The sequence below is a fragment of the Macaca mulatta genome, chromosome 9 (genome assembly GCF_049350105.2).
Source record: "Macaca mulatta isolate MMU2019108-1 chromosome 9, T2T-MMU8v2.0, whole genome shotgun sequence".
In the NCBI taxonomy this organism is placed as follows: Eukaryota; Metazoa; Chordata; class Mammalia; order Primates; family Cercopithecidae; genus Macaca; species Macaca mulatta.
The window spans coordinates 65,162,105-65,306,283 of NC_133414.1; positions in this window are offsets into that span (position 1 = coordinate 65,162,105).

Genomic DNA, 144,179 nt, shown 5'->3' on the forward strand with positions numbered 1-144,179 from the left:
TCTCTTTTGGTTTCCTTTTGCATGAAATATCTTTTTCCACCCTTCCACCCTCAGTTTATGTGTGTTTGTACAGGTGTGGTGAATCTCTTGTAGGCAGCATATAGTTGAGTCTTTTTTTATTATTATTCATTCAGCTATTTTATCTTTTGATTGGAGAGTTTAATCCATTTACTTTCAGGGATATGTATGAGTGGAAAAACAAACTCGGTTTCTCCCACTACATTCTCACAACACAACACTGACACCAGATGTATGTGAATTTTTTCCCATATATTATGGAGGCAATTAATTCTGCAGCAGAACAGCAGCTGGGTGCTCTCCAATTCATTTCCAATACTATCTACCTGGAGATAGCATCAGATCTCTTAGAGGTTGAGGAATCAGTCCCCAAACTGGCTCCTACTTCCAACACCAATTAAAAGCCCACCCCAGGTTGTTTTACCTGTGCTTCTGACCAACTGGCTATAAATCAAGATTCCCATGACTCTCTTAGGGTTTGAATAATTTGCAAGCTCAGCACACAGAACTCAGGGAGGCACTTAACGCTTACTTGTCTTTCATAAAGTGTATTTTAAATGACAAAAATGAACAGCCAGTTGAAGAGATACATAAGTCGAGGTCTAGAAGGGTCCCAAGAAAAGGACCTTTCATCCCCATGGAGTTGACATGTGAACACTCTCCTGGTGCATGAAGATGTTCTTGTTCACCGTCCTAGAAGCTCCTAGAATTCAGTCCTTTAAAGTTGTTATAGAGGCTTCATTATGCAGGTATGATTAATTAAATCATCATCCATTGGTGGTCAATTCAGCCTTCAGCCCCTTTTGTCCTCCCCTGAGGTGAGGATGGTACTATGAGTTCCGATCCTTTTAGCATATTGTGGGTGCTACAAACCACAAATGGTTATCTAGGAAATTTGCAAAACTCACCTCATTAACATAAACTCAGATATGGTTGAAAGAGGTCTGTTACAAACAGTAAAAGACTATATCTCACCTATATTACTCTGGAGCTGTCCTGGAGCTGTATCAAACTGTCTCAAGAACCAAGGAAAAAAGACAAAATATTTTAACGAAAGATACTCTTCTTTTTTTTTTTTTTTTTTTTTTGAGATGAAATTTCCCTCTTCTTGCTCAGGCTGGAGCACAATGGTGCAATCTCAGCTCACTGCAACCTGCAACCTCTGCCTCCCCAGTTCAAGCAATTCTCCTCCCTCAGCCTCCCAAGTAGCTGGGATTACAGGGATGTACCACCATGCCCGACTAATTTTGTATTTTTAGTAGAGACAGGGTTTCAACATGTTGGCCAGGCTGATCTCGAACTCCTGACCTCAGGTGATCCACCTGCCTTGGCGTCCCAAAGTGCTGGGATTACAGGCATGAGCCACCATGCCTGGCAGCAAAAGATACTCTTATTGCTCTTATCATCTAGGAAATTATGAGGGTTAGAGGAGCTGTGAGCCAGAAACCATTGATGAAAATCAAAAAATTTATATCTTGATATCACAAAGGTAATTATTAATAGGTAAGAACTTACTACTGCCATTTTGTTCATTGTTTCCTGGTTGTTTTGTAAATCCTTTTTTTCTTTTTTTCTCTTGCTGTCTTTCTTTATGATTAGGTGATTTTCTCTAGGGGTATGCTTTGAATCCTGGCATTTTATCTTTTGTGCATCCACCGTAGGTCTTTGCTTTGTGGCTACCATGAGGCTTTCAAAAAACATCTGATAGAACAGGCTATTTTAGTCTGATAACTTAACTTTGATGGCATAAAAACAACTCTGCACTTTTACACCACCACTTCCCGAACTTTAAACGTTTGTTGATACAATTTATATTTTATATTGTGTATTTCTTAACAAATTATTGTAGCTATTGTTATTTTTAATTGTTTTGTCTTTTAACCTTCAAACTAAGAGAGTAGATGTGACCTGATGACCTTTTAAGAGGCTGGGTACAGTTTGTCTTGCTTTTACTCCATTTTAAAGTGGCTCTTTTTTCCCCAAAAAACATATTCTCACCTGCTTCTCAGGATGGTTTGATACCTTTTCTTCAATGATATGACAGAACAAACATGTTAGACTCTTTACCTATTATAATGTTTCTTATTATTTCTTATCTAAATCATAATTCTATCGTAAATTTTTTGAGTCTTTTCTCAAAGAGAAGCCCCCAAGGGTTTCTCTCTGTTCTTCTACTTAACAGTGGAAATTCATGGAGTTATTCAGGATTTAGTGTTTAAGCTATAAGGATCCAAAATCAGAACAGTGCCAGAATTAAGTTATGTAATAGCTTTCATCACCCTGGTTTTCCTTATCTATTAGTGACCCAGTAATTACCTGGGTTTCAGAAAATTATCTTAAAATAACCAGAAATACTTTATCTCAGAATTATTTTGTATTTCCCCTTTTAGGTGTATAGTAATGATATAATTTGAAGTGTTTTTCACTCCATTGATCTCAGATATAGAGGAGGAAAAAAAGTGCTAAGATATTGATTTGACCGTCATAATATGTGGAGGACCCATAACCCCCCTCTTCAGTTCCACTTGCAGTAGGGCTCAGCTCCCCTTTGCCCTCCCTCAGTCACTTTGCCTTCCTTGGGAACGTGCATGTTTCACAAGACCTGGCCCATCCTTAGGACTTTAAACCAAGGCAAGGTCAGGATTAGTGCCAGGGGCCACTAATGAAGGCATGACCCCCGACCCAGGAAGGTGTGGAGTCAGCCAGGGTTGGAAGTGACTCAGTGCCTCAGTCTGTTTGGGCTACTATAGCACAAATACCATAAACTGGATCACTTATAAAACAGCAGAATTTTTTTTCTCACAGTTCTAGAAGCTGTGAAGTCCAGGATCAAAGTGCCAGCGGATTTAGCATCTAGTAAGAGCCCACTTCCTGGTTTATTAACAGCATCTCATTGTGTTCTCAAATGGCAGAAGGGGCAAAGCAGCTCTCTGAGATCTCTTTTCTAGGGGCACTAATATTCTCTAGTGTTCTTTTATAAAATCACTAATCCTATTGATGATGGCTTTGCCCTCATGACTAATTACTTCCCACATTGGAGATTAGGTTTCAACACATTAATTTTGGGGTGATACAAACATTCAGATCATAGCACTCAGAAATCCAGCCTGTCCCTTCTCTACAGAACACTAGTCCTAAAATTTCAGAACAGTGACTTTAGAAAGATTAATGCTGTTTCCACTGGCTCCCAATATTTAACCTTGGATTCTCAAGAGTTTCTATAGGAATGCTTTGGCATTGATTGTCCCTCACCCAATTGACTGTACATTGCAGAGGAACCACCTCCTTTCTTTCTGGGCCATTCCCAGCCTAAGAGTCTCATTCAGGAATAGGAGGAAACAGTCCAGTATGCTCCACACTTCTGGACATATGTTTTCAAAAATACTGTTTTTTTTTTTTTTTTATTGTCTCCTCTGTGGGCATCAGGACCGGACATTAACATCCCCCATTGAGCCCCCAGTTAAGGCAGAATGGAGCATGAATGAAAGCTTGGGTGTGCTAAACATTCTGCTGAGTGCATTACTAACATTTTCACACTTACTCCTCACAATGACTCTATGAGGCAGATTATCCCTAATTTATAAATAAACAAAGGCTTAGCATAATGATTGTAAATTCATGCATGAGTTACACAGCAGCAATCCAAGCATGAGTACACCTAACCCTAAAGCCATGCCTTTGCATTCATCAGCCAATAAGTATTTATATTTCTTTCTAAGGGCCAGACATTGTTAGAATAATAATAAACCAGATGAACCTAATGCCTGCACTGGCCTCAGGAAGTCAGCTGGAGAAGGTAGAAAAAAGAGGAAAGCCTTAATTTAGATATGAGGACAGGTGGAGCTCAAGGAAGTTGGCTTTCAAGTTGGATTTTAAAACAAACTTTCTTTGAGGTATCATTCACATACCATAAGATGCACATGTTCAAAATATGATTTGGTAAGTTTTGACAAGTGTTTACTCCCATGAAACCATCACCACATCAAAATTATGAACATATTCAACATCTCAACATCCTCCAAAGTTTCTTCTTGCTCCTTTATAATTTCTTCCTCCATCCCTTTCCTGGTCCCTGCCATGCCCAGCCTTCTGTCATAGTAGCTTAGTCTGCATTTTCTGTAACTTTATGTAATAAGAATCACAGACTATGTACCCTCTTTTTGTCTGGCTTCCTTCACTCAACGTAATTACTTTGCAATTCATCCATGCTGTCCCGTGGATCAGTAGTTTATTCATTGTTATTGCTACGTAGTATTCCATTGTATGGGTGTTCCCCGTTTTGTTTACACACTCATCTATTGATAAATATTTGGATTGTTTCCAGTTTGGGGTTACTACAAATAAAGGTACTATTGGACATTTATGTATACTAAAGTGAGATGAACCCAGGAAGCTAGAGGTGAATTCTCTATTCTCAAGAACTGTAATCAGGAGGAGGCCTGCTATTGTTTAGTCACTTCCCCCAGGTCTCATCCTATACTATTTTCAGTTAACTCATATCTGCCTCTGAGCCAGAGCACCCAACATGTGTTGTTGTGAAGGCTCTGCCAGTTAACACAGCCACCAATTCCCATGGTGTGGTAGTTCATTTTATGTGTCATCTTGGCTGGGCTAAGGAATTCCGAATAGCTGGTAAAACATTATTCCTGGGTGTGTCTATGAGAGTGTTTTCGGAAGAGATTAGCATTTTCATTGGTAGACTGAGAAGATCCACCCTCATTAACGTCAGTGAGCATCATCCATTCTGTTGAGAGTCTGAATAGAACAGAAAAGTAGAGGAAGGTCAGCTTCAGTCTCTCTGCTTGAGCTGAGACATCCATCTTCTCTTGCCTGAACACATAGGAGCTTCTTGTCCTCAGGCTTCAGATTTGGACTGAATTACACCAGCAGCTTTTCTGGGTCTCTGGTTTACAGACAGTAGATCATGGGACTTCTGAGTCTCCATAACCACATGAGACAATTCCTGTAATAAACCTCCCCATATGTATATCTGTATATATCTTATTGGTTCTGTTTTCTGGGGACCCCTGATGAATACATGTGGTGGTGAGCATTTATGCATCATAGTTTCCTTTCTACCATCCCACAGAGATACTCGTATGGACACCTCCCCTCAAAAGCACAAATCCAAGTCAAAGCAGAGTCAACATTCAGTCACTTCTGTAGGAAGGATCAGGGCAGTCAGATGTCAAAGCTAAGCAAAATATCAGTCCCAAGATGAGAGAGCTGGCTGTCAGTGTCAGGGGCCTCAGCACTAAGTCTAATGGTTTTGATCAAGAGTGGAGTGTACACCCAGATTCTGCTCCCACCTGCCACATACATGTCCTGGGAATTCAGTGAGCAGGCACTGCAATAATCTTCAACAACAGAGACTTGCCAGAAAGCACAGAGGAAGTCACCTGGTCAGCCACAACCACAGCCCCACTTCCCACCTAGTTCTTCCATAACTGTCATCTGTCAAACTAGCTTCCTTGGAAGCCAGAACAAGTCTTCACATCCTCAAAGAATCTTAACTCAAAAAAAAAAAAATTCTTTCTCATAGTTCACCTAGCATTCATTGTCCCCAAGAGAGCAGATTTGATCAGATCTGATGCCTCTTACTCCACCAGAACCATCAAAATTTCAGCTCACCCATCATTTTAGAGTTGGTAGGCCTGCCTTCTGCTCATCGCATACATGGCTTCTTTCATGTTCGTTTTACATATAGTCAGTCCCTGGTTTGACCAGCTGATACAGTACAATGCCATTGATTTTAATAATAAATCATGCAGAGAGCACATGAGAAAAGAGCTTGTTGAGAACAATTCTGCAAAAGTTGGCTCTGTACTAGTCATGTAGGCATTTCATGGACTCTACTCTCTTTCTACACAACCCTCTCTGAATATGGTTGCTCCAAAGGTCTAAGGTTGAGCTACAAGGAGTAGGTAAGTTAGTTCAGCTACCAGTATGGAGAAATATAAGCCTGCAAAAATCTATGACACACCTTGCACTCAACAAGAAGACAGCTTACTTCATTCCTATCACTAAGAGCTGCTCTAAGTTGTTAAATCATTGGCAGGACTTCCACCCAGTTACCTGGGCCAAGAGCCCTTGGTTTTGTCAACCCTTTAGTTCTTCAAGTGAACATCTAGGCACAAGAGCATCCCAGCCCGAAGCACCTGCACCCCAATGTGGTCACTGAATAGAGACATAGCTTCTCTCATGTTCTAGTGTAACAACTTGAAAGGGAGCTGGTTTCACACTTAAATTTCAGCACGTATCTACACTTGATAGCAGTGTCATACACTCCTTCACATGCGGAAGAAACTGACTCAGTGCCACAGGGACTTCATTTGCAGACATGCCAAGTAGCAGGCATGTCTCAGTGAGAGGTAGAAAGAATTGCACAGGCCTTAGTGGTGTCTTTCTGGGATTTTATTGCTGGCTACCCTTCATGCTATCCATATAACTTTGGGCAAGATATATATTGTCTCTGATTCTTCAGAAAGATAAAAACAACAGCATTTACTCAAAGACTCTGAGGATTACATGAGATAGCATGCAAAGTACCTACCAAGGGGCCTGGCATCAGCAGGTGCTGGCTGGCTGTGAACTTTCCTCCCCTGCTACCCTTCCTTCTCTTCTCAGTTCTCATATATCTAAGCTGGAATCAGCCTAATGATATATTCCTGTTGTCTTGACTATGAAAAGAAAAATGTTAAAAAAAAAAATAGGACATGCTGGGCATACTTGATGCTCTGCACCACACAGCTTGTTTACACATCCACAAGCCCAGCTGGGGTTGGGAAGAGCTGCTCAGACCCCTCTCTCATTGGGTCTGGCACCATAGATAGCCCCAAGATGCATTACACCAACAAGCAGCCTGCTTAGGGAGGCATAGTCATGAGATCAATGCTAGCAATGGGCAATAATAATAGGATTTCATCAACTCCTGATGACGCAGGGCTGAGAAGGACTCTGGAAATGCTGTACATCTATGTACAAGGGCAAGGAGGCCAAACGTGACTCTGAACAGCTGACCTACCTTGATCATGCCAAACAAATTATAGGCAAAGTGAGAGGTTATTTTCCATGCTTGCTATGTTGACAGTATCAAGGAATTCAGGAAGCACACACAGAAGGGTTAGAGGTTATTTTCTATGCTTGCTATGTTGACCAAATCAAGGAATTCAGGAGGCACACGAAGAAAGGTGAGAGACACTTAGCAGTGAAAGGAGACCACCCTCAGTTTCCTTGCATTTTCCCCTCATTTCAGTTCTGCTGTCTTTCCCCAACCAGCCACCAACCTCCCTCTCTTTCCATTGCGTTATGTTTCTCTTAGCAGGGGTCAGCAAACTATGGCCCGTGGGCCAAATTCACCCCACCACCTTATTTTGTAAATAAAGCTATGCCCATTCACGTCTGCATTATCTATGCCTACTTCTGGTTACAATGCTGGAGTTGAGTAGTGGCAACAGAGACCTTATGGCCTGCAAAGCCTAAAATATTTACTATATGACCCATTATAGGGAAATGTTTGCTGATCCCAACGCTTGGAAATAGACTACACAAGCTAAACTCAATCTATGTCCCATAGATTGCAGAACACTATAATCCTTGGAGTTGAATTAGTGTAATATTTAAAAACAAAAAAAAAGAGACTCAAAGTTTCTTTGAGTCAAAAGAGAGAAATAAGCTTAAGGCTCTCTGGATTATGCAGAGGCTTTTTCTATAAAAATTCTTAGAAACTATATTATGCTTACATACCCTGTGAATCTCTAAAGGAAGGGGTGTTATGGCCTGCATGTATAAGCTTCATTTTCAAAAGAAATGAGCCTGAGGCAGAAGCCTTCTGCACTACTTAGGAAGACTTACGTGCCTTGTTAGGAAGTACAATCCCAAGGAGCATGACAGGGACAAGGGGGGAAAGCAGGGGAAGCAGAAAGGGAAAATGTGGCTGCACTGCCAAGTTGGCTGCCACCAGCGGGCAGATGCTGGCTCCTGTGTACACCACATTGCAGGATTGTGTGTAATGCAGGAGTCAGGGGGAAATGTATCCAACAACCTGTGGGAACCAGAGAAGAGACCCATGGTGACGGCAGGCAGCATCAGGTACAGGTGCATGCTTGAGGTGAGGTGCTATTGGGTTGCACCTGCCTGCAGTCAAAACCCACGCAGAGCTTTTGGCCAGCGATGTACCTCCAATAAGCGAGGATAGACCAGAAAATATCTAATGTTGTGCACATGCGTTCTGATACCAAGAAACACAGAATGCTGGGCTTCCTAGAGCTGTCTGACTATAGAGTCATCTTTCTCATGAGTAGACAACATGTCAGAGGGCACCTACATTTCTCACAATTGTCTAAGATTTACCGGGCTGCACCTCCCCACTTCCCTATATAACCCACATCCTGAAACCTGCCCTTCTTTTTCTCATACCACCATTGACCCATCCCTAACCAGCCACTAACCTCCCTCTCTCTTTACAGTCACAGTTATGTTTCTCCTAGCAGGGGTCAGAAACTATAGTCCATGGGCCTAAGTCAGACCAGCACCCTTCTTCTCATAACATCATTGACTCATCCCAAAACCCTTCCAACCCTGTGACCTCTTCTTAACATCAACCTCCTGCCAGGAGAGCAACTGAGCACAGTGGAAACAACACACACCCTGGGATCAGAAACCCATGTTTAAACACTGGCTCTCCACTAACCAGCTGCAGAAGCTCCATCACATTACTCAGTTTCTATCAACTTCAGTTTCTTGAACTCAAAACGGGGCTGACAGCACACAGCATGAATGAGGAATTATGAAGTAGCTCATGTAAAGCGTTACCCACAATAGTTACACACGACATTATAGCTATTCTTTTTATTATTACTATTATTGCATCTTTTTGTGTCAGAATTGGTGGGTTCTTGATCTCACTGACTTCAATAATGAAGCCACGGACCCTCCTAGTGAGTGTTACAGTTCTTAAAGATGGTGTGTCCAGAGTTTCTTCCTTCTGGTGGGTTCCTGGTCTCGCTGACTTCAGGAGTGAAGCTGCAGACCTTCCTGGTGAGTGTTACAGCTCATAAAGGTAGTGCGGACCCAAAGAGTGAGCAGCAGCAAGATTTAATGCAAAGAGCAAAAGAACAAACCTTCCACACTGTGGAAGGGGACCCCAGCCGGTTGCCCTCAGGTGGCCAGCTTTTATTCCCTTATTTGGCCCCACCCATATCCTACTGATTGGTCCATTTTACAGAGAGCTGATTGGTCCATTTTACAGAGTGCTGATTGGTCCATTTTCACAGAGTGCTTATTGGTGCATTTACAAACCTTTAGCTAGACACAGAGAGCTGATTGGTGCATTTACAATCCTTTGGCTAGACAGAAAGTTCTCCAAGTCCCCTACCCGATTAGCTAGACATAGTGCACTGATTGGTGCGTTTACAAACCTTTAGCTAGACACAGAGCACTGATTGGTGCATTTGCAATCCTTTAGCCAGACAGCACTGATTGGTACATTTACAATTCTTTAGCTAGACAGAAAAGTTCTCCAAGTCCCCACCCGCCTCAGAAGCCCAATCAGCTTCACCTCTCATTTTGACATTGTTGGCCTTGCATTTTCAAGAACTTCTCTCATCCCCCAGTTTCCCTGCTGTCCCTCAAATTCTGCCTTACCTCTTCTTTCTATTCTTCTAAGTCACATTCTGCTATGAGCTGAATTGGGTCCCCTCTCCCCTAATATGAGTTAGGGGAGAGGGTACACAATTCAAGTCCCAACCTCCAATGTGATTGTGTTTGAAGATAGGAACTTCTTCAAGGTAGTCAAGGTTAAATGAGGTAATAAGGGTGGGGCCCCAAGCAGATGTGGTTAGTGTTCCTATGAGAAGAGACACCAGAGAGCTTTCTCTCCCACTTTCTCTTTCTTCCTGCTTCTCCCTCCATCTTCTTGTTTGCACACCACAAAAACAGGCCACATGAGGATGCAGTGAGAAGATGGCCATCTGCAAGCCAAGAAAAGAGTCCTCAACAGAACCTGACCCTGTGGACCTTGATTTTTGGACTTTCAGCCTCCAGAGCTGTGAGACAAGACACTCTTGTTGTTTATGCTACCCCGTTTTTGGTATTTTGTAATGGCAGCCCAAGCAGAATAATACACCTTCCCTCTCTCCTCTTCCTCTTTCTACTTTGAAATGGAGAAGTTCCTCAAGATGTTAATTAATGCCCTAGACTTCTTTATTCTCAATCTCTCCTCCAATTCTAATCTCATTCCCTCCATTGACTTCGCCTGTCACTCACAAATCCACGTCTCCAACTCTGACCTCTCCTCTGAACACCTGGAACCAAATTTTCAAAATCTCTGTTTGATATCACCACTTGAGTATCCCACAGGCACAGCAAACTCATAACATCTAAAATTGAACTCATTGTACTCTCCCTGAGAGCCCTTCAATACCTTTTTCTTTCTGCCAAATCCTTTGTACAACAAGAGAAGACATAAAGAGAGGTGGATCATTGAATAGAAGGATGAAAAGATAAACAGGCATATAAAATTAAAGCCAACATTTGAACACTTATCTTATGTGTCATATACTGTGCAAAAGTATTTACATGCATCAGTTTGCTTTATTTGTATAATCTTTACTGCTTTACAGATAAGGAAACTGAAGAAAGGGTATCTTAGTCCATTCTTGCACTGCTATAAAGAAATTCCTGAAACTGGGTAATTGATAAAGAAAATAGTTTTAATTGGCTCATGGTTCCATAGGCTGTATGGGAAGCATGGCTGAGGATGCCTTAGGAAACTTACAATCATGGCAGAATGGGAAGGGGAATGTCTTACACATGGCTGGAGCTGGAGGAAGAGAGCAAAGCAAGAGGCACTACAAGCTTTTAAACTACCAGATTTCATGAGAGCTCACTCACTATCACGAGAACAGCAAGGGAGAATCTGCCCCCATGATCCAATCACCTCCCACCAGGCCCCTCCTTCAACACTGGGGATTACAACTGGACATGAGATATAAGCAGGGACACAGAGTGAAACCATATCCAAGGGTGAAGCAACTTTCCAAGAGTCACAGGGTCTGAAAGTGAAAAAAACTAAGTTTGCAAACCAGGCAATCAAACTCTAGAATAAGGCTTCAACCAGGTAACTAGCTTTTGCTCAGCCAACCTACCCTCTTCTCTCAGGATAACCCCTTTGCCACCATGCCTATCTATGCTCCTGACATGCAGAAAATAGCAACACATGTTCGCTGTGCTTCAATGCCTGCTCTCCCTCTTCTCCCACTCTCCCACATCATCCCCCCTTTGCCAACACTATTTCCATAGCCTAGAACATTCATACTTTCCCTTGAGAACTGATGTATATGTCACAGTGTGTATGAAGCTTTTCCTCATCCCTACAGGCAAAATTCATCACTCCTTCCCTGTGCTCCTTCCAGCACATTTCATTTTCACTGCTATCAAAGAACCTATTTCTTAGTATGATACTGAGCTATGTGTTTGTCTTCCCTGCTGGATCACTAGCATCTGGACGGCAGGACTTAACTAGTTCATCTCTGTGTGCTGCATGTGTTAAAAGAGCACCTGCCACTGAGTAGAAGGTCAGTTAGTGGCTATAACTGAGGTTGAATTCAGCACAAAACCTGCCAAGACATTAGTTTTTCTGGCCAGTGGAATGAGAAGGAGCCTGACTGCTGGCAAGGACATATGCCTGTGCCCAGGAAACAAGGGGACCACACATGGGAAACCTCCACCCAGAGGGAAAAATTGCAAACATGGGGTGCATTATATACTAAGTAACCTCACAGACTCATAAAATCAAGCATGCCAGGGGCAGAAGGATGCCAGATGCATGGGCCAGCTTCTTCCTTAAGGAAAAGAGGATATTGCCAATAAGGAAGCTAAAGCCACAGAGGTTAATATTCTTCACAAGATCAGGCAGCTCATTAATGTGTATGTGGGGGGTGAGTGGTTGAGGAGTCATTTTCTGCTTAAGAAACATGAACACATCCCCAAAATGTTCACATTACAAAGACACACGTGTGAATTCCTCAGAGACATAAGAATATGTATCAGAGCATATGAAATAGAATAAGTTGTATCCACAAATTTAGGAGTGCAAGAAACATTCATTTCCCCATAACCTGTGATTCAAATTAAATCTGTCTTCACACCAGGGTGGTGGAAACTTCCATCCCAAGATTTTAAGGCAAAGATGGCAGATTGGGCACATGCATCTAAAGCACCCTCTCTCGTAATCCCACTGAAACTACAGCAAAGAGATTTTGTTTAAAAAGAATAAACTCAAAAGGCAGGGAGATGAAGAGAGAAGACAACATCCCCCTGATATTGGAGGCTGGAAAGCAGATGGGTGAATGGTAACTGACTTGGCAGTTCTAAGCCAACAGTAGGGAGAGCCAAGAAACAATCCAAAGAAGAATGCAGAATCCTCAAAAGGCTTCAGAGTTGGCAGCACCAGGTGTCACCTCTGGAAGTGGGGTAGAATGGAGGAGGTAGCTAAGAAAAGGAGGATCATTTGAACGCTGTGTAACTGTCAGATCTGGAGCTGACTGTGTGGTATTGTCAAGAAGACACATTAAGGAGCCCAATTCCAGCTGGCCATTTACTGGCTGAGAAGTGTTGGGCAAGTTACTTTACCATTCTGTGCTTTAGTTCTTGAATCTGAGAAATGGGATATTAACACTTCTCTCTTTGTAAGTTAAGATTTGTAAAGAATGTATAGTCATGCCTGGCATCTAATAAGTTCTTTAAAAAAAACATAGATCCTCACTCCCAATCACAAACCATTGGGAAATTGCTTCTTCCCTATCTCAGCTGGTCTGAAGACTTATTACCTGGAGAGAATAAGAAAGATTGTCTGTGAATAGGAAACACCATGCACACTTAAGGGCACAGTAGCACAAGGGGAAAAAATGCATTAAGGAAACTTGCATATTAAACATTGTCCACCCTCTTTCTTCCTGGACTCCAGAACACCAGTAACCAGCCACACCTTCCCTGCAGAAGTTTAGAAGAGCCTTTTCTGGAGAACCCAACCAGCCCAAAGGAAGACACTGATGACACCAATCCCAGAGGTTCCCAGGTAAATATTTCAAGTGGATCCTTTTACAATGAAGCTCACAGTCCAGAAGTATTCAGAGCAAGTGATTGTCTCTTAAGTCACTCGACTCTTAAGCCTGAGCAAACAACCAAGGACTAACAGACATGTGAAGACAGCCTCTAACGTGGAATGCAGAGAACTAAGTGACAAGCACACAGAAAGGAGCAACTGGCAGAAAAGGAAAAGACATTGCATCCATCTTTGAAAAAAATAAGACAGGAGAAGAAAAAGGAAGAAGGAAGAAGGAGGACGAAGGAGGACGAAGAAGAAGAAGAAGAGGAGGAGAAGAAAGAAGAAGAAGAAGAAGAAGAAGAAGAAGAAGAAGAAGAAGAAGAAGAAGAAGAAGAAGAAGAAGAAGAGGAGGAGGAGGAGGAGGAGGAGGAGGAGAAGGAGAAGAAGAAGAAGAAGAAAGAAGAAGAAGAAGAAGAAGAAGAAGAAGAAGAAGAAGAAGAAGAAGAAGAAGAAGAAGAAGAAGAAGAAGAAGGAGAAGGAGAAGGAGAAGGAGAAGGAGAAGGAGAAGGAGAAGGAGAAGGAGAAGGAGAAGGAGAAGAAGGGGAAGAGGGAGGAGAGAGAAGGAGGAAAGAGGAGGAGGAGAAAAGAGGAGAAGGAGAAAAGAGGAGGAGGAGAAAAGAGGAGGAGGAGGAGTGGGAAGAGTAAGAAGAGGAGGAAGAAGGAGGAGGAGGAGGAGAAGGAGGAGAAAAGAGAAGGAGGAGGAGGAGTGGGAAGATGAAGAGGAAGAAGGAGGAGGAGGAGGAGATTAGAAAACAAAAGAGGGCTTTTAGAAATGGGAAACATAATAGCAGAAACAAAGAAACTTAACTCATTTCCCATTTAGAAAAAAGAAAAGTGCAGCTTGCTGCCAGTGCAGCTTTCTTGGGACAAATGGGAAATGAGGTAATAGAAAGTTTAGAAGGTAACTTTTTTAAATCACAGAAATTAAAAAGAAAAGAGATGAAAAATATCATTTTCATATAAAAAGATAAAATTACTATGTCATGAGGTCTAACATCCAAACAATGTGATTTCCAGAAAAACAAATGACAAATTATTAGCAAAATAATTCAAGCAAAATTTTAAGAATTAAAGGACATGAATTTCAGATAGAAAGCATTTACCAAATGCCCAGGGAAATGGATAATGATAGAAACACCCTTATATTCAGCAAAATAAAATTTTAGAGAAGTGAGAACAAATAGACAATTCTAAATCATTTCAGGAAGAAATAGGTCACACAGAAAGGGTTAGGAAGCAGATGAGTTTGGAATTTTTACAAGCAGTACCAGAAGCTAGAAGCAATAGGATGATACTTTCAGATCCTGAAAGAAATTTTTTCCCAATTTCTACTAGAGCTTATACTCAGAAAAACTATCAACCAAATATAAGGGTAGGATAAAACTTGTTTTAGGATATGTAAGTTCTCAAACACCTTCCCTTCTTAGTAAACCACTGGAGGATGCATCCCCACCAGGGTAAGAAGGTCAAGCTTGTAATTCACAAGACATCGGTAGAGTACACAGAAGAATTTTACCTCAGTGGTGGGAACAATTAGCCCTAGAATAAATTCCAATCTGTCTGGTCCTGCCTAACAAAGATTAAAAGCAAGAACCAAAAGAATCAAACTGCTTCCAAGTAATTAACTGCACCCCTGAAAAAGCTTAAGACATTCATAGGGACACAAAAATACCTGGTTTCAACGGATAAAATCTATAATTCCTGACATCTAATCAAAAATTAGCAAGTATCTAAAGAAGTAGAAAAACATAACCCAAAATGAGCAGAAAAGTCAACTAAAAAATAACTGAAAAATGACAAAGATGATAGAATTAGCAGTCAATGACATTAAAATAGGTATTGTGATTGTGTTTTAAATGTTCAGTAAGACAGAGGAAAGATTTGGTGTATTAAGTAGAAACACTGAAGTACAAAAAGCCAAATAAAACTTCTACAGATAAACACTATAATGACTGAGTCGAAATATCTGTTAAATGGGCTTAACAGTAGATTAAGCTCTAGGGGAAGAGGTGTGAGACGCAAAGCGTTAGTGATTTGAAGATGCATCAATAGACAATGTCCAAAATGAAACCCAAAGGGAAAAAATACTGAGAAAATGAATAGCACGTTAATGAGCTGTGTGACAATTTCACATAGAATACTACTCATGTAATTTGAGTCCCCAAAGAAAAGGAGAAAGAACAGTAGATAAAAATATATATTTGAAGAACCAGTCATCAAAAAATTTCCAAATAGATAAAATTACCAATCTACAGATCCAAGAAGCTCAAAGAACTCCAAGGAGGCACAAGAAAACTACACCATAGCCCACTACTATTAAAAACCAAAAATAAAGACAAGAGCTTAAGAAAAATAAAGATGTACACATAAAGAGAAACAAGGATAAGGTGGCAGTGGATTTTTAAGTCAGAAACAATGGAACCCAGAAAACAATGGAGCAACAGCTTTATTCCATTTATTATTATTATCATTATTATTTGAGACAGAGTTTAGCTCTTGTTGCCCAGGCTGGAGCGCAGTGGCACGATCTTGGCTCACTGAAACCTCCACCTTTCAGGTTCAAGCAATTCTCCTGCCTCAGCCTCCCGAGTAGCTGGGATTACATGTGCACACCACCATACCCAGCTAATTTTTTGTGTTTTTAGTAGAGACTGTGTTTTGCCATGTTGGCCAGGCTAGTCTCGAACTCCTGACCTCAGGCGATCCACCCACCTCAGCCTCCCAAAGTGCTGGGATTACAGGTGTGAGCCACCGCGCCCAGCCAGCAACAGCTTTATAGTACTGAAAGGTAAACAAAAACAAAAACAAGTCAACCTAGAATTCCATAACCAGTGAAAATGTCACTCAAAAATGAAGGCAAAATAAAAACATGCTAAACATACAAATGCTGAAAGAATCCATTATCAGCAGACCTGCACTATAATAAAGGTGAAAGAATATTTGTCACATAGAAGAAAAATTATTTCAGATAGAAATCTGGATGTACACAAAGAACAAAAGAGCCCTGAAAATAGCAACCATGTGGAGAAACATTTAAAAAAAAAAAAAACTTATGATTTAAATCTATATGAAAGATTACTGATTATTTAAAGTAAAAAATGGGCCAGGCATGGTATCTCACACCTGTAATCACAGCCCTTTGGGAGGTCGAGGCAGGTGGATCATCTGAGGTCAAGAGTTCGAGACCAGCCTGGCCAACATGGTGAAACCCTCTCCCTACTAAAAATAGAAAAAATTGGCCCCTGTAATCCCAGCTACTCGGGAGGCTGAGGCAGGAGAACTGCCTGAACCCGGGAGGTGGAGGTTGCAGTGAGTCAAGGTCACGAGACTGCACTCCAGCCTAGAGGACAAGAGTGAGACTCTGTCTCAAAAAAATAATAATAATAGTAACAATGTAGTAGGTAGTTTTAACATATGTAAAAGTAAAATGTTTGACAACAAAAGTGCAAAGGCTAAGAGGGAAAAAATGAAAGTATTATAGTGCTGTAAGGTTCTTATACTACCCACAAAGTGGTTTATATATTCTACTTGAAGGTAGAATGTGATAGGTTATAGATGTATACTATAAATTAATCCTAAAGTAACTACCAAAATACTACAACAAACAGTTAAAGCTAATAAGATAAGAAAGGAAATAAAAATGGAATCATAAAATATACTCAAGCCAAAAGAAGGCAGAAAAATAAGGTGAACAAAGAACAGATAAGAAAAATACAAAATCCTGGAACTACCAAACCCTTGTCATAGAGACTGCAGAGGGGATAGAGTGACCACCTGGTAGCCAGTGATGAGGAAGTGTATAGCATAGAGAACCCCTACCAACATTCCTGCCCCCACTGGGTACCGCAGACCAGTGGCAGCTGTGATTGGAACATGCATGATGTACATGGACCCACACACACAAGTCAAATGCAAGAATCAGCAGTGGGCTGTCAGTAGCCTAGATCCCTGAATTCATCCTGTATCTAACATGAGTAAGAGTCACCCCAAATCAGCATTTCCATACCACTCTGGTGCCCCAGGGCCCATAAAACAAGCACCATGGTGGTCAGCTGGAGCGGTCCACTTTCCAGACCTCTCTCCTGGAACCTGGGTCTCGCTGCTGGGTTCAGCACGAACCCATAGGTGCAAGGTTGAGGTGAGATGGTCCTCAGGGCATCTGGTTGACCCCATAAACTTGATAGATGGTCAGCAAGTACTCTCACAAAAGGAAACAGGGACTGGGACCAACATTCATCTCAGAGGTGTCCTCAGAGTACACCACCAAGATAGCTCTGCCAGCTCTGGCCCCACCCATCCCAGGTACTGCATGGGGACGTAGAAAATTTCAAGGTATGCATTTCCAATACCTGGGACCCATGTGGCAGCAGATCCAGACTCAGGGAACCCTGCCAGCCCTTGCTGGTCACAGCCACCAGAGTGGGACACAGACAGTTTCAAGGAAGGCACCCCAAAGCTTGGGGCTCTGAAGTGTTGAAAGCAGGACAGTGGCCTACTTCCCAGGGAAGCATGAAGAAGGAATCTTCCTGCCTACCTGAGTGAGGTTGACACGAAGCGGAGCCTCCAGTCCACCTGCAATGAAGATGTAACGTGAGAGAGAAAGATCTGTTATTGTTTAAAGCCACTAAGATATGATATTACTGTTACCACAGTAACTTAGCCCATCCTGACTGATGCTCAGGGCAGTCACCGTGCCCCGCATAAAGCTGTCAGCACACAGAAGCACGGGGATTCAAAAGGAAGACACGTGGAGGGCTGGCAGCACCAGCATGTCTTCTGTTGCTGTCGATTCTTAAATGTTTTTAACTGATAATGTTTGGCTGAGCCTAGCCCAGATTCTTATTCTGATTTTACTCGACAGAATCATGATGGAGTTCTCTTGTTAGGACTTTAATGTCACCCCCACTGAAGTGTTCTGCTTTGTCCTTACCCTGAAAGCCCGTCACTGGTCATAGTGAATTTAAAAGCAGAAAATTGAGAGCAGTCCAATCCTCCTGAGCACATTCCTGAGAACACCCAGCACTTTGTCCACACTGCACCCTTGCTACATGCCCCTGAAGGCCCTGGAGCCTCCCGTGTGGCCTTTCCCACTGACTTCCCCAGAAGGTTCTGTTATAAAACCTTGAAGACATAGAAGCCAAAAGATGAACCAGAAATCCCACTCAACTGATCTCCTCCTGAAGGCCTTCATCTTTTGAGGATCCAAATACCTTTCCTCACCCAGCTTGCTATTCCCTATTTTTATTAATTGGCCTTCACATCAATTTAAATATAGTTTTGAAAAAGTAAGAAAATAGTTGGCAACAAAAAATTTAGTCTCATTTGTTACTGAAGCCTCCTTCCCTCCCAAGTTTACAATAAATGGACACATAAATGATGTTTCTAAAACAGCAGGGAAACCTCCAACTCCCACTATGGTTGCTACTGACATCGTCATGGTTTCATGCCAAAAAGTAGGCCCGTGGGATCCAGCAATACTTCCTTCCATGGTGCATGACAGGTAAGGGAATTTCTGCTAAGGCTGGGAATTGTATGCGACTTTTCCACACAAAGCAATGATTTCCCCTGGGGTCTTGCTCCTTCTACAGAGCTACCACCAGGCTGGGAGCACTCCTACTCTCACTAACCCTGTCATTCCTGTCCTGAGCGACTGATCTCTAATCTCATTTCTCCGTCTACAGAAAATACTTCTTCCCTCCACTTGTTATCTCGAAAGGCCTTTAACAACATTTCTTCAGGGCTTCAGGCTACAGAAAATTCAAAGCCAGAGAAGGCAATGTCTTCAAAGCCTCTTCTGCTTTGGGCCCTGGAACGAACTCTCTCTCCCACTCACCACATCCACCAATCAGCCAGGGGACAGAATCGCCTGTCTACCTTCATACATAGGTGTGCAAGGGTGGAGAAACGTGGAAAACTCAGAAATGAATATTCCACTCAGGAGCAAAAAAATAAATAATAATAATAATGTAAAAGTGCCTTGGATGAGCATACATAAAATATACACAACTTGGGGACTCACATAAATAAGCATGAGAGAGGAAAGAACAAATCATTTGTACCCGTAATTTCCAAGTGCAATCAAAATCAGGCAGAGTTCCTTGGACTATCTCCTATGAATTTGCATAAATAATCTAAGCACTCAGCACATGTTCTGGGGAATTCAGAGCATTTAACAGATAACTATTTTAAGTGGTTCTAGAAACCACGGTCCCTTTGTCTAATGCAGTTACTTCCCTAGATCGAATCCCATTTTGGAGCTGTGAAGCGCAGAGTCAACAATGTAAAGTGTGCCTGCAAAGTGATGTAAAATAAGGTTTATTCAGGGTCTTCTGAGCCCAATTGTCTGTAATGAAACTCTCACTTCTACCTCTCCCTGGCCTCAGTTCCGACTCCAGAACATCACTGCACAGCCTGTGCGCTCTCTCTGCACTTAGGCTATCATTAGTTACAGCCATTTTTGCCGCAAGTTCTGTACTTCTGGGCTTCCCGCATTTCCCAGTGAATGGCTCAAAGAAAGAACATTTTGCAAATTACTACTCTGTAGGTCAAAATTGTCAATTCCTCCTTAAAAACTACTGCAGCACCCCATTTTGAAAATGACTATTGTTATATAGCACTGTAAGGAAAAGACCAACATTATTGAATAGAGCCATCAAGAGCAATTTAGACCCATTTCATACCTGCCATATTTATCCTTGCTCCTTGGCAGAGCTGTGGCATGTGAGTATTTAACACCCTTCACAGAGCGGAAGATCAGGCTGGCTATGCATTCTTAACGAGTCTGCCTCTAGAGTCCCGGGAATGAATGGAGAACCTCATTTCAAGTGAAAGCACTGTCCTTGATACACACAGGGAATGAGCTGCCACAAAGCTAGGCAGAGCCTGATGTGTGTCTCTGTAAAAGCGTATGCAAATAAACACAACTGACTCTGTGTATGGAAGCAGGAATGACTGGGCAGGTGTGACTCATGCATGCAAGGGAGCCTGAAGTTCAGGAAAATCAGAGGTTGTATGGGACTGCTGTCCAGATAGCACACTGGAAGTGTAGCACATTGCCTGGTCCACATAACAAATTACTGCATAGAGTCAACCTACCTTTTGCTGTGTGCAGACAAACAAGTTATGTCAGAGAGGCCCCACAAAAGCCATTGCAGATTAACTTTATCCCCCATCTTTAGGAGATGAGAAGGTAAGAAAGCATGTCCAACAGCCAGGTCCCTGGGGAAGCCTATGACGGAAAGCCTGGTACTTCTCAAATTTTAGAGAAGAAAGCTCTATGCATCTGTGGTCATGGAAAGTCAACTGGTGGCTGGTTTGTATCTGATGCCTCATTCACGTGTCTGGCACTTGTGGCTGGGGTGTGGGGCATCTCAGTTCTCCTGCATGTGATCTCTCTGCATGGCCGCCTTGGCCTCATCCCACGCTAGGCCCTGGGAGGGCTGCCATGATACACACTTATCAACTGAGCCTCTGCTTACATCATATTTTGGCCAAAGCAAAGTCACACACCTGGGAGGGTTCTACACAAGAACATGAATACAAGAAGGTAGGACTCACCAGAGACTGTGAATCCTGGAAGAATTAATCCCTCAAGATGGATTCTGAATGGCTAACGGGACCTAAATTCAAAATAAAGCCAAGAAGTCACTGCTTCCTAGAAGTCACACATGTAGTCTGCATTCAGCGTAAAACCCCAGGCTTGCTTAACTTTGGGACATTCATAGCTATCTGTTCCTGTTTATGCCACCTGAATCAACCAAGATGGTGACCTGCCTTGACCAATCAGAAATCTGCAAGCCTCAACCAATCAGAACTCACCAAGTTGACATGCCTTATTTGCATAATCAGACCAGAGTGGGAACCTGGGTGGGAACTTTCTCTCTAAAAGACAAAAGCTGTCTTTGTTCACTTGGAATGCACGTTTGTTTTATACTGAAGTCTGCATCTTTCTAGTTTGCAAACAGTTCACTGGAATAGTCTTTTTCCTTTTTTAAAGAAAATTATTTTCAGTGCATTTGTTGACGAGGCCACTCATGTAACAACCCACACAGTATGGTGCTGTCTCCCATTGTCTGGGAAGCCCCTTTGGAACAGGCCTGTGCCTATCTCCTCCTTACCACTCAATATTTGGCTTGTTGTCCAGCTGTCTGGGGACCAGCAGAAGCTGCTGCAAAAAGCTAGAGTTTTTCCAAGGGGTTGTACAGAAGAGACTCTCTGTAATGATGCTTTCTTGAGTCTTCTGTCACAGCATTTGGGTAATTATGAGCAAGGAGAGATATTTCCATGGCATTTGCCCAGGGTTGCCTCCAGCAGAAGAAAAAGTAGCCTGGAACAAACAACTTGCTACAAAGGCTGTAGTTTCCTGTGCATCTCAGTAATAAGAGCTTTCAGCCATTGTGCTTTCATGATAAACATTTCAGGTACCATGTTCAATGTTTTTATTTCACACAAAAACCCTGGAAAGTATCAGTTATTAAGCCCGTTTTATAGATAGGTGAACTGAGGTTCAGAGTATAACAACTCACCCAGAACCACAAGGCTGATGATTTCAAAGCATGTTTGTCTCACTTCAAAGCCTGCATTCTAGACTGCACCCTTCTTTGCTTTTGAAAGGCTGCTCTGGATCAGAGTTTCTGTCTAATCTCCAGGAATGTTTGATGTTCTCCTTTCCCATGGCCCAACCTGCATTTGTGCAGGATTTATGTGCAGGGAAGTGGAGCAGACAAAAGTTCTGGCTTGGGAGTAAGACTGCCAGGGTTTGAATCCTGCCTGTACCAGATCTCAACTGGATGACCATGGGACCATGTTCTCATCTGTAAAATGAGGATCATCAGAGCCAGAAGGATGCAATAAGTTAGATGACAAAAAGTATTTAGAAAAGACCTCAGGACAGTCAGGAGAGCTCAATAAATATCTATCATTACAATCATTATATTCAGAGTTCCATCCTGTCACTGAGGGCAGGTGGATGGCATCATATCCCAAGACACAGTCAAGTTCAGCAAGGTCAGCAGCAAAAGAATTGGTGTAGAGCAAGTGTTTATGAGGATGATGTTGAAGATAGTTTCTGCCTGCAGTATGGGCAGTGCCCATTCTGAATGGACCTCAGTGCTGACAATCAGCATGTCAGGCTCCTGCTGACCACTAAACATGAACACTCAAACTACAGACCTGACCTGGAGGAGGGGCTGGAGGGCAGGGCTGGCCAGACGGTTTGGGAAAGGGACTTCTCAAAGGCTTCTGGAGCTCAGAGCCAGCCCCAATAAAGGAGAAAGAGTTTGGGACCAGAGCCCCAGGCCTGAGGGGCAGGTGTCCTGGGCAGGGACCCTTTTCAAAGGAAGGATGGGGGGGTCTCAGAAAAAGATAAGATCCACTCACCTGAACTGAGTCCTGGATGAGTCTCAGACTGAGAACAAGGCTGGAACCACAGCAAACGGGATCCAGAAATGAGCCCCAAGGAATGGTGGTTCCTTTGTCCTACCTGGCTCTGGATTGCCTCCAGACCGAGGCAGAGCTTGGTGGCAGAGGCATGGAGAAGAGTGGGCTTCAGGGCTGGAAATACTCCGAGTAAAAAGGCCCATGATATGCAGATCTCTCCTCTGAGAAGCCACCTTGGGGCAGCAGACCCTGCGCAGGTGGGGACCTCGGGGGCCCAGCTTAGCCAGGACAAGGTCTACCATGTCCTTTCCTTCCTCCTTCATGTAAATAAGCCCCAATCTTCCAGAGTAGAAGCCTTCTGTGAATCGTGAAAATAACAGGAGCTTCAACAGGACAGCTTCAGAATTTCTCCTGACCACTCCCCTTTGCCTACTCTGGCCCCTCCTTCTCCCTCCCTCTGCACTTTAACTCCCACCCATCGTCTGGTCTTACTTAACTGATGACCTTTCTCAGAGTCGTCAGTCTTTCCCATGAGGGCGGGCCTCTGGAGGGTGCCTTGTCCCCCAGCCCTGCCAATCTCTCCATTAAGCTCATAGGCCTGGAGACACTCTAATGCCTCAGTGGGCTCTTCCTTCCCAGGTCAACAGAGCTGCTCAGCTTCTTGCCAGGAAGGGTATCCCACCATCCATTTGCAATGAGGTTGAATGGAAGCCTCCTACTCCAACCAAATTGCCTCAGCAGTGCCTTGGTCCTTGTTGACTGTCTTCTGCATCCTTCCCACCTAGTCTTCGGACTGGCGGCTCTTGGTATTCGGGTAAGGAATAGAGTTTGTCAAAGAGAAGACGACCCTGGAATGGGCCTTTACATTTTCCTCTAGATGCATTTAGGAAAACCTGCCTTGGCTGAGCTCCTCCTGCTGCTGCAGATACTGATGATAAACAACTGGCAGGGACTGGAGCCCTTGAAGATCATTCACCACCATCTCCAGGAGAAAATGCAGGGCAGCCTCGCCAGCAGGCTAGCCCTCAACTCATGCAAAGGGGCCCACCTCACATCCTCTACTCATGGGGCAGGACTTGGAGTCATATGCATCTGGGCTCCAGGCCCAAGCAGTATGACCTTCAACGGGTTACTTTGCTCTGAACCTGTTCCTTTGTCAGCAAAATAGAGATAAAAATGCCACCATCCAAGGATCTGAGGAGGATTAAATGAGATAACCTAGATGAAGTGTCCGTCCTGCAGTTGGTACCCAATATAGTTTCACTCCCTCCCCTCTGTTCTCCCTTCCCACCCCTATGGCAGTGGCAACAAATCCTTCTCATTCTCTCCTGGAAAGTGCCATGGAGCCAGAATGTTAAACAGCATCTCGGGCTTATGCTGGCCGGTATTCTACTGCCCACACTATTCATCTGGCTCGGCAGAGGCTCCCCCACCCTTCCCCCTCCCATTATTTAGCATAGTTTTCATCTCCCATCCAGGCCATTTATATAGTGCCCTGTGAATGCATTTTACCTCCCTAACCCCTCCTAAGCCACAAACCAAAAAGAACTGTCTCTTTTTTCACTCTCCCTGACCACCTCTGAATGTAAAAGTCACTTAGCACCAGGAGAAATAATGAATTTTCTCCTATTCTGCTGAGGTTACTCACTATGGGCCATTAAAAAGTTACTCATTTCTAAAATATACTTGACAGCCTGGAAGATATATTTGAGATATCAGAAAACTGAGCCCATTATGTGACATTTAGAATATATAGTGAGGCGATATATTTCTAAAATGTGCAATATACCTTATGAATTTATATTGCATACATGGCACTTAGATATTTGTATTATTTTCCCTCTGTGGATTCGAAGTTTCTAGATGATTTCCCTGTCTTAGCTTCTTATTATTGAGCACCTTGCCAACGTAGCAGAAAAATATTAAAAAGACATGAATACAGAGTTCAAGGTCAGTTAGCTCTTTGTTTCACACCAAACAGCACCACAGGAACCCGGAGGCACAGAGAACAAGGGGAGGTACTTCGGTTCCCCAGGCAAACTCACATGCACACCGCCACTGACCATACATGTTAGGTGGATGCTAATTTCTCCATTTTAAAGATGAGATCACTGAGGCTGGAGTAGTGAAGTCCTTGCTTATGGTCGCGAAACTAATGAGGGGCAGGGGCAGGATTACAACCCACATCAGCCAGGTTCCCAACCTGTGCATCTGCCCACTGCACTTCCCTGCCTTTGTGGAAGAACCCAGGGTCTGAAGGCCATCACCTTATAGAAAAGATGGTGATAGTGGAATAGAACTCGAGTCTGAGACACAAGGGCACATGAAAACCGCTCATCAGGACTTATGGAGCAGGAAACTGCCTCCCAACAGAGGAGTTGGGAGGAAATCGATGGAGTGGCTCAACATGAGATGCAAACTCCTTCACGCAGCAGGCAAAATTCTTCCCCATTTGGCCCCAACTTTCCTGTCTACCTCCTCTCTCTTTTGCATCCACTATACCCAGATGGGTCTTTCAGTCTCTCCGAAATGCTTTGTCAAGTCCTGTGGCTGAGCCTTGCTTGGTGTGATTTCTACCTCTGAAAGGCCTCTTCTACCCTCTCCCTATGTAGGTCCTGCTCATCATTCTCACTCCTGCTCTAAGTCTTTGCTAACCCTCCATCCACGGTTGCGATGTTTGTCCCACTAAGGTGGCACCTATACCCCATTCCTGCTGTCAGTACTTAACTTTCACACATCGATGGATCATAACCCTGAGATCCCATTCACCCATCCAAGGACCACAGTTAAAACATGTTCTTGAAAAATACATATCAGCTAAAATGAATAAACTTCTGGAAACTGGCAAGCTTGTATTCACATATTTTGGTTTCTCTGTTCTCTCTCAGTTTTCCAGAATTGTTCTCCAGGGCTGCCCAGAGCAATGTAGATATTTTAGCAAGACCTTTCCTTCTCTGGGTGGTGTATTCAGCTCCAGCTTCTTCCTTGGTTGCAGCAAAGACATGCTCTTACTATCCCACAGGGACTAGAATTCAAGGCTAGTGGAAATGGAGAGATGGAAGATATAATGTGTGGTGGGAAAACCATCCTGACTGCCCCCGCATGGTTCTTTTGTCCCACAGCCATTCCCCAGCTCAGTGGAAGTTGCCTTGTCCTGCAGAAGAGGAACTCAGCCACTAGTTCCCATACTGCCCTGGCAGTTCACTCCATCTCTGTTTGCTATGTATGAACCCTACTTCATTGGTCCAACCTCTTCTTCCCTAAATTGGCCTGTGTTGCCAAAGGCTCAGGATGCTTTTAGAGTCCCCTGGCTACCAGGATTGTGACAAATGAGCTGCTTCATGATGCAGTGAACTCTCCATCATTGTGGATCTGGAGAATATGTCATGGGACATAGACAGCATAGGGAAGTAGAGTTGTATTGAATTCACCTTCAAGCTCCCTGAGACTCTTGGCTGAAACAGAGATTGGACTCAGACATTTCTGGCGAGTGGAATCGGGTTTGATATCCCAAATTCTCCATGAGAATAGAAGCTCCACAAGGGCAGGGTCATTCATCCTAGCCTGCTTAGAACACCAAGCAGCATTAGACAAGAAGAAATCACCTCCCTCCTGCCTCTTCTGCATCCTACACAACATTTGGGCTTTTGCTATTGTGTCTTTTCTCTCTCTGAGCCTCACCATGTGACTGAGTCAACATACACACATCTTCATTCTCATTCCTCTATTGGTGATCTTCTCAGTTATATTTGGCTACACCATGCTCTCTGCTCCTAGAAGCAACACTGCTGAATTCACAACAGGGCCTTGGTCCAAGGCATCTGCCTGATTCCCTTACTTTCCCCAGCTTCAGACACTCCCTGCCCTTTTCTCCTAGAGCAGTGAGCCATCAGTAGCTCAAGGCCATGTTCTCCCAGACTCAGTTCTCTCCAAAGGCAGGCACAAGCCCATACCTTCTAAATTCAAGTATTAGATAAGCTAACTTGCTCAAAATTTCAGTCTGTTCCTTTCTCTGGCTCTCTCTGGCTCTCTGTCTCCCTGTCTCTCTCTCTCTCCCTCACGCAGGATTTTTCTTCTCAGCCCCACTTTTCACTAGAACAGCATTTGTTTGTTTGTTTGTTTGTTTGCTTTAGACAGAGTCTCACTCTGTTGCCCAGACTGGAGTGTGGTGGCGTGATCTCAGCTCACTGCAACCTCCGCCTCCCGGGTTCAAGTCATTCTCCTGCCTCAGCCTCCCAAGTAGCTGGGATTACAGGCACCTACCACCATGCCCAGCTAATTTTTGTATTTTTAGTAGTGACGTGCTTTCATCATTGTTGGTCAGGTTGGTCTCAAACTCCTGACCTCGTGATCCACCTGCCTTGCCCTCCCAACGTGCTGGGATTACAGGCATGAGCCACTGTGCCCAGCAGAGTACAGCCTGTTTCTAAAGCCTAGCTCATTAGCCCCAGCTCCCTTTCTCTGGGGTCTATGCCTGTCATGGCCAAAGCCACAGCAGAGGAATGCTTGGGCCACTGCCATTCCCAGAAGGGCCCTGCTCACCCCAGGGTTCACCTCTCTAAGAATGTTACTGGGCTTCAGTCTGGTTCTGCCAGACCCTGACCTGGCCTACTTTCTACTTGGTTTTCTGTAATCATAGAGATAGCAGCAGTTTAGACATTGGGCACTAGAGTGAACCTCAGATTCTCAATTGAAATGGACCAAGATAGCACGTAGACACTCCACTCTCAGTCACAAGCTGATACAACTGTTATTTCTGGTGGCTTTGAAAAATTCCAAATTTCCCAAATATAACATTGAGCCCAAATCCAAAGCTGGACAATTCCTAAAGATCTCAACCCCAACAGCAAGATCAATCAATCTTAACACTATAAAGTGTATAGGAACTGAGGATTAGATTGCAAGAGACTTGCCACAGGTGACAAACCACTTACTACTGACTGACTGTATGCCAGGCACTGTTCTAGATACTGGGGATACAGCCATGAACAAGATATATACAAGCCCATAATGTAAAACATTATGTAATGTTAATGTAAAGCAGAAACATACACACATACAAAAGTCCATAATGTAGAAACATTATATGTATAGAAACATTATTTCTATGTTTCCACATGTAATATGTATATATTATATTATATATATAATGCTTCTATTAATAACACACTATCCAAAAAAAGATATTGAAAAAACAATCCCATTTGCAATAGCTATCTTTACAGAGCCCCCATTCCAGCAAAGTACCCAAAAGAGGCTCCCATTCCAGGAAAGTACCCAAGCTGAACCCAGAGAAAAAAAAGGAGGATAAAGTTCTACTCAGCCCCCAGAAGCGTACCAGTCAAGAGAGAAAAGGGCATGCACATCTGAGGCCATAGGTAGCTGCAGACAAGGCAGGAGGTAGAGCAGCACTGAGTCCCTCAGCTATGAGAGCCATAGGGGTGGACAATGACTCTTAACTCACATAGAGGGCTTTGCCTGGCACCCATCTCAACACTTGAAAAGGCCTCAGGTCTCAGAGGATTTCCTGCTGCTTTGTCCTTAAAGTACACTTTGCTACTGTTGCTGTTTACAAAGGATGGAAAGTAAAGCTAAATGCCCAGAACTGGTACTCAAAAAGCTTTTAGGCCTTCTCCACCACACAATTGGCAGAGCTTCGGGAAAATGCAAGCTTAGTTTTCAGCAAAGCCACTCATCTGAAGCTTCGGGAAGAAGCACTGTGCTGACCTGGGGAGTCTCATTATACAACCAAAGAGGAGAGGAAGGACACATGGACAAGGTGGGCTTTGAGGCGGCTCCCAGACTCCAGGCAGATGGGTAGGTTGGTCCTAATGGGACTGTCCCGCAGAGTTCACACTCTCAGATCTGAGCCCCGGCAATGGCAGAGGGGAAAAGGCCCCATCCTCATGGCGTTTTCTAGCCCCAAACTCCAAATGCAACATCCCAAGGCATTATTTCCTTCCCTTGACATAGAATTGGAGTCACAGTTCAGCCCAGGAATGGAGGTATTTGTGGGGAGGACCCTGTACCAGTTCCAGAGAAAGAAGCCGTGGCTGGTGGCATCAGGGTCTTATAAATAGCCAGAAAGGTGTCAGCAAGGAGAAGTATGAGACACAACTGCAAGAACAGAAGGAAGACAATGCACAAAAGTGATATGTGGAACAATAATCCATGAAGCACAAAGCTGTGAAACCATCAGGAGCTGCTGAAGAATCTGTCAGCAAAAGGGAAAGACTCAGAGCTGTCCTCCCAGGGGCTCACAGCTGACGAGCACATTACTGTCCATGACATCATGTTCTTTCTGCAGAAGTAGGGTGAGCAGACCTCCTGTTCCTGGGATTCATAAATGGTTTCCAGGAAGGATTTCAACAGAGCATTGGGAATATCTAATTACTGTGCCAACGTTGCATGTTACTGATTTTAAGAACCTAAGCACACATTTTTACACTGTCTTCTCTTAAGCATCATTTTTAAAAATTATGCTCAAGACCTCCAATCATATCTAACCATGACTCTTACCCATATGTGTGTAAAACCATCCTGCTGGATTTTTGTTGGCTGTTTACAGGGAATAGTATGGAAAATCTCTACTAGAGGCAGCATTCAATTTGCAAAGAGTCAGTATCACCTGCCCCTTCTAGTCTTCATTTCTATGGATACAGAAAAGGAACCTGAGATGTTTCTTGAGTGATTCAAAATCCTGATTAAGTCCCAGAGGCCATGAGCAGTGCTGATAAGTTGTATCTCCGCCCTTCATCCACAGTCAGCCCTAAAAGAGAAATAAGACTGGGGAGCCTCAATGGCTAGTTTGGTTTTCTTTTTTTTTTTTTTTTTTTTTTTTTTGAGACAGAGTCTCGCTCTGTCACCCAGGCTGGAGTGCAGTGGCCGGATCTCAGCTCACTGCAACTCCCAGGTTCACGCCATTCTCCGGCCTCAGCCTCCCGAGTAGCTGGGACTACAGGCGCCCGCCACCTCGCCCGGCTAGTTTTTTGTATTTCTTAATAGAGACGGGGTTTCACCGTGTTAGCCAGGATGGTCTCGATCTCCTGACCTCGTGATCCGCCCGTCTAGGCCTCCTAAAGTGCTGGGATTACAGGCTTTCTAGAGATCTAAATTACAATGCTGAAATGAGGAACGCCTAATGCTTTGGGAGGAGAATATTTCTCAGAAACTCATCAAGCAGATCAAGGGCCACTAAACAAAATTTGAGGAGGGTGAAGAAAAATACAATCTAGTAAAACTAAATCTAATACTCTGGGAGGACAAAAACTTTGCCAGAGAAAGAAAAGTCGACTTGTATCTTCAACCAAATTAATAATGTTGAATTGCTTAACTTGGGTGGATACCTACATGGTCATTCATTGTATAATTTCATATTTTGTGAATACCCAAAATATTTCAAAGTAAAACTTCAAAAGAAAAAAAAACACTTTAAAAAAAAGAAAAATTGAGGAAAAGAAAGCAAGAAAGAAGGGGGAAAAATGACTCAAGGTTTTGAGGAAAATGTCACTGGTTAGAAGTTTTGAACCTCCCATAGCAATATACTCACAACCCAAAATGGGGATCAAACCTCATAGATGAGGCAAGAATTCACATTAAACCTAAACCATGCACGTCTTCTGTATTTCCTAATCACTAGTTAATTCAAATGCCACAAAATTTACCTATTTAAAGTGTAGAATTTAGTAAAGTTGCAGGATATAAAATCATGCAATATCAGCAGCATTTCTACACACTAACAACAACCTATCTGAAAAAGACATCAAGAAAATAATCCAATTTACAATAACTACCAAAAAAATTCTTAGAAATACATTTAACCAAGGAGGTAAAAAGCCTTTACATTAAAAACTGTAAAACATTAATGAAAGAAATTGAAAAAGACATAAATAAATGAAAAGATATCCTATCCTGTGTTCATGGGTTAGAAGAATTAGTATTGTTAAAATGTCCTCATTACCCAAAGGGATTTGCAGATTCAATGCATCCCTATCAAAATTTCAATGACATTGTTCAATTAAATAGAAAAACAACCATAAAATTTGTATGGAAGCACAAAAGACCACAAAAAAAGGCAGCTAGAATTTTTATATCATGTTGAATCTATAGTTTATTTGAGAGGTTTGTCATCTTAATTAATATTAAGCCTTCTGATCCATGGACATGAAATGTTATTTCTTTATTGGCTTTCTTTAATTTCTTCCAACAATGTTTTGTAGTTCTCGGTGAATAAGTCTTGTAGTTCTTTTTGTTAAATTTATTCCTAAGAATTCTGTGTATATAGAATATGCTGTTATATTATTTTTCTTACTATAAATAGAATTATATTTATTCCATTTTCAGTTTGTGTATTGCTCTTGTATAAATATATTGGGTTTTGTATACTGATCATAAATCTACAACCTAGCTAAATTTGTCTTTGGCTTGTGATCATTTATGATACGTCTAGGTTTTTAATTTTTCCATCTTTAATCTGGGGTTTGTTGAGCTTCTTGGATGTGTAGATTAATGTTTTTCATCACATTTGGGGAGTTTGGGGCCATTATCCAAATGTGCTTTCTCCACCCTTTCTCTCTCCTCTCCTTCTGAGACTCCTGTTATGTATTGTTGTGCTTCGTGTTGTCATATGAGTCACTAAGGATCTATTCATTTTCAATATTTTATCTTTCTTTTTCTCCAACTGTATAATCTCAATTGGGCTATTTTCACATTTGCTGATTTTTTTCTTTTGCTAGCTCATATCTGATGAGCTCCTCTAGTAAATGTTTTATTTCATTATTGAACTTTCTACCTCCAGAATTTCTATTTGCTTCTTTTCAATTTTTTGTCTCTTATTGATATTCTCTATTTGGTGAGACACAGTGCTTGTAATTCTCTTTAATTTTTTAGACATGGTTTTCTTTACTTCTTTGAACATACTCATGATAGCTGATATAAAGTGCTTGCCTAGGAAACCCCAACATCTGGGTACTCTCAGAGACAATTTCTACTGATAGCTGTTTTTCTTATGTATGGACCATAATTTCTTGTTTCTTTACCTGCCTCATAAGTAATTTTTAGTTGCCTAGGAAGCCCAACATCTGGGTACCCTCAGAGACAGTTTCTATTGATAGTTGTTTTTCTTATGGATGGACCATAATTATTCAAACTTACTCATAACTTACTCAAATTCTCTCTGTCTCAATTTTCTTACATGCAAAATGGTTAAAAATGTAGTGGTGCTTTGCTCATAGTGCCGTATGTGGATTCAGGAAGCTAATTCATCTAAAACGATTAGGAAATACAGAGGATATAACTCTAATATATAGGACTCACTCATTAAATAGAGTGAATGGTATAAAAAAGACTCAATCACCATGTCTTGGTAAAGTGGTCCCCAAGAGAGAGGAGAGCAGCAAAAGTGATTAGAAATATTTTAATATTGTGTGTATAAAATCCACTAAAAAATAAACATAAGGGATCTATATGAAAACAACTATAAAATTTAATGAGGAACATAGAATAAAGGAAAACATGAATAAATGGAAAAACATGCCATATTGTATGATTCAATGTTGTGTAGATATCAATTAAGAGAGAATATGTACATACATATGAAACTACATGAATTGGGTGGCGAGTGACCACAATAAACATAGATCACTTCTATGGGGGATGATCACAGAAGTCTTCAAAAGAGCAGTAACCTTTGAAAAGCGCTAGGAATTTCGATAGACAGAAATGAGACAGAACAGCACCTTGGAATAAAAGAGAGCGGGTACAGAAATACAGCAGCAACCAGATTTTTTAATTGGAAGGGTCTTTAAATGTTATAAATGCAGCCAGCACGTTTTTAGCTTTGAGGAATAGAAAACCAAATACAAATGCTTTAAAAACAAAGGATATTAGGCCGGGTGCGGTGGCTCACACCTGTAATTCCAGCACTTTGGGAGGCCGAGGTGGGCAGATCACAAGGTCAGGAGCTCGAGACCATCCTAACCAACATGGTGAAACCCCGTCTCTACTAAAAATACAAAAGAAAAAGAAAAAAAAAAGAAAACCCACAAAGGATATTTATTCTCTCACTTAACAAGAAATTCCAAAGAAGGTCCCAGCACCTGAACACTGTTAGGGCTGTGAAAGGCTTTCCTATTGCTCCCTCACATCAGGCCACATTGGTCTGAGCAAAGGATGGGAAATGGGAAAATGTAGGAAGGTGAGATAAAAGGATGGGCTATTTGATTTGTGCCATCAGATCCTCAAATGGTGTGGACATTTAAGAATTGCAGTTTGGTGGAATGCAGGGTCCTTTGTCTCCGTCACAGCCATAACCAGTGTCCATTTTACATTTAAATACATAAATAAACTACATTTTAAATAAATCAGTCTAGATTTTATTCACCGGCCATCAACATTGCACTTACAATGTGGCCTTTGAAAAGGCCATCAGTCTCCCTCTAATCCTCTCAGTGCAAGGAGCTGTCAGGTTTTGTAGCGGCATCCAGAGCAGGCAGGGGAGACACACCAGACACAACTTCAGTCCTTTGCATTTTCCTCCTAACCAATTCCTTGGGCATTTGAAGACGTGGAAGTAAGAGTAGTGTCTTCCTTGGGTGGCCTGCAGACCACTCTTACTGCACATCCCAAGCAGAATTCATTATCCTCATCATGGACACCTGCCCAGGCTCCTGTACCTATAATCTAAGCACCATCCCTTCTACCTGGCAGCCCAGCCAGAAATTCTGGAGTGGTTTTTACATTCTCCCTGTCTACTTACCTACTGATATTTAATCTGTCACTAAATCCTGTCCAGACTGCATCAGCAACGCTGAGTGAGTAATCCCCACACTCGCTGGTGGTCCAAGGTGTCATCATCTCCCTGCAGGGCTCTTGCTGAGACTTCATGCCCGGGCTGCCTCCTCCAGGGCCTGCCCTTTCATGCAACTGCCAGCAGAACCCAATGCCATCACTTCCCCACAGACCGTTGCCTATCCTAGTGCCTATGAGATGAAGTCTCAACTCTTTGGCTCCATACATATGACCCTTGACATATGGTCTGGTCAAAACCCTCTTCACCACCTCATCTACCAATACTTCCACCCTGGGCCTTCATACCATTTGTCAGATAAACTTGGTCTCCAATCCTTGTTTCTACATACAGCCGCCTATTATCTCTGTCTGAAAATATGTCCTTTTTTTTTTTTTTTTTTTTTGACAGAGTTTCGCTCTTTGTTGCCCAGCCTAAAGTACTATGTGAGATCTCAGCTCACTGCAACCTGCACCTCCCAGGTTCAAGAGATTCTACTGCCTCAGCCTCCTGAGTAGCTGAGATTATAAGGCATCCACCACCATGCCCGGCTAATTTTTTGTATTTTTAGTAGAGATGGGGTTTCACCATGTTGGTCAGGCTGGTCTCAAACTCCTGACCTCAGGTGATCCACCTGCCTCGACTTCCCAAAGTGCTGGGATTACAGGCATGAGTCATTATGCCTGACTGAAAATATGTCTTAATTCTGTTTTACCTTGCACATGCCTGCATGGTTGCAGATCTAAATTAAATGTCATCACTTTTTGTTTTACTATTGGTATTATAATTATATTCAGAAGGGTTTTTTTTGTTTTGTTTTGTTTTTGTTTTTGTTTTTGAGATGGGTTCTTTTTATGTTGCACAGGCTGGCCTTGACCTCCTGGGCTCAAACAATCCTCCCCCTTCTGCCTCCCAAGTAGCTGGAACTACAGACATGTACCACTGCACCTGGCTGTATTCAGAATTACTGAGCACTTACTGTGAGCCTATGTGCCAAGTGCTGTATGTCATCTCATTTAAGATCCCAGCAATCTTGTGGGTTATGCACATGAAGACCTGAGCTGAGACTTGGAGGGGTGAACTTGCACATTTCACACAGATGGGATTTGAAAGGCAGTTCCTAGAGCTCGTGCTCATAACCCCTGTGAGCCCCCAGAGATAGATTCAGGGAGCCCCTTCTAGGTTCTGTGCCATAAAACTCCACTCCATGCCCTCTGTTCACACTTCTGCTATAGCTCCATGCATGGAGTAAGATCTACCTGTTTAATTTTGTTTGAATCCCAATCTTTAAAAACCAACTGTTCAAAAACACACGTATTTGTAGGACAACCAAGAAAAATCTGAACTCTCACTAGATGTTTGATGATACTGAGGAATTATTATTTGTATTGTGATTATTTTTTGAAGTTTTGATCATATAGAGGTACACTAGACTATTTAGAGATGAAATTATATGAAGTCAAGAGATGCTTGAAGGAACACTGAGAGGAGATGGACAGGAAATAACTTTTGGCATTATGTTGATATTTATTTTAAATGAGTGGCACATTCGTGGAGGTTCATTCTCTCTCTCTTTTTTTAAGCAATGGGATCTCACTCTGTTGCCCAGGCTGGAGTGCAGTGGTGCAATCATGGCTCACTGCAGCCTGGACCTCCCAAGATCAAATGATCCCCCACCTCAGCCTCCAGGGTAGCTGTGTCTGTAGGTGTGCACCACCATGCCCAGCTTCTTTTTTTTTTTTTTTGGAGAGACAGGGTTTCAGTATGTTGCTGACTGTGGTCTTGAACTCTTAGACTCTAAACTCAAGCAATCTGCCCACCTCAGCCTCTCAAAGTGCTAAGATTACAGGCATAAGCCACCATGTCCAGGCTCGTTTCATTATTTAGCCTACTTCTGTACGTGTTAGAAATTCCCTGTAATGGAAATATTCTATGGACCCCCTCAAACAAAGGGATCTGAGTGTTTATCCTCCTGCTTTTTGGTTGTTGGAGAACAGAGTACATTTGCATATCAGTCAGCTTTGAATCTGTACCACAAGCATGGTAACTGGCATGAAGTAGAAAGTCAGTGTTTCTTGAATGATGAGGTAGTTACTATGAGGGTCCCTTCCAAAGGTGGGGAACGATGCTTCCTTTCCTCCTGACTGTCCTACTGCAGCCACTGGCACAATGGATGGGCCCTCAGGGAGAGCTGAGGCCAGCCGCTGAAGGTGGACATGCTGTTCCATCCCAGCTTCCTTGCTTCTAAGCTATTTCTTTCTGGCTCACCTTGGGTTCCTGTGTCAGAGCTCTCTTCCTTGGGACACTGAGCCAGCTGCTTCTTGACTCAGTGGCTTGGATTTCTCTACATGCTCTTTTTGCTTTTGTGAGGTAGCCCTCAGGTCCCAGTCAGGCTCAGCTAACACCACAGTTTAACAAGGAAGGGATTAGGCCTTACTCTTTAAAATGTGACTGCTGGCCTCATGCCTGTGGCTTGGTTTGACAGCTGGACCTATTCTGGATGAGAATAATTTGAAGCTGGGTGTATTCTTTACAGTGACACAAATTTATGAGCAAAAGGCAGAGACTGAATTTCAGAAAAGAATAGGTTCATTCAGCACATCCGGCCCCCACTTTCACCTTGGGTCCTTTGTCAGAGGGCCAGAGCCCCCTTCTCTGGTGCATGGGAACTCCCAAGGCTCACAGCTGAGGCTGCCTGAGGAATTGAAGGCAGCCTTGGTGTTGCTCCAGCAGTGAGGGGGGTCAGGCTTTTGCTGCACTCAATTCTCCATGCTCCTTGGTCACCCACAACCACCCTGCAGAGCAAGACAGGGCCCTCCCCATTCAGGGGGAAGTGGTGGAGAGCAGTGACGGATCGGCTGGCTAGGGTCAGAAATCACAGCACTCCTCCAACCCATCATACTCTGAGGGCTATAACGTTTCATCAAGATTCACAACAGTCTCCAAAGCAGGAGGAGACAGCCTCAATGGGGAGGAGAAAGTGGCAAGCTGAAAAGCACCCAAATCAGGAAAGAAACCCAAGCAAGTGAGGCATTCTCAGGGGCTCCTGTTGGGGTGATCAGACCCAACACCAGGTCGTGGGGGCGACAAAGTCCAGCGGAGTCAAAGGATTGAGAAAAAGACAGTTTGAGAGGTAAAGTGGGACCAGGGGGCCATTGCGATTGTGGAGGCTGCGAAGGCTCCGAGCTCTGGAAGCCCATGCTATTTATTGGTAATCCAACAGAGAAACAGATAGTGAGAATGTGGAGGTCAAAAGGGCAGGCACATGATCTACAGCTGTGGTGGTTTAGCATTTATAAGGAACATGTTCTACTACTTGAGATAATGGTAATACAATTGATCTAGGAGCCTAGGAGGGCTAGAAGTAAAGAGCCAGCAAGTCTAGATGCATTCCAGAGGACCATTATGTCAGACACACAAGCCCTGCCTCAGCTTTCTTCTCAACACTCAGCTTTTTCCCAACAGGCTCCCAGAGTTTGAGGCTTCATCCTCCTTGATGCTGAGCAAAGAACATGTGCTCTAGTTATATCATGTCCAAATCTCCCTCTGAGAGAGACAGCAGCAGCTCAGAAGTAGCAAAAGTGATGGCATGAGCAGGGGAGGGTGTTCTAGAGAGAACCAGCTACGCAGTGGTACAGACGTGGTAGAGGCTGTGAGGCACCACGAAAAACCCTCCAGAATGAAGGACTTACTCCTCCAACTGCTGGGAACGCTGCAGCCCAATGTCTTCAGCTGTCAGCCTCTTCAGGGAGTCACTTCACTGAAGAAAGACTGCTTGCTCAGGACATGCCCCCTTTGCAGGGTAGCCCACATCCCGTAACTGATACACATGGTGGTATAGGAGCTTCACTCAGCTGGACAACTCAACCCAACTGGGCACAACCCTGCAGACTCATCCCACCTTCAGAGCTCCCTGTAGGGTCAGCTGAGGTTTTCATCAGGAGACTGAATCACAGATTGACTTCTTCTGCCCAGTCCTGCTTTCTTCCCTTCCCTTCCCTGTCCTTCCTTTCACTTTCCTTTTTAATAAGAATGCACATGCTGGATATGGGGTGGCAAAGTTGGTGCAGCCACAGAAGGAAATGAGAAAAAGGCTTGGAAAGAAGAAGTTGATACACTTACAGGTCCCAGAAAAAAGCCCGGGCATGAAGTCTCAGCAAGAGCCCTGCAGGGAGATGATGACACCTTGGACCACCAGTGAGTGTGGGGATTACTCACTCAGCATTGCTGATGCAGTCTGGACAGGATTTAGGGACAGATTAAATGTTGGCAGGTAAGGAGAGAGGGAGAATGTAAAAACCACTCCAGAATTTCTGGCTGGGCTGCCAGGTAGAAGGGATGGTGCTTAGATTATAGGTATAGGGGCCTGGGCAGGTGTTCATGATGAGAATAATGAATTTTGCTTGGGATGTACAGTAAGAGCAGCCAGCAGGCCACCCAAGGAATCTGTGAGTGTAATAAATGCCATGTAGGGCCACGGGGAAAGCATTAGGCTTTGGTCAAGTAGGAGAAGGCAGGAATGAGACAAAATCCAGGCCATGGCCTTCACTGGGGTTTCCGTGGGGAAGGCAAGGCAGGGTAGGATGAACAGTTTAGGACTGGCTAATCTGAATCATTCCAGTGGCCTTTCAGTTATAGAAATGGTTTCTAGTTGCTTGATACCTGGCCCTGGGATGATTCGGGGCAGAGAAAATGTGGGCTTGTGGGTGCATTAGCTAAGAAGGTGGCAGGGGATATAAACTTGGGATGGATCGATTTACATGTGAAAAGAGTGTTCATAGGTAAATTGTGATTGTTCTTAGGAATTAGCTAGCCCTGGGAGAAGCAGCCTCTCCTCAGGTCTATAAGGTCCCTAAATACCAAAGCATCGAGAACACAGAAATAAGAACACATAGTTAATACAACTGGACATACAATGAGTGGATGCCAAATAGACAAAATACAGAATCTAAGACAACACAATTAAAACACCCTTCTCCTTCCCCCACATAGCTGTTGATGCCCAAAGCACTGCCTAACAAACCTTCTGAGCTCAACATTCCCATCCTGCATGTCTCCTATGTGCCAAAGACTGCAAACAGTTCAGGTAGTAGAGAGTGAGCAAGCAGCTCACCTTCAAGATGCTCACCAGAGAAACACATGTAAGTGCTCAATTGTTTGATACAGTACACAGCATGTTATTAAGAGTAAAGCTTTCAGGTGAGATAGACCTAGTTTCAAATACCACCGCTGCTATTTACTAGCTGTGTAATTTGGGGAAAGTCACTTAACCTTTCCATGCTTCAATTTCCTCACCTGTAAAATGTCAATAATTACACCAACTGAACTGGTTGTCCTAGAGATTAAATGAGATGTGTATATGAAAAGAGTTTATTACAGTGTTTAGTCTAATAAATGATGCTACACAACAAAAAAAGCAAAGTATTCCTAAGAAAAAAATAGCACAAGAGGAGGTTTAATTCTATCTGAGGATAGGAAAGGAAGGCTTCTCAGAGGCAGTAAAGCCTGACCTTGGAAATGAAGGACAAGTATGGATTTGTCTATGCAGACACATAGGAGAAGAATGTGATGGGAATTTTGGCCTAAAACGTCATTAGGTTGTCCATGATACAGCTTCTCTCAATCCAGCATTAAAATCTCATAACAGTGGAGAAAAGCACAAAAATATATAGCAAGGGATTCCAGGGTACCAAAGAGTCTGAGAAGAATTCTCTCTTAATAATAGTGACACGGAACCACCACTATCAATGAGGCTCAGGCTGGAAAGAGACCCTCGTGCAGACCAAATGAGACTACAGTAAAGGAGCTGCCTCAGTTAGGAGGTGCTCAGCTGCAAGTGACAGAAGGCCCCACAACCACTCCAAGGCTGAGCAAATGCATTTTCACAAGACAACAGTCCAAGGGCTAGGCATTCCACCCCTGTGGAATTCCTCAAAGCCCTGGCTTGGCCTCCTACACACCTTGGCTCTGTCCTCAGGAAGTCTTCCCTAACCACAAGGGAGCTTCAGCAACTCTGTGCATTGTGTCTGATACAGCAAAGTCTGGAGACAGAGAAGGAGAGCTGTTTCTTCCCTGTGTCTCTTTTTCAAGAACAAAGAAATCTTTCCTGTAAGTTCTCCACACCCCACTGATCAAAATTATGCCTCCTGCCTCTGTCAATAACTGCTGGTAGTAATTTAGCATGTGTGTATGTCATTTCTTTCCCTTAACTAGCCATGTCTTCCTTTATTAAGTCAGCCCATTCTTGTTAACAGCTGCACATGGCTCCATTAGTGGAATGAAAGTAAAATTACCGGTATAGAGAAATCAAACTCCACCTTCCAGGGGCAGGGGATTGAGTCCATCTTACCTAAACCAGAGATCTCGTGCAGAGTGGGGTGGACAGCTGCACAAAACCAGAAACCTGCATATCAGGAAGACACTGTTTTAAAAATGAGCCAGCCCAATACATAAAAACAGAAAGTTAAGAGGAAATGTAACATAAGATAAATGCTAAGTTACCTTTTATGTAAAACAAACAAAACTCCATCTCTCTCTATATATATGTGTGTGTGTATGTAAGAACATCCATGTATGTATGTGTAAGTATATATGTACATGTGTGTGCATGCATGTGTCTAACTATATATGTAGATGTTGTGTATGTGTCTAAGTATATATGCGTATGTATATGTTCTGTGTGTGTGTGTATATATTTCCATAGTAAAGAATGAAATGAAGTCTTGAATGTAGGGCAAAAGGGTTTAGATTGAAAACTGATAAAATAAGGAAATCACTAGAGCATAGCTGCGCTTTTCAAATAGTTGGTATGGAAAATTATCCAAGTTGAGGTTTGAATCAGGGAGACTGAGGATTATGAGGCACCTGTAGGGTTGTACTGAGTGTTGATGAGATGTGATGGATTTGGATGACATATATTTAGAGGAGAGATTAAGAGACCTGGTGACTGTATATAAAGTCTCAGAGAAAAAAACAACAATGACCAGCATTAACCAAAAGTGGTTATATAGTGCCTGATGATACTGGAAGACAGTAGATAGATGATTGATAGATAGGTAGATAGATAGATAGATAGATAGATAGATAGATAGATAGATAGATGATAGATAATAGATAGATAGATGATTGATAGAGATACAGATAGATGATAGATAGATTAGATAGATAGATGATAGATAGATAGATAATAGATGGATAATTGATAGAGATACTGATAGATGATAGATAGATAGATAGATAGATAGATGATAGATAGATATAGATAGATAGATAGATAGATAGATAGATAGATAGATAGATAGATAGATAGATATTCATTTAAACCTTACTCATATTCCTAGACAGAAGATACTGGTTTTGACCCATCTCACAAATGAGAAAGCTGAGGCACAGATAGATTTAGCAACTTATTCAACGTCACAGCTAAGGAATGAAATTAGAAGGTTGTACCCAAACAGCCTCCGGCTTGATCCAAGCATTTTCTCGTTAGGGAGTTGGTCTTTGAAGGTTGGAGAAAAGATAGGGACACAGCTCTCACAGGATACCTCTGGAAAATGTCCTATCTCTTTGATTTTTGTTTACTCACTTATTCATTCAGGTATTTCTTCTTTACAGCCTAAACATTCCCAAAAACAATTACCCGCTGACTGCCACTGTCTTTCTAGAGTGTATGCAGTGCTGACTTCAGAGTGAATTGTCAAGCGTGATTCTTTTTAAGGTGCAGACCGCCTGATCAAGCACCACCAATGTCACAGGCACCTCAACGTCTTTTGTGAGGCCCAAACCGGTTTCTCCCTTGGCCTTCAGCCACTCTTTCCCTGAACAGGTATTCTGTGTTTCGGGCCTTGAGGCCTCTTTTGCTCCCTGTGGATGGTGGATGCTTTCCCCTGGGCTCTGGCACATCTCTCAAGTAAGCTGAGTTGTTTCTCTCCCAAGGCCACTGAAGGATTTCTTACCAGTATCAGGGTGACTCGAAGCCCTCACCCCTAACCTGGGCTGGTTGGTCTAACCCAGACTGCCTTAGAGCTATAATAGAAACTGCACCCACCTCCCAGTCCCATTCCCCACCCCTAATCCACACCACCCATTCTCTACTCCAGCTAAAATTGCTGAACTGAGTCCAGTCAACTTGCATTCACGAGCAAAATAAATGATGGCTATTGTTTCCAGCCACTGGGGAAGTTCATTTTATAGCAATAGATGTAATTAGAACATGTCATCATCAAACATAGTCAATCAATTAATATAATTATATATGATAATATTCATATGTGACCCCCCTAACAAGCATTTGATAGAACTAAACATTTATTCCTCATTAAGGACTCTTTGTACGTGATGAACGAGAGTCCCTCATTATGGTCATGAACCTCTGTCCAAAACTATGAATTAATATTAATATCCTACACACTGTGGACCACTGTAGACATTCATTCCCATTGAAATCTGAAGAAAAAAGACATCAAAATTACATTATAGCATCGTGGAAGTCTGAGCCAATACATTAAAATACGAAAAATAAATTAGAGTTATAATATCATCAACGTGATCAAATTAACAATATTCACAGATTATATGGTTGTCTACCTCAAAAACTTAAAATTGAAATCCCATGGGAAAAGGACTAAAGTGTCACAAGTGGCAAAATTTTAAAAAAATTTTTAAGGTGTACCTTTGGGCTTACAAAAATTAGCATATGGTCTATCATTAAGTCACATGCAGCTAAGGACCATTCCCTTAAGCACCAAATAAACTAGACAAAGATTCGGAATTACTACTTAAAAGAATGAGCTCAGTCTGCTTGGTAGTGTAGCAGAATGCCTAACTGCTTAGGCTCTGAAGCTAGACAACCTGGATTCAGATTCCAGCTCCCCCACTCACTGCCCCTAATGGCCTTAGGCACGTTATTTAAACTCTTATGCCTCAGCTTTCTCTACAGAAACGTGAAAATGTTAACAATGATACCTAGTGCATGTGGCTGTGATAACAATTAAATAATTGTTATAGGGAAAGTGCTCAGAACATTGAGTAGAACATAATAAACATTATTATTTGTCAGGGTTTTTCAGAGAAGCAGAACCAATAGGAGATAAGATAGTGTTAAATAAACTTTGTGGGAGGCCGTTGATTTGGACTAGACTCCTGCACTGGGCCCAGGACATCTCCAAGGCAGTCAACTGATTCAAATAAGACAAAATACCATGCTGTAACCAATTTGGTTGTACTCTTCACCCCACTTCCATTTTCTGTCCATAAATGCTGCCTGATCATGTAGCAGGCAGGAGTTTTTAGAGCCTAAATTCTCATTCTGAAGGCTGCATGAATCGTTGTTGGAGGTTTTTTTGTTTTTTCTCAAAAGACTGATAAATTTAAACTTGCTTAAAGTCTTCCCTTTTTAACAATAGAGAGATACATAGATAATAAGGAATTGGCTGGCACAACTTTGGAGGCTGAGAAGTTCCATGTTCTGCCATCAGCAACTGGAGACCCAGAAAAGGCAGTGATGTAATGCAGACTGAGTCCAAAGGCCCTGCACTCCAGGGGAGCCAATGGTGTAAATCCTAGTCCAAGAGCAGAAGATGAGATGCTCTAGCAGTAGCAGTGAGGCAGGAAAAAAAGGGGCAAATTCCTTCTCTCACTGCCTTTTGTTCTAATCAGGCCCTCAACAAATTGCATGAGCCTCCACATTGTTGAGGGCAATGGATACTTTCCTAGGTCCCCTGATTCAAATGCTAATCTCATCCAAAACATCCTCACAGACACACCCAGAAATAATGTTTAATCTGGGCACCCCACAGACCAGTTAAATTGACACATAAAATCAGCCATTGCAGCCATTACTATTAGGATAAATTCTTAGGCTACAGTCCCCATGTGACTCAAGGAAGAATAGCTGTTTTCTTCTAATAAAAAGCACTAGTGACTTTACAATTAAACTAAAAATAACTGTGCATATATCTGTTAAAATGTAATATACATAAAATCTATGCTTAAGCACTTCTAATTCTAGGAATTTATCTTACACATATGCACTTATGTCTGCAAAATTAGTAGAACCAAAGTTACTCATCACAGCATGGATTCTAATAATCAAAAACAACCGAAAATGACCATCAATAGTGAACTGATTAAATAAATCATGGCAAACGGCTAATATATGGAAAGTTCTCTAATTTACATTGATAAAAAGATTACAGAATGGTATGCATAGTATTCTACCCCTTGGTAAAAATTATAAAAGTATGTGGGTTTATATTCACGTATATTCATACATACACATTTTATCTTACATAAACGTACAGCATCTCTGGAGTACACACTAAAAATAGGCAAATGCTTGCCTCCTGGGAGATAAACTGATTGACTGAAGCAGAGGGGTGAAAAGCCAGCCTTATTTCTCACTGTCTGTCATTTTGTTCATTTTGAGTTTTGTACCTTGAGTTTATATCACCTATACCATAATAAGTATTTTTAAGGCATGTGCAGAATCTAAATAAAGAAACTCACATAGTAAAACCAAAGAAATACAAAACTATACAACAATAAAATAACGTTTGCCTATAACAATGGCAGTCTTTTTGTTTGGTTTGGTGTGAAGATAAACAATTTGACGTCAGTGTTCATAAAGTGTCAGAAAACAGGAACTTTCATATGCTGCTGGTGGTAACTAATCACTCCAAACATTTGGTACAGCAATTAATTTACAGTTTTAGATGAGTTAGCGGCTTCTAAAAACCTATCCTAAGGCATTAACTAAAGTTGGGGACCAAGATTTATGCGCAAATGTTAAATCCACATGATTAAATAATATAGAGCCTTTAAAATAATGTTTTTGAAATATATATATAGCAAAATGAATATTATACATTAGATTTTTTAAAAGCAGTAATACTTTTTCAAGTTTATTAGGCTTATTTTTCATGATAAAAGTAATACTTGAATATTTTAAATAATGGCTACTAGAAGGAACATTATGAGATAACATCAAATAAATAAATGAATAGCGCATGAATATATTCTTATGCAACGGTAGGTTTGCTTGTCTTACCGGCACCAGGAAACTTCATCCATCCCACACATCCCATAGCTTTAGCTTCTATAGTGTCTTAACAATGTACAAGACATGATAATCAGATAAAGAAGCTTCAGGATATTTTATCAATATAGCATCACTGGAGTAGGCTATCCCCCTTGTCAAATCTAATGCTAACAAAAGACACTTTAATAATTGCCCCTTTGCCATATCACAATATCTTCTCGACTATCTCAGTCATATCCCTGTTCTCAGCACCTTCTGGGGCTGCAGGGCTGAAAGCCTAGAATCTACATTTCCAAGACTCCCTTGCCAACAGGATTTTAGTTAGATTTGGCCACTGAAGGGCATTCATATGAGATCCTGGAAGCACAAGAGGAGGCGGAGCCATTATCTCCACCTCATCCTGCAGCAGCTAGAGACAGGCTTTCCAGTGTCAGCAGATGGCAAATAATGTTGAGAGCCAGTAGCTTCCAGGTTTCTTTCTAAAAAATGACTCAAATTATTTGTACAAGTTACTGAGATTATCAGTAGCAAACCCTATGGGATTCCTGCAAACTTCTAATCTTCTAGAAAGCTTTTCCATGACTCCAGCTTTCTAGATTTCCTGAAAGCCAGTAGTCCTCCCTGACCTTCACTCTCCTGTCCAGCTCTTTTAAGGGTTCTGAAAGCTCCTAGTTCCCTGTATTAACTCCCTTTCTAATTGAAATACCTAAAGTGGTTGCTCTGCCCTTGACGAACTCCTGATTGATAAGACTCACATTCAGGCCTCTCATGTCTTCATAACAATGCACATCTCATTGAAAAAGGAACAATAGGAACACAAGCTATTGATAAAATTTGTGTTTTCAGAAATTTCATTAAAATGCTTATCTTCGTGACATTTCATATTTCAAACATGACCAATTGAAAGTCCAGAGACTCTGGCACTTCTAACTTCTAGGTGTGCGTGACAGTGGTTCTCTCCAGGGGCAACTTCACCCCCTCTCACCCAGTGAACATTTGGCAATTTCTAGAGACATTTTTGATTGTTATAACTCAGGCAAAGAGATTTTGCCACTGGTATCTAGGGTGTAGAAGCCTGAGATGCTGATCAACGTCCTACAACGCACAGGGAAGCCCACAACAAAGAATCCTCTGATCTGAAATGACCTTAGTGCCAAGATTGAGCAGTGCTGCCTTAAATCTTACTCATTAATTCTCTGGGATCACTACACCAAAAACACAAGTTACGTAAATTTTATCTTCCATATGATAAGGTGAGAGAAATCTTTGCAATTAATTCCAAAAATGTGCCCTAGTCAAGACCTGTGATACCAATGAGTGCATCTACAACCGAGTTGTAGAAGAGAGTACCCTCTTTTAAAACTGCTTTTAACCTGGGTAACCAATGAACTAGAGGAAGGCTAATAAGAGAACAAAGTGAAGAGAAAGAGACTCTTAAGCATAGAAATTAGGCCTTCTCTCTCCTGCAAAATAATGAGATCAATTATGGATGCCTTTCCTTTCCCTCTTTACATTTGCCATATTTCCCAAATTTTATATAATGGTCATACATTACTTCTATAACTATACAAGAAAATCAATAAGCATTATATTTTAAAATAGACAGAATGAGAATAAGCAACCATTTTGAGGAAATATTCTAGTCACATTGCTGCAAGTACTTTGCATCCTCTCTAAAATCCTCCTGGGAAATAGAGACAAATAGAAAAATTATTCAACTCCCACCAGCCTTATTGTTCTGTTTTATAACTACTTACCCTCCCACCAAATCTTATTAACAAGGTTTCTTAAAGATGCTCAAGATGGCCAGGAGTGAGTTGTACATTTTCCCTCACAGCCACAATGGTTTGCATGAGCAAGGATCTCACCCTGTTTAGATCAAAAGGTTGCTGTTCTAAGGACGCGGAACCATTAGGAGACAAGAAGAAGGCAGCCTCCTCCCCAGCATTCCACATGAGGCAGTCCAGCTGGATTGTGAAGGCCCCTGAGTGTGAAATTCTGTCAGCTCTGAATTATGGGTGCCTGCTAATAGCAACATTTCACTGTGCAATCGTATTTGTGACTAAAGTCTAGTTTTTAATCTGTGGGTTTCAAGGGTACAGCTCATTCCTGAAATTTAAAGACTCATAAAATATTTATTTTGTTATTTTAAATATATGAATTATTTAAATACCATTTGGGCCGTACCTACAACTAGGCCAACTGCCTCTCTCTCTTCTCTCCCAGCAATTTCATCTCAGCTCTGACAGGGAAAGATTAGCCATAACAAGAGTTCCTAGCCATGAAACATTTCATAAGATCCTTTACAAGCACTGCTGATACCAGCTTCAGGCCCTCTTGAAAACTCATGGGGAGTGCTACAGTTTAAATGTTGGTTTCCCCAAACCTCAAGTTGAAATCTGACCCTCAATATGGAAGGCGGAGCCTAATGGAAAGTGTTTGGATCATGGGGGTGGTTCCCTCATGAATAGATTAATGCCCTCCCTGGGGGTGGAGGAGAGCAAATGAATTCTTATTCTGTTAGTTCCCATGAGTGCTGGTTGTTAAAAAGAGTCCAGAGTCTCCCTTCACTCACTTTCTGTCTCACCATATGTTTTCCGTACATGCCAGTTCCTCTTCCCCTTCCACCATGAGTGGAAGCAGCCTGGGGCTCTCACTAGAAGCAGATGCTGGTGCTATGCTTCTTTACAGCCTGCAAAACTGTGAGCCAAATAAACCTCTTTTCTTTAGAAATTGCCCAGCCTCCAGATATACCCTGGAATATCTTTACAGCAATGCAAAGGGACAAAGACAAATAGTGTTCAGCCTGTATCAGAAAGGTGGCTGCACAGGGGACTTCATGTTCTTGTACCCATTGTACCATATTGAGCTTAGAGAGGTCCGAGATCCACAATGACCAATAATTCCAATAAGATGTCTTGCCCCCAATGCATATCTATGCCAGGGTAGGACAAGTACTATGGCAGGGAAACATAATTTGTTATTTACAATTTCTCTACTGCCTTTCAAGAAAAACAAACTCTAAGAAACATTTTTGGCAGGACACAGTGGCTCACGCCTACAATCCCAGCATTTTGGGAGGCTGAGGCAGGCGGATCACTTGAGGTCAGGAGTTGGAGACTGGCCTGGTCAACATGATGAAACCCCACCTCCATTAAAAACACAAAAATTAGCTGGGCCCAGCCAGGCATGGTGGCTCACGTCTGTAATCCCAGCACTTTGGGAGACTGAGGCCATCGGATCACCATAGGTTAGCAGTTCGAGACCAGCCTGGCCAACATGGTGAAACCCCATCTCTACTAAAAATACAAAACTTGGCCAAGTGTGGTGGCACATGTCTGTAATTCCCGCTACTTGGTAAGCTGAGGTAGGAGAATTGCTTGAACCTGGGAGGCGGACGTTGCAGTGAGCCAAGATTGTGCCACTGCACTCCAACCTGGGTGACAGGAGCCGAGGCAGGTGGACCACAAGGTCAAGAGATCAAGACCATCCTGGCCAAAATCGTGAAACCCCATCTCTACTAAAAATACAAAAATTAGCTGGGCATGGTGGCGGGCACCTGTAGTCCCAGCTACTCGGGAGGCTGAAGCAGGAAAATCACTTGAACCCGAGAGGCAGAGGTTACAGTGAGCCAAGATTGCGCCACCATACTCCAGCCTGGGCGACAGAGCAAGACTCCATCTCAAAAAACAAAACAAAACAAAAATTAGCCGAATGTGGTGGTGGGCACCTGTAATCCCAGCCACTCAGGAAACTGAGTCAGGAGAATCACTTGCACGCAGGAGGCAGAGGTTCCAGTGAGCCGAGATTGCACCATTGCACTCCAGTCTGGGTGGCAGAGTGAAACTCTGTCTCAAAAAATTAAATTAAATCAAATTAAATTAAACAATAAAAAAATGTTTACTGAGAGGAGTAATGGGTACAAGGATGCAAGACTTATGGAACTTTAATAATGATAGATAAATTGCTCACTTAAGACAAGAAGGAATATAAGGAGATAGTAATTGATGGAAGAGGGGAAAGATGAGGCTAGATCACAAGGGAGACAAGGGAGGAGAAGGTTCTAAGAACATTTAATTTTAAGAGTAATTTTGTAAGGGGTAAAATAGTGAATGAGGCTACCGCTAAATGAAATGTTGTATAATGAGTGATATAGTCCTATCTTCCATTTCCCCTGGAAATCCTAATTAAAATACAGACTTCTTGCTAATGAGCAGAGCTTTGTACATCATAAGTATTCAATAAACATTTGTGAACTAATGAATGAATAAACAGAAGACGCGTTGTTTAATGAAATTGTATTTTCTCTTTAAGGGTGCACAGAAAGTACTGAGTCTTTTTTCTTTGAGGCTCTTAGACTGTCTTCATAATCACGGTTAAGACTGCATAAATTTCAGCTCATTGGCATGCTATAATTTACATATTCATTGTAATTTGATTATTTCTTCTGCTTTTTTAATCTGAGGCCATACTGCAATGAACATCTTGGGAAAACAGCTTATTTCGGCATACATACTGACAAATTGCTTCTTAAAGGTGTGAGTCCCAGCCTAAGTTGACATAGCCATGAAGTGGTTGGGGAACCACAGTTTAAATCAGATAGGAAACTCAGAATAGGCAGATTTGGTTTGAGCCCCGGTTCCCACCAATAATCTTCATAGAAGCTGGGTAGACCCAGGCATTGGTCATTGCATAAATCTTTCTGAGACCCACCCCAGTGTTGTGCCCTGAGAATACAGAATGCCTTCAAGAACTTATGGCATAATGGGAAGGCAAACATGTAAACAAGTTATTAAAATGTAGTAATATAGGTGCTATTATGGAGATACCAGTAATGCTTTTGAAAATTCAAGATACCAGCATCTAATCCAACCAGGAATTAAGATAAGTGAGAATATCAGGGATGATTCTTGGAGGAGGTGATGTCTACACTCTTTCTTGGAGAAGAAATAGAAGGAATGAATTGAAGAATGGGAAAGGTGGAGATTTCACATGTGCAAAAGCACAGATGTGAAAAAGAAAGCATTATGGTGCAAAGTACATAAAACGTCATGTATGTAAGGGAGATCGGGGAAACAGATGGGGATGGCTGAAAAGAGAGATAAGCAAAAGATAGGATATAAAGGTTTCTGAAAACACCAATGGGAGTTTGGTCATCACACTACGGGCAAAAGATGTTTCAAACTGGGGGTTAACTGCCGTGATTAGATTTGCCTCGTATAAAGATCACTGGAGGGCAAGGAAAGGCTGGAGGCAGGGAGGCAAACAGGAGTAATCCCAGAGACGAATGTTGAAGGATGGCCTCTGTAATAAAAGTGTCACGGAAGGCAGTGACCTCCTAACAGTTCCTAAGAAGGCACACCCTGGATTAAACAGAACTGCAAAGCTCAGCCACACCCACAGAAAGTAGTTTTCTCAACCCCCATAAGGCAAGTCTTTTTCTCTCACTTTTCTGTTTCAGTCCTAGCATAATCCCTCAGATTTCCAGTTTTTTGGATTTCTGGCTTCATTCCTAGATTCCATCTTCTGCTGATGGCTTCTTGATGCCACTTTTTTCCTTGGATCACACTCCACAATTAGCTACTAATTTCTCCCTGGATCCTGACTCAGAGTAGCTCAGAATGCTGCCTGTGTTGCACCTTGACGTAAGAATATGGAACCTACTGAATGGTATCTTCATAATATGTTTGGTCATCAATGTTGTATTTCCATATGCTCAGCCTATGAGAAACTGTATTAGTCTGGATTCTCCAGAGAAATAAACCAACAGGACACATGTGCACTACAAGGAATTGGCTCATGTATTTGCAGAGACTGAAAAGTCCCAAGATCTGCAATCTGCAAGCTGGTGACCAGGGAAAATCAATGGAGAAGTTTCTATCTGAATCTAAAGACCTGAGAGCTAGGAGAGCTAATGGTATCAGTTCCAGTCTGAGTCCAAGTATGAAACAGGAGAAAACTCGTGTCTTCTTAAAGACAGTCAGTCAGACAGAAGTAATTATTTCTTAGTTAGACTTGTATTCTGTTCAGGCCTTTAACATACTGAATGCTGTCCACCTACAATAGGGAGGCCAATCTGCTTTGCTGAGTTCATCAATTCAGATGCTGATTGCATCCAGAAACACCCTCACAGACACATCCAGAAATGATATTTGACCAAATATCTGGGAGCCCCTTAACCCAATGAAGTTGACAATAAAATTAACTATCACAGGAGCCAACTTTACCCCAGCTAGGATTCAGAAGTCTTGTAGATGCCAGCATCTATAGCTGTGTTCAACAGGGTAGACACATGCTTGAAATATGTCTAGTCTGGATTGAGAAGTGCTGTAATAGCAAAATATCAGATTTCAAATACTTAGTACCAAACAAAAAAAGGTAAAATCTTCTCATTGTGATAGTTTTTGGGTGTCAACTTGACTGACTCAATGGATACCAAGATAGCCGGTAAAGCATTATTTGTTCTCAGTCATTGCATTAATTATTTTCAGTGTTTCAGTAAGCACTGAGCCCGTTCCTCTTCTGCTGAAAGAGAAACCCAGCTTGTCTGGCATTTGATTAGAATGATTGGACTGCCCAGGTGTGCCTATGAGGGCGTTTCTGTGGGAGAGTGTCATGTAAGTTCATGGACTAAATGTGAAAATCTGCCCTCAGTATGGCTGGGCACCATCCATTTGGCTGGGGACCCAGCTCGAACAAAGGACAGAAGAAGGATAAATTCTTTTTCTTTCGCCTCCAGAGCCTGGGTGCTCTTCTTCTCCTGCTCATGGATGTCAAAATTCCACGTTCTCTGGCTCTTGGACCCTGAAGCTCATACAGCATCCCTCCAGGCCTTTGGCCTCAAATTGGGAGTTTGACCATTGGATTCCTTGGTTCTGAGGTCTCCGGACTAGGACTGAGGCAGGCTCCTGGCTTCCATGGTTCTCCAGCTTGCAGACGGCCAATCATGGGTGGGACTTCTCAGCCTCCATGATCGAGTAAGTCTATTTTCCTTTTTAAAAAAATCCCTTTTCATGTACATATCCTATTGGTTCTCTCTCTAGAGATCCATGACAGAAACACTTATTAATAATTTTATATTGATTACATCTTGAATGACAATATTATAATATATTGGGTTAAATAAAATATATTACCAAATTAATTTTACCTGTTTCCTCTTCTTTAATGTGACTGATGTAAAATTTCAATTTCCTGATATAGCTCTCATTTTCATTTCCATTAGATATTGGTGCTCTGGAAGGCTGGATAGAGGTATCAGTTAGCAAGGGTTAGTGATAGCATCAGGGGCCCAGAAAAAAAGTGTTTAAAATCCAGGACACAGTTTTAGTCTTTTTTTTTTTTTCTTTAGTAGTTGAACATTTTAATTGATTAGCTGTTTGTGTTCTTTTTTATTTTTTAACTTCTATTTTAAGTTCAGGGATACACGTAAAGGTTTGTTACAGAAGTAAACTCATGTCACCGGGGTTTGTTGTTCAGATTATTTCATCACCCAGGTATTAAGCCCAGTACCCAATAGTTGTCCTTTCTGCTCCTCTCCCTCCTCCCACCCTCCAGTGGTCCCCAGTGTCTGTTTTTCCCTTCTTTGTGTTCATGAGTTCTCATCATTTAGCTCACACTTATAAGTGAGAACATGCAGTATTTTGTTTTCTGTTTCTGCTTTAGTTTGCTAAGGATGATAGCCTCCAGCTCCATCCATGTTCCCACAAAACACGTGATCTCATTCTTTCTTGGGACCACGTAGTATTCCATGGTGTATATGTACCACATTTTCTTTACCCAATCTGTCATTGATGGGCACTTAGGTAAATTCCATGTCTTTGCTATTGTGAATAGTGCTGCAATGAACATGTGCATGTGTCTTTATGGTAGAACAATTTATATTTCTCTGGGTATATACCTAGTAATGGAATTGCCAGGCCAAATGGTATTTTTGTCTTTAGGTCTTTGAGGAATCGCCACACTGCTTTCCACAATGGTTGAACTAATTTAAACTCCTACCAACAGTCTATAAGTGTTCCCTTTTCTCTGCAACCTCGCTAACATCTGCTATTTTTTTACTTTTCAAGTAATAGCCGTTCCGACTGGTGTGTGAGATGGTATCTCATTTTGATTTTGATTTGCATATCTCTAATGATCAGTGATATTGAGCTATTTTTCATACTTGTTGGCTGCACGTATGTCTTCTTTTGTAAAGTGTCTGTTCATGTTCTTTGCCTACTTTATAACCGGGTTGTTTTGTTTGTTTTTCTCTTGTAAATTTAAGTTCTTTATGGATGCTGTATGTTAGACCTTTGTCAGATGCATAGTTCGCAAATAGTTTCTCCCATTCTGTAGAATGCCTGTTTACTCTGTTGATAACTTCTTTTGCTGTGCAGAAGCTCTTAAACTTAATTAGATTGCTTTAGTCTTAATGAAGCCCAGCTGCACTAATGGGCAAATTGAGGCATTAGCCAATGACATAGGTTACGCTCACATTGCATTGTGGGAGTAAGGGGTCACTGTGACTCCCTGGCATTGGACTCCCTGAGTGCAAGTTATGTAGGCTTCCACCTGACAACAAAGATCAGATCCCAGTCCAGGTGGAATGGAAACTGGCCTGGCTCAGGAACAGCACTGGCTACACTTTCAGGAGGAGTCTCCATGACAGCATGAGTGCCCAGCCATGGAAGGAGGGTGCTGGCACTCCTGCTGTCTACTTCCTTGCTTCTTTGAGTCAGGTAAATTCTACTCAGGAGAAAAAACAATCCTCTCTAAGTCAATTCTCATTCCCTCTGATCAAATGCATTCTAAAGTTTTTATTTCCAACTGGATAAAATCCTCAGGCTGTCTGATTTGGGCCAGAGGCCCTATTGCCCATATCATTGGACAAATATAAGCCTCCTTTCTCTTTTGTTTGCTTTCCTAGGCACTGAGAGGTAACAGAAGTAATTCCTTTTACAGAGAACATTTCAAATCCATTTGTAAATACTGGTTTGGTCCTTAAATGGTCCTTGAGAGGTGATATATAATTACAGGCTGTTTAGATTTCACTTAAGCAAGAAGTTTCCAAGGCAGGCAAGAGTGATGCTGCTGGAAGTGCATGTTTACAGATCTTATTAAGGTCTTTGAGGTACCTACAAGTGCCCACCAGGCAAACACGCAAAGCATGAAGCAGGAGGATCCAGAGGGAAGGCAAGCTGGGGGTGGAGGAGCTCCCCCAAAGAGTAAGAAGAAAGGAAGAAATGAACAAATACCAGGTGAGACTGAAAAACATTACCAGAAAGCCCTGTTCCAGCTCACCCCTGCCATTTTGGAGAGGCCTGAGCCATGGTGATCTGGACAGCCTGAGTCTGGCTATGATGGGACTCAGAGAGGTCTCGGTGAAGGAAGTCCCCAAGAGGCCCTGACTGTCTTCCTTGTCAAGCAGTCATCACCACAAAAGAGATCTCCTTGGCCTCTTCAGTGACTCCGTGGCCCTGCTGGCTCTTCCCTGACAAGCCTCTGTCCCTTGTCTTGCCACTTCATTGAGACTTCTTTGATTGTAACTATTAACCTGTTGGCATTTCCAGCTTCAGCCCTTGGCAAGTTTGCTAGAGATTCGATCTCTATGTGTCCTACTCAGACCCCTCCAATAAATACCCTGCTTTGCCAGGCCAATCCTCTAGCTACTGTGACAGAAAATCAGAGGGCAGTAGAGGAAGTCAACAAGATGCATGTGGAATAAGCACTGGGGGAGGAGATGAGAGCTGAGGGAGCCAACTGAGAGGGATCTGATGCTGAGAAGTTGAGCTGGGGACTGTGCCCACAGCTGGACTTTAAATTAAGAATATTCAACTATGAGCGGCCTGAAAGCTCATGTTCTCCATCAGAGCACAAAAGCTGCATTCAAGGGGTAAAGACCTGAAGCAAAGGTGGCCCAGCATTGGCCATGAGGACTCCTAGAATATTCCCAGAGTCACAAGGACACTCTTGATTTCACTTAAGGTGGAAGTAAAATTAGGGGGTGACTGAAATGTCCAGGCTGACACATTCCACTCAAAGCACCAAATCTACATGTTTTAACAGACACTGCAGTTTGCCCATCCAGTGTTCATTACCCCCTTCTCTCTTATTACTAAATCTTTTTTATGGAGGGGGCAATGTACCAGCTAGACTGCTACACTCCAATCTCCTTTGCAGCTAAGAGTGGCCAGATGCCACAGCTCTGCCCAATGAGACACAAGAGAAAGTCTGTTGGGAATACCTGGGAAAGTGTCCTTTCCCCATTTCCCATTCGTTGCACTGCCCCATCCCATATGTGTCCTTCCTCTTCCTGCCTGGGATATGAACAGGAGGCTGGAGAAGGAGCGGCCACTATTTTGCCACCCGATAGTAATATGAGAATGAAAGTTGTAAACTGAGATCAGCAGAGCAGGAAGAGAAGGAGTTCAGGGTACAAATGCCAGTTTGCGGGGCCACCCCCCATCTAGACTCCTGTCCCAGATGTCTAGTCCCATGAAAAATAAATATACTCCTACCCTACTTGAAGTCATTTCTTTTTAGATTTCTATAGGTGCATCTGACAAATAGACATGACATTGTGTGAGTTCACTAAGCAGAGGAAGTCCAAAATAATTGCCATTTAAGTTGCCAGCCCCACAGACACCCCAGTTCTGTAAAACTTAAAGTTCTTTTGGGCTGCTGGGAGTTAGTCTACACCAAACAAATTCTGACCCCCAAATCCATGACCTGGGAATATCCGCCAGGTCTGGATTCCCTGGAGGCTTGGCTGTGGCCATATAACTCTCTATAGAAGCCTTGGCATAAAGTTTAAGAAATCAATGGGAAGTAGAACACCAGGGTCTATAGAAGATTTAGAGTCATGCTTAGAATGTAGGGATGAAGTGACACGGAGACAGCAATATGCCACCCCACAGCACTGCTGATGTGTCCTAGCACTCAAGGATGCCCATGAACATGAAGCCTTAAATAAAGACTGCAAGTTCTGTGCATGGACAGCTCCTGCGGCTCATCAGTCAAACTATTATCTGCATGAGGATCCTGTCAAGACCAAACCCACATCAGTCATATGAACAGAGATAATTTGGTATAAAAATATTGCTAACTAGGTGTAAAGTCATTAGGTAACAGAAAGGGTAAAAAGAGAACTCTAAGGTATTACAGAGATAGTCACTATAGGAACAGCTATTTTCACTAGGGCCAGAGGAACAAAGAGAGAGAGGTTGGAATTATTAAAACAGAAATGTAGAGCACTCCTTTGAGGTGAAACTCAGACTTCAGAGGGGACCAGCCACTGCTGGGTCTCCATGGCAATGGAGTGGTATGGGGGTGTGGGGTGCAATAAGTCTAGCTCCTCTAGGGTTGGAAAAACTGCAGACTGAGTTCCGCCGCCTGTGGGGGCAGGGGAGCATTGCAGGTTGCGGTGGGGAGGTGCACTCTCCCCTCTCCCGCCTCTCCTCCTGCCCTACAGGCACCTTCCAACGCCCTCTACTGGCAAAGCCCAGCAAAGCAAAGTAGGGGGCAAAGCAGGAATGTGGGACTTGTAGAGTCCCAGATCCAACATCAGCTGAGAGGCACTGGAGCTGAGAGACAAGTATTTAGTCACTCGCGCAAGATTGCTGTAGCAGATACTCAGTGAACAGTGTTTGCCTATATATTCAGAAAGTTACTAATAAGCAGAAGCCAGAAAATAAATCTTAGATGTTCAGAAGCATCTAAACACATTGAGGGAATGGGACAGGGGGATGCGGGGGGAGTTGGTAACCAGGCAGAAATTAATAAAGAGTATTGAACTTGATTCCCAGAAGCCAGTCCATTCTGGCCCATATTGACAGATCAAAGCAGGGCTGAGAAAACACGAGAGGGGATGGACCTGCCGCAGGAAATAGCCTATCATAGGGCGCGTGTGAATTTCTTCTGGGGGTGTGGCTACCGGAGGCTTCAAGTGGTTGCTCCTTCTCGGGATCCTTTTTTCCTCTCACATTGAAGACGTTGATCTCAGAGGGGAAGAGGATCACAAATGCTTCATCTCAGGAGTATGAGGCTGCTCGTTCCCTGGTCCTGAGATTTGTAACAAGAGTCCAAGTCAACTCAGCCAGGTTCCTGGGGACTCCCAAGATGCTAACAGGCTCTCAGAGTTACAGGAGGCCAAGCAGGGTGGAGAAGCATGGGCAGATGAGTAAAAGGAATCTGGAGGGGCTCACTGAGGCACTGGACTTCTCCACGTGGTGCCCCTCACATTGCTTAGGCAGAAGGTGATAGACTAAAATGTTAATATAACTACGTCTCCAGCTTTGCCCTAACTCCCCACTCATCCCCACTAAACAGCATCCTAGCCTGCCCTTATGCCGTTTCCTCCCTTCCTCCAAGGTCGCCATCCTTGCTTTTGTGTTACAGAATGGAGAGGAAGGGTATAGAGAGGGAAGTACCCAGGGGTGAGAGCCCATAGCCATGTACAGGGGTCTTTGAGGACTAAGTCTTGGGGTGCAGCTGTGGTGAGGAAGGCAATGTGAGAGAGAATAAAAGGGCTATTTAAAAAGCATTCGCAGGGACCATGTTTTCCCTTCATGGGCCTATAGAAGTACCAGCAAAGAATGTAAATTGATTTGAAAAGATTTTGGGTTGTATACATTGTGTTCTTTTAACCACAACTCTGCTTTGAGAATAAGCCCATGGTGGCTCTGTAAAAGTCATAAAAATAATCTTGAAATTCCCCTCAGAGATGTAGGGACTGTCAGAGGATCCCTGAAGCTTTTCCAACTTCGATTTCCAGGCCCTTTATTTGCCAGGCCTGCTCTGGCCTTGGCCTTCCTGCAATAGCTCTCACAGACTCGGCTCCCTCCCCCTCCTCCCAGAACTTCCAGTCTGTTGTCTGTCACTTGGGGTCCCTTCCCCAGCCCAGTGTGGAGGGAAATTCAGTTTCCCCGGCCTCCCATGCTGTCTTCTCTCATAAAGCAACCCAGGGCCTTTCCCTATTTAGGGAATTGATGGCTGATCCCTACAGGCAGGGACAGTGTTCATCTCTTAGGGTAGTTGCCATAAGTAAATCACACACACACACACACACACACACACACACACACACACACACACACACAAATACACACACGCTTTCCTGGGCACGAGTCTGCCAAGCCCACCCACACGTAACAGTAAGGGGGACATGGCAATGACTCAGGTGCCACCTTTGTCCCCCGTGGGTCTGTGGCTTCTCTGAGTTCCCATCCCCACTGTGACACCATCACTTTCTTAGAAGAAGCTGGTAAAATGGGGCCTCATATGGACTTCCGGTCCTGTCTCCTCGAAGAAAGAGAGGCACCTTTGGAAAAACCGGGCCTGGAGGAATGGATGGCTTCGGGGATTCAGGAATGGCGGAGAGGTTGGCAATAATGAGAAACAAAGCCTAGTCCGTAATTCAAGTGTCAAGCATAGTTAACCTCATCCCCTGCTGTGCCAGTTATTCATTTATTGCCTTTCAGCTCCGTTATCTTGAGATATTTCAGTATCCTCACTCCACCCTACACACTACCATTACATTTCTATATCTCTTCAACTCCAGCAATCAGTATCTGAACTCCTCAAGCAATCATTCTTCCAGCCCTCATCCATGACAACGGGAGTTTTTGTCCTCAGGAAAAAAAAATCCTAAGTCTTTAGAGACTTAATTTTCTTCCAGTCCAGCAGCATCTGCTAGCCTAGTTTGCTTCAAAAGGCAGCTTAGTCTCATCATTGACTCTGAATCATTTTATCCCTTTGGAACCAGAGAGACTGCCTGGTTTTGAATCCTGTCTCTAGCACATGCTACATAGGTGACTTTCAGCAAATTTGACTTAGACCTGAGACTCAGTTTTGCCACCTGCTAAATAGATTTCTTACTAATTTCAACCTCCTAGAGTTGTGACAAAAATCAAACAAAACAATAGACATAGAGAACTTAGACATTTCTGTGTGGAACATAGAGTGCACTCAATAACTGTTAGGGCTTACTATTGCTGTCACTTCCCACCTTTGTCCATCAAAACCCCAATCCTGGGTCAGTGTCACAGCAGTCCCTGTACCTGGGAAACTGAACGCAGCTGAAGAAAACCTTGCAACTCTGCGATTTCATCACTGCCAATGAAACATGACTTCTCAGTTGATTCTTGGCTCTTCTGGCCATGCCATGTCTGTGGTTAGCTCCCACATTCATATTCCCTAATTTCCAACCCATAGCTTTCTAATATTTCTCAAGCCTTCTTACACAAGCCCTGAACATGACCAGCATAAAGCTTTGTCTCCTGTTTCATTAAGAGAGGGAAGCATCATTTCCCTCAACTTCTAGCTCCTGTCACCTATAAACTGATGTAGGTCCACACCCAGAACTGGCCCCTTCCCTCCATTCCCCTTTTTATCGAAAGCTAAAAATTCTCTCTGTCCACCCTCTTCATCTTCTAAGTCCCCCCACCATCAATTGCTCTTCCTCTACTCTCAGCTGCCCACTCCACCAAGCCTCTGTACTGATTCTATAAAAGGTCATGTTCTTTTCCTCCTCCCCCAACCCCAAGAATAAAACCCTGACATTGTGTTCCCTATAGTAAAATAACTCTTCTCTTTTCACTAGAACTTCTACAAAGTGTGGCCTAACTCAGTCTGCACAGTGTCTCATTCAACTCCCAACCTCCTATAACCAGACTTCCATTCCCACTCCAGCGAGCCCAGTCCTTCCCTGTCTTTAACTCCCCTCTGTACTTGACGCTAACAACCATTCCTTTTGATTCCAGCACCTCCTTTCCCCATTCTGGCCCTTGCTACAACAGTCCACCCTCCAGTCCTTCATGGTTCCCCTCTTACTAGCCCTGTTCTGTCATGTGTATGGAACCCTCTTACTCTTACTGTTCCTTCAAGTTTGGGATTCCAAGAGTTTTGCTTCTGATCCACTGTTCTTCTTACATGCTAGATCCTCTCGGGGAGACTTTATCTTCCTACATGGCTGTATATTTTGAAATCTCTAGCTCCAGTTTTGAATTCTCTCCTAAACATCAGATCTTACTGGTTGTTTGAAATCTTCCTCTTGATGTCCCCAAAATCCTTAAATGTGTGTTCAGCCTTCATCATCTCCACAAGCCTCCATTTCTCAAACCAAATAGTCCTTACCCCAGTCAGTGACAACACCTTCCACATTGCCCGTAAGTCATGAAAGTAAGTTGTTCCTTCACTTCTAACAGCCATCCTATCATGCCACCTTCTAACTTTTACTTCTTAAATATTTTCTAGTCCATCCTCCCCTGCCTGATGATTGCTGCCATCTCCTCATCGGTGTCCACTTCTGATTTTGTTCTTTTGAACACCCCCTACACATAGATCCAGAAGGAGCTACCAAACACAAATCTGATTCATTTATCACCCTGCTTAAAACTTGTGAGTAGATTTCCATTTTTAAGCACTTTATGACAGCCTCAAAGGACCCATGTCATCTGAATTTCAGGAAACTCTCAGATCTTCCACTTCCCACTCCCCACCTTGCACATTATGTCCCATCTAGACCAAAGGTATGCAGTTCCCCATGCACTGTGCATTGTACTGACATCCATTCATCCTCTGAGCCCTAGCAGATGGAGTACGTCTCCTCTTCTGTTCCCTTGGCAACCCTCAAATACTGACATCTGAGCTTTCACCACACATTGCATTTGGGCAATTCTTTGATTTCTGGCTCTCCCACAAGCATGTGAGCTCCTCGATAGCAGAGCCATGTCTTAGCCCTCTCTGTATGCCTGGCACCTTCCCAGCTCCTGGCCTATGCTGGGTCTTGAGTAAATGATGGCTGAACTGAACTGAACTGACTGTCTAAGTTGGTCACTCTGCCACTCATTCTCAGAACTCTCCATATCTGGCCTACATCAAACCTTCCTACAACTGCCTCTTCAAAGGCAGGATCATTCCTTCCAGATGAAAGTCCTCGATTCCACTGTTGCAAGCTCTTTTCCTAACTCTCGTTACATGAGTTTCCAGTTCACTCATATGGTCCCAGAAGTGGAAGTTATTTTCTGGTTTTAAATAAAATACAAGTAATCTGACACCCCCAAAGTCATTCAAAATGACCTTTGTGTAGTGGAAAGGACACTCAGCGGGGCGTCAGGAGGTGTGAGTTGCAGCTGCTACTCTGCAGCTGCTCTTCATTCTGCTGGAGAGCAATGCACTGTCTGGCTCCAGCTTCCTTCTCCTCCTTTACAAAATACCCAGGCAGGGAAAGCTGAGGCTGGAGTCCTGTTGTCTTATCCATCAAAGATTTTCTTCAGGGTTTACCTGGCATCTTTACAAACTTGATAGTGAGATGGTTTGGTTGTTGGAGTGGCCAGTTCTAGAGACCCAGAAGCTGGTAAGTGGAGGGGTAGGGACGTGAAGAGGAAGAAAAATCTGGCTCTGAGCATCTCATCCAAGGATGAACCCAGGAAAAGAGGGCCCTGAAGGAAGATATTGGCCTGAGATTCAGGCTCTGACCTGCTTACTTTGGTGCTCTTAACTCTTGGGTTCTTCACAGCCCAGACTTATCTTGCTGGAACTTGCTCACACCTCACTTCCTCTCAGCCAGTTTTTTTCAAATAAACAGCTTCCTATAAAGCTTTCACTTTAGTCTGCTCTGTTACAGATGGCCCTAAAGCCAGAAGAGCCACAGCAATGAAAAGTTCTGCCCTACCCTAAATCCTACACAGCGCCTCATCTCTCTTCCAGGAGCCTGGGCACTTTCAACCCTCCCCACACGGGCTGCCCTGTACTCTCCCTGACTCAGTAAATCTCATAGAAAGATGAGGGCCTGCCTGGTGCTGCACTCCCTACCTCGTCAGATGAGCCTCAGAAAGAAGTGGAGTTTGCTTGTGTTAAAAACCGCCAGCAACCGGTCGATGCTTCATAGCAGGAGAGGAGAGGAGCTGACTTTCAGTAACTCAGCAACCACTCTCTTGCCAAGAGCAGAGCGCATGGTCTACTCTATGGGGAGTGTGAAATGATTTCTTTCACACTGTTCCTTATTGGAACATTCCCTGTCAACAGCAATCACTCACCCTCCCAGAAAGCCAGGCTCAGAGAAACAACAAAGGATGGAGCATATGCAGGATTATGCACAGATGCACCAATACACACATATACACACACCAAAACTCACACACGAACACCCAGGTGAGCACACACAAATCCTCAGCATCCATTCGCAGAGACATGTAGATATGCAGAGATACAAAGCTGACTTTCATCCATTTGGTCCTGCACAGCCTCAGACATGTGGATGTTCAGTTCCAGACTCAGACACCCATGGACACATCACACTCAGGCACATGGGAGCCAAGAGAAATGTGCAGACTCTCAGAGAATTCCTTTTTAAGTGTAGAGACCTGCATAGCCACCTCAACCTGGATGGGCAGTCAGGTGCCAAGGCAGCAGAAAGGCTTTTAGAAGGGGAGTGGCCTGCAGCTGAAGGATTAACTCTGTGGACTTTTTAGGAGGGTGGGCTGAAGGGGAGAAATCGGCTCTGGAGTTGCTTAGTCAGTAGGGCTGCTAGTGCAGTAGAAATAAAGAAAATTTGAGCTGGGCCTGCAAAGAAATACAGCCAACAGACATATGAAAAAATGCTCATCATCACTGGCCATCAGAGAAATGCAAATCAAAACCACAATGAGATACCGTCTCACACCAGTTAGAATGGCGATCATTAAAAAGTCAGGAAACAACAGGTGCTGGAGAGGATGTAGAGAAATAGGAACACTTTTACACTGTTGGTGGGATTGTAAACTAGTTCAACCATTATGGAAAACAGTATGGCGATTCCTCAAGGATCTAGAACTAGATGTACCATATGACCCAGCCATCCCATTACTGGGTATATACCCAAAGGATTGTAAATCATGCTGCTATAAAGACACATGCACACGTATGTTTATTGCGGCACTATTCACAATAGCAAAGACTTGGAATCAACCCAAATGTCCATCAGTGACAGACTGGATTAAGAAAATGTGGCACATATACACCATGGAATACTATGCAGCCATAAAAAAGGATGAGTTTGTGTCCTTTGTAGGGACATGGATGCAGCTGGAAACCATCATTCTTAGCAAACTATCACAAGAACACAAAACCAAACACCGCATGTTCTCACTCATAGGTGGGAACTGAACAATGAGATCACGTGGACTCGGGAAGGGGAACATCACACACCGGGGCCTATCATGGGGAGGGGGGAGGGGGGAGGGATTGCACTGGGAGTTATACCTGATGTAAATGACAAGTTGATGGGTGCTGACGAGTTGATGGGTGCAGCACAGCAACATGGCACAAGTATACATATGTAACAAACCTGCACGTTATGCACATGTACCCTAGAACTTAAAGTATAATAATAAATAAATAAATAAATAAATAAATAAATAAATAAAATAAATACCCCATAGTAACTCTTAGTATTTATTAAGAGGACATAATATCCATCCTCCTAGTGCAGATGCGTTCAGTGCCTCTAGCACCTCACTTGAAAAAAAAGGCATGATAAATAACACTGAACATGTTCACTTAGGAATCTGTGTAAGAGTTTCTCTTGGCATTGTTGGATTACAGAAGAGATACGATGTATGAATCTTCTCAGTCTTAATGTTTTCACTAACACTTGACAGTATCCACCTTTTTATACTTGTCCCATAAATTTAGAGTGATAGCTTACTGTTTTACATTTGCATTTTTAAAAGAAAAAAAAGAAAGTTTCCTTTTCACCGTCTGGGAAGTGAGGAGCACCTCTCCAGGCCGCTGTGCAACCTTCCAAGTGTGAAGTAACAGCCTTGTGTGTGATGTTTTCTGTCTTCTCCAAGTTTGCATTTTCAACATTAAACTTTACATTTTAATTTTAAAAATTAAATAAATAAATAAAGTTTCTTTTCATGTTTCCTACTTGTTCTTTTTTTTTTCATTTTTTAAGTTTTAGTATTCAATATATCTGGAATTTTTATTTTGGTGTAAAGAGTGAGGTAGAGATCTAACTTTATTTTTTCTAGATTATTACCTAAGTCAGTGCCTTGATAACAAAGGCTTTCATACACTATTACAAGGCATTGCTATAAGCTGTTTTTCAGAGTTAGCAATATTAGGCTCTCAAAATGCTTAAAATTTCCCTCAGCAATATAGAACAGATTATGCCAATGGAAAGTCTGAGATATCTAATGCTCTATTCCACCACTTTATTAACTATTCCTAAAAATACAAAGTATAAAAGGCTTTGCAAAATTTCAATAAAAATTGAAACTGTAATTTAGGTAAACATCTGCATGATGTGCAAAAGATTATCAACTAGCCAAAGAAAATAAACAAAGGTTTTTGTCCACCCATTTCCAATGGATACTCCTCCCTTAAAAAATAAAATAAAATAAAATAAAAGAGGTGTTTGCTCACCGGTAGAAAAGCCATAACCAGATGAGAAGGAAGCTACTCACGAGGGCTGCAGGAAATGAATGAACAGGCTTCCTCTCCAGGTGTGCAGCTTTTTTTTTTTCCAGAGAGTTCTGTACCACTGAGTTCAACAACACTAATACCCAGCTACAGAAACCAAAGCTATCAGTGGGTTCAGCGTTAAAATCTCTACCTGTGACAAAGAGGTCAGCAGTAGGCACAGGCTAGGCTTTGAAGAACACAGTGGGTAGTACACAGATGGGCATGGAGCTGGGGACATAGAGGGGAAAGGGTGAGCATGAAATCTTCATTCCTGTTTTTAGACACAAAGCTACCATCTCACTCATATTATCCACGGGAAAAAAATTACTCTTTTCAGCAAATAACAAAGAAGTAGAACCAAAAGGATTCTTTTTAATTCAACAGTTTTGCACTAAAAAAACTTTATAAACCCCGGAGAATGTGGTTGAGGCTGTGTATGTCAATCATCCCATAGCTTAAGATCTGAAATGATAATTCTAACAGCAGCAAAATAAATGTTAAATAGTCAAGCAAATTGATTCACCAGCTAACAAGGAAACACCAGACCTCCAGAGACCTTTCACCTTCTAAATAAACCAGGAAAACATCAGAATTTTCACAAAAACACATGGTATTGGTCAGGGATCTTGGTTCCATTGAATGTACAACAATTATGGATTATATTAAGCAAAACTTAGACTTAAGAGGTGGCCAGGGGATAAGGGCCAAAAAGTCACAGACACCAGCCAATTTAAGATCTAAAGAGTAGGATGCAGAACTCATCAGGCAGGCTCTTACTTAAATGCTAGACGAACTACACCTGGCAGATTTAAGCGAAAATAAATTTACCAACAGCATCTTTGGGAGCTCCAGAATTGACAGAAAAGACTGGAGAATCAGGCTTAGAAAAAGATCAGAATCAAAAAGAAGAGGTACTGCTAGAAACACATGAACTTGGCCCAGTGCAGTGGCCCATGCCTGTAATCCCACCACTTTGGGAGGCTGAGGTGGACGGATTGCTTGAGCTCAGGAATTTGAGACAAGCCTGGGCAACATGGCGAAACCTTGTCTCTACAAAATATTAGCTAGGCGTTGTGGTGCACACCTCTGGTCCCACCTACTCAGCAGGCTGAGGTGAGAGGATCACTTGAGCCCAGGAAGCAGAGGTTGCAGTGAGCCAAGATTGTGCCACTGCACCACTCTAGCCTGGGAAACAGAACCAGACCCTCTCTCAAAAAAAAAGAAAGAAACACATGAACTCTTCCCACAGGATGAGTCTAGAATGGCACACGTGCTTCAGAGACTGAACACTGGATGGTGAAGCATTAGCCCAATCCCAGGTGACAACAGTTCAGATGCTGCCCCAGCACCATCACTTCTGCCCCTGGAACGAGGCCATGATTGTTACCACTGCAGACAGCTAGTGTATTCTCTGCTGGCTTATGTCTTCGCATTCCTAACTTTGGATTGAAAATGTCAAGTAAGTCTATCTCATTGACCAGCCGTTGGTTTGTGCAGGGCCTAATATTTCATATCTGGCTTTTCAGCTTCCACTGTGGGAAGTTAACTCAGTACCCCAAGAAGACCACACAATGAACAGTGAAATTAATCACAAATGACCACCCCAGTGAACAACCTAACGTGAATGTTCTGGGCAGGACATCCTTGCCACCCCTGTTGGACACAAACACTGCCAGCACTGCACACCACTGCTACTGCTGCTGCCTCCAAAAATGAATTGTATACATCCCTTAAAGATCCCAGGAGAGAGCATCCAAGGAACCAAGTCTTGGCTGCCAGAGAAAGGGATGGAGGAAGCCCCTGGACATACAGGGTTCCAAAGAAAAAAGCAAGCAGCAATAGATATAGTTATAAAGAAAAGAAAATACAGCACCCAAAGTTCAATAAGAAGATTTTGTAAGTATTTTAAACCAATATCATTAGAGAAATGCATATTAAAACCATGAGACATCATCTTATGCCAGTCAGAATGGCTATTATTAAAAAATCAAAAAACAACAGATAATGGCAATAATATGGAGAGAAGGGAATGATTATACCCTGTTGGTGGGAATATAAATTAGTACAACCTCTATGGAAAAGAGTGTAGAGATTTCTCAAAGAACTGAAAATAAAGATAACATTCAATCTAGCAACCCCACTACTGGGTATCTACACAAAGGAAAAGAAATCATTATGTTAAAAATAAACCTGCATGTTTATTGTCACACTCTTCATAATAGCAAAGTCATGGAATAAACCTAAGTGTTCATCAATGGATGACTGGATAAAGAAAATGTGATATGTGTGTGTATATATATACACATACGTACACACCATGGAATACTACTCAGCCATAGAAAAGAATAAAATAATGTCTTTTGCAGCAACATCATCATAACTGGATGGAGGCCATTATCTTAAGTGAAACAACTCAGAAACATAAAATCAAATACCACACGTTCTCACTTATAAGTGGGAGCTAAGTAATGTGTACACACGGACATAGAAAGTGGAATAATAGACACTGGAGATTCGGAAGAAGCAGAGTGTGGGAAGCAGAGTGTGGGAGGGGAGTGAGGAATGAGAAATTACTTAATAGTTGCAATGAGATTCCCTGGGCAAGATGGCCAAATAGGAACAGCTCCAGTCTGCAGCTCCCAGCGAGACCAATGCAGGAGGCAGGTGGTTTCTGCATTTCCAACTGAGGTACCCATCTCATCTCATTGGGACTGGTTAGACAGTGGGTGCAAGGGGTCAGGGAACTCCCTCCCCTAGCCAACGGAAGCCATGAGTGAGGGAAAGTGCTATCCGGCCCAGATACTATGCTTTTCCCGCTGCCTTCACAACCCGCAGACCAGGGTATTCCCTTGGGTGCCTACACCACTAGGGCCCTGAGATTCAAGCACAAAACTGAGCGGCCATTTGGGCAGACACCGAGCTAGCTGCAAGAGTCTTCTTTCGTACCCCAGTGGCTCCTGGAATGCAAGCAAGACAGAACCATTCACTCCCTTGGAAATGGGGCTGAAGCCAGGGAGCCCAGTGGTCTTGCTCAGTGGATTCCACCCCCACGGAGCCCAACAATCTAAGATCCACTAGCTTGAAATTCTCGCTGCCAGCACAGCAGTCTGATGTCGACCTGGGATGCTCCAGCTTGGTGGGGGGAGGGGCGCCCACCATTACTGAGGCTTGAGTAGACTATTTTCCCCTCATGGTGCAAACAAAGCTGCCAGGAAGTTTGGACTGGGCAGAGTCCACCGCAGTGCCTCAAAGCTGCTGTAGGCAGACTGTCTCTCTAGATTCCTCCTCTCTGGGCAGGGTATCTCTGAAAGAAAGGCAGCAGCCCCAGTCAGGGTTTTATGGACAAAACTCCCATCTCCCTGGGACAGGGCACCTGGGGGAAAGATAGCTGTAGGCACAGCTTCAGCAGACTTAAACATTCCAGTCTGCCAGCTCTGAAGAGAGCAGTGGATCTCCCACCACAGCACTGGAGCTCTGCTAAGGGACAGACTGCCTCCTCAAATGGGTCCCTGACCACCATGACTCCTGACAGAGAGACACTTCCCAATAGGGGTCAACAGACACCTCATAAAGGAAAGCTCCAGCTGGCATCTGGCAGGTGCCCCTCTGGGACAAAGCTTCCAGAGGAAGGAGCAGGCAACAATCTTTGCTGTTCTGCAGCCTCTGCTGCTGATACTAAGGCAAACAGGGTCTGGAGCAGACCTCCAGCAAACTCCAGACCTGCAGAAGAGGGGCCTGACTATTAGAAGGAAAACTAACAAACAGAAAGGAATGGCATCAACATCAACAAAAAAGATGACCATGCAAAAAAAACCCATCCAAAGGTCACCAACATTAAATACCAAAGGTAGATAAATCCACAAAGATGAGGAAAAAACAATGCAAAAAAGATGAAAATTCCAAAATCCAGAATGCCTCTTCTCCTCCAAAGGATCACAACTCCTTGTCAGCAAGGGAACAAAACTGGACAGAGAATGAGTGTGATGAATTGACAGAAGTAGGCCTCGGAAGGTGGGTAATAACAAACTGCTCTGAGCTAAAAAAGCATGCTCTAACCCAAGGAAGGAAAGCTAAGAACCTTGATTAAAGGTTACAGAAACTGCTAACTAGAATTACCAGTGGATAGAAGAAAATAAATGACCTAATGGAACTGAAAAACACAGCACAAGAACGTTGTGAAGCATACACAAGTATCAATAGCCAAATCAATCAAGTAGAAGAAAGGATATCAGAGATTGAAGATCAACTTAATGAAATAAAGCATGAAGACAACATTAGAGAAAAAAGAATGAAAAGAAATGATAAAGCCACCAAGAAATATGGAACTATGTAAAAAGAACAATCTTCATTTGGTTGGTGTACCTGAAAGTGATGGGGAGAATGGAACCAAATTGGAAAACACACTTCAGGATATTATAAACCAGGAGAAGTTCCCCACCCTAACTAAGATACTCCTTGAGAAGAGCAAGCCCAAGACACATAATCGTCAGATTTTCCAAGGCTGAATCGAAGGCAAAACTGTTAAGGGCAGCCAGGGAGAAATGTTAGGTTACCTACAAAGGGAAGCCCATCAGACTAACAGTGGATCTCCCTGCAAAAACCATACAAGTCAGAAGAGAGTAGGGGCCAATATTTAACATTCTTAAAGAAAAAGAATTTTCAACCCAGAATTTCATATCCAGCCAAATTATGTTTCTTAAGAGAAGGAGAAATAAAATCCTTACAGGCAAACAATGCTGAGAGATTTTGTCACCACCGGGCCATCCTTATAAGAGCTCCTGAAGGGAGCACTAAACATGGAAAGGAAAAACCAGTACCAGCCATTGCAAAAACATACCAAATTCTAAAGGCCATCAACACTGTGAAGAAACTGAGTGAATTAACAGGCAAAATAACCAGCAAGCATGATAATGACAGGATCAAATTCGCACATAACAATATTAACCTTAAATGTAAATGGGCTAAATGCCCCAATTAAAAGACACAGACTGGCAAATTGGATAAAGAGTCAAGGCCCATCCATGTGCTGTATTCAGGAGACCTGTCTTATGTGCAAAGACACATATATGCTCAAAATAAAGGGAGGGAGGAATATTTACCAAGCAAATGGAAATAAAAAAAACCAGGGGTTGCAATCCTAGTCTCTGATGAAACAGACTTTAAACCAACAAAGTTGAAAAGGGACAAAGAAGGGCATTACATAATCCTAAAGTGTCAATGCAACAAGAAGAGCTAATTATCCCAAATATATATGCACCCAACACAGGAGGACCCAGGTTCATAAAGCAAGTTCTTAGAGACCTACAAGGAGACTTAGACTCCCACACAACAATAGTGGGAGATATTAACACCCCACTGTCAATAATAAACAGATCAATGAGACAGAAAATTAACAAGGATATTTACACTTGAACTCAACTCTGGACCAAGTGGACCTAATAGACATCTACAAAACTCTCCACCCCACATCAACGGAATATACATTCTTCTCAGCACCACATAGCACTTATTCTAAAATTGACCACATAATTGGAAGTAAAACACTCCTCAGCAAATGCAAAAGAACAGAAATCACAGCAAACAGTCTTTCATGCCACAGTGCAATCAAATTAGAACTCAGGATTAAGAAACTCACTCAAAACTACACAAATACCTAGAAACTGAAAAACCTGCTCCTGAATAACTACTGGGTAAATGATGAAATTAAGGCAAAAACAAATAAGTTCTTTGAAACCAATGAGAACAAATACACAACATAACAGAATCTCTAGGATACAGCTAAAGCAGTGTTAAGAGGGATATTTATAGCACTAAATGACCTCAGAAGAAAGTGAGAAAGATCTAAAATTGACACCCTAATATCACAATTAAAGAACTAGAGAGGCAAGAGTAAACAAATTCAAAAGCTAGCACAAGACAAGAAATAACTAAGATCAGAGCAGGACTGAAGGAGATAGAGACATGAAAAACCCTTCAAAAAATCACTAAATCCAGGAGCTGATTTTTTGAAAATATTAACAAAATAGATAGACCACCAGCCAGAATAACAAAGAAGAAAAGAGAGAAGAATCAAACAGACACAGTAAAAAATGATAAAGGGGATATGGGATATCACCACTGATCCCACAGAAATACAAACTACCAACAAAGAATACTATAAACACCTCTACGAAAATAAATAAGATAATCTAGAAGAAACAGATTAATTCCTGGACACATACACCCTCCCAAGACTAAACCAGGAAGATGTTGAATCCCTGAATAGACCAATAGCAAGTTATGAAATTGAGGCAGTAATTAATAGCCTACCAACCAAAAAAAGCCCAGGACCACACGAATTCATAGCCAAATTCTACCAGAGGTAAAAGAGGAGCTGATACCATTCTTTCTGAAACTATTAGAAACAATAGAAAAAAGAGAAACTCTTCCCTAACTCATTGTATGAGGCCAGCATTATCCTGATATCAAAACCTGGCAAAGACACAACAAAAAAAGAAAATTTCACGCCAATATCCCTGGTGAATATCAATGCAAAAATCCTTAATAAAATACTGGCAAACCAAATGCAGCAGCACATTAAACAGCTTTGGCTTCATCCCTGGGATGCAGGACTGGTTCAACATATGCAAATCAATAAATTTAATCCCTCACATAAACAGAACCACTGACAAAAACCACATGATTATCTCAATAGATGCAGAAAATGCCTTCAATAAAATTAAACAACACTTCACGCTAAAAACACTCAATAAACTGGGTATTGATGGAGCGTGTCTCAAAATAATAAGAGCTATATATGACAAACCCACAGCCAATATCATACTGAATGGGCAAAAGCTGAAAGCATTACCTTTGAAAACCAGCACAAGACAAGGATGCCCTCTCTCACCACTCATATTCAACATAGTATCAGAAGTTCTGGCCAGGGCAATCAGGCCAGAGAAAGAAATAAAGAGTATTCAAATAGGAAGAAAGGAAGTCAAATTATCTCTCTTTGCAGATGACATTATTGTATATTTACAAAATCCCATTGTCTTAGCCCAAAAACTCCTTAAGCTGATAAGCAACTTCAGCAAAGTCTCAGAATACAAAATCAATGCATGAAAATCACAAGCATTCCTATACACCAATAGTAGACAAACAGAAAGCCAAATCATGAGTGAACTCGAATTCACAATTGCTAAAAAGAGAATACAATACCTAGGAATACAACTTACAAGGGACATTAAGGCCCTCTTCAAGGAGAACAACAAACCACTGCTCAAGGAAATAAGAGAGAACACAAAGGGAAAAACATTCCATGCTTATTAATAGAAAGAATTAATATCTGCCATACTGCCCAATGTAATTTATAGATTCAATGCTATTCCCATCAAGCTACCATTGCCTTTCTTAACAGAATTAGAATAAAAACTACTTTAAATTTCATACAGAACCAAAAAAACAGCCCATGTAGCCAAGACAATCTTAAGCAAAAAGAACAAAGCTGGAGACATCATGCTACCTGACTTCAAACTATACTTCAAGGCTACAGTAACCAAAACAGAATGGTACTGATACCAAAAGAGATATATAGACCCATGGAACAGAACAGAGGCCTCAGAAATAACACCACACATATACAACCATCTGATCTTTGGCAAACCCAACCAAAACAAGCAATGGGGAAAGGATTCCCTATTCAATAAATGGTGTTGGGAAAACCGACTAGCCATATGCAGAAGACTGAAACTGGACCCCTTCCTTACACCTTATACAAAAATTAACTCAACATGGATTAAAGACTTAAACATAAAATGCAAAACCATAAAAACCCTAGAAGAAAACCTAGGCAATACCATTCAGGATACAGGCATGAGCAAAGCGCTCATGACTAAACCATCAAAAGCAATTGCAACAAAAGCCAAAACTGACAAATGGGATCTAATTAAAGAGCTGCTGCACAGCAAAAGAAACTATCATCAGAGTGAACAGGCAACCTTCAGAATGTGAGAAAATGTTTGCAATCTATCCATCTGACAAAGGGCTGATATCCAGAATCCACAATGAATGTAAACAAATTTACAAGAAAACAAATGAACAATCCCATCAAAAAGTGGGTGAAGGAGGCCGGCGCGGTGGCTCAAGTCTGTAATCCCAGCACTTTGGGAGGCCGAGGCGGGTGGATCACAAGGTCAGGAGATAGAGACCATCCTGGCTAACATGGTGAAACCCCGTCTCTACTAAAAATACAAAAAACATTAGCTGGGCTTAGTGGCGGGTGCCTGTAGTCCCAGCTACTCAGGAGGTTGAGGCAGGAGAATGGCGTGAACCTGGGAGGTGGAGCTTCTAGCGAGCCGATATCACTGCACTGCACTTCAGCCTGGGCTACAGAGCAAGATGCCATCTCAAAAAAAAAGGGGGGGGGGTGAAGGATATGAACAGACACTTTTCAAAAGAAGGCATTTATGTGGCCAAAAAACATGAAAAAAAGCTCACCATCACTGGTCATTGTTAAAAAGTCAGGAAACAACAGATGCTGGTGAAGCTGTGGAGAAATAGGAATGCTTTTACACTATTGGTGGGAGTGCAAATCAGTTCAACCATTGTGGAAGACAGTGTGATGATTCCTCAAGGATCTAGAACTAGAAATACCATTTGACCCAGCAATCCCATTACTGGGTATATACCCAAAGGATTATAAATCATCATACTCTAAAGACACATGCACACGTGTGTTTACTGAAGCACTATTCACAATACCAAAGACTTGGAACCAACCCAAATGCCCACAATGATAGACTGGATAAAGAAAATGTGGCACATATACAGCATGGAATCCTATGCACCCATAAAAAAGAATGAGTTCATGTCCTTTGCAGGGACATGGATGAAGCTGGAAGCCATCATTCTCAGCAAACTAACACAGAAACAGAAATCAAAACACCACATGTTCTCACTCATAAGTGGGAGTTGAACAATGAGAACATATGGACACAGGGAGGGGAATATCACACACCAGGGCCTGTCGGGAGGTGTGGGGCATGGGGAGGGATAGCATTATGTGCAATACCTAATGTAGATGACGGGTTGATGGGTGCAGCAAATCACCGTGGCACGTGTATACCTATGTAACAAACCTGCACATTCTGCACATGCATCCCAGAATTTAAAGTATAATAATAATAAAATAAGTAAATAAATTAATTAGTTAATTTTAAAAATTTTTTTTAAATCTCCAGGTCAATGCAAAAATAAAAAGTTGCAACATTCACTCTTCAGGTTATGGCTACACTAAAAACCCAGACTTTACCACAATGCAATATATCCATGTAACAAAGCTACACTTGTCCTCCAAAATATATTTTAAATTTTTTTTAAAAAAGGAACTATTTAAATGCTTTAGTTTCTCATCTGAATTTAGAAAAACACAAAGTCTGAAAACCAAGAGATATAGAGAATATGAGCAGGTTAATGGAAGAATATGAAAGTGTTGACAAATCATATTTGAATTTAATATTGCTTTGGAGATTGCAGAAGAAGAAGACAGCAAAAATCAGGAAGAGCTCCAAAGCCTTTTCCTTAGTGCAGAGAAAAGAAATAGAGAGTTGAAAATTGTAGATGCTATGGAATGACAGAAGCAATGCACCTGAAAGGAACTGTAATGCTTTGAAAGTAAACAATTATTAGAGATAAAATGAAAGAAAACCTTTCTGAACGGAAGCAATACTTTCTGAGATCTCAGATTAATGTTTTTCTGCTATTACAAAATATAATTAGTGCAAGGGAATAACCATAACCTGGTGACCTTCAAAATTACAAGAATGAAAAAAATATTCTGTAAACATGGAGGCAGGGAAAAACTGATGCCATGAAAGAAAAGAAATAAAATATCAAGACAGATTCAGACTTTTCCTTTCAAGTACAACTACATGACTGGTGTATCTTTGGCAAAAGACTTGTTTTAAATGCATTGAAGCCTGTCTAAATACAAAAGAAATGAAGAAATTCAAAAGTAGAGAAACTAAGATATAAAAAAATTGGTAGTGAGCAATGAAACTCCATAAGTATAAATGTCTAAATACTTGCTGTAAATATGGTCTAAAACATGCTGAAATATATTATAAAACAGAAGACTAAAATTAGCAAAAGTAATAATAACCATCTTAATCAATTATTTTTTAAGAAAACATGAAGCTTAAAGGAAAGTAAATGTGTTTTTCCTCATGCCAAAGTTGAGAGAAAAATAGAAATATTTAATTTTATGCCAACAGTTAAAATACACCACAATGAGGTGTTTTAATTAAAGATATCTATTTGTAGAATTCCAAACAAGTTGTATAATATGTAAATCACTACAGGGGAAATTTTACAATTAAATAACACTTTACATATAGTGAAGAACTGGGAGTGGAAGTTATTGGTAGGTTTTCAACAAAGAAAAAAACAGGATAAAAAAAGAGATTGAACACACAACTTCACAATAACTGTAAATCAGTTAAATTGCCACCTTTGAACAAAGACTCTTAAATGAGCACCAGAATGAAAGTGCAGCTACAAGTCATTTTTAAGAATCTAAAACAAAGTAATATAGAAAAAGTTAAAATATTGGACAAAGGTAAATCAGACAACAAAAGTAGAGGCACAGTGTCCATTGCAACATAATGCCTCCACTTTTATTCCAACATAAATTCAAAATGTAAATTCCATATCAACAAAAAAAATCAGTAAACTGAACAAACAGGATTGTTTTACATTTGGTAAAGGTGTATTCTACCATGACATTCTAATATTAACAGGAAAAGGTTTACATGCCAAGTAATATAGCATTAAATATAATGAAGCAAAATCTGTTGGTAATAAAGGGGACTCTTAAAATCTATTTTACACTGTGTTAAATTCTATACTACTTACAGTCTTTAAAAGGAAAAATGAAAAATAAATCAATAAGGCTGAAAAGTAGTGGGTTTCAAACTGTCTCAAAAGTGGCCATAAAAGATGCTGAGGCGGCCAGTTTTGGACTGTCCATCCTGTGTATATCAGTGTTCCACATGACCCTGCATTTGAAGAAAACAGCCTTGAGAAAGAAGAAAGGGGTTGAACATGTTTCATCATTTTTAAAAAAATCTATCTGGTGGCTGGGCACAGCGGCTCACACCTGTAATCCCAGCTCTTTGGGAGGCCGAGGTGGGCAGATCACAAGGTCAAGAGATTGAGACCATCCTGGCCAACATGGTGAAACCCCATCTCTACTAAAACTACAAAAATAAGCTGGGTGTGGTGGTGCACACCTGTACTCCCAGCTACTTGAGAGGCTGAGGCAGGAGAATCGCTTGAACCTGGGAGGTGGAGAGTCCAGTGAGCCAAAATCGTGCCACTGCACTCAAGCCTGGCAATAGAGTGAGATTCTGTCTCAACTATATATGGTACTATTCCAATAGTCAGGTTCTAAATTCAGTATCTGTCAATATTTGGATTTAATGGCCTTCATAGTCAAAAAGCTACTTACAAAAGCCTGCAGAACCATAGAAGAATCACACTGTTGCTGAATCTATTTCTGATCTGTTTCTGAATCTGTTATGAAAAAATTTTTGCTGCAATTTTAAATTTCTAACATCCCAGCTATCAACCAGTTATTATACCAAATAATTGGAAGGTAATGTGTTTTTATTTTATTTTACTTTAAGCTCTAGGATACATGTGCAGAACATGCAGGTTTGCTGCATAGGTATACATGTACCATGGTGGTTTGCTGCACCTACCAACCCATCATCCAGATTTTAAGCCCCATGTGCATTAGGTATTTGTCATAATGCTCTTCCTCCCCTTGCCTGCCCCCACCCCCTAACAGGCCCCAGTGTGTGATGTTCCCCTCCCTGTGTCCATATGTTCTCATTGTTCAACTCCCACTTATGAGTGAGAACATGTGGTGTTTTGATTTCTGTTTCTGTGTTAGTTTGCTGAGAATGATGGCTTCCAGCTTCATCCATGTCCCTGCAAAGGACATGAACTCATTCTTTTTTATGGGTGCATAGGATTCCATGCTGTATATGTGCCACATTTTCTTTATCCAGTCTATCATTGTGGGCATTTGGGTTGGTTCCAAGTCTTTGGTATTGTGAATAGTGCTTCAGTAAACATACGTGTGCATGTGTCTTTAGAGTATGATGATTTATAATCCTTTGGGTATATACCCAGTAATGGGATTGCTGGATCAAATGGTGTTTCTAGATCTAGATCCTTGAGGAATCATCACACTGTCTTCCACAATGGTTGAACTGATTTGCACTCCCACCAATAGTGTAAAAGCATTCCTATTTCTCCACAGCCTCACCAGCATCTGTTGTTTCCTGACTTTTTAATAATCACCATTCTAACTGGTGTGAGATCGTATCTTATTGCAGTTTTGATTTGCATTTCTCCAATGACCAGTGATGATGAGCTTTTTTTCATGTTTTTTGGCCACATAAATGTCTTCTTTTGAAAAGTGTCATATCTTTCACCCACTTTTTGATGGAGTTGTTCATTTGTTTTCTTGTAAATTTGTTTAAGCTCCTTGTAGATTTTGGATATTAGACCTTTGTCAGATGGGTAGATTGCAAATATTTTCTCCCATTCTGAAGGTTGCCTGTTCACTCTGATGATAGTTTCTTTTGCTGTACAGAAGCTCTTTAGTTTGATTAGATCTCATTTGTCAATTTCGACTTTTGTTGCAATTACTTTGGGTGTTTCAGTCATGAACGCTTTGCCCATGGCTATGCCTTGAATGGTATTGCCTAGGTTTTCTTCTAGGGTTTTTATGGTTTTGCGTTTTACATTTAAGTCTTTAATCCATCTTGAGTTAATTTTTGTATAAGGTGTAAGGAAGGGGGTCCAGTTTCAGTTTTCTGCATATGGCTAGCCTGTTTTCCCAACACTGTTTATTAAATAGGGAATCCTTTCCCCATTGCTTGTTTTAGTCAGGTTCGTCAAAGATCAGATGGTTGTATATGTGTGGTGTTATTTCTGAGGCCTCTGTTCTATTCCATTGGTCGATATATCTGTTTTGGTACCAGTGCTATGTTGTTTAATTACCATGGCCTTGTAGTATAGTTTGAAGTCAGGTTAGCGTGATGCCTCCAGCTTTGTTCTTTTTGCTTAAGATTGTCTTGGCTATATGGGTTTTTGTTGGTGGTGGTGGTGGGGTTTTTTTTTTTTTTGGTTGTTTTTTTTTTATTCCACATGAAATTTAAAGTAGTTTTTCTAATTCTGTGAAGAAAGTCAATGGTAGCTTGATTGGAATAGCATCGAATATATAAATTACTTTGGGTAGTATGGCCATTTTCATGATACTGATTCTTCCTATCCATGAGCATGGAATGTTTTTCCATTTGTTCATGTCCTCTCTTATTTCCTTGAGTGTTTGTTTGTCATTTTCCTTGAAGAGGGCCTTAATGTCCCTTGTAAGTTGTATTCCTAGGTATTTTATTCTCTTTGTAGCAATTGTGATTTGGAGTTCACTCATGATTTAGCTCTCAGCTTGCCTGTTGGTATATAAGAATGCTAGCCAGTTTGCACATTGATTTTGTGTCCTGAAACTTTGCTTAAGTTGCTTATCAGATTAAGAAGTTTTGGGGCTGAGATGATGGAGTTTTCTAGATATAGAATCATGTCATCTGCAAGCAAAGATAATTTGGCTTCTCTTCCTATTTGAATACCCTTTATTTCTTTCTCTGGCCTGATTGTCCTGGCCAGAACTTCCAATACCATGTTGAATAGGAGTGGTGGAAGAAGGCAACCTTACCTTGTGCTGTTTTGCAAGGGGAATGGTTCCAGCTTTTGCCCACTTAATATGATATTGGCTGTAGGTTTGTCATATATGGCTCTTATTATTTTGAGGTATGTTCCTTTAATACCTAGTTTATTGAGTGTTTTAAACATGAAGGGATATTGAATTTTATTGAGTTCTTTTCTGTATCTATTGAGATATTCATGTGGTTTTTGTCTTTAGTTCAGTTTATGTGATGAATCGTATTTATTGACTTGTGTATGTTGAACCAGGCTTGCATCCCAGGGATGAAGGCTACTTGATCATTGTCAATGAGCTCTTTGATGTGCTGTTGGATTCAGTTTGCAAGTATTTTATTGATAATTTTTGCATTGATTTTCATCAGGGATAATGGCATGAAATTTTCTTTATTTGTTGTATCTCTGCCAGGTTTTGGTATCAGGATGATGCTGGCCTCATAAAATGAGTTAGGGAGAAGTCCCTCTTTTTCTATGTTTGGAATATTTTCAGAAGGAAAGGTACCATCTCCTCTTTGTACCTCTGTTAGAATTCGACTGTGAATCCATCTGGTCCTGGGCTTTTTTTTTCTTTTTCTTTTTCTTTTTTTTTTTTTTTTGCTTGGTAGGTTATTAATTACTACCTCAATTTCAGAACTTGTTATTAGTCTATTCAGGGATTCAACTTCTTCCTGGTTTAGTCTTGGGAGGGTGTATGTGTCCAGGAATTTATCAATTTCTTCTACATTATCTAGTTTATTTGTGTAGATGTGTTTATAGTATTCTGTTGGCGGTTTGCATTTCTGTGGAATCAGTGGTGATGTCTCCTTTGTCATTTTTTAACTGTGTCTATTTGATTTTCTCCCTTTTCTTTATTAGTCTGGCTAGCAGTCTATCTATTTTGCTAATATTTAAAAAAAAAAAAGCTCCTGGATTCATTGATTTTTTTGAAGGTTTTTCATGTCTCTATCTCCTTCAGTTCTGCTCTGATCTTAGTTATTTCTTGTCTTCTGCTAGCTTTTGAATTTGTTTGCTCTTGCTTCTCTAGTTCTTTTAATTGTGATATTAGGGTGTCAATTTTAGATCTTTCCCACTTTCTCCTGAGGGAATTTAGTGCTATAAATGTCCCTCCTAACACTACTTTAGCTGTGTCCTAGAGATTCTGTTATGTTGTGTATTTGTTCTCATTGGTTTCAAAGAACTTATTTATTTCTGCCTTAATTTCATCATTTACCCAGTAGTCATTCAGGAGCAGGTTGTTCAGTTTCCATATAGTTGTGTGATTTTGAGTGAGTTTCTTAAACCTGAGTTCTAATTTGATTGCACTGTGGCCTGAGAGACTGTTTGTTATGATTTCCATTCTTCTGCATTTGCTGAGGAGTGTTTTACTTCCCACTATGTGGTCAATTTTAGAATAAGTGCTTTGTGGTGCTCAGAAAAATATTCTGTTGATTTGAGGTGGAGAATTCTGTAGATATCTATTATGTCCACTTGGTCCAGAGCTGAGTTCAAGTCCTGAATATCCTTGTTAATTTTCTGTCTCATTGATCTAATATTGACAGTGTGGTTTTAAAGTCTCCCACTATTATTGTATGGGAGTCTAAGTCTCCTTGTAGGTCTCCAAAAACTTGTTTTATGAACCTGGGTGTTCCTGTATTGGGCACATATCTATTTAGGATAGTTAGCTCTTCTTGCTGCATTGATCCCCTTACCATTATGTAGTGCCCTTCTTTGTCTTTTTTGATCTTTGTTCGTTTAACATCTGTTTTTATCAGAGCCTAGGATTGCAACCCCTGGGTTTTTTGTTGTTTTTTTTTTTTTCTTTTTTACTTTCCATTTGCTTGGTAAATATTCCTCCCTCCCTTTATTTTGAACCTATGTGTGTCTTTGCATGTGAGATGGGTCTCCTGAATATAGCACACCGACAGGTCTTGACTCTTTATCCAATTTGCCAGTCTGTGTCTTTTAATTGGGGCATTTAGCCCATTTACATTTAAGGTTAATATTGTTACGTGTGAGTTTGATCCTGTCATCATTACACTAGCTGATTATTTTGCACATTATTTGATACAGTTTCTTCATAGCATCATTGGTCTTTATATTTTGGTGTGTTTTTGCAATGGCTGGTACTGGTTTTTCCTTTCCATATTTAGTGCTTCCTTCAGGAGTTCTTGTAAGGCCGGCCTGGAGGTGACAAAATCCCTCAGCATTTGCTTGTCTGTAAAGTATTCTATTTCTCCTTCGCTAATGAAGCTTAGTTTGGCTGGATATAAAACTTGGGGTTGAAAATCCTTTTCTTTAAGAATGTTGAATACTGGCCCCCATTCTCTTCTGGCTTATAGGGTTTCTGCAGCGAGATCCACTGTATTTCCTGAATTTGAATGTTGGCCTGTCTTGCTAGGTTGGGAAAGTTCTCCTGGATAATATCCTGAAGTGTTTTCCAACTTGGTTCCATTCTCCCCGTCACTTTCAGGTACACCAAGCAATCATAGGTTTGGTCTTTTCACAGTTCCATATTTCTTGGAGGCTTTGTTCATTCCCTTTCATTCTTTTTTCTCCAATTTGTCTTCACACCTTATTTCAGTAAGGTGATCTTCAATCTCTGATATCCTTTCTTCTGCTTAATCAATTCAGCTATTGATACTTGTGTGTATGCTTCATGAAGTTTTTGTGCTATGGTTTTCACTTCCATCAGGTCATTTATGTTCCTCTTTAAGCTGGTTATTCTAGTTAGCACTTCCTGTAACCTTTTATCAAGGTTCTTAGCTTCCTTGCATTGCATTAGAACATGCTCCTTTAGCTCAGATGAGGATGTTATTACTCACCTTCTGAAGCGTACTTCTGTCAATTTGTCAATGTTGTTCTCCATCCAGTTTTGTGCTCTTGCTAGAGAGGAGTTGCAATCATTTGGAGGAGAAGAGGCATTCTGGTTTTTGGAATTTTCAGTGTTTTTGTGCTGGTTTTTCCTCATCTTCACGGATTTATCTACCTTTGATTTTTGAGGCTCATGACCTTTGGATGGAGCTTTTATGTGGGGGTCTTTTATGTTGATGTTATTGCTTTCTGTTTGTTAGTTTCTCTTCTAACAGTCAGGCCCCTCTTCTGCAGGTCTGATGCAGTTTGCTGGAGCTCCACTCCAGACACTCTTCACCTGGGAATCACCAGTGGAGGTTGCAGAACAGCAAAGATTGCTGCCTGTTCCTTCCTCTGGAAGCTTCATCCCAGAAGGGTACCGACCTGATACCAGCTGGGGCTCTCCTGTATGAGGTGTCTGTTGATACCTTTTGGGGGGTTTCTCCCAGTCAGGAGGCATGCAGGTCAGGGACCCACTTGAGGAGGCAGTCTGTCCCTTAGCAGAGCTGGTGCACCGTGCTGGGATAATCACCCTTGTGTTTTGATTTTTTTTAGCCAAATAAGTTCAAAAAGAAACAAAATTGTTTGAATGTTTTTTTAAACAAGTGAGATTTTTTATAATTCTAAGGTTTTGAGTATACATATATGAGAAATATTGTAAGTGACACTGTTTTCAGCAACAAAATTATGTAAGAATGAAACATTCCATCTGTTTTTGAAATGTTCTTTTCTTAGCACGAGTTTCTGTATAAATCAGTATCTTGCTTGTTTAAACATGACCATTACCTTGAAGGGACAGATTAAATGGTTTTTTGTCTTCAAAATGTCGACTTGGACAAAAAGTCATCCAATTTGGATTGGTTATCTTTTTGTATATAAAAAAATATGTTTTACTTATCTTTATGTTTGAAGAATCTTGGAACCATTTTTCCAGAAGATAACCAAGTGTTCTCTTGAGCACGTTATGAAGAATCTACCACTTTTTTTTAAACAGATCATTGAACTTTTTGCCATTAGTTTTAGTGGCAAAAACTGCAATTACTTTTGCACCAACCTAATACAATGGTGTCAATGGATAAATTCCACATGTATAGTTTGTGATTTACCTTAGAACCAATTTTATTCCAGTAGAACGAGCTGTTCTATCTGTAGCTACACTTAAGCAATGTTTTGCCTCTCTCTCCCATAGAACAGTGGGATTTTAGACATTGTTATTAAATAGTAATATACTGTTGAAAAACTGTCTTCTCTGGTACCTTTAGAAAATGTATTAGTATGGCTTAACACATATGCACACAATGTACTCTGTACATCTAATTGCTGCAAGGCCATCTCATAAACACTCAAAATTGAAGCAACTTAGAGGCATCTATACTTTTATCCAACTGTACAGCAGCAAGCCTTCCATATTAAAGAATTTGTTCTAGCAGGAACAGAAAACCAAATACCACATGCTCTCCCTAATAAGTAGAAGCCATACATTGAGTACAGATGGACACAAAGATGGCAACAATACACACTGGGGACTACTAAAATGGGGAGGAATGGTGGGAGGCAAGAGCTAAAAACTAAAGAAAAGTTACAGAGGCTAAGTCCAAGGTTGAGGGGCCACATCTGGTCAGGACCTTCTTGCTGCTGGTGACTCTGCAGAGCCCAAGACAGTGCAGGGCATCATATGGAAAGGAGATCGAGTGTGTTAATGTACAATCTCAGATCTCCTTCTCTTCTTATAAAGCTACTATTTCTCCTCCCACGACAAGCCATTAATTTATTAACTCATTAAACTATGAATGGATTAATCCATTCATAAGGACAGAGCCCTCATGATCCAATTACCTCTTAAAGAGCCCCCCTATTCAACACTGCCACATTGGGGATTAAGTTTCAACATGAATCGAAACTATAACACCTGTCTTTAAATACTTGTCTCTGACAAAGGAATGCCCTTTTAGTTTGTCATGATTTTCTATGTATAACTTCAGTTACTTTTACCTTGAAAAGAAGAACAAGTGTATCTCCTATAGTGTGTGAACTTTGGGGTTTTACTGTACAAAAAGAAATATCAAATGGGTTATATATTTTTAATATTTAGATTAAATATCATATATATTAAACATGGCTCAAAAAATACCAACACCTGTCTTCAGGCTGTGAATTTTTAGTTCTTAAATGTTTTGCTGTCATGAGGGCTTCCCGCTACCTGGATATAGTATTCCAAGGTACACTATACACATAGCCACCCTTCTAGTGAAATGTTTTCATCATCATTGTTGTTACCTCTTTGTAGGATTCATGAAGATTTATACCAGGAGTAGGAAAAGCACTGCTCTTCCATTTGGGGGATTTGTTTTGTTTTAATTGTTGCTGTTGTTTACTTTTGCTTACATTATTAGAATCATTTTAAACCTAGGATAATTTTGTAAGAGTCTTTATAATTCACCTTTCCATTTTGGGGAAATGAGTTTTATTCAAACTAGAAAATTATCTTTAAATCTACCTAGTAAGTAAGGGTAAACTGTAATGCATCACAAGATGCTAAAAGCTGATAAAAGCAGGATGACAATTCAATCAACCTTCCTGTTTGGAAACTTCCACAAATACTAGAAAACTTATAGACAACACTTGGCATGCAATATTTTGGTATCAGTTGTCTATAGTCAAATAAAACAGTGTAACAAACAACCACAAACACTTAATAGCGTACAAGATAGATACTTTGCTCAGAAATCTGAGGGGATCGGCTGGCTTATCGCTGAGCCCACTCATGCCTCCAAGATGAGCTAGGGGTCAGTTGGGAGGTTCTGCTGACCTTGGCCAAGCTTGCTCCCATGTCTAAGGGTTGATTGTTAGCTGGTCTAGGATGGCCTCAGCTGGCATTACCCAGGCAGCTCAGCTCTTCTGCAGCTGTCTCTCATCTTCCAGCAGGCAAGCCCACGTATGTTTTCATGGCAATGACAGAGGGTGAGAGCAGGCAAGCTCAATCCTGTAAGAAATTTTCCAGCCTATTTTTTTTTTTTTTTTGACAGATTCTCACTTTGTCGCCCAGGTTACAATGCAGTGGCATGATATTGGCTCGATGCAACCTTCACCTCCCGGGTTCAAACAATTCTCCTGCCTCAGCCTCCCAAGTAGCTGTGATTACAACAGTGCACCACCATGGCGGGCTAACTTTTTTATATTTTTAGTAGAGATGGGGTTTCACCATGTTGGCCAGGCTGGTCTTGAACTCTTGACCTCAGGTGACCTGCCTGCCTTGGCCTCCCAAAGTGTTGGGATTACAGGTGTGAGCCACTACGCCTGGTCAGAAATTTTCAGCTTTGCATAAGGTTTGCTTCCATCCATTGGCCAAAGCAAGTCACATGGCTAAGCTCAGAGCCAGAGTAATCTAGTAACAAATGTGTGGACACAGTGACGAGTGAAGACTTGGGCTATCATTGCCATTAATCTACTGGAATTAGAGTGAGAGTGGCCTTATCAAGAGAATAGTAAATACTACTGGAGCTTAATTTGTTTTACTAAAATAAAAATATTTAACTGTTTATTTTCTAAAACCTGCATATCCTCTGAAGCATGTACAAATCACTTTTGATATTCTTTGTTCTCAAGAGCCTAAGTAATTTTAATGATTTAGTAGATATATTGGTTTATTTTTGCCCCACTAACGATATATGTTATTTTTAAGACCACAAATGCAACTTCAAGAAATGCTGCTAAGCAATCATTTATAGACCAAATACCCTGGCAACAAGAAGAAACCAAAAAATTAGCAGCATTCTTTTTAAAAAAAGTGAAAAGGCTGGACCACTTTAAGAATAATTTTTCAAAATAATTAGATAGTGTCAAAAAGAAAATCAAAATCTCAATTATAAAGTGCTTTTTAAACAACAGCATAATGTAAAATATTACTATATATATAAATACACGTTGGATGTGGCTAAATTTCTACTTCAAATTTACTGCTTTAAAATAACTAAACTATTTGACTTAAGGATTTATGAGAAAAGCACATCTAAGAAATGTTTTTAAAATGAAAAAATAAAGGTAACATAAAACACAATATATATCACTTAATGATGGGAATATGTTCTGAGAAGTGCATCCTTAGGCAATTTTGTCATTGTGCAGACATCATAGAGTGTGCTTACACAAATCTAGATGGGATAGCCTACTGCACACATAGACTATGTGATACATCCTGTTGCTCCTGGGCCACAAGCCTGTATAGCATCAATAGTACTAAATACTGTAGGCTATTATAAAACAATGGTTATGTTACCAGAAAGGGGTCCCAATCCAGACCCCAAGAGAGGATTCTTAAATCTTGCTCAATAAAGAATTCAGGGTAAGTCCACAGAGTAAAGTGAACGCAAGTTCATTAAGAAAGTAAAGGAATGAAAGAATAGCTATTCCATAGACAGAGCAGGGCATTCCCGAAAGTAAGAGGAGGAACGCACTCATCTTAGGCACAATGCTTGTTTATATATAAGATAAAAATCATGGGAAAGTTGTGCTCTACTACAAGGTTTTGTGACAAATGGTTGCTAATATTTCTGTAGCTACTATCTTTCACCAAGAGTCTATATTATTATCTTTGGAGCGAAACTGACTCTTAAACTAAGATATTGATATGGGGACATAGGACATTTCCTGGGTCTGTCATGTCCTGGGTCTGTTTCTGTTTCCTTAACCATAAACATGTTGTGAATAAGAATACCTGACCTCCTGGGAATGTTGCCCAGCAGGTCTTAGCCTCATTTAACTCAGCCCCTATGCAAGATGGAGTCGCTCTGGTTTGAGCACCTCTCACAGTTAGTATTTGTATAGCTAAACATACAAAAGGTACTTAAAAATACAGTTTAATAGATTAAAAATAGTTACCTGTATAGAGAACTTACCATGAACGGAGACTGCAGGACTGGAAGTTGCTCTGGGTTGAGTCAGTGAGCGAATGTGAAGGCCTAGGCCATTACTGTACACTACTATGCACATTTTCTGAACACTGTACACTTAGGCTAAGCTCAATCTTTAAAATTATTTCTTCAATAAGAAATCAACCTTAGCTTACTGTAAGTGTACACTACTATATACATTTTATAAACACTGTACACTTAGGCTAAGCTAAATTTTTAAAATTCTTTCTTCAGTATTAAATTGGCCTTAGCTTGATCTAGTTTTTTTACTTTATAAACTTTAAATTTTTTTAACTTTTTGACCCTTTTGTAATAACACTTAGCTTAAAACAAACACATTGCACAGCTGTACAAAAATATTTTATTTCTTTACTCCTTATGATATAATCTTTTTTCCATTTACATTTTTTACTTTTTAAACTTTTTTTATTAAAAACTGAGATGCAAATTCGCACATTAACCTAGGCCTACATGGAGGCAGGATCATGAATATCATCATTGTCTTGCCCCTCCACATCTTGTCCCACTGGAAGGTTTTCAGGGGCAGTAACACACTTGGAGCTGTCATCTCCTGTGATAATAATACCTACTGGAATTCCTCTTGAAAGACTGGCCAGAGGCTGCTTTAAAGCTAACTGTTTTGTTTTTTTTTTTTCCCATAAGTAAAAGGAGTATACTCTAAAATAATGATAAAAAGTATAGTATAGTAAATATATAAAGCATTAACAGTGTCATTTATTATCAGTATCAATTGTACCCAATTGGACATGCCATACTTTTATAGAACTGACATTGCATAGGTTTTTTTTTTTTTTCTTTACACAAGCACTACAACAAACAGGTGAGTAATGCATTGCACTATGACATTACAACGGCTACAATGTCACTAGGTGATAGGAATTTTTCATCACATTATAATCTTATGGGACCATTACCATATGTTTGGTCCATTGTTGACAGAAGCCTTCTTACATGGTGCACAACTGTAATTACAGTTGGCCCTCCATATGCACAGGTTCCTCATCTGAAAATTCAACCAACTTCAGATCAGTAACATTAAAAAATAAATAAGATAATTAATAAATAAATAATATTATTTTAAAATAAATAAGATAAAAATAAAAAAAAGAATGCAAGCAAAAAGCAACACAGTATAACAACCATTTACATTGCACTAGGTATTATAAGCAAGCTAGGAAGGATTTAAAGTACTGGCTACGGAAGGATGTGCATAGGTAATACACAAACACCATGCTATTTTGTGTAAGAGACTCGAGCATCCTCAGATTTAGGATGGGCAGGTAAGTAAGTCCTGAAACCAATTTCCCAGAGATACTATGGGACAACCGTATTTGCAAAACAGAAAATAGTAAAATTAACAAATAAATTCAAGGGCTGAATTTGAGGGAGAAACAAAAATACAAAATATGCAATGAAAAACAGACAGAAAGCTGATGTACATAATATTAGATTTAGAAAAGGTCAAATAAAGAGGCAGAAAAATTGTTTTTAAATAGAGAATTACATGATTTAAAAGTCCATGTATATGGATTTCAAAATCTTTTAAAAATGGGAAAGTTTTAAAAGCAAATATAAATTATCAAAATAGACCCAAGACTAAATGAGAAAATCTAAAAAGTTTCATCGGTGGGGAAAACTTGGAAATGTTGTTAAAGGATTAAATCCATAAAAGATCACAGGCAGAAATAATTTTCCAGGTGAGTTCTTTCAAATCGCTTACAAAGAAATACTTCAACTACTTTCCAAGCAGCTGAAAATAGAGTACAAAATAAACGAAAACCATAAATCAATTATGAATACAAATGCAATTACTGGTAGTGTTGAATTCAAAATATAGTCAGATAAATATACAACATGACTATGTAAAGAGTAGTCCATGAATATAAGGGATGTTTAATATTTGTGAGTATATTAAAATATTACGGTATATCAACAAGTTATGAAAATAAAAACCAATTTAGTACCTGAACAGAAGCAGGAAAAGCATTTGATTAAATCAACATCCTATTCATGATAGGGGAAAATACCCTCTCTTAGTAGAAGTAAAAATTAAAGCATATTTCTTTTATGTGACAAAAATTATTTACTTCAAGCCAAGACCAGACATTATTCTTCATGATTCAGTTTAGAGGCATTTCGATTAAATACAGGAGCAAAAAAAGAATGCCTGCCAAGATCACCATTATTTTGCCACTGTTTGGGGAATTCCTTTTTTTATTATTATTATTTTCTTAATTGACATATCATTATTGTACATATTTTTGAGGTACATGTGATATTTTGATACATGTATACAATGTGTAATGATCAAATAAGGATAATGCCATACCCATCACCTCAAACATTGATCTTTGTGTTGGGGACATTACAATAATTCTCTTCCAGCTACTTTAAAATACATAATAAATTATTGTGAGCTATGATTTTTCTACTATATTACTGAATACTGGAACTTATTCCTTCTAACTGCATTTTTATACCCATTAACCAAAAATGGGAGAATAAAGTATCATACATAAATATATACATATAATATATATTATATGTAAACACATTTCTGTGTAAAATTTCTTATGCTCACAAAAGGGCTCAGCAAAATGCAATACACCATTCCTTTTTTTTTCTTTTTTTTTTTTTTTTTGAGATGGAATTTCACTCTTGTTGCCCAGCCTGGAGTGCAATCTCGGCTCACTGCAACCTCTGCCACCCGGGTTCAAGCGATTCTCCGGCCTCAGCCTCCCAAGTAGCTGGGATTACAGGCATGTACCACCATGCCCAGCTAATTTTGCATTTTTAGTAGAGATGGAGTATCTCCACGTTGGCAGGCTAGTCTCAAACTCCCGACCTCAGGTGATCCGCCAGCCTCGGCCCCCCAAAGTGCTGGGATTACAGGCGTGAGCTACCGCACCTGGCCCCATTACCTTTTTATACGCAGAAAAATACCAATAATTTAATTTGAGAAAAAATTATTCATAATACCAACAAACAATGGAAAACAATTAATATTCAATTAATCATGAAATATGAAGAAATTACATGATGAAAATTACTATTTTTTGTAACGATAAAAGAAAGCTTGAATAACAGAAACTTATAAATGTATATGGAAAACTAAGTGCAAAATTATTTTGCATTTTAATAGAATTCTAATAAAAATTGCAATGAAGTCTTTGAGGAGCTCACCAAACTAAAGACATTTCATCATAAGAATCAAGAGAGGAATGTATCTACTTTTTTAAAGGAGAGTACTATATACAAGTACATTTCCAGTCACACAAATACGGCACTAATGAAGAATTAAATGACATTAATGAGAGGAAAAATTGACAAACTCAGAAAGTGACCCAAGTATTTGTGAATACTGCTTATATAATAAGAGATGAATTTGGGTGCCGGGCACAGTGGCTCACACGCATAACCCCAGCACTTTGGGAGGCTGAGGCAGGTGGATCACCTGAGGTCAGGTGTTCGAGACCAGCCTGGCCAATATGGTGAAACTCCCTCTCTCTCTCTACTAAAAATACAAAAGTTAGCTGGGCATGGTGGCAGGCATCTGTAATCCCAGCTACTTGGGAGGCTGAGGCAGGAGAATCGCTTGAACCTGGGAGGCAGAGGTTGCAGTGAGCCGAGATGGCACCAATGCACTCCAGCCTGGGGGACAAGAGCGAGACTTCGTCCCAAGGAAAAAAAAAAAGAAGAAGAAGAATTTGGAAGCAGTGTAAAAGTTTTATTTCATAAATAATACTGAAACAATTGTTTACACATTTACGAATAATATATTAGATCCTCATCTTATATCGCACATTAAAATATATTGCAAACAATTGACAAGCTAAATCTGAAAAAATAAACCATCAAAGAAAATAGACATGAATAGCTATTTGATAGAGTAGGGAAAGGCTTTGTAACCATAAGAACAAATGAAGGAATAATAAAGGAAAAGCCTGATTGATTTTACTAGATAAGATTTTTAAACTTCTGAGCACCTAAAAATGCCATACACAGAATTAAAAGACTACAAAAAAATAGAATATGGGTAACCTATCCACCAGATGAAGGCTTAATATATTTCATTTATGAGAGAGAGAACTGCTACCTGCTAGTGAACACTCCAATAAACAAATGAGCAAAGGGCATGAATAAGGCAATTTATAAAATAAAAAAATCAATGGAAAATAAACACTACATAAAATAGTCAAGTTCATGCGAAATCAAAGAACTAGAACATAACACAATAATGAGATGGTACGCTTCACACATCAAACTGGCAGAGCTGCTTTGTTTTTGCTTTGCTTTGTGTTTTTGTGCCCAGGTTTGTGAAGCACAGAAAAAGTCCAGCTGTCTCAGATGAGGGTGCATATTGCTGCTGGCTCTCTGGAGGGCCGTCGGGAACCAGAGATCCAGTGTGTTGAATCAGGTCATGCTCTTTAGGAAACAACTTTAAAGAAATCATTAGAGAAGTGCACAGAGATAGATGAACAGTGATGTTCATCACAGTGATATGTATAATGCCCCTAAAATTAGCAGCCACCTAAACATCCAACAATTGACATATACAACGTAAGAGACAACAACAAGGGACAGGTCAAAAAAAATCTGTAGTATATCTAGGTGGTAAAATAGCTTTTAAGATCATGAACAGGAAATTATTTAATGAGGTAGAAATTCTCCAAAATAGAATGTTAAACAAATGAAACGAGGCGGGCGGATCACAAGGTCAGGAGATCGAGACCACGGTGAAACCCCGTCTCTACTAAAAATACAAAAAAAATGAGCCGGGCGCAGTGGCGGGCGCCTGTAGTCCCAGCTACTCGGGAGGCTGGGGCAGGAGAATGGCGTGAACCCAGGAGGCGGAGCTTGCAGTGAGCCAGGATCGCGCCACTGCACTCCAGCCTGGGCGACAGAGCAAGACTCCGTCTCAAAAAAAAAAAAAAAAAACCAATGAAACTGACCCACGTATCCGGTCTGATCATCTGTTGGTTTCTGAGAGAGGGGAGCAGAAGACGGAGACAGAGAAGACTTAGAAAGTAAGAAAATATGCCAGAATTTAATTTTTTGATGATACGTAGTTTTCTGTATTTCTAGTTTTTACAATGAGAACATATTACATGTACAAATCGGAGGGAAAATAGTAAGTTTTCAAATTTTATTCATTCGACATTTTTAAAAGTACAATGTTCTCCAAGGTTATCATCTTAGCAACTCTCCTAAATATTCCATTGTGTGTTCAGATACATTGACGCTGTCTGTCCAGAATTCCAGAAGCTGCCAAGAGCCATTTTAGACCCAGCTTTCTTTTACTCAGATGTAACAGGCAAAGAACATCATGTAACATAATGGCAGGAAAGACATATACAATGGAAGTTTTGATTTACATTTTGAAAGAGTAACGAAAAAATTCAAGTGGCAAAAAATACCATATACATACCATTTAAAATTTCCCCAATGTCACACTGCCAACAGGTCTATCATACAGGAGTTAAATTTTCTCTTTAAATCTGTTTAGCAGAATACAATGTTACAAAGTAAAACAGATCTACTAGGAAGAGCAGCCATAGACCCAGAGGACTGCATGCCTGGCCTGTGAGACAGTCTCCGGGAGGCCGGGTCACATGTGGGGAGTTGCACCTTTCACGCAGATTCCAATTTTAGTTCTAACCAGCTTAGGAAAAATTAGTTCTCAGAGCAACAGAGCCCCAGTTATAAGGAAAGCAGTTATCCACAATCAAGGTTTCAACAATGCCTAAGCCTGAAATAGAGAAAGGAAGAGACTTAGAGGAAGAAATGAGGCCAGAGAGGCAGAAGGCAAAGAGGAAAGTAAGGCAAAGGCTATGACAGATGAAAGGTACTCTGAGTCGCAAGCTATGCTAGTAGCTGATTAGATGATCACCACCCAGGTTGAGGGTGGGTCTGCCTCTCCCAATTCACTCATTCAAATGTTAATCTCCTTTGGAAACACCCTCACAGACACACCCAGGAACAATACTTTGTATCCTCCAGTCCAATCAAGTTGACATTCAGCATTAACCATCACAGATGTATTACCTCCTTGAACCTTCTCAATAGTTCTTAGCAGTCACGAGATGAGTTGAAGGAATGTACTCAAACTCGCAAACTGGGAATTAGTTAGCAAGATTTGAATGCAAATCTATTTGGCCGCAAAGCCCCAGCTTATTTAACTGCACTCTTGCTGGGCACCAGCCTATGTGGTACCCAGCAGTAAGAAGCAGTTCGAACTTGATCCTTTGCAGGAGAATGTAGGAAAACAGTACAGCAGGCTCACCCTCTCTCATTTATTCTCCACTTTACTGTAAGAATCTCATGCTTCTAGTTTGCCTTACCATTCTCCCCTTGTCTGGATTGCTACTCCCTCTTCCTTTTCTCTAGATACATTCCTTCTTCAGGCTGTGCATCCTGCTCCCCGCAGCTCAATCTGCAAACTCCCAGAGCCTAGACCCTTTTCTTTGCACTTGTCTGCCATTCTGTGTATGCTGCCAACAAAATTCTGAGCTGTACAATGTGTAGAAGCTCTTGTAATGCAGAACGTTTTCAAGAAAAATGAAAATAAAAAGACCTAAGCCCACTTTATAGAATGAACTACATATACAGTTCACTAACGAAGAAGACTAATATATAAATATAGCTATAGCTATGGAGACTATCCACTAAAAAGGGAGGGAGGGCAACAAGATCCAGTAAATTTAGGAAAGGCAACATAGTTTATCTCCTCTTCGTCACGCACGACAGCCTATTAAAGGGTTGGACAAGTCTTCCTGTAAAAGGACCATCTTTTTTTTTTTTTTTTTTTTTTTTTTGACACGGAGTCTTGTTCTGTCGCCCAGGCTGGAGTGCGGTGGCGCGATCTCGGCTCACTGCAAGCTTCGCCTCCTGGGTTCACGTCATTCTCCTGCCTCAGTCTCTCTAGTAGCTGGGACTACAGGCGCCCACCACCTCGCCTGGCTAATTTTTTGTATTTTTAGTAGAGACGGGGTTTCATCGTGTTAGCCAGGATGGTCTCCATCTCCTGACTTTGTGATCTGTCCGTCTCGGCCTCCCAAAGTGCTGGGATTACAGGCGTGAGCCACCGCACCTGGCCAAAAGGATCATCTTTTAACCCAAATTTATTTGGGCAAAGAAATCCTTTGTAGGCTATTTCCTACTATTTCATGGGATACTTAGTAATATAGTAACAAACTTAAGAACACGGTGTGAGAAATATTGGTTTTGCTGATGTGCATAATCGCATACATAAAAAATATGCAAAGAGAGGCTGAGGAAGGTGTCTGCCCTGTTAATGTTCTCAACAGCCTCTTCTTCAGGTGTCTGGTTGGCCTGCCCCCCGGCCCACCTCCGGGCTGCATCCACCCCCCATCCCTGAATGGGCAAGGTGGTTTGAATTCTTACAGACATGGATTCAGTTTATGACAGAAACAACTTGGCTAAATTCTCCGGGCATCAGATTTCCTACTGGTCAAATGAGCATAATGATGCCTACGTTTATAACATTCTTGCCATGGCTTAGACCACAAGAATACACCCTCAAAGACACACCACCCCCCACCCCACCCCCCACACACACACACATTCCTCACTGATCTGTACTACATTGGACTCTCTCCTCTATCAGGGTTGATGTACTCATTGCAGACTCTTTGTACTCTGTGTCTAAAATTGCATCAAGTTTAGCCTTGCAAGCATTAACTTCAGCAAGTATAAGTCTATTTCTTGAGCTATTTCCATTTTCTATTTGTTAGTGACAGATGCTTGCAATTACTGGAACTTCAGGAACACGACTTCCTTCCAAACCATTCTGCAAATATGTGAAACAGCACACCTTCTCTTTTTGGCTGTACATTGGGGTGGAGGATTAGGGTTGTTGACGGACCTACCTTTGATATAAAAGAACAGCTTTAGAGCTGAATTTTTTTTGAAAATCTCCTCCCTACTTGGGATGTCTGTGCACAGTGATTGTGTCCTGTGTCCCATTCTCAAAACCTTCTTTTCCTCACCAATTTGTTTGAAAGATGCATCTCCAGCTTCACTGGGTTTGTTGTGTCATCCTTCTGAGGTCAAGCACTCCTGGTATACCTGTCCCATCTCACAACAACCTAGGCAGTGGTGACTTAGCTTGCAAAGTACAGTAACTCATTTGCAACCCTGATCCAAAGAGTCACCATCTGATCTTGGAGAATGTAACATTGGATGTAATTACCCAAAGGGACTAGAACTTGGGAAAACAATCACATTTTTCTTATTACTTGTTAGAAAAAATGAGACCTCACCTGGCTTTCCTGTGCTCCCCAAGTGCCAGGATTTTCTTTCCTGCATAAATACAAAGTCTCTAAGTTCACCATCACATGCCATTCTTGCTCTGGCATGGAAAAACACCCATCCCAGATATAAGACTAAAGTTTTAAAACTCCAAACAGAAGGACAGCAAGAGGCTCGGGGTTACCCAGGCACCTGTTTGAATAAGCCCTGTGGCTTTGTCTTCCAACTTAGGCCTGCAGGGTTGACAGTTCACTGCAAAACCAAATTGAAAGGAGTTCCCTTGAGAACTTAGTCTGAGCCTTTGAGTAGTAGCAGTGGAAGAGTGTGCGCTTGGGACACAGAGACTGAGATGAAAATGCCTGCCCCACTATTTATTGTCTGTATGATTCTGGCTCTAAATAGGAGTGTATTTGAAAATGGCTGGCTTCTTTTCTCTGTTTGAAATCATTCACAGTTGATGCAACACCTTCAGCCACCACCACCACAGGAGGTGCCTACAAGACCATTACAAGAGGAGTTCTTCTCAAAATGAGATTTAATCTCTGCTTGGTGCAGGACAGACCTGGAACAGCAGAGTGCATGTCCTCCTACAGGAGCTGACTCAACCTCCCCAGGTATTTCTTCAAGGGTTCCTTTTTTCCACTTGAAGGGATATGCAGACTGGGGAGAAGAACGAGGAGAATAAGGTCTGGGTGAGAGCTGTTCCTCTCTAGTCAGGCACTGCATATGAAAATGAAGGCTCTGATCACAGAAGCCCTCATTAGAAGCAGCTTCTGAATTATTTTCTTTAAGCTCCAAACATCATTTCAATCCATTTCTTTGTTCCCATTCTTACTGTATAATCTGGAGTCTCATCAGTTCTCTCCTGCACCCTAAAGTAGTTCCTTAACTCCAGCCACTCTCCTCTCCTGGACTCCAGCCTGCAGCTACCAAGGTGGCCTTTCAAAAACAGAAACCTGGTCATGCTAATGCTGTGATACAGACCGCACCATCTCTCACAGTCTTCCCAAAGCCTACCCACCCTGGTCTCCTTGCTGGTTTCTCTTGCTGTGTCCCTTAATCCACACTCCACACAACAGTCAAAATGTCCGAAATTAGGTCACCCTTCTTTCCAGCTTAAACACCATCACTCTACGAATTCAGATCATGGGGCCCTGTATAACCCCCCTTCCTGCTGCTCCACAGATGCTCAGCCCATTCAGCAAACTGTCCCCCTGTACTCCAGCCACCCACGTCATCTTATTCATGAGACCCACTCAGTTAATCCAACTTTTGCCTTATTTCCTCGTGCTTAAATCTACCACCCCAGATCCTGTGTAGCTGGTTCTTTCTCTCCACTATCACTCCTGCAGAGGCCTTCCTTGACCACCCTAAGATTGGCCACAGCCAGATAATTGATATAATTATTGTATTTCTCTCTCCACTAGACGTAAATTGCACAAGAGTAAAAACATGCTTTTCTTGTCTAATTCCCAACTCTGGGGCTAGTACTAGGCACACTCAATTAAGATTTGTTGGATGGATGGATGGATGGATGGATGGATGGATGGATGGATGGATGGGTGGATGGATAAATCATATCATCTATCTGATCAAAACCAGTCAGTTACTTGCACCGGGATGAAGTTCACACTCTACCATAGCAGGCAAAGCCCCCCTACATCGGCCTTGCCTACCTCACCAGCCTTATCTCTAAACCCTCTATAATTCCAGGCTTCTGGTATTTAGAAAACTATATGTCAAGCTTGGGAATAAGCCAAAAGACTTCCAGTGCCTGTCAGTGTCTCCTTAGCACACTGTCTAGCAAACCTACCTAATAATCCCCTGATGTTCTAGGGGAGAGTAATTTTATTTGGCTTACTATTCACTACTCATAAGACTAGGACTCTGTCAAAGTAAATGTTAACTTTAAAATATTGGTAAGTTGTAAATGGATAGAGATCTATAAGAATTTCTACAATAATTGTTATAGTTTGTATTAGACCATTCTTGCATTGCTGTAAAGAAATACCTGAGACTCAGTAATGTATAAAAAAGAGATTTAATTGGCTCATGGTTCTGCAGGTTGTACGGAAAGCAGAGTTCCAGCATCTGCTTCTGGGGAGGCTGCAGGAAGCTTCCAGTCATGGCAGAAGGCAAAGGAGAAGCAGGCATTTCACATGGTGGGAGCGAGAGCAAGGGGAGAGGAGGTGCCACATACTTTTAAACAACCAGATCTCACAAGTACTCACTCAGTATTACCAGGACAACACCATGGGGATGGTGCCAAGCCATTCAGGAGAAATCTACCCCCACAATCTCATCACCTCCCACCAGCCCCCACCTCCAGTACTGGGGATTACAATTCAACATGAGATTTGGGCACGAACGAATATACAAACTCTATCATTCCAGCCCTGGCCCTTCCCCAAGTCTCATATCCTTCTCACATTTCAAAATACAATCATCCTTTTTCAATACCCCCCAACCAAAGTCTTAATTCTTTCCAACATTAACTCAAAAGTCCCAAGTCCAGGCCAGGCGCGATGGTTCATGCCTGTAATCCCAGCACTTTGGGAGGCCAAGACAGACGGATCACAAGGTCAGGAGATGGAGACCATCCTGGCTAACACGATGAAACCCCGTCTCTACTCAAAATACAAAAAAAAATTAGCCAGGTGTAGTGGTGGGGGCCTGTAGTCCCAGCTGAGGCAGGAGAATGGCATGAACCCAGGAGGTAGAGCTTTCAGTGAGCCAAGATCGCCCCACTGCACTCCAGCCTGGGTGACAGAGCAAGACTCTGTCAAAAAAAAAAAAAAAAAAAAAGAAAGCCCCAAATCCAAAGTCTCATTTTAGACAAGGCAAGTCCCTTCCACCTATGAGCCTATAAAATCAAACAAGTTATTTACTCCCAAGATTCAATGGGGGTATAGTCATTGGGCAAACATTCCCATTCCAAAAGGGATAAATTGGCCAAAAGAAAGGGGCTATAGGTCTCATGCAATTTTGGAACCCAGCAGGGCAGTCATTAAATCTTAAAGCTCCAAAATAATCTCCTTTGACTTTGTGTCTCACATCCAGGGCACACAGGTGCCAGGGGTGGGTTCCCAAGGCTTTGGGCAGCTCTACCCCTGTAGCTTTTCCACACTGAGGTTGCAAACTTATGGTGGCTCTACCATTCTGGGTTCTGGAGAGTGGCAGCTCTCTTTCCACAGATCCACCAGGCAGTACTCCATTGGGGACTCTGTGCAGGGGCTCCAACTCCACATTTCCCCCTTGGCACTGCCCTAGTGGAGGTTTTCTCTGAGGGCTTTGCCCCAGCAGTGAGCTTCTGCCTGGGCACACAGGCTGTCTCATACATCCTCTGAAATCTAGGTGGAGGCTGCCAAGCCTTCACTCTTGCACTCTGCACAACCACAGGTTTAACACCATGTGGAAGCCACTAAGACTTATGGCTTGCATTCTCCAAGGTGGCAGCTTAAGCTGTACCTGGGCTCCTTTGAACCCTGGCTGGAGCTAAAGCATCTCAGATGTGGGAAGCAATGTGCCAAGGCTGTAAGGCTGTGCAGGGTAGCAGGGCCCTGGCAATGGCCCACAAAACCATTTTTCCCTCCTAGGCCTCTGCACCTGTGATGGGAGGAGCTGCCGTGAAGGTCTTTAAAATGACTTCAAGGCCTCTTTCCCAAAATCTAGAGAGATAGCTATAAAAATCAGGGAGGTGTGTATATTGTGTGTGTGTGCATGCATGTGGATGTGTTTTGGGGTGTGTCAGGAAAGGTTTCCTAAGGAGTTGACATTGTAGTTTAGCTGACAGAGATAAGCAGAAGATACTTGGAGAATAAGTTTGGGGACAGCTGGTGAGGTTAGAAGGTGAGACTGGGAAGGGCCATGTTGTACCAGCAAATGGGGAAAATATTGCAGAGTTGTGAGAATGTGGAACAGTTGCATGTTAGTAATTCAGTGTCAATGATAATATCCAAAAATTTATAGTGAGCATGTGTCAAAGATTAACTTAACACATTAAAAAGGGAACCAGCAGAATGGTATAGCTGGTTCAAAGGAGAATATGAAAGCTGAAAGCATGTGACTAATTAAAAAAAAAAAAAGGAATGCTGAAATAAGATTGGTACATTAGATACCAAACTGGTTAATATTCCATATGGCAATAAAACTGTAATATAGTTTGCCAGCACTTGCTAGAAATATATGTGTAACTAAAAGGGAGTCAAGTGCCTTAGCACTTGAACTCTTCCCCCTGAAAATAGGTTTTTCTTTTTTACCACATGGCCAGGCTGCAAATTTTCCAAACTTATAACAATAATTAATTAATTAATTAATACATTCTGCTTTCTTTTTAAATATAAGTTCCAAATCTAAGCCATTTTTTGCTCCTATACCTGAGTTTAGGCTGTTACAAGCAGTCAGGCCACATCTTGAATGCTTTACTACTTAAAAATTTCTTCTGCCACATATCCTAAATCATCACGCTGAAGCTCAAACTTCCACAGATTCCTAGGGCATGAACACAATGCAGCCAATCTCTTTGCTAAGGCATAATATCTATGACCTTTGCTCTAGTTCCCAATACGCTCCACATGTCCATCTGAGAGCTCAGTAGCCTGGACTTTGTTGCCCATATCACTATCAGCATTTTGGTTATGACCATATAATCAGTCTCTAAAAAGTTTCAAATTTTCCCTCATCTTCTTGTCTTCTGAGCCCTCCGAACTCTTCTAACCTCTGCCTGTTACCAAGTTGCAAAGTCACTTCCACATTTTTATGTATCTTTATAGCAATGCCCCACCCCTCAGTACCAATTTTCTGTATTACCATCCTTGCATTTCTATAAATAAATACCTGAGACTAGGTAATTTATAAGAAAAGAGGTTTAATTGGCTCATGATTCTGTAGGCTGTACAGGAAGCACAGCTCTAGCATCTGGTTATGGGGAGGCCTCAGGAAGTTTCCAATCATGGAAGAAGGCAAAGGGGGAGCAGGCACCTCGCATGGCAGGAGTAGAAGCAAGGGACGGGGCAAGGTGCCACACTTTTTGTTGTTGTTGTTGTTGTTGCTGTTTTTTGAGATGGAGTTTTGCTCTTGTTGCTCAAGCTGGAGTGCAATGGCGCGATCTCAGCTCACTGCAACCTCCACCTCACCACCTGGGTTCAAGTGATTCTTCTGCCTCAGCCTCCTGAGTAGCTGGGATTACAGATTCCTGCCACCACACCCAGCTAATTTTTTGTATTTTTAGTAGAAACAGGGTTTCATCATGTTGGCCAGCCTGGTCTCGAACTCCTGACCTCAAGTGATTCCCCCACCTTGGCCTCCCAAAGTGCTGGGATTACAGGCATGAGCAACCGCGCCTGGCAGCCACATGCTTTTAAGCAACCATATCTCGAGAGAATTCACTCACTATCTTCAGGACAACACCAAGAGGATGATGCTAAGCCATTCATAAGAAGTCCACCCCCATGATCCCATCACCTCCCATCAGGCCCCATCTCCAATACTGGGGATTATAATTCAACATGACATTTTGGAGGGGACAAATATACGAACTATAGCATAGTTGTATTGCCATGTGGAATATTAACCAGTTTGATATCTAATTTACCAGTCTTATTTCAGCATCTTTTCTTTTATTGATCACATGCTTTCAGCTCTCATATTCTCCTTTGAACCAGCTTTACCATTCTGCTGGTTTCCTCTTTAACGTGTTAAGTTAATCTTCGACACATGCTCACTATAAATTTTTGGATATTATCATTGACACTGAATTACTAACACTTATGCAACTGTTCCACATTCTCACAACTCTGCAATATTTTCCCCATTTGCTGGTACAACATGGCCCTTCCTAATCTCACCCTCTAACCTCACCAGCTGTACCCAAACCTATTCCCCTCCAAGTTATCTTCTTTTCATCTCTGTCAGCTAAACTATAATGTCAACTCCTTAGGAAACCTTTCCTGAAACACCCCAAAACACATCCACATGCATGCACATACACACACACAACATACACACCTCCCTGATTTTTATAGCTTTCTCTCTAGTTTTGGGAGCCTAATCAGAAAAAAAAAAAAAAAATGATAAGAGAGGGCATGTCCACCAGGCATGTGCAAAGGCTTGAAGAAGGGTAAGGGCCCTTCACCTGTAAAGGGAATCACCCAGCTTCTCCTAGGGCACTAGGGATTTAGCAGAAACAGAAATCCTTCTGTTTCCCTTCTGGAAAATCTCTACTCCCCAGAATCCAAGTGCATGCTTGTTTTAGTCTGTACCTTCTGCTATAAAAGAAAATCTGGGACTGGATGATTTATAAATAACAGAAATTTATATTCTCACAGTTTTGGAGATTTAGAAGCCCAAGATCAAGTCACCAGCAGATTCAGTGTCTGGTGAGTGCTTCTCTCTGCTTCCAGGATGGCATCCGCTGCTGCACCTTCTCATGGTAGAAAGAATAGAAGGGCAAAAGGGGCTAAATGCAGTGTGAATCTCTTTTATTGACATCTTAATTCCATTCTTAAGGGCTCCTCACTGACGATTTAATCATTTCCTGAAGGCCCCACCTCTTAATACTATCACATTGGCAATTAAGTTTCAACAACTGAAATTGGCAGACAAACTCAGACCATAGCTTTCTTCTCCTGGCTTCCAAAATTCATGTCCTTCTCACATGCAAAGCACCTTTATTCCATCTATTATCCTCTCAGAGTCTTAACTCATTCCAGCACCAAAGCAAAAGTCTAAGGACCATAGTTTCATCTAAATAAATATAGGTGATACTCAAGTCATGGATCATCCTAAGGCAAATTCCCCTCCAACTGGGAGCCTGTGAAATCAAACAAGATATATGCTTCCAAAACACAATGGCAAGTCAGGCATAAGATAGGTATTCCCTTTCCAAAAGGAAGACATAGGAAAGAAGAAAGGGGTAACCTATTCCAAGTCTAAAACTCAACCAGGCAAACAATATTAAATCTTGAGGCTTGAGAATAATCTCATTAGACTCCACATCCTGTCTTCTGGACACACTGGGGCAGGAGCTCAGCCCCCAAAGTTTCAGGGATTCCCACCCTCATGGCTTTGCTAGGTGTCACCTATACAGCAGCTCTTGGAGTTTGGGCCAGGTGCCAGCAGCTCTCCCAGGGTGGTGTTGCACATTGGCGGCTCTTTGTAGGTCTCTGTAGAACTGACTGTAGCAGTGACTCCAATTCCAGAGCTCCACTAAGCATTGTCCTAGCTCTCTGCAGTGGCTCTGCTCTGTAGCAGTTCACTGCCTGGGCTCTGAGGCTCTCCAAGGCATCTTTTGAAATCTAGACAGAGGCAGCCATGCTCTCACAGCTCTTATTTTCTGTACATATGCACATGGATGTCACCAAGGCTTACTGTCTTGTGCCCTCTGGAACAGTAGCTCAAGCCCCACATGGGCCTACTTGAGCCACTATTGGGGTGGCCAAGAAGTACTGCATTGAAATACAAGTAACAGAGACTTGAGGCAGCCCTGGGCATTGAGCCCTGAAGCCTCACACCCCTGGACCCCTCTCTTGAAACTATTCTGCCCTCAAGGCGCTGGTACTCCAGGCCTGTAATGGAAGTGGCAGCCTGGAAGATATCTGAAACATCTTTTGGGTCATTCGTCCATTGTCGTGATGAATAGCATCTGGTTTCTTCAATCCATACTAATGACTTTATCAAATATTCACTTGGTCACACCCTTGGTATTCTTTCCTGAACGCTCTTGTAAATTATTAGGTTGGTGCAAAAGTAATTGCAGTTTTGCCATTACAAAACCAGGCTAAGAATATCAAATCTTTAGGTTATCTTTCCCTTTTGATTATAAATTCTTCCTTTAATTCATGTTTCTTTTCTTTTTCTTTTTACATAGCCAGGCTGAGAATTTTCCAAATCTTTAAGTTCTCCTTCCCTTTTGACTATAAATTCTTCCTTTAATTCATTTTTCTTTTCTCAGATTTTACTATAAGCAGTCAAGAGAAGCCATGCTGCACCTTCAAAACTTTGCTTAGAGATTTCTTCCAGCAAATATCTTATTTTATTGCTCTTAAATTTTGTCTTCCACAAGGTACTAGTACATGGACACAAGTTAGCTAAGTTCTTTGCCGCTTTTTAACAAGGATAGCCTTTCCTCCAGTTTTCGGGAAGACGTTCCTCACTTTCATCTAAGACCTCATTAGAATGGCCTTTACTGTGCATATTTCTACCAGCATCTGGATTACAACAACTCAGATAGTTTCTAAGAAGACTAAGGCTCTCTCTATGGCTCTTCTCATCTCCCAAGCCCTCACCAGAAGCACCCTTGATGCTCCATCCACAGCAAATCTAGACTTTTATTAGCATGCACGTGTAAACTCTTCCAGCCTTTAACCAGTTTCAAATCTGCATCTACAATTTCAGGTCTGATATTTGTTATAGCAATGTCATGCTTCCTGGTACCAATTTTTGAGTTCATTTATGCTGCTATTTTTTTTTTTCCACAGAGGTAATATGGTTATATTACTCAGCATAGCAGAGTAGTGAAGTGTACAGCCTCTGGAGATGTACTCCCCAGGTTCAAATCCTGGCTCTGCTGCTTGCTAGCTGTGCACCCTGAGCAACTTTCTCTGAGCCAGTTTTCCCCTCTGTAAAATGGGAGTAATAATGATTGTAAATCTGTCCTTATAGGCTGCTAAAAGAATCAAATGGATTAAAATATAACTAAAGTGCTTAGAAGAATAACTGGCATGTAAGCAAGTGACATATGAGTACTACTATGGTACCGATGTGTTTATTCCAGCCTCACAAGCTTGTTAGAGTCGCCTCTTCCCCAAGTCAGCTATGGCTGTGCAGAGGAGACCTGGGACACCGGGAATCTAACTATGTAAATAGGAATTATTATAGCAGCAACAGAAATAAGTCCATATGTTCACATTTCAAAGATATTGTAAACAATTGGGAAACTTGAGTGCCTAACACAGTAGCTGGAAAGTAAAGCACTCCTTCTCTCTGCCATATCTTTTCTAACCATTCCCAAACCCAACTTTAACCTTATAGTCAAGTTACATTTTGGATGCTTTCAATGCTTTTGTATAACATTGAATCAAAGGGAAGGGTCTGTTTCAGATCATTATTCATCTTTTCATTACTGTCAGATATCTTATTGATTTTTCATTGAAATGTTTTTTCAACATTTTAAAATGAGGCTCTGGCTTCAGCAAATCCCAGATCCTGACATCTGGTGAATTACAAACAATTGTGTAGGCTCGTTTTTAATTTTAATTTCAAAAAATCAATAAGTCATTGTGATGTCTTTAGAAGATATTAAATAATACAATCAATTTGGAATTTATTATAATGATGATCTTTTCAACAGTGTATACACAAAATCAGAACATTTGTGAGGCCTTAAGGTGCTTGGCTTTCTGGAATGACATTAAGATCCAGAATAGAATGCCTGTAATACCAGCACTTTGGGAGGCCGAGGCGGGCAGATCATCTGAGGTCGGAAGTCTGAGAGCTGCCTGACCAACATGGAGAAGCCCCATCTCTACTAATAATACAAAAATTAGACAGATGTGGTGGTGCATGCCTGTAATGCCGGCTACTCGGGAGGTTGAGGCACAAGAATCACTTGAACCTGGGAGGCAGAGGTTGCAGTGAGCCAAGATTGCACCATTGCACTCCAGATTGGGCAACAAGAGCGAAATTCTATCTCAAAAATATATATATATATCCAGAATAGAATCAAGAGGGCCCATGGAGAGCATCCGGGACAGAAAAAGTTTTGCTTAGAACAAGTTCAAGGAAAATTAACATATTTACTGGAAATTACTTTTTTCCATTCAAAATTTTAAAAAAAAATAACTTGTAAAGTAATCCTAACTGTATCTGCTACTGAATGAATAGCAGAACATCCGTGAGAACACTGATGCTGGTTTTGGCCACGAATATATTTGCAAGTAGGTTATGTGCGAAGATACAGGGTGAAGACGGCTTTCTAACCATTCATCTGGAAACGGAGTAGAGGCCACATGCAGAAGCCACAGCCTTGGGGATCAGGTAGCTCACTGCGTATCCAGGTAACCCATCTAGGGGAAAATGCGACTTGGAGGCTTGGAGAAGCATGTGCCTACCCTGAGTTTTTAATCCATCATGGGGCAGAGTCAGGACAGACCCATCCCTTCTGATTTCCTGCCCAACACCCTTCTGACATTCCAAGCTAGAAGTGAGAACTCAGAAATTCTATCATTCTGTCATCCACCACCAGTAGGGGTGCTGCTCCTGGCAGCGCCCTTGGACTTGCTGACTGGAGGTCAGAGCTGAGGATGGCAGTCCCCCAGTTCCCCCAAGAAAGAAACGTTGCCTCTGTACCTTGATAAGACCTGTCATCAGCAATGAATTCATTGGCCACCTACTCTGTTGGCTGTTGGATTTGAAGATAGGGCAAAAAATAACACACAGACAGACACATTTTGTTTAAACTGGGCTTTGCCCAACTCACAGAATTACCCTTTCAGACCCTACAGTCCTTTCAACTGGACACGTGGCAGGGTAATAAGTGGCCTTTCTCTACCTGTTCCAACTTTGCTAACCTATCTCCGGATACTGAATGCGGCCTGAGCCCACTCACAGGCTTGACCCTGCCTGCTGCCTTCCCTTTGATGGAGTTCTGTCTTCACCCTACTGTTCATTTTCGCCAGACGGGCCCAAAGCTGGGAGGAGCTTTGGTCTCACCCTGTCAGTTCCTGGGAAAGCCCGTCTCTGCCAGCACCCGGCAAGGCATAAGAGCCACAGTCCTGGCTGTTCCTCTGTGGCTGAGACAACACTGACATCTTGTGGTCTGGAATTCAGCCGGCTCTAAGCGTCGCAGGCCAGAGTCTACTCAGCCCTGCCAGTAGGAGCTTTTCCCAGCCCTACAAATGGGAATGGATCCATTCTGTGTGGACTCGGACTGCAGGGGGCTCATAGTTTAGCAGGACACCCAAGTAACCAACCATGTGCACACACTGATACAGAGAGCGCCTGGCATCTGACCAGTCACACATACAGGCTCAACCCAGTCAGCAAATACTGTGGGCAGCTCCAGAACTGGCATTAAATAAGAAGCATGCAGACAATTACAATACAGTGAGAAGGGTGCCGATTAAGGTATGGATAACAGCTATGGGAACACACAGGCAGGGTGGACAGACAGCCAGAGGATACGGTAAGATTTCAGAAATGACATAAGATCAGGAACACAAAAGATACTATGGAGTAATCAAGGAAGCAAGGTGGGGAAAAATTAAGTCAGAACTTCCCAGCATCACAGAATAGATTCAGTTTACAGGTGGAGTGCTAAGCCCGGGAGACGGCTTTAACAGCATGAGCGGGGATCCACACGGTTCATTTGGGGAGAGGCAAGAGTGCGAGTGAGGGACACTGAGAGGGAAAGCTTAAAAAGACAAGTCTGTAGAGAGCCTTGAATGCTAGAATAAAGCATTCCTGTTACTCAATTGCTGAGAGTCACGTTATAATGCTGTATTTAAGAAGAAATGATCTGGCAAAGATAAAGCATGAACAATAAGCACAAGACAAAAACGGAAAGATGTTTCCCCTCGTGTCAGCAGGGGCTGTCCCTAGGAGAGAGGACTATAATGCTTATTCCTGTCATTTTTCTTTTTTCTTTTTTTTCTATTGTTATGTATTTTAATACTTCTGTAATGAAAGAAATGATGATCAAGCTATTGCCATATGAAGCAGATGGATGATAAGAGTGGGAGCCTGGCCACTCGCATAGTCATGGTCAGTTTCCTTGAGGAGGAAGCTCCTTCCCAAAAGCAGACAGGACAACAGGGCTATGTGAGACTCAGGATCAGAATCTCAGCATCTGTCCAACTCGGAGCACCCTTAGGTATCTACTCAACCCCCTGCTGCAGACAAGGGCTGGGGCTCTTGGAGACAAAGTAGACCTCAGGATACAGGCTCAGCTCCTGATTCCCTCTCAGGGTCCCCTCCTCTTCCCTTCCCACCGCTGCTCACCTCCCCTCATTATCTTTATGGCCAGGAGGCGCCACAGCATGGCCAGGATCCAGAGCTTCACAAGGGCCATCAGGCAGCAGCCAAGCCAGGGCTGCAGTGGCACGTCTGTCTTTCCACAGGTCAAGGCTAAGACATACTGTAAAGCTCCACCTGAAAAAGAAAGCAATTAAATACCAGGACTTGGTGGGGCATGGTGGCTCACACCTGTAAACCCAGCACGTTGGGAGGCCGAGGTGGGCGGATGACCTGAGGTTGGGAGTTCGAGACCAGCCTGACCAACGTGGAGAAACCCTGTCTCTACTAAAAACACAAAATTAGCCAGGTGTGGTGGTGCATGCCTGTAATCCCAGCTACTTGGGAGGCTGAGGCAGGAGAATCGCTTGAACCCAGGAGGCAGAGGCTGTGTGTGAGATTGCATCACTGCACTCCAGCCTAGGCAACAAGAGTGAAACTCCATCTCAGAAAACAGAAACAATAACAGGACTTATAGTTTTTTAATTTAAGGGCCAGGCGCAGTGACTCACACCTGTAATACCAGCACTCTGGGAGGCCGAGGCAGGTGGATCACCTGAGGTCTGGAGTTCAAGACCAGCCTGGCCAACATGGTGAAACCCTGTCTCTACTAAGAATACAAAAAATTAGCTGGGCATGGTGGCAGGTACCTGTAATCCCAGCTACTCAGGAGGCTGAGGCAGGAGAATCGCTTGAGCCCAGGAAGCAGAGGTTGCAGTGAGCCGAGATCTCGCCATTGCAGTCCAGCCTAAGCAACAAGAGTAAAACTCCATCTCAAAAAAAAAAAAAAAAAAATTAAATTCTTGAGTACACGTGCAGGATGTGCAGGTTTGTTACATAGATAAATGCATGTCATGCGGTTTGCTGCACCTATTAACCCATTACCTAGGTATTAAGCCCAGCATGCGTTAGCTATCTTTCCTGATGCTCTCCCTCCCCACATCCCACCTGCTGACAGGCCCCAGCATGTGTTGTTACCATCCCTGTGTCCATGTGTTCTCATTATTCAGCTCCCACTTATAAGTAAGAATATCTGGGCTGGGTGTAGTGGCTCTCACCTGTAATCCCAGCACTTTGGGAGGCCAAGGCGGGCGGATCACGAGGTCAGGAGGTCAAGACCATCCTGGCTAACACGGTGAAACTCCATCTTTACTAAAAAAATACAAAAAGAATTAGCCAGGCATGGTGGCGGGCACCTGTAGTCCCAGCTACTCGGGAGGCTGAGGCAGGAGAATGGCGTGAATCCATTCTCTGCAAGGTGGAGCTTGCAGTGAGCAGAGATTGCGCCACACACTCCAGCCTGGGCGACAGAGCAAGACTCTGTCTCAAAAAATAATAGTAATAATAATAACAATAATAATAAGTAAGAACATCTGAATACCAGGACTTTTATGTTATTTCAGCCAATGGTTCTCAAAGCGGGGTTCAGAAACCCATGGAAGTACCCATGACCCTTTCAAGGGGTCTGTAAACTCAAACTATTTGCATAATAATACCAAGTACAATCTGGCTTCTTCACTCTCATTCTTGCATAAGCCTAGAGTGGGGTTTCCGGAGGCAACTTGCATGGAATATCACAACAGACTGAATACAAACAGATTGAAGGCGGCACCTGAAATAATTGTTGGAGGATGAAAAGGTAGGCTCAAACTTTATTAAATCTATTCAACTGAATGCAGAGATGGAGATGAAAACCTATCTGTCTTCTGTTCAGCCAGACATTTGTAAAAGTTGAAAAAAATATAAAACAATGCTATTTTTCTCAATAATCTTTTCAAGTAGAATATAGTTATTTGAAATATTATTGTATGTACAAGTAATATACTATTTTATTTTTAATTCATAAATATATTTGAAAATTTTCAGTTCTAATTTATAATATGGTAAATATTGATAGATATAGCCCACATAAATAAAAACTCTTTGGGGACTCCAAAAATTTTTTAAAGTACCAAGAAACCAAAACTTTTAAGAACCACTAATTCTACTTTCTAGCCTATCACCGTACCTCTTTCCCATTCCCTGCCCTTTTCTGAACCTGCCAGATTCCCCACGTTCAAGGGGCAGATCTCCTTTCTTACCATCTTACTCTCACAGGACACCTGGCACAATATTTCCTACTTATGGGTCTATATATCTTTCTTTCCTCCTTCCTCTCTCCTGTCCTCTCTCCCTACTTCCCCAGGCTGTATCCTTGGTCCCTGGCATGCCTGGGCTGGCAGAATCCTGGGCGCAAAACATTTCTTCCCTCTCTTCTGCTTTCCTTCCACCTGTTCAGCCTTGAATCTGGCTCCTATAAGACACCTGTCTTTCTTCTAAGGCCTACTAAAACAGCACTTCTCCCCAGAAATTGGCCCCCACACCTCTTTAAGAGGATCACAGACCGAGGATCCTGATGGAATGGAATTTGTCCCTGCGCTTTCAGCATTCGGTAATCATTTCAGGAGCCCTAATTCTGTGTCAGATCCTGGGGATCCAAAGATGAGTAAGGCATATCCTTTCAACCCGCTCAGTTTCCTGGGGAAATGAAGAAGGAACCCACAGTTCTGTCTAGGGAAGGCAGGAGATGCTTCACGGAAGACATGACATTTGTTGTGGATCAGTCAAGATGAGGAGGAGTTTTCTAATGAAGAACTGAAGATAATTTTCCCAGTGAGGAAAGAATGCTTTCAAAGGCACACAGAGGTGAAATTTCATGTCGTGTCTAGGGAACTGAATAGATCAATGTGGGTGTGGGCACATATATGCATGTGTGTTTGTGCATGCACATATGTAAGTTTTCATGTTATGTGCACACATGTGCACGGGTATGAGTGTGAGCCTATGAATGCATGTTTGTGCCTATGCATGTGTGTGCTGTGTGCATGTGTATGTGCCTTGTGCATGCATGCCTGTGTATGCATTTGTTGAGGACATAAATGTGCCTGTGTGCCTGCATGTAACTCTGCATGTGTATGTGCATGCATGTGTGTAACTCTGCATGCAGCTGTGTACATGTGTGCATGTGTGTGAGCGTGAGCCTAGGAATGCATGCTACGTCTGTTCATGTGCTTGTCTGTGCATGCACCTGTGTGCATGTATGCTGTGTATGGATGTGTATGTATGTTTGCATGCCTAGGTATGCATACATTGAGTGCATATGCGTGTGTGTGCATAAGTATGTGAAAGCATAGTGGTGACAGAATGCGAATGTGTCTTGAGCAAAGAGAGGAGGAAATGGGAGCAAAGGGAATTGTCCTAGACATGTTACATATGTAGTCTTAGTTCGTCCTCACAACAACCTTACCACGTGGGTGGATTGTACCCATTCTATAATAAGGATAAGTGAATTACTCAAGGACCTAACAGTTATAGGTGATGAAGCTATAATTCAGGCCACACCTCTAACTAGTCCCCACCCACAGGGACCTGAGATTGGGGTACTTTGAAGTCTGGAAGCCCACCTCTTTCTATGTGTCCCCCTCTCAGGTGGAATCTGGCTGAATTCCTGAATGCCTGACATTCCACTGCGAGAACTTCAGTGGATGGTGTGTTCATTTTCCAGATAATCCCTCTAGTGTGTGCCAGGGCAACCCAGTTCCTCTGCCACTAGGCAGAAGCTAGTACATTTTTCAAAGCTTTTTCTGCAATTCAGAGAGCCCACAGCAAAACACAAAACCATAATTTCACTCTTTGAAAATGGCCAGTTGGAAAATGAAATGGGAGGTCATGGGTTTGAGGAAATTGGGTAAAACCATCAAATGTTCTCCCTGCTCAACAAAGCAGCTGAGAGCTTGGGTTAGCTCTGCAGAGAAATGACCAGAACAGGTCAGGCACTGCCAAGCTCACTGACTTGGCCTTTCCTGGCCTTCCTCTTCTGTTAAATTTGGTCCATGAAACAGCAGTGATTCCAAACAAGCTTGCTCATGCATCATTTCAGCTAAGTCAAAAAGGAGCACTCTTCATTCTAACAGATATTAGGACCTATTTTCTGTGCTAGACACTGTTCTGAGGCCTTTCTATATTCTCTCACATAAGTTACATCTGTTTTCCATAGCCTACACCATATTTTCTGTATTCTATTTATATAGGATGAAATTATACCATATAGCACATATTACATATTTAGTGTATTTTTAGTTATATATTTAAATACTTCCATGTTGCCTATGATATACTTTATGTTTTTAGTACAATCCTTTGAGTCAGTTATTTATTACCCCATTTTTTAGATTAAAAAACTGAAGCCCAGCAAGTTTGAATAACTTGTTTAAAGTCCTGCAACGAGTAAAAGTAACAAACAGAATGCAAATCTACATCTTCCTGTAACCCAGATTTGTACCTTTTCTTCTGTGTCAGCTCTTCCACCTGGTTTCATTCTTAGTTACAGTCAGGGTATAACAGAGGTTGTGGGATCCTGGGCCACCTCCGGGCACCTTCCTGAATCAGCGTGGTCCTGGCCACCACCACCTTTTCTTCATGTCCCAACGGTGGTTGCGTTGCTGTGAACATACTTCAAATCCCGGCCTAAAACTGTTCGGCAAATTATGACTTGCTCGGAAATAGAATATTACAAAACCTTTAAAAATTATATTTCATGGCCGTAGAAACAAATGCTCATATGTAAAACAAACAACACTAATGAAGCACACATGTGGTCATCATAACATGAGATCAACCTTGTGAAGAAATTCACAGAGAAAAGCCAGAAAGGAAAATCCAGTTGCTTAATTAGGGATTATTCCTGGATGAGGGGCTGACAGGTGCCTTTCTTCTTTTGACTTTTCAGTATTTCACAACTTTTCCACAATAGACGTGCATCGCTTTACAATGAGGGGCAAAAATATTTAAAACCTGACTGTGGCTTGAAAACTGCTCACACTGCCCAGTTTCATGCATACTTCAAAGGGCACAGGGCTGGAGCAAGGCTGCCTTCCACAGAGCTGGCTGGAGCCTCACAGCAAGAGGGAGTGCACCTGGGGAAAACACCTCCTCCCGGCGTGGTCAGCTGGGTTTGGTGTCTCTGCCCTCCAGTTCTCCATTCTCATGTCACCTGAATTTCCCTGGAGAAGGCACAGGCTGCAGCCTGAAGCCGACCCGTCCTTCCCCAGCCGGTCTGCAGCATTCAGCTCTGCAACCTCCAAACCCCGAACCTCAGTCCTAAAACATAAGCCTGCTGGGTGACAGTCTTCACCTCTGAATTTTAATCAGAAAACTCTCCTAGCCCTGTCTTGGCACCCAGGACCACAAGTAACACTGTAGCAACTGCACCTGTCTACTCATTTCTTCCCTTCACAAACATTTAAGTACTTTCTAGAAGGGACAGCCCCATCTAGACAACAAGTTCCATTGGGAGAGAGGGTACCTGACACCACATTGGATTAGTGGGCAGATCTGCACATTGTCCCATCGGGTAGCAGAAGAAGAGTAGCTTCTGTCCCTGGGAAGGCTGCCCACAAACAGTTGTGTCTGAGCGGGCTTCCAGAAAGATGAAGTGTGATCAAACAGGAGAGAGAAAGGTCTGCATTTTGTGCAAAGCCAACAGCATGAGCAAACACACAAGGAGGGCATTTGAGGTCTTTGGCCAGAGCGTAGGATGCTTAGAGCTGAGCTGCCTTGTCGGAAGTGCCAGGGAGGTAGAAATTCCTCCTTTTAGCAAATAGAGCCAGCTGGGCCCCTAAGCACAGACTTGCTCTTAGAGAGATGCCTGTGGCAGTGCAGGAAAGAGAGCCAAGGCAGAAGGCCCACTGGGGATTGCAGTGGGCATTTTGTCTGCCCAGCCCCTCAGCAGTTTAGTAGGAATCTTCCATGGAGTAAGAGGTACATATTTATTCTGCTCTGGTGCAGAAATCAGAAAATGAAATCAGAAATGAGAATTTATGCAAACTGGGTTTCCCAGGGTCTTCTGCAGACTCAGGCCTGCCTGGGAATTTGGCCTGAGATGGCCAGTGAGTTCCACTCCAGGGAACTTGGCATCGGGAACCAAAAAAGGTTAATTCCATCTCCCTGGCAACACTGGTATGCAACCCGGAAGAAAGAGAAGCTGGTGATCTTACTTGCTAGGCTGACTAGAGCATAAAGGGAGCTATTTTGCAAGAAATGAAGAAGCAAAGAGGAGAACAGAGGTCACCAGTGAGAACTGTTGGGGCTCTGCACGGCCCCTGTCTCTGGGTCCATTCTGGAAGTCCAACTTTAGCCATTCCTTCCCATTCCATGAGGTTGGAAGGAGAGTCTAATACATTTCTGCATTTCTTTTTTGTTGTTAAGGTTGCAAGTTTAGTTTCCATTACCTGCAACCAAAAAGTCCTAAGTTATATAAAGGTTCTTATAAAAGTTCTGGCCTGAGCTAAGTCATCATAGTGGGGTTAAAAAGAACAATGCAGCCAGGCGCGGTGGCTCATGCATGTAATCCCAGCATTGTGGGAGGCCGAGGCAGGTGGATCACGAGGTCAGGAGATCGAGACCATCCTGGTGAACACTGCGAAACTCCGTCACTACTAAAACTACAAAAAAATTAACCGGGCATGGTGGTGGGCACCTATAGTCTCAGCTACTGAGGAAGCTGAAGCAGGAGAATGGCATGAACTCAGGGGGCAGAGCTTGCAGTGAGCCGAGATCGTGACACTGCACTCCAGCCTGCGCAACAGAGTGAGCCTACATCAAAAAACAAACAAACAAACAAAAGAACAATAGTTATTTAGACTATGAAGTCAAACAGAAGGAGACTGCCTGCTTTGTCATCTAGCCAATCTCAATTACCCACAGACTGTCCCCATCACATGCCCTCTCCCAAGGCAACTATGAACTTCAGAAAGAGAATGCTTTGGCTCTATGCTACCTAGAAGCTCCCTTTCCACAACCAGGCCTCAAAGCAGACCTGGAAAGGAAAAACAAGCAGGGTCTCTACCACATGAGAAATGGACAGAGGGCTCGAATCATCTAGTGACTGTCTTGGCCCTTGCCTCTTTCAAGAAACGAGTTGGGCAACTAGCAGTATTGAATCACCCCAGACTGGGTTTTCTGAGGCCTGGGGATAAAATGACATCATCACTTTTGTGGGGCAGCAAACTAACATCAACACAAGCACCCCCACTGCCAGGACATAAAGAAAGGTGGTAACAAGCTCCAGGGCAGAAGGAGCTCCATGATTGTTATCAGGGGAACCAGCCCCCAGTATTTCAATGTAGGTTGTTTTCTATTTTCCCTAAGTGTCGGCCAGTCTGAGAAATAAAGAGAAAGAGTAAAAAAGAGAGAAATTTTACAGCTGGGTCTCCGAGGGTGACATCACATGTCAGCAGGTTCCATGATGCCCACCTGAGCCGCATAACCAGCAAGTTTTTATTAGGAATTTCAGAAGGGGAGGGAGTGTACAAATAGGGTGTGTGTCACAGAGATCACATGCTTCAAATGGCAATAAAAGATCACAAGGGCAGAAGGGCAGAGCAAGGTCACAAGGCCAGGGCAAAATTAGAATTACTTGTCCCGCTGTGCATGCATTGTCATTGATAACCATCTTAACAGGAAACAGGGTTCAAGATCAGAGAACCAGGCTGACTACAATTCGTCAGGCTGGAATTTCCTAATCCTAGCAAGCCTGAGGGCACTGCAGGAGACCAAGGCGTATTTCATCCCTGATCTTCAACTGCATCAGACAGACACTCCCAGAGCGGCCATTTTAGAGACCTCCCCCTGGGAATGCATTCTTTTCCCAGGGCTATTCCTTGCTGAGAAAAATAATTCAGCGATAGTTCTCCTATTCGCTTTTGTAAGAAGAGAAATATGACTCTGTTCTGCCCGGCCCCACAGGCAGTCAGACCTTATGGTTATCTCCCTTGTTCCCTGAAAATCGCTGTTATCCTGTTCTTTTAGGATGCCCAGATTTCATATTGTTCAAACACACGTTTTACAAACAATTTGTGCAGTTAACGTGATCATCACAGGGTCTTGAGGTGACATACATCCTCAGCTTACAAAGATGATGGGATTAAGAGATTAAAGTAAAGACAGGCACAGGAAATTATAAGAGTGTTGATTGGGAAAGTGGTAAATGTCCATGAAATCTTCACAATTTATGTTCAAAGACTGCAGTAAAGACAGGCATAACAAATTACAAAAGTATTAATTTGGGGAACTAATAAATGTCCATGAAATCTTCACAGTTTATGTTCTTCTGCTGTGGCTTCCGTTGATCCCTCCATTTGGGATCCTTGACTTCCTGCAACAGATTGTCCCCCAATGACATCTGCACTTCTCTCCTCCCATGTTTGTAAATGTCACTCCAAAGCCATTTCTCCCTTCAATTAGAAAGCTCTTTATTCACACTTTCTCTGACAAGTTTAATAGCTTCATTTTGCAGTTTGGGAAATTTTCCATTAAAAAAATTGTGCTCAGATTTTTTTTATCTGTTCCAGATTTTCAAATTTCAGGGCAGCTACATATTTGTTGGCCCTATCAAAGAGAACAGGAAGAAGGCCCAGCCAAGCTGGAGCCTGGCACCACTTCATACAGGCATCTCCTGGAAACAGGTTCCAAACTAAAGGAAAGGCATATCCTTTCCCAGGTGGATGCGGTTCTGCCGTTTCTAACCCATACCTGCTTCCTAGGTGTTGGATGAACAGTGTGGGTGTGTGCAGATTGGGTTGGGGAGAACTAGGAGAAGCCCATCCTTTTCTGCAAAAGCTCCTTATAGCCCCAGGTTTCTCCATTCCTGGATTTCAGCAGTCTCTGTTGCAGTCAAGACAAGATGCCTAGCTCCACTCACAGAATCAGACAATGGAGTTACAGCAGATTTTTTTCCTTTTGACACATTCCAAAGATTCAGAAAATATTTAAGCATAAATGGTTTTCCTTCTTGGGCTGCAAAGTCTCTCTTCCATCTTTGCAGAAGCCGTGCTTTCTCTCCTCTCTGGTTCCAGGTCAGTTAAGTTATGAGACCAATTTGCCTGCTTTGTGCAGAAATTGTATCCCTACCTGAGCCCCCAAACCCTTTTCTAATTGATGCCCTGAAGCCTTTTTAAAGAGCAGTCTTAAAGCTCAGAGCAGAAGTGAAGACGTAGAAGGGACCACACAGCTGCCGAGATGGCAGAAGGGAGGGGGTGCTGTGGGTTTGATGAAAGTGGCCTCATTTTCCCATGAAACTTCATCTTACAGCCCCCATGAGCATGTGTGAATCCCTTTAGGATGGCATCAAGCTGCAAACAGGAAGCTCCTTTTATCTCCCCTGACAAAACTGTTCTCCTTTTCACCTTCACTGGATGTTTATTGAGCACCTGGTATGTACTGACATCCTCATCACTCCAACTTTTATGACATTGTTCCTTTTTCCACTCCAAAGCAGTCAAGAGTTTTCAAGACTCCAAGTTTCCTCACCTTTCCAGCATCTGTAATAATGCCATATCAGGAGCAGGAAATGCTGCTTCTGGCTTTGTCCAGAGCAGCCAAATGGGTGGCTTTTCAGGGTCAGCCACAAACCAGCAAAGGTAAAGAAACTAAAGGGTGGTGCTGGACCTGAGAGACTGCCTCAAAGAAAGTTCCCTGCTGAGAGCCCAGTTTCCTCTCCAGCCCCAGATCTATCCTTACAGATAATCACTTCTCCTGTAGTTTCCCAGATGTGCAGCCTCTCCCCTCCCCCACTGCACCTGAAGGGCAGATCAGAGACTGCAGGGGAGAAGCAAGACACCAAGGTCATTCAGCACCTCCACGAGGACTACACCACCCTGTTGTCTCGTCTTCCTCTAGTGGACACCAGGGAGGGATCAGGGTCTCCCCCTGCAAGGCTGGAACAAGGAGACCCATGTACCAAGAGTATCACCTGCCCCAGGAAGACAAGAGCCTCAGATGAGGAGGTAGCCCCGGAGAGCCAGGCTAGGGAGGGGCTGAGCAGGTGATATTGAGACCGGCCTCACCAGGGCCCAGGATGTCATGCAACTTCTAAGCAGTCTAATGCCACAGAACCTTCTGAAACCAACGTTTTATTATTATTATTATTTGTTCAACTGAGTAGAAGAAGAAAGAAAAATGTAACCGCTGTTAAGACACATTGTATGTTTGTTTCTATTCCAAATAAGAGATTGCTTTTATTTACAGAACATCACATAACATTGTAACAAATTTAGGATTGTCTCTCAATTCAGTTTTCTGCCTTTCTCAAAAGCATTAGTTACACTCACTGAAGATGAAGATCACTTACAAGGATACATTTACAAAATCTGGTTGAAGATATATTTAAAAGTTGTTTTCTCTGACATTTACCTCAGCACAATATTTTCCTGTTGTCTGGAGCTCTTGTTCTCTCCTTGGCTGTGCATTTCTTTGGGGGGGGGGGTGCAATTTTCTGACACAGACACCTTCTTGAATTTAAAATTTTCAGAAAAAAGGAGCTCCCTCCTTTCTAGTAATCATGTATTCTGAGGTCTCGGGATTTCAGATGTCATTGGCTGCCAACTTCAGGCAGCTGTTCTTTAGTCTCAGGCAGAGAGGTACAGAGGGATGCAGAAGGGTGCAAAGAGAGAGAGGTGCAGAGAGGAGAGGTGCAGAAAGAGAGAGATGCAGAGAGAGAGGTGCAGAGAGAGAGGTGCAGAGAGAGAGGTGCAGAGAGAGAGGTGCAGAGAGGAGAGGTGCAGAGAGAGAGGTGCAGAGAGAGGAGAGGTGCAGAGAGGAGAGGTGCAGAGAGAGAGGTGCAGAGAGAGAGGTGCAGAGAGAGAGGTGCAGAGAGAGAGAGATGCAGAGAGAGAGAGGTGCAGAGAGAGAGAGGTGCAGAGAGAGAGAGGTGCAGAGAGGAGAGGTGCAGAGAGGAGAGGTGCAGAGAGAGAGGTGCAGAGAGAGAGAAGTGCAGAGAGAGAGAGGTGCAGAGAGACAGATGCAGAGAGGAAAGGTGCAGAGAGAGGAGAGGTGCAGAGAGGAGAGGTGCAGAGAGGAGAGGTGCAGAGAGGAGAGGTGCAGAGAGAGGTGCAGAGAGAGAGAGTTGCAGAGAGGAGAGGTGCAGAGAGAGAGAGTTGCAGAGAGGAGAGGTGCAGAGAGAGAGAGGTGCAGAGAGAGAGAGATGCAGAGAGAGAGAGGTGCAGAGAGAGAGAGGTGCAGAGAGAGAGAGATGCAGAGACAGAGAGATGCAGAGAGGAGAGGTGCAGAGAGGAGAGGTGCAGAGAGAGAGAGGTGCAGAGAGAGGTTCAGAGAGAGAGAGGTGCAGAGAGGAGAGGTGCAGAGAGGAGAGGTGCAGAGAGGAGAGGTGCAGAGAGAGAGAGGTGCAGAGAGAGGTTCAGAGAGAGAGAGGTGCAGAGAGGAGAGGTGCAGAGAGGAGAGGTGCAGAGAGAGAGGTGCAGAGAGAGAGAGGTGCAGAGAGAGAGAGGTTCAGAGAGAGAGGTGCAGAGAGGAGAGGTGCAGAGAGAGAGAGGTTCAGAGAGAGAGAGGTGCAGAGAGGAGAGGTGCAGAGAGAGAGAGGTGCAGAGAGAGAGAGGTGCAGAGAGAGAGAGGTGCAGAGAGAGGAGAGGTGCAGAGAGGAGAGGTGCAGAGAGGAGAGGTGCAGAGAGAGAGAGGTTCAGAGAGAGAGGTGCAGAGAGGAGAGGTGCAGAGAGAGAGAGGTTCAGAGAGAGAGAGGTGCAGAGAGGAGAGGTGCAGAGAGGAGAGGTGCAGAGAGAGAGAGGTGCAGAGAGAGAGAGGTGCAGAGAGAGAGAGGTGCAGAGAGAGGAGAGGTGCAGAGAGGAGAGGTGCAGAGAGGAGAGGTGCAGAGAGAGAGATGCAGAGAGAGGTTCAGAGAGAGAGAGGTGCAGAGAGGAGAGGTGCAGAGAGAGAGATGCAGAGAGAGGTTCAGAGAGAGAGAAGTGCAGAGAGAGAGAGGTGCAGAGAGACAGATGCAGAGAGGAAAGGTGCAGAGAGAGGAGAGGTGCAGAGAGGAGAGGTGCAGAGAGGAGAGGTGCAGAGAGAGAGGTGCAGAGAGAGGAGAGGTGCAGAGAGGAGAGGTGCAGAGAGAGGAGAGGTGCAGAGAGGAGAGGTGCAGAGAGAGAGGTGCAGAGAGAGGAGAGGTGCAGAGAGGAGAGGTGCAGAGAGAGAGAGGTGCAGAGAGAGGAGAGGTGCAGAGAGGAGAGGTGCAGAGAGAGAGGTGCAGAGAGAGGAGAGGTGCAGAGAGGAGAGGTGCAGAGAGAGAGAGGTGCAGAGAGGAGAGGTGCAGAGAGAGAGGTGCAGAGAGAGAGGTGCAGAGAGAGAGGTGCAGAGAGACAGATGCAGAGAGGAAAGGTGCAGAGAGAGGAGAGGTGCAGAGAGGAGAGGTGCAGAGAGAGGAGAGGTGCAGAGAGGAGAGGTGCAGAGAGAGGAGAGGTGCAGAGAGGAGAGGTGCAGAGAGAGAGAGGTGCAGAGAGAGGAGAGGTGCAGAGAGGAGAGGTGCAGAGAGGAGAGGTGCAGAGAGAGAGAGTTGCAGAGAGGAGAGGTGCAGAGAGAGAGAGATGCAGAGAGAGAGAGGTGCAGAGAGAGAGAGGTGCAGAGAGAGAGGTGCAGAGAGAGAGAGGTGCAGAGAGAGAGAGGTGCAGAGAGAGAGATGCAGAGAGAGGTTCAGAGAGAGAGAGGTGCAGAGAGGAGAGGTGCAGAGAGAGAGGTGCAGAGAGAGAAGTGCAGAGAGAGAGAGGTGCAGAGAGACAGATGCAGAGAGGAAAGGTGCAGAGAGAGGAGAGGTGCAGAGAGGAGAGGTGCAGAGAGAGAGATGCAGAGAGAGGTTCAGAGAGAGAGAGGTGCAGAGAGGAGAGGTGCAGAGAGAGAGATGCAGAGAGAGGTTCAGAGAGAGAGAGGTGCAGAGAGGAGAGATGCAGAGAGAGGTGCAGAGAGAGAGATGCAGAGAGAGGTTCAGAGAGAGAGAGGTGCAGAGAGAGAGAGGTGCAGAGAGAGAGAGGTGCAGAGAGAGGAGAGGTGCAGAGAGGAGAGGTGCAGAGAGAGAGGTGCAGAGAGAGAGAGGTGCAGAGAGACAGATGCAGAGAGGAAAGGTGCAGAGAGAGGAGAGGTGCAGAGAGGAGAGGTGCAGAGAGAGAGAGGTGCAGAGAGAGAGAGATGCAGAGAGAGAGAGATGCAGAGAGAGAGAGGTGCAGAGAGAGAGGTGCAGAGAGAGAGAGGTGCAGAGAGAGAGAGGTGCAGAGAGAGGAGAGGTGCAGAGAGGAGAGGTGCAGAGAGAGAGGTGCAGAGAGAGGAGAGGTGCAGAGAGGAGAGGTGCAGAGAGAGAGGTGCAGAGAGAGAGAGGTGCAGAGAGAGAGAGGTGCAGAGAGAGAGAGGTGCAGAGAGAGGAGAGGTGCAGAGAGGAGAGGTGCAGAGAGAGAGGTGCAGAGAGAGAGAGGTGCAGAGAGAGAGAGGTGCAGAGAGAGAGAGGTGCAGAGAGGAGAGGTGCAGAGAGAGAGGTGCAGAGAGAGAGGTGCAGAGAGAGAGAGGTGCAGAGAGAGAGAGGTGCAGAGAGAGAGAAGTGCAGAGAGAGAGAGGTGCAGAGAGACAGATGCAGAGAGGAAAGGTGCAGAGAGAGGAGAGGTGCAGAGAGGAGAGGTGCAGAGAGGAGAGGTGCAGAGAGAGAGAGTTGCAGAGAGGAGAGGTGCAGAGAGGAGAGGTGCAGAGAGGAGAGGTGCAGAGAGAGAGATGCCGAGAGAGGTTCAGAGAGAGAGAGGTGCAGAGAGAGAGAGTTGCAGAGAGGAGAGGTGCAGAGAGAGAGATGCAGAGAGAGAGATGCAGAGAGAGGTTCAGAGAGAGAGAGGTTCAGAGAGAGAGAGGTGCAGAGAGAGAGAGGTGCAGAGAGAGAGAGGTGCAGAGAGAGGAGAGGTGCAGAGAGGAGAGGTGCAGAGAGAGAGAGTTGCAGAGAGGAGAGGTGCAGAGAGGAGAGGTGCAGAGAGGAGAGGTGCAGAGAGAGAGATGCCGAGAGAGGTTCAGAGAGAGAGAGATGCAGAGAGAGAGGTGCAGAGGAGAGAGGTGCAGAGGAGAGAGGTGCAGAGAGGAGAGGTGCAGAGAGAGAGGTGCAGAGGAGAAAGGTGCAGAGAGAGGTGTAGAGAGAAGAGGTGCAGACAGAGAGAGGTGCAGAGAGAGAGGTGCAGAGAGGGAGGTGCAGAGAGAGAGGTGCAGAGAGGAGAGGTGCAGAGAGAGAAAGGTGCAGAGAGAGAGGTGCAGAGAGAGAGATGCAGAGAGAGAGATGCAGAGAGAGGTTCAGAGAGAGAGGTGCAGAGAGAGAGGTGCAGAGGAGAAAGGTGCAGAGAGAGAGGTTCAGAGAGGAGAGGTGCAGAGGAGAGAGGTGCAGAGAAGTGCGGAGAAGAGAGGTGCAGAGAGGAGAGGTGCAGAGGAGAGACGTACAGAGACAGAAGTGCGGAGAGAGAGGTGCAGTGGAGAAAGGTGCAGAGAGGTGCAGAGAAGTGCCACCTGCAGTTGCTCCTTAGCTTTGCCTGTGTGTCACAAATGCACACGGAGACAGGTCAGCCCTGGAGAAGACGGGAGGGGAGGGGAAGGAAAGAGAAACTCCGTGTGTGTATATGTGGTATGCAGTGTGCATGTGTGGTGTACACGTGGTGTGTGGTGTGTGTGATGTGTAGTGTGTGGTGTGTGTGAAGTGTGGTGTGTCCATGGAATGTGTGGAGTGTGTGTATGTGATGTCTGCTGTGTGTAATGTGTGGTGTGTGAGTAGTGTATGCATGGTATGTGTAAAGTTTACATGTGGTTTATATGTGTGATGTGCTTGATGTGGTGTGTGTGGTATATTGTGTGTGTGGTATGTGTAAGGTGTGTGTGTGGTTTGTATGTATGGTGTGTTTGATGTGGTGTGTGTGGTGTATTGTGGTGTGTGTGGTATGCATCTGGTGTGTGTGGTTTGTTTGTATGGTATGTTTGATGAGGTGTGTGTGATGTATTGTGGTGTGTGTGATGTATTGTGGTGTGTGTGGTATGTGTGCAGTGTGTCATGTGCATAGTATATGTGATGTAGTGTGTGTGTCATGTGTATGTGATGTGGATGGTGTATGGTGTGTGTGTGAATATAGTGTGTTAGGTATGTGTGATATGGGTAGTGTGTGGGGGGGGTATGAGCGAGGTGTAATGTATTGTGATATGTAATGTTTGTGTGTGTGATGTGTGGTGTGGGTGGTGTGGTTTATGTGTGTGCGGTATGTATGTGACTGGGATGTGTGTATGATACGTATATGTTATGTAGTATGTGTGGTGTATGTGATATCTGTGCATGAGTGTGGTGTGTGTGACTGGGATGTGTGTATGACTTATGTGTGGTATGTACTATGTGTGGTGTGGTGTGCAGTGTATGTGATATCTGTGCATGGGTGTGGTGTGTGTGAATGGGATGTGTGTATGACGTATGTGTGGTATGTACTATGTGTGGTGGTGTGTGCAGTGTATGTGATACCCGTGCATGGGTGCAGGAGTGTGTGTATGACATATGTGTGGTATGTAATATGTGTGCTGTGGTGTGCAGTGTATGTGATATCTGTCCTCGGGTGTGTGGGGAGTGTGCATGGTTACTCCCTGCGTGCTCTGTGCTCTGGATGCAATGAGGCTGGTCACTTTTGCGGTGCAGGTGGAAAGGAGTTTTCTGGCCAGTGCTTGATTAGCTCTGGTGAGGAATGGTCCGCCCTGTAGGAGTGTCCTGGAAGTTGCCCCGGGCGACCTCCACCTGGTTCTCCCTGCCTGGCAGGCAGTGCCTTCTGTGCAGAGGCTTAGAATGCTGAGGGCTGGGTCAGCGGACAGCGGGACAGACTGGAAACTCAAGCACCCGCTGAAGCCCTCTGGAGCTCACTGCAGAGGCTCCATCTTCTCTTGATCAAGTTCCCACACAGAACCCCGTGAGGCTTTGTCTCCCCACCTCGAGGGTGCAAGGAAGCCCCCCAGGGTCCAAAGTCAATCCCACTCCATGAGGAGAGACCTCTGAAGCCTGCAGATGGACCCCTGAGGTCTCAGCCTCCCCGGCTCCAGTGAGAAGCAGCGCTTCTGGCTCTGGGAAAGAAGCCCACATTGCATTCTCTAGATATGTCCGCTTCCCTCATGCTGGGTCCCCAGGCTGGAGACACATCTCCACTCACCCCTGCTCCTGGGCCCCATGCCTGTAGGTCCCACATTTTCTCTCCACCTGCCTGTGACCCACTGCTCCAGACAGTGGCTGTGAGAGATTAATTCACGTGTACAAATCAAGAGAGGCAGCGCCCACGCTCCTGTGGCAAGACAGAAACAAGCAGAAACCCCAGACACCTCCTGGCAAATGAAGGTCCGCTGGCACACAAGCCCATCTTCCAAGGCAGTGTCCGTCCACTCCGGAGCTTGTCGGAAGGTTAAGAGGTCCCATGGGGGAGCACAGGGCTGGGCCATGCTGCCTGCACATCCTGCCCAAACAGAATTTGGAGGAGCTGGCGGGGTGAGAAATCATGGCCTCTGCTCAATCGAATGCCCTTCTCTATCCCCAATACTGCACATCCTAGACAGCAAAGTTTAATGATCAACCACTTAACGCAGAGACCACGGGGGCAAGCATCTCACCTCAGCCAGGTCTCTGGGAAGATGGAGCTGAGGATGAGGACCCGTGTAGGAACGAAGCCATCATGGGTGCCTGACCATAAAGAATTCATGAGAGATGTTCTGACTTGTGGGCTGGAACTGGCCAGTCCTCACCATGCAAATGCACGCCTTCACCCAACACATTGAGAGCTCTGCAAATAACACCTGCATTCTACACAGTGAGAGTGTGCAAAGGAAATAGGCACTCACGGTCAGGTGTGAGAATGAAATGGGAGCTTGTAGTCAGGTGAGTGTGTGAATGCAATAGGAGCTCATAGTCAGGTTCCATGCAGGGCGAGAGGCCAGCATGCAATCACATCTCCCCTCTCAGAGAAAAATGATGCAACCTGGAGGGAGGGCCACCCTTCGCCAGAGGAAATCAGGATCCAAAAATACTCCCCACAGCTGAGCAGGAGAGCTCCAATTACGTGGAACTGAGCAGAGCCGCAGAAAGGACTGGGCTTGCACTAAAACCATTTGATTAAATGGTCGTGGCAGAACATAGGTGGTGGGAATATCAATGCTCACTCTAAGATGGTTTCATCCTCGCTGTGTGTTTGAACATTTGTATAATAAAATGTGGAGGGCAGTGGTGGTGGAACAACGTTTGCACCTGCAGAGGACAGGAGAAGAGAATGACAGCAGTTCATGTGAAAATCTCTAAGGTCCTCAGGCAGCAATCAATTTCCCCATCTCCAACAAATCAGCTTCCCCATCACTACTGGGTCCTCAGACCCTCACCCAAGAGTGCAGCCATCTTGTGGGTATAGCGTCTTCTCCTCCCATGCCTGTGATTCCTGGACTCCTGCAAGACTTCGCTATATTTTGGAACTATATCCTTGATTTTGGCATTAAAATGTCTATTTTAATGTTAAATGATGGTGATAACAGGTTTTCTTTCTTTCTTTTTTTTTTTTTTTAATGCTTGCATCTAGCAGAATCAAATGTTGGCAACCTTGGACTGGTATCGAATATTCTTTTTGGAAATGTGACTGACCTGTGGAAACCAGATCTAGGTACTTCCAATATGGTAGAATGTGTGGACTTGGATTCCCACAGCCAAGGCCAGGAACCCTAGATTCACCACCTACTGGCAGAAACTGAGGTCTCCCTCTTGCCTCCCATCGGAAGTGAATAAACTTTCCTAAGGCAAGTTTAGGCAAGTTCTTCACTAAGGTAAGTTTATTCACTTCTGGTAGAGGGGAACGAGAAGGCCTCAGTCTCAACATCCTTTAAAAAAAAAAATGAGCATTTCAATGCACAAAACTTAATTGAATCTTTTTTTTAAAAAGTCATTTGGGGAACAGCTGGGGACATTTGAATGTGGACTGGGTTTTAAATGATATTGGGTATTATGAACTTCTTCAGATACGAAAAATGGTAACGTGGTTACACGGGAAAAGGTCTTTATTTTTAGAGACATGTGCTGAAGTATTTAGAGGTGAAGTTTTCCGATACCTGCAATTTCCTTTGAAACGGTTGAGGAAAAAAAATAGAGCAAGAAGCACATTTGGCAAAATGTTAACAGTTGCTGAATCTAGGTGACAGATATATAGGTGTTCATATATTCTTCTCTTAAAACTCCTCACTTACTGATTTTTGGGGCAGATTAAGATGATGTATCAGAGAAAGTACTGTGCCTGAGACCAAGGCAGGCAAGGACAGAGCCGTGGCCCCACCAGCCCCCAACCCCAGGGTCCCAGCCGTGCCCTACTCCAACAAGACAGGCTCTTGATGAAATCCTGTGCAGAAGCCTTATCACCTTCCTGCATATTCTAAATGTTCAGCCCCACCAGTAAGCTTGCCATTGTGTTTCTGGGATCCCAAGTTATTTAAGTTGTTTGTATCTGTGGGGTTAGGCAACTGGCCAAGAAGTCCCAGAAGTAACAAAGAAATTCTAAAGCAATGATTTGGGTGACAGAGAGAAGGAGGGACAGAGAGAGGAAGTGACAGGAAAGAGGGACATAAGGTGGGAGAGAGACAGAAAGGAGAAGGAAAAGGAGGGAAGAGGAGAAGTGACAACAGTGGCAGGAGGAAGCCCCTGAGCAGACTGGCCATTGGAAGTTTTTCTTTAAGTCAGATCATCAGACCGGGGCACAAGACAAAATGTGCCCCCCTAGCTTCACTACCAACTCTGCTTATTGCTACTTTTCCTTATTATGCTCATAAGCTCAACATGGCCTTCATGTTTATGAAGGTGGAGTGACGTATCATTGATGGTGTTTGACCACTCATTAGCTGAGTGTGTACTCATGTCTGAAATCAACGTGTCACACGGATGGCAGACTGACCTGCAGAAGGCTAGGAGAGACATATCTTGTGCCTCAGGGAGATATGAGCACATAAAAGGACAATAAGGGAAGGCTTCTCAGGCAGAAGGTAAGTACAGTGTATTTCTTGCCATCTGATGCCATAGTCCTTCCCCAAACTGGAAAGTTCTGGAGTTCAACCCACTTGCCAAAACCAAGTAGAGCATCAAATGAAAGCAGCCACAGAGCACCTGTGACACCTACCTTGATGAAGAGGCCCCTGAAAGGGCTTTGTGTCCAAGAGGAGAGGGAAGGTAAACGCCGTGATGAACTTCAGCAGCAATCTCCAACTAAAGACTTTGGCCACTGTTCTGTCTGCTGCTTGCTGCAAGTACCTGTAAGTGCTGGGGGCCACAGTACAGAGAACCTGGAGGCCAGCAGAGGGTTGCTATTATAGCCCCATTTCAGAGAGGAGGGAGCTAAACAGAGATTGCAGTCATCACTCCTCACTTCTAGTCAGTCTTTTCACATCTCTGAAATTTTACGTTGGGCAATTTGTCTCCATTTGCATTGTCATGTCCATCACTCAGAGACTGGCTCTCTCTTCTGCACCATTGCAATGGTTTGCCATTACTCTATGCACACATGTATGAATAAATGTGCATCAAGCTCTGACTGCAGGGCAGATCCTGTGCTAGGCACTGGGGAAAGATGCTGCTTCTGCCACTGCAAACCAGAAAATGAGCAATGCCAAGTTGATCTTCCCAAAGACCAGCACTAACTTGTCACTTTCTTACTCAAAATTTCTAGAAAGGTCCCTTTATCTCATGGCCTAGCTCAATACCCAAGGGAGTTATTAAGACAAAAACTAACTAGTGTTAGTACCTCCTTGCCCAGTCTCCACTCCAGGAAAGACAGCCTAGCTTTATTTCTAAAACTCTGAGCTCTCCTTATCTTTACCTCTCCCTACTCTTGGAGAAGCTTAAGAGCTTTGTGTGAGTGTGAGTGTGTGTGTGAATGCAATCCTAAACTAAAGCTGGTCACATAAAAAGGGGATGAAGGTGAAAACTTTCAGGATAAAAGCAGAGGCCAGCAGAGAGGAAGTTTTTTGTTCGTTTGTGTTTGTTTGTTGGTTTGTTTGTTTGTTTTTTGAGACAGAATCTCTCTCTGTCGCCCAGGCTGGAGTGCAGTGTCACAATCTTGGCTCACTGCAAGCTCTGCCTCTTGGGTTCATGCCATTTTCCTGCCTCAGCCTCCCCAGTAGCTGGAACTACAGGCTTCTGCCACCAAATCTGGCTAATTTTTTTGTATTTTTAGTAGAGACGGGATTTCACCGTGTTAGCCAGGATGGTCTCGATCTCCTGACCTCGTGATCTGCCCACTTCAGCCTCCCAAAGTGCTGGGATTACAGGCGTGAGCCACCGTGCCAGGCCCTGAGAGGAAGTATTTTTGCCAGAGGGAGGGGATGATCACTCCTCAGCTGTATTAGGTAGCTGGAGGAACAGTCGTGACCACATGAGAAAGAGGAACCTGGGTCCTCTCTCAATTTTTCTGACACAAGATAAGCTTCAGATCCTTTGATGACACCATGATGGAGAGGAAGAAGTCTCATTCGTAATCACTACTGGGTATCCTCCCAGCTAGATAGGTGAGGTCTGAGAGCAAATTTAATCTGATTAAGAGAAATAAAGGAATATGGCCTGTCATATCCTGTTGCTGTGAAATAAGATTTATACCAAAGGTCAAAACTCCTTGACTGAATGCTTTCAGATCTCCATGACCAGATCCAAGCTTGAGTTTCCAACTTAGCTCACCTCTCCACTACCTAGCATCACCTAAAAGTGTCCACTTATTTCAATTTTTTTTTTTTTTGGATTAGTAATTCCCATCCCCATGCAACACTTGTTGCAGACGTCTTTCTAAATGTCTGATCTTCTTATTAGCGGAACCAACTGCTGAGTGCCCCCCAGCAGAACTCATCTCCTGACTAATATCCCCCAATCTAGAAGCCGCTACGGCTGGAAATGTATCTATGTCTACTGCATAAAAGATGTCCATAGTCACTGGTCACTAACAAGAGGACGGGGAGGAGGCATGAAGCCCGACTATCAAGTGGACTGGCATCCTCAGTCGGCCTCGTGCCAGCTGTGTTCCTTAGGCAGATTAATCTCTCTTACTCACCTCAAAATATTGTTATGAAAAATGAGATGATATATGTAATTATTGAAAAAGAGGCCCACACATAAAGTGCCCCAAGACGCAAGAGTCCTTCCCACTGAAAATAGTGCTTAGCAAAGAAAATGGGAATAAGATGCCGTGGTGATAAAGGGAAGATCCAGATTCAAAGAAAGCTTAGAGACAGTGCTAAAAATGCAGATGTAATGGCCAAAGTGATAGGAAAAGAAAGCTACTCGGGGCACCGCCAAGTAGAAACTATGGAGAATCTTAATAGACCCGCATGCAGGGTAGGTCACCAAGTCCTGTGACATGAAGCCCGCTCCAGGAACCTGGGGCCACTTGTTCATTCTCAACCTGCGCTCCCCACACACCTGTGTCTCGACAGTGTGACCCATGCTTCGGTCTTCCTCCCTGTGCCACCTGCAGACTCCAACTGACTTTTTTTTCTGGCCCAACCTATTTGTGTCTGATAATCTTACACATGGGTCTCAGGCATGAGCAAAAAGGTTTAAATAGAAAAATTCAAAGGATTCATGGAATCAGCTTCTAAAGATCGAAAGCGACTGGCATGCACTAGGGTATGCATGGCACAACCTGGGTCCTCACCATTTCCAAACTGGGATTTGGGGTCAAGCCAACTCCCTCGTCCATCAGCAGAAGCCCTTCCCCTGTCCTACGGCCTGTTTGCATGAATGGCATATGGGTTTCTGGGCAAGAGTGAAAAATAGAAATGAACAAATGAAGGCTAGCTTGGTTCTAGCTTACCTTGCAGGGATAAAGTGACTGCAAGTAAAAGCTGAGAGTTGCTTTCATGAGTACGCTGTGAGGCTCCAGACACAGGCGGAGCTTGCTCCCGGGGCCTGGATGAAAAAGTAGCACAGAACTGGGGGACCCCACTTCTCCCTGGCTTGGGGCCCACTTGGATTCAAGAAGACAGAAGCCTATGCAATAATGTGGAGCCCCGTGGGGAGCAATGCTACTTGGAGAGCTCTGGGAAGCAGCAGGTAGAGTGAGAATTGGGGCTTTATAAAAGGGCAGGGAGGCGAGGGAGTGGAGGGGCCTCTCTCAAGCAATGCCAGAAGGAGCTCAACATGGAGACCAGAACAGAAGAAAAGGACTGGGCCAATTGAGAGCCCACTTGACTTTCCCTAGGAACTCCAAGCTCTCTAAGCACACATGGAAGGCTGAGATCCTGCCTCCACTATGGGAGTAAACAGCCACCAGCATTCAGACTATACATATTGGAGCTATTTTATTGTAAGTGCATGCTAATGGTCCTGGGGACCGTAGGGATCACACACAAATGTGAGGTGAGCATCTCACATTTCAGACAGAAGAGGCTCCACATTAGGCACTGAGCTGTAGTCCCAAAGACCAAGCTTCTTGCAGGAGGGACAGAGACTTTATTTGACCAAGAGATCGGCTATAACCACACACAATGGCCCATGATCTAACGCCAAATGAATAGCATAGATGACAAGAAGTTTGAAATTCAGAAAACGTTAAGGTCAGTGTGTGTTGAGGGCTCCAGGGAGGCATCTCAGAAAAGATTCATTTGTTCTTTCCCTATTTTTTTTTTAGCTCTCATGATACTGATTAAGATTTAACAAGAGTGATCTTAGTTTCCTATTGCTACTACAACAAATTACCACAAAGTTAGTGGCTTGAAACAACGCACATTTATTATCTTACAGTTCTTTAGGCTAAAAGTCCAACATGGCTCGCTGAGCTAAAGTTGGAGTGCTGGGTGGGCTGAGCCGCTTTCCCGGAGGCTCTGGGGAAAATCAGTTTTCCTGCCCTTTCCAGCGTCAGGAGGATCCCACAGCCCTTGACTTGTCATTTCTTCTCCATCTTCAGCCATCAACGTGGCACCTCTCTGACCCTTATTCCATTTTCACATCTCTCTGATCATAGGCAAGAGAGTTTCTCAGCTTTTAGGGACTCGGGGTTAGATTGGGCCCACATGGTAATTCAGGATAATCTCTCCTACCACACTTTTTAAACTTCATCACATCTGCAAAGTCCTTTTTGCCATGTGAGGTAACACTAATTCCAGGAGTTGGCATGGGGATCTTTGGTGGGGGAAGCATTATTCTGCTTATCACAGAGCAGATATTGTCCGAGGTAAAGTAAAAAAGATAGAAGTCTCTACCACAAAAGCATGTCTGTTTCTCATGCAGCCTACATTCGTGGTACATTCCTAACAGTCACATCACACAGGGGCTCACATTAAGTTTACGGTCAACTAAAATTGCAAAATTATTTTTTATGTTTAGGGCTAAGTCCTAAATAAACAATACCCATGTCAATATTTTTTTCTTGAAAGAAACTCTGTTTTCAAGAACTAAAGTGTTCAAATTATGATTGATTGATTTAGAGTAGCTGATATTCAATGGGGCTTCTGGGTTAGCACTCACAATCAAGAGAATCACATTTTCATCTTAAATAAACAAACACACATTTATTTGTGGCTCTCAGAAATGAGTTTTCATGAAAGACAATTTAGTTTTATTTTATTTTATTTTATTTTTATTTAAGAAAGTTTGCCAAGTTCTTCTCATAGCCTATAATAAATGTAAATAAAACTATGCTGCTTCCAGTGTTTAACAAATTCACTATCTATGGAGCATCTCCCAAAAGTGGACCAGGCACTGCTCTGAGCTGTGGGAACACAGAGAGAAGTCAGAGCTGCCCTTAAGAAGCTCAGAGGCCAGGCTGGGTGTGGTGGCTCCTGCCTGTCATCCCAAGATTTTGGGAGGCCAAGATTGGAGGATTGCTTGAGGCCAGGAGTTCAAGACCAGCCTGGGCAACATAGAGAGACTCCCATCCCTACAAAAAAATACAAAAATTAGCCTGGCATGCTGGTGTGCACCGGTAGTCCCAGCTACTTGGGAGACTGAAGTGGGAAGACCACTTGAGCACAGGAGGTCCAGGCTGCACTGAGCTCTGATCATGCCACTGCACTGCAGCCTGGGTAATGAAGTGAGACCCCATTAAAAAAAAAATCAGAGCCTTGTAGGGAGAGAGGACTATGGCCTTGGGAGAATCTCTCTGATGCAAGATCATCTGAGGGTTATATGGGGGGACCAAAGGGGCCACCCACCACCCAGGTGAGAGGAAGACACCAAGCCCTTCACAAGGTGACAACCACTCCAGGTTTAAAGTCAAGGAGCAGGAACAATCCTGGCAGGGGGTAGAAGGAGCAAAGACACGGAACTGTGAAAGTTCTGTTCATGGAGCGTCTGTGGGATTAAGGGACTGGGGTTGGGGAGTGACAGGTCAGGGTAGGAGCAAAGGCAGAAGCCGGGTCCCAAGGAGCTTTGAGCCATGACAAGGCAAGAAGTAGCAGGAATGACAACTGGACACCTGGCTCTGATGGAAAGAGAGAGTGAATAAGGCTCTTCAGTCCAAGGGAGCCACTGGAGGGGCCCCAGAGCACCAGGTGGTAGAAGGTATCATCTTTGATGGTGCAGGGTCTGCAGCTGGCACCATCTTTGCAGCCTCTGGCTAGGCTGCCCCCTTCCCCTGGGTTTCCATCTCCTTCTCTGGTAAGCAGGAGCCACCAACTCCTCCTCCCCATCACCGCATGATACAAAAACCCAGTGAACTGCAGCTCACAAGAGCCCTGGGACTAGTTCCAACTGCCTTACAAGAGCGAGGGCAGCCCATTGCTGTGAACGCTCGGCGCCAGCCCAATGTGTTCTGGGCAGTCTCAAGCAAACAAACAACCCGCTTAATAACGATTCATTCGGAATTGTATCCAAGAGGGCCCCGGCCACTCTTCTCTAGGTGGAAACCAAATCTAACTGATTTACTTTAAGTGAGAGTTACACAAGTCATCACTAAGTATGGATTTAAGCTTTAAGAATTAATGAAAGGAAAAAATTGCGAATGTGCCCAAACCACAATCCAAACGAGGCTTTGTCCTTGAACAATCGTAATTCAGGATTGTCGTCTCTGGGCCTGACAGTGAAAAGGAGACTTTATCCAGCCCCTTCTCCAAATAATAAAAATTGATTTTTGACTGAGGCAATCTATTGCTCCAGATCATTAACTTCAGAGAATAAATCATTTACTGGGGTTTGCTGTTTCAGGTGGCTGGCAGTGCAGAACTGAAAGCTGCCTTCAGCTGGAAGGAGACTGGGGAGGACAAAGCGGCCTCCGTTTTCTGATTCTCTGGGCTTCCTTTTAGGTATTTGAGTTCCAGCTAGAACTGAATGCTTCAGCCTTCTCATCATGAGGGTTGAGTTTCAGCTTTTCTTTCTGAAATGCCTTCTACCCACCTCTCTGGATCAGGTTGGGGACATTAAGGATGGAGCTGACCCCAGCAGCAACTGATTCACGGGGCCCGGGACATGCCCCACCCTGAGATCAGAGCAGGGAAACGGTAGAAAATACGAAATAGCACTCTTAGTTTCCCTCTCTGTCCTCATCTTCTTTGAAATGTCCTTTTCTGCTAATGAGGCAACTCTCGGTGGTTCCCCACCTTTGTACAGGTGTGGCTTCAGCCAGGGAAGAGAGGATGGTCTTGCAGGTCACCTCCTCTGCCTTCTAGCCAAGGTCACTGGGATTGACAGTCGCTGTAGCTATGGCAGGGAGACCTGAGGTATGCATTTGCCCTTCAGGTCCTTACTGGTTTCCTCTGGGTAAGTGGGGCAGGGGGCGTTGAATGGCCTTGGCCCCTGAAATCTTCAGAGGAGACCACTGCTGGCTCCACAGACCTGTGGCCTTTCAACCACACCCCATGGTTCCTCAGCCACCTTCCTACACCTGCACAGCCAGTAGGAAACCAGGAAAAGTGTCTCAAATGCTTTCTTTGTTTAAGCATCCTATGCTGCCACTTGTCCCAATGTCATCACCAGCCTAGTGGGCCTGAGGCCACCCAGGGCCAGAGGTTAACCAGGACTGGAGACGCAAGTCCTTGTACTGTGGGCTTCCCCTGCAGCAGCCCCGTGCCCCTGTCTTCTCGGCCCCAATCCCATGATCACTGATTAGGACAAGGAGTGGGGGACTGAGTTCCTCAGGACCCTAGGGAGAAGTTTCCCAAAATCCCTCCATCCTCATACCATGCTCCTTCCCACCTGGGGGAACAGAGCACTCCTGCATCTCTTCTTCCTTCTGATCTACCTGGCAGTTGCCCTTGTCCTAGAAACCCACACTTATTCCCTGGACTTCTGAGTTTTGTGGTCCAGGACTAGAGTCAGACTCAGTGCAAAGAGAAAAGCTCATTTAGCGTAAGGGAAGTGGTTGGGTTTGAGTCGCTTTCTGCTATTTTTAGTGATTTTTAATGAATGCAGGACTGGACATGAAGTTCCTGCTTGAATTTTTCCAAGGACAGTTCTGGGGGCCTCCTCCTTCTGAGACACCAGGGATGAGGGGGCTAGCAGGAGAGGTTCCCCCTTGGATTCCATCTGTGCAGGACCTCCCAGGGCAGAGGAGAGACTCTGCTGGCCTGCTGCACATATCCCTTCTCAAGTGAAAAGGAAAACCAGGGACCTGGCACTCGGCCAGCAGGAACAGAGGTGCCAGGCCTCAGTGAATGCCAGCCTCTCTCAGTCACTGAACTGCAGTGGCTGGGCCCTGCGATTTGTTAGGCATCCTGATGTGAGATCTGAAACCCTGGATGCTCAGAGCCACCATCTCCCTGTATCTTGTTCCCTGCAGAGGGGATTCTTCTCCCAGACACCAGGTCCTGGAAGGGGGATGACACACTGCCCACCTGCCCAGTTCTCTCTGTCCAGGTCTGAGCTTGTTCCTTAGGCGCCAACCCACTCACCACAGCATCACTGCCTGCTGCATTATCACAGTCTCTGCCGCAGTCACAGCCTCAGGCACTTCCTGCTGGGCAAAGAGGAAAGTGGAGCAGGAGCCATCCAAGCCAGACCCAGACCCTGGTGAGGACCACCTTTTTGGACACTGTCATTAGGAAGCCCATTTCTCCTGCCCACTGGGTCAGAACGCACTCCTGTTGCCAGCCGCAGCCGCCCATAAATGCTCCCCAGACTCCTAACTCCAGGGTCTCTCACTCCCCCTGAGGCCCCAGCAAGTCATTCCCGGGCCTCTGTTATTTGTCCATTGGCATGGACCTACTCCTTCACCACAACCCCAAGGCCCTGTCTTCCCCTACTGGGGCTCTACTTTTCCTTTTTGTGGCTGCATTGTTGCTGGGTAGGTTAAATTTATTTCTGCAAATCCCAGAGGCTTGTCCTGGGAGAGGCAAGAGGAAGGAGAGGCAGTGAGCAGAACAGCAGCAGCCAATGAACCTGCTGAGCGGGGGCTGCAGGGAAGGTGTGGGGAGCAGAGACACTGGGCTCCTCCACATTGGCTACAAGGGTCACGAGCTGCTTTCCTGCAAATGCATCTCCACCCGGGATTGAATGTTCTTTGAGCTTAATATCTGATTCTAAAATGTGTTATCATATGTAAAGCCATCTTTAACAATATCAGGCCATAATCTTCAAAATTTAATAAGGCCTCCAGAGATAATTAATAAAATGTAACATAACTTCAAAAGGAAAATGTAGTAGTACCATGTCTTAGATACTAAAAGACTGCTGCTCCCAGGTGTCCTGTCCCATGACCCTTTCACCACCTTTCAGGGAGCCTTGGCTTCTCCCAGCACCACCCTGCAGGGAGGGGGAAGGGAAGAGTCAAACCAGAACAAAGAGCTAAATTCTTGCCTTTGAACTCAATTCCAAGAGCTGGGTGCTTAAAAGAGGACTGGTTTTCCCTTGAATTTCAAAGGATTTATTTGAGTTAAATGATCAGGAGCCAGAGCTCTGAGACTATAGCATGGAGTTGTTTAAGTCCAAGAGTGGAGGAGGTGAGTGTGAAGAGGGTCACGGGCTAGGATTCATAACCATTTCCCTGCCGAGGGTCATCAGCAGGATCTGTAAGTGGGGAGACACAGAATGGACATTATCTGGGTCCCTTTTAAGGCACCGAGAGAGCCAAGTTATGTTGAGGAAAAACCTGAAGGCAGGCACCATGCAGTAGGCTGCCTCACTTCCCATCTAAAATTCTAGAAGGAGATTATTGCCTCAACTGGCTTTTCAGCATCATAGAACCCCTAGGAGAGTAGAGCTGGTGGCATGTCACGTTTGGGCAATAAGATTAATTAAGATTCATGGTTTCAAACAAAAAAAGCCAATTCTGGCTATCTAAGAAAAATTAACAGTATCTTTAGCTAACCAAACCAAAGATCATCTCTGGCAGGGTCTCAGTGAGAATGCCCATAGTGGAGAGTCCTCAGCTGAGAGGTCAGCCTGGAGATCTCTGACCTTTGGCCTCTGCCTTCACAGATGCCACTGCTGAGGGTCTGCAGCTGGTGCATGAAGCTGGCCCATCTCTTTCTGCAAACATGGCTATCATCATTCTTGCACTGCTGGTCCTCTGACACTCAGCCATGCCCACCATTGTCCTTAGCAAGAGTAGGCCCTGCCCTGCCGTGATCTCTGGCAGGCACACAGAATCCCCAGCCGCCCTCTGCCTCCTTCTCCTAGGGATGTAGAAAATGTCTTGGCTTTTCTCCAGACTCTGCTGGAGCTGAGAGAGACTGGGGTGGTTGGACAGGCTGGCTCAGGCCATCTCCGGCTCTGGTGGATGTTTTATATTTTGGCTACTCAGAAGCCAAAACTTTTTTCTATTTGTGGTAATCCCAAGACAGAAGGGAGGCAGCTCTACCTCTGAAAACATGAGTGTTAGTGGGGAAGGGGACAGATACTCCCCTCCCACGCTGGCTGGCCATAGGGTGGGTGTGTGGCCGGAGTGTGGCCAACCGGTGCTACCACTAGGGCCTGGCTTAGGAGGGACTGAGTCAGGGCTCAGGTTGGGAAGCTGATTTTCCATGGTGGCAGAGGTGGGATGGAGCCCAGCAGTCTGGTGGAGCAATGCCTGCAGCCAAGGTGAAGATGGCTTCATTGTCAGCTGTCCATGTCTACCGAGGGATAGTGTCTTGCTATACCCTGCTTTCCTGGGACTTGTCTGAGCCTTGGCCTGCAACCTTGCTCCAAAACAAGGACAACACAGGAACCCAAACTGAGAATTTCCCTCATGCTGGAGACAAGGATAAGAGGAGAAGGAGGGAGCTGGGTGCAGTGGCTCACACCTGTAATCCCAGCACTTTGGGGGGGTCAGGGTGGGCAGATCATGAGGTCAGGAGATCAAGATCAAACTGGCTAACACGGTGAAACCCGTCTCTACTAAAAACACAAAAGCAAAATTAGCTGGGTGTGGTGGTGGGCACCTGTAGTCCCAGCTATTTGGGAGGCTGAGCCTGGAGAATGGTGTGAACCCGGGAGGTAGAGCTTGCAGTGAGCAGAGATCGCGCCACTGCACTCCAGCCTGGGTGACAGAGCGAGACCCTGTCTCAGGACAAAAAAAAAAAAAAAAAGAAGAGAGTGGGGGGTCAGGTCTGAATCTGGTGAAATAGTTAACCAAATCAACAAGGTTTTAAACCAAAAGAAACTGAATTACCAAGATTAAAGTTGGTGTGTGGATGGTGAGAGGGTGTGGTTTTGCCCTCAAAGGAGATGACTTCAGTGTTTTTTCTTTCTTTCTTTTTTTTTTTTTTTTAATGAGATTGTTTTATGTCTGGTGTGGCCCTGACATAAAAATAAATGTGAAGGCCAGGCATGGTGGCTCACGCCTGTAATCCCAGCACTTTGGGAGACTGAGGCAGGTGGATCACCTGAGGTCAGGAGTTCAAGACCAGCCTGGCCAACATGGTGAAACTCTGTCTCTACTAAAAGTATAAAAAGTAGCTGGGCATGGTGGTGGGCACCTGTAATTCCAGCTACTTGGGAGGTTGAGGCAGGAGAATTGCTTGAACTGGGGAGGCGGAGGTTGCAGTGAGTCCAGATGGCACCATTGCACTCCAGCCTGGGTGACAAGAGCAAGACTCCATCTCAATCAATCAATCAATCAATCAATCAATAAGAGCCTCCCAGGAATGGCAAAGAGAACAAAGCTGCTGCACATCTGGACAGAGCAGTGCCTGTGACCGGGTCCTAGGGGAAATGGCAACTGTGTTTAACACACTGTGGGTCTTACAGGAGAGAGCCATGGCTGACTGAGAGCCTTCACAGGAATGGAAGGGATTCCTTGTGCATCTCTGACAGAAGCCAGTGTCCCCTGGAAGTGAGATAAAGTGGCCCCCACCAGCTTGTTTGTGAGATAGTTTGGGGCATGGAGCCAGAACAGTACCATTTTATTTTCTTCAACTCCTTCCCCAGGGTTTTCCCTGTGCCTTTCAGAGAACTGCACTCTTACTCTCTTCCCTGCCCTTGGATGACAGTGCCTTTGGCTCTGTGCTCCTTTGGTCACCCTCCTTTGTCCCACACATGCCACCATGTTGAACCCACTCTGGAGCCCGGACCCAGCCTGCCTGGAGGATGGTCAGACAAGTGGACACCATCTCAGGAGCGATGGGTGGAGAGGAATGGGGGTTCACTGCAGGACACACTGGACAGTGACAGGAGCCCCAGCACAGCCAGAATGGAAGACTTTGAGGAAGAAGCATGGGTACCTGAAAGTGGGAGAAAAGATGAGCAAATGGCCTCCCAGGAGCCTTCACCAGATTCCCCAAGCACCAGCAGACAGTAAAAGGGGAGATGGGTCTGTGAATCGGAGACTCCAACATTTGAGAGGCAGGTGTCCTGATGGTTCAGCTGTAGATGTGGCCCAAGAAGCTAGGCTACTGGACTATCCAGTTAGAACTTGGAGGTAAAGAAGATTTCAGCAGCCCTTAAGAATGTTTGCAAACCCCCAGATGGAGAGCATATGTCTGGGGATGAGGGGTGAGAGCGAGAAACAGTGCTCCCTCCCCACCCACAACCAACTTCCTGCCCCCAAGCCAGCTCCTCCTTCCTGGGCAGCCACCAGCAACTGAGGGACACGAAAGAAGTGCAGTTGCCTCTGACTGCCTCCCAGGAGCCCACCCTGACCTTGACTCTAAAGGGGCTAAACATGCAGTGAAGTGACATTCTCCCCTTTGCCTGAAAATTAGTGATCAGGGCTCCTGCCAAAAACATCTTCTATATTCCAAGGAGATGAGATTTAAATCAAGATTGAGATTGAAAGTGTAATTTTCGATTAAGGTTTAATATCCAAGAGACACCTACCTGGAAGTTACAGAATCTTACCAGGATGCTGTGAGGGATGGGAAGGAGATTCAACAGAGCATAGATAAAAGAAGAGTCTGGGGGGAAATAAAACTGCTTATGTTCACATCCCTCTGGGCTGAGTCTTCTCAACCAGTGAGTTACAGGGAGGCCTCAGTGTGTCATCCACTCCCTGAAGTTCCAGATGGGCTGGTACACAGGATTTGCTCTGGAAACAGATATGCCTGGTGCTCCTCTTGTCTCACCTTCTGTGAGAGGGGGAGAGGGTAAGAGGCAGGGAGAGGAACGGAGCCCACACTGTGTTGACCTGATGCTTCCCATCCATCATCTCCCTTGTCTAGACAACCTATTTATCAGACATCAAAACTAAGGCTCCAAGAGTGGAAGCCATTAGCCCAAAGGTTCTTACATTTACATCCAGCTTTGTCCGACACAAACCCACACCCTTTCCTCTCTGTCACAAATAGTATTGGATTACACTGCCATGCCTGAAAACTACCCTCATCTTTCTCTTTATTTTCCCCAGTTCACATCACTCTGCACAAGACCTCTTCCCTGAGGAGCCTGGCTTTGTTGCCATCAGAAATGCATTTCCCAGCATTTTCCTGGACATCAGCTATCGTACTGAACACTCACCAATCTGTTCTCACGTCCCTGCCTCCTACAGAGAAGACAGTCATGAAGGCAGACCTTTCTTCAAGAGTTACAATTCTGACCCCCCACTGGGCAGTGCCTTTATCATGTGAAAACATGCCAGCAAAGCAAAAGGCAAATCTCTACAAAACATCAGTCTGTTTTCATTTTCACAGGCACAACTCCCTGAACTTAGACAACCAGCCCAGAAACTGTGGCTCCCATAAGGTATTCCTTCCAGGAAAACTTGGCCAGACCTAAAACAGCTCATTTTCTTCCTGAAGCTGTCCCCTGCCCAGTCTGCAAGAGGCTCAGCTGAGCGAGAAGCTGTGGTTTTTCCTTCCTTCATTCATTCATTCATTCACCCATTGGACGGCTGTTTGCAGAGTCCACACCCGCCCCTCCCTGTGCTAAGCAGGAGGGGAGTGATGAGCGCAGAGGCTCAGGCCCAGGGAGATGCAGGCAAGTCCAATGAGCACAACACAGGGGTCCCACAGAGCTTGGCACAGCAGCAGAGGGCCAAACTCAAAATCAGGGGGCCAGGAACAGGCTGGGGAGGTAACATGTGGACTGAGATTTGATGGACAGATGTTAGCTAAGAGCATCTGTGCATGCCAGTGTACTTTGAGGAGTGATGTCGGTGCAGCACACACTGGGGTAGACTTTGTTCAAGTTCAAAAATGGTTTCTTGGCCATGTGTGGTGGCTCACGCCTGTAATCCTAACACTTTGGGAGGCCAAGGCGGGCGGATCACCTGAGGTCAGGGGTTCGAGACCAGTCAGGCTAAAATGGAGAAACCCCGTCTCTACTAAAAATACAAAAATTAGCCGGACATGGTGGCGGGTGCCTGTAATCCCAGCTACTTGGGAGGCTGAGGCAGGAGAATCCCTTGAACTCAGGAGGCGGAGGTTGTAGCAAGTAGAGATGGTGCCACTGCACGCCAGCCTGGGCAACAGAGCAAGACTCCGTCTGAAAAAAAATAAAGATTTCTTCTGCTTCTGGAAAAGACGGCACATGATGAGGAATGAATTTACCTTCCTGCCTAAAACAACCAAATATCCAGATAACATATAAAACAAGAGTTTTCAAGACACTAGCATCTGACTGTGAAAAACAGAGATCCCTAGGAGATGGGAAATAATAAGGTGCCCTTCCTGACTTGAGAGAGCTCAAGGCTGTGGCTTAGAAGGGAGAGAGCCCAGGGGGCTGGAGTCCCCAAGATCCAGTGCTGTTGAGGACAGAGGTGCCCGGGAGAGAGTACTGGAGATATGTGGAGGATCCTGCAAGTATTCAGCAGAGTTCTGACCAGTGCATACGTGTGTATGAGGAAACTGTGAGGCTTAAGGGTGGAGCATCTAAGGAACTAGAGGGAACAGCACCCAACAGGGCCAGAAATGGTGCCTGTTCCGAAGGCCAGCCTGCAAAGCACCATCATGAATGTGGGTCACAGTGACAAGTCTCTGACTTTAGCCCAGCTTTGAAATCCCCACAATCCCCATCAATCAAAACCCTGCCTCTCAGTGTCAACCATCCCACGTGCTCCTGGTGAGCCCGCACTCCCTGCCTATGACATCCCTATCCACACCTCTCCCCTTGGGTAGCCCCTGGGCCTGTGACCCTGAAGTGGACCTCACCCTTCCTTGCTGAAGCTACGGCTTCTCTTCCCACTCCATTGCACCCCTGCTGCTCTTCCCTTCTTCATATCTCTGACTCCTGGCGTCAAGCAATCCTCCTGCCTCAGCCTCCCAAAGTGCTGGGACTCCAGGCATGAGTCACCATGCCTAGCCCATTATTCATTCCTATTCATTGCTCTGAAGGCAAACTGTCTTCGTCACACCAGTTTTGGACATTCTCTTCCTCGGCCAAGGTGCACCAGTGTGACTTTTCTTTTTCTTATTTGTGTGTGTGTGTGTGTGTGTGTGTGCTTGTTTTAACCGACAGATAAAACTTGTATATATTTATTATGCACAACACGTTTTGAAATATGCATACAATGTGGAAAGGCTCAATCATAATATACGATTACCTCATGTACTTACCATTTTTGTGGTGAGAACACTTAAAATCTCTCTTAGCAATTTTCAAGCATACTTGTTATTAACTATAATCACCACATTGTACAAAAGATCTCCTGAATATATACCTCCCATCTAACTAACATTTCGTACCCTTTGACCAGTATCTTCACATTGTCCCTCTCCTTTTTTACACTTCACATATAAGTGAAATGCAGCATTTGTCTTTCTGTGCCTGACTTACTTTATTTAACATAATGACCTCCAGTTCCAACCATTTTGCTAGAAATGACAAGATTTCATCCTTTTGACGGCTGACTAGTATTCCATTGTGTACATGAGACACATTTTCTTTATCCATTCATCCACTGATGAACACTTAGGTTGATTCTGTATCTTGGCTATTGTGAATAGTGCTGCAATCAACATGAGAGTGTAGATACCTCTTTGATATAATGATTTCATTTCCTTTGAATATATACTCAGAAGTGGAATTGCTGGATCATATGGTAATTCTATTTTTAATTTGTCAGGGGACCCCCTGCTATTCTCCAGAAAGCCTGTACTAACCTACATTCCCACCAACAATATGCAGGAGTTCCCTTTTCTGCACATCCTAAACAACATTTGTTATCTTTTGTCTTTTTGATTAAAGCCCTTCTAAAATATGTGAAGTCATATCTCACTGTGGCTTGAATTTGCATTTCTCCAATGATTCATGATGTTGAGCATTTTTTCACACATTTTTACATACACATTTGGCCATTTGTATGTCTTCTTTTGAAAAATGCCTATTCAAGTCTTTCGTCCATTTATTAATCACGTTATTTGTTGTCTTGCTATTGTTTGAGTTCTTTATATATTTTGGACATTAACTCCTTATCAGATGTGTGGTTTGCAAATATTTCCTCCCATTCTGCAGGTTGTCTCTTCACACTATTGATTGTTTCCTTGGCTGTGCAGAAGCTTTTTAGTTTGGTGTAATCCTATTTGTCTATTTTCACTTTTGTTACCTGTGTTTTGGGTGTCATATGCAAGTAATCCTTGCCCAGACCAATGTCGTGGAGCTTTTCCCCTATGTTTTATTCTAATAGATTTACAGTTTCAGGTATTAGGTTTAAGTCTTTAATCCATTTTGAGTTGATTTTTGTATGGTGAGAGATAGGGGTTGTGAGTGCCTTTTCTTATAGCTCTTTTGTTTGTCTCACAGTTTCAAATGATTTGACACCCCCTTTTCTTAGGCACTTGGCACAAACCATCTGAGGACTGGTTAGGAGACAATAGATGAAATACTGATGGGCCTTACTCACGATTGTCACTCAATACTGGCCCTGCACAGAGTCCCTGAGCCTTGGAGTACTTGGGATTCATACTCCCGTCAGAGCTGCTGGGCTGCTTTCTTCCCCATAGTACACATTGCCCAGAAGGCCACCAGGAGGAGGAGACTGGAAGGAAGAGAAGAAGGAAGAGGAGGAATAACAACAGATGATTTTCTAAGCTCTGCCTCATCCCCGTAGTGGACTGCAGCAGCATTATACCCCACAGGGGTGATCTCAAAAGACAGTCCAAAAGAACCATCCTCACAGCTGCCAAAGCTTTGAGAGGAACATTTACTGTCCAGTTGCCTAAAAGAAAACATGAAGATGCACAGAAGTCCAGTCCGCTGACTGTTCAGAAACCACTAGTCACTTCTACTAGTACTGCAGCATTGACTTTGGGTCTTCATTCACCTCTTCCCCAATGGAAGCCAGGGACAGCCCTCTGGTCATTGGCGATAGAGAACAAGCCCATTAACAATGGTTTGGTCTGAAGTGGCTTCTGTTGTGTGGGAAACTTAAAGGTCATGAAACATTAACTGTAGAATATCAAGCTAGGAAAGTGGGCATGGCGGAGAGGGAGAGAAATAATAAACACACTGAATATTTTCCCTTCATGCCTTTCATTATTTGACTAGTCGAAGCTTGTGAAACTTACATAGCTCTCAATAGTTATCAGTAAGAGAGTTCTACAGGTATTGGATATGTTTGGCTATTACCTCAAGTACCTTGCATTGCAGGTCTGTGGATTGAACATCTATTTCCCTTGTTCTTCTCTGCTCATTCCAGCTTGCTGATAATTTTACACCCCGTACTTGCATTTGACTAGTACTAAGGACTCCTCATTCTTCTCTTCCCCAGGTATTCTTCTCTTCATTCCATACGCTCTGCCCGTCCTCATGATTCCAGCATTTCGTTCAACTGTCTGCATTTATTTTATCCCCTCTCTAATACTTTGATTTCTTCCACAGTTCCTCCAAGTTTTCACATGTGGTAAAAGAAGCTTTTTATCTCTCAAAATATTTAAGTCCTTGACTAAAGAAACATGCTCTCAAAAAGCACAAAACTATTTGATTAAATAAACTCTCAAAAATATAGCATTAATATAAACACTTGTATACTCTCATTTCTTTTCAAAATTGGAAGAAAGCTATTTCTCACTAAGTTTCAATTGTTGTTGGCATACTTAAATACAGCCTACCCTCATATATATACACATATATATTCTACATATGCAAACATATGTATATACATACACACACACACACACATATATGCAGCCATGCATCACTCAACCATGGGGATATATTCTGAGACATGTGTCATTAGGCCATTTTGTCATTGTGCAGACATCATAGACTGTACTCACACTAAATGATATAACCTACTATGCACCTAGGCTATATGGAATAACCTGTTGCTCCTAGGCTAAAAACCTGCAAAGCATGTTAGAATACTGTAGGAAATTGTAAGGAACACAATGGTAAGTATTTGAATCCAAACACAGAAATGGAACCATAAAAAATACAGTACAATAGATTAAAATGGCACTCCTGTGTAGAGTACTTACCATGAATGCAGCTTGCAGGAGTAAAAGTTGTTCTGGGCGAGTCTCAGGTATTCCTTTATAGCAAAACAAGAATGGTCTAATACAGTTGTCTGTTTATTATTAAGTTGTAAAAATCTTTTATAGACTCTGGATACAAGTCCTTTATCAGACATAGGATTTGCAAGTATTTTCTCCCATTCTGTGGGTTCTCTTTTCACTTTCTGGATAGTATGCTTTGAAGTATAAGTTTTTCATTTTGATGACATCTAATGTATCTATTTTTTGGTGGTGATGGTTATGCTTTTAGTCCTTTATATTTTTTCTTTACAGAGGTAATCAAGTAACAGTGCTTTTTTTTTTTTTTTTTTTTTGAGATGGAGTCTCCCTCTGTCACCCAGTTGGAGTACAGTGGTGCGATGTAGGCTCACTGCAAGCTCTGCCTCCCACACCATTCTCCTACCTCAGCCTCCCGAGTAACTGGGACTACAGGCGCCCACCACCATGCCCAGATAATTTTTTTTGTAATAATTTTTAGTAGAGACGGGGCTTCACTATGGTCTCAATCTCCTGACCTCCTGATCAGCCTGCCTCGGCCTCCCAAAGTGCTGGGATTACAGGCGTGAGCCACCACTCCTGGCCAACAGTGCTATATTTAATAAACCATTGTCTAACCCGAGGTCATGAAGATTTACCCCTATGTTTTCATCAAGGGTGTAATAGTTTCTCTACCATTTAGATCTGTGGTCCATTTTATGTTAGTTATTGTATATTGTGTGAGATAGGGTATTCAATTCTTTGCATGTGGATATCCAGTTGTCCCCACAAAATTTCTTGAAAAGACTATTCTTTCTCTCATTAAATTGTCTGGGAACCCTTGTTAAAAATCAGTTGACCATACATATAATGGGTTATTTCTGCATTCTAATTCTATTCTATTGATCTATATGTCTATCCTTATGACAGTACTACACTGTCTTGATGACTGTAACTTTACAGTCAGTTTTAAAATTGGAAACTGTGAATCTTCAAACTCTGTTCTTGTTTTTCAAGATTGTTTTGAATATTCTGGGTTCCTGGCATTTTCATATAAATTTTAAGATCAGTTTCTCAATTTCTGGGGGGAAAAAACCAGCTGGTACTTTAACTGGAATTGTGTAGAGTCTGTAGAACAATTTGAGGAGTATTGTTACCTTAATAATACTATCTTTCAGTCCATAAACATAGAATGTCTGTCCATTCATTTAGGTTTTATTTAGTTTATTTCAACAATATTCTGTAGTTTTTAGTGTAGAAGTCTTGTGCTTTATTGTGAAAATCATTCCTTAGTGTTATGTTATTTTTGATGTTATTATAAATGAAAATTTTAAATTTCATTTTTTGATTATTCATTCCTAGCACATAGAACTACAATTGAGGCCAGGTGCAGTGGCTTATGCCTGTAATGCCAGCATGTTGGGAGGTGAGAAAGAAAGATTGCTTGAGCTCAGGAGTCTGAGACTAGCCTGGGCAACATAGAGAGATCTCATCTCTAGTGAAACAAAAAAAAAAATGTTTTCAATTAGCCAGGCATGGTGTCACACACCTGTAATCCCAGCTACTTGGGAGGCTGAGCAGAAGGATAAGTTGAGCCTGGGAGATAGAGGCTGCAGTGAGCTATGATCATGCCATTACCCTTCAGCCTGGGTGACACAGTGAAACCTCACCTAAAAAAAAACAAAAAGAAATACAGTTGACTTTTTTTTTTTTTTTTTTTTTTTGAGACAGAGTCACTCTCTGTCGCCCAGGCTGGAGTGCAGTGGCGTGACCTCAGTTCATTGCAAGCTCTGCTTCCCAGGTTCACACCATTCTCCTGCCTCAACCTCCCAAGTAGCTGGGATTACAGGTGCCTGCCACCATGTCCAGTTAATTTTTTGTATTTTTAATAGAGATGGGGTTTCACTGTATTAGCCAGGATGGTCTCGATCTCCTGACCTCGTGATCCACCCGCCTTGGCCTCCCAAAGTGCTGGGATTACAGGCGTGAGCCACCATGCCTGGCCTACAGTTGACTTTCATACATTAATCTTGCAATATATTA